This window comes from Scyliorhinus torazame, chromosome 3, assembly GCF_047496885.1.
Source record: "Scyliorhinus torazame isolate Kashiwa2021f chromosome 3, sScyTor2.1, whole genome shotgun sequence".
In the NCBI taxonomy this organism is placed as follows: Eukaryota; Metazoa; Chordata; class Chondrichthyes; order Carcharhiniformes; family Scyliorhinidae; genus Scyliorhinus; species Scyliorhinus torazame.
This window is the reverse complement of record NC_092709.1, coordinates 116035464-116179642: the sequence shown is the minus strand read 5'-3', so window position 1 is coordinate 116179642 and position 144179 is coordinate 116035464. Positions and strand designations below refer to the sequence as shown.

At 47.7% G+C, this 144179-nt stretch overlaps 1 protein-coding gene across 2 annotated transcripts; it reads left to right on the top strand.

Moving 5' to 3' along the window:
- The first annotated feature begins 81780 nt into the window (after positions 1-81780).
- Positions 81781-135783, top strand: tma16 (translation machinery associated 16 homolog). Of its 2 annotated transcripts, none has more exons than XM_072496146.1 (7): positions 81781-81951; positions 92435-92544; positions 95690-95727; positions 98545-98629; positions 113739-113887; positions 129796-129838; positions 134772-135783. In XM_072496146.1, the coding sequence occupies exons 1-7, from the start codon at positions 81949-81951 to the stop codon at positions 134917-134919; spliced, it is 576 nt and encodes a 191-aa protein (XP_072352247.1). In that variant the 5' UTR covers positions 81781-81948; the 3' UTR covers positions 134920-135783. The 2 variants fall into 2 exon arrangements, with proteins under 2 accessions (XP_072352247.1, XP_072352248.1); XM_072496147.1 differs by lacking the exon at positions 81781-81951 and adding an exon at positions 81972-82037.
- The last annotated feature ends 8396 nt before the right edge of the window (positions 135784-144179 follow it).

Genomic DNA, 144179 nt, shown 5'->3' with positions numbered 1-144179 from the left:
AAGTCTCTTTTCATATGCTCGACCGACCAGCCCAGATTTAACTCATGGAGCTGACCCCAGTCCCTAGCCACCTGAATCCTCAGGTTCCTAAAATTCCTACTAGCCACTTTGAATGGTAACTCCCTCAGTCTCCTCTCTTGTCCCTGTGCCTGGATCGCGAACACCTCGCTCTTACCCATATTTGACTTGTAGCCTGAGAACCAACCAAATTCTTCTAGTATCTCCATAATTACAGTCATTCCCCCAGCGGGTCTGTTATGCACAGGAGAAAATCGTCTGCGTAGAGCAAGACCCTATGATCCCCCCCCCCTCTCCTCCCCCCTCACTATCCCCCGCCAAACATTCGATGACCTAACGGCCATTGCCAAGGGCTCTATGGCCTGGGCAAACAGTAATGGGGAGAGCGGACACATCTGTCTTGTCATCCTGTATAAACTAAAGTATTCTGACCGGGCCTGGTTGGTCCTTACATACGCCATCGGTGCCTGGTATAGCAACCGGACCCAGTCCACAATTCCCTGCCCGAATCCATTTTCGGCAGTTTGTTGCAGATGTTCTGTTTCTCTGCCTCATCTAAATGCTTATGCTGCTCAGATACCTTCCTCTTCATCCTCCCCTTAGGATACAACAGCTCACTTTTCTTTTGATCTGAAGGCAGGTGATGTGGATGTATCATTCAGATAAACATAAGATGGAATCATCTTTGGTCACTTATGAATACAAAGATGACAACTTAAATTGACCACATTTTGAATTCATAGAATAATAGAATTTTACAGCAAAGAAAAAGCCATTTGGCCCATTGCATCCAGGGTGGGGGCATGCACCATTGAGCAGCATGAAAGTTTGGCGTTGTGGTGGGTAGGAGAAGCCTTGTGAAAATGCATTCTTGACAATCGATGTAATGTCTCCTGGCACCACTGCCAGGTCCTCACAGCCAAACTCATGAAGTTGATTCTCCTGGTCACCAGCCTCCCTTCTGGGGTCCCTTCCAACATGGACATATGGGGCGGGATTCCGCACCCATTTTCTGGTTCGACACGCCCCCGCCGGCAGCGGGATCCTCCGTACCACCAGCCGGCCAATGGGGTTTCCCATTGTGGGCACCCCCATGCCGTCGGGAAATCACTGGCGTGAGTGCGCTGCCGGCGAAACGGAAGATCCCGCCGGCGGACAATCCAGCCCATGATGTCTCTTCTCCTTTACACTTGCAGCATCATTTCACACAACCCTACCTCCATCACTATGTATTGCTGTCTGCTTTGCTGTTCACTTGGCGACAACTTATATTGCAGGAACATGTTAATAAAGTTTTCCTTTCCAAAATAAGCTGTCTTCAAGAGAAAGTGGTCTGTGAACAATGTGGCTGACCCTCCTACTGTGGTGCAAGGTACTCAGGATCAGACAGCAACATGCAAGCTACTTGGTTGAATACCATTAACTTTCAGGTGAGGTTTGTAAATGAGGTTTGCATGCTGCCCACCTTGATCTGAACGGGTGTAAGTAGCTGATGAACCCCTGCACCTAAAAAGAGAGGGCTAACCATTTTCTAGCCCAAGGACTCTGGAAACATATTAAACTTTCAAAATTTATTTAACCTATGCATGGTTACAAACAAGCAAATATGACTATTGTGCTTACCAGTACGATATCTATCAGGTAGCAAAAGCAATATCAGTCCAGGAAAATTATTATATATTTTTTAAATTTAGAGTACCCAATTATTTTTTCCAATTAAGGGGCAATTGAGCATGGCCAATCCACCTAACCTGCACATCTTTGGGTTGTGGGGGCAAAACCCACGTAGACACAGGGAGAATGTGCAAACTCCACCTGGACAGTGACCCAGGGCCGGGATTCGAACCCGGGTCCTCAGCACCGTAGGCAGCAATGCTAACCACTGTGCCACCGTGCTGCCCCAAGTCCAGGAAAATTCTTGATCAGAAATACCTTTAAAGATGTCAAAATCAAAATGCTGCAGATGCAGGAAATCTGAAATAAAACCAGAACATTTTGGAAATACTCACCAGGTTAGGCAGCAACTGTGAGAAAAACAGAGAGGGCAGGATTCTCCATCCTGCCGCACCAGTTCTCTAGTGGGTTACGCCCCCACCGGCAGCAGAATTCTCCGTCCCGCCAGCCGGTCAATGGGGTTTCCCATTGTGGGTAACCCTACACTGTCAGGAAATCCCTGGGCAATGGAGAATCCTGACAGCGGAGAATCCAGCCCTTAATATTTCAAGTTGATGATGACTGTTCATCAGAACTGAGGGACGATAAAAATGAAATGTATGTTAAACAAGTGAAAGCAGGCAGGGGACAGGAACAACTAAAAGGAACATCTGTGATGTGGTGCAAGGCAGGAGAGATTAAATGACAAAAGTTTAGACGTAATGGATAAAGTAAGAAACAGAAGATGTGAGCACTGAGGTGTGAATGGATGGGGGGCTGTTATCTGAATGCAAATTGAAGGAATAAAATAAATTAGAAAAATCAAGCCACAAGAAAATGAACCAAGATAGAGGCAGAAGTTATGAACTAATACTGTTGCTCTCAATGTTGTGTCCAGAAGGTTGTAGTGTGTCAAGATGAAAGAAGAGGTGCTGTTCCTTGAGCTTCATTGGAAGGCAGTAGAAAGCCAAGGCTGGAAAATGACAAGTGACTGGAAACTCGGGGTCATGCTTGCAGACTGAATGAAGGTGCTCCAGAAAGCAGCCACCCAGTCTGCACTTGATTCCGCAAATTAGAGGATATCGAATTGTGATAAGTGAATACAGTACACTAAATAGAAAGAAGTGCAAATAAATCAGTTTCATTTGGAAAGTGTATTTGGGGCCTTAGATGGTGAGAAGGGAGCAGGTATAGGACAGGTGTTGCATCGCCTGCACTTGTGTAGAAAGGTGCTAAAGGGTAGGGAGGGCTAAACTGTGAATTAGGGTCTGTAAGGGTTCTTCCTATTTATTCCCTTGTTTTCCCCCTTTTGTTTATTTTTGCAGTTACTTTATTGATCCATGGTTGTTAATGGACGTTAAGGCAAAGCAGCAGTCCGGACCTTGAATTCAAACAGGAAGATCCAGAGGACTGTGCTGCTTTAGACTGACATCAGTGATGACCCGGATTGATTGATGTGGCTGGTGGTCAATGAATTGGCTTAAAAGGTGGCGCTCTGCCTGATAACTGGTGGTGATTGGATCTGTTCCCACTGAAATGGTTCAGAGACCTAAAGAGCTCTCAGTTTCACTTTGGCAACTAAGGGAAAAGATTTCTCTTTTTCCCACTTTGTTTTCTCCAGAAATAACCAGCCAATTCTCACCAAAAGGTCATTGTGGGGACCAACTCTCTCTGCAGAAAAGGCTGATGCAATCAGAATCCAAAGAACAAAGAACAATACAGCACAGAAACAGGCCCTTCGACCCTCCAATCCAGAATCTGATAACTCTCCCTGCAGAACAGGCTGCTTTAAAGCCAGGGGCCAATCCTGGAAAAGCTGTGAGTAAGATATTGCTAATTGCAAGGAAGATCATTACGCGCTGTAAACCAGAGACTTTAAACCACACTCATACTGTGAAGAAAGTACAACAAAAAGCTCATCATCTGAAGCAGGATCTCTTACCTTTTGACCTTAATCCTTATTATTTTTATCCCTTTCCATCCCTCTGTGTTTGCCTGTCATGTGTGTGTGGGTAGAGGGTGGGGCGGTTAAAGGGGGAGCCAGGTATTAGCTTGCCGTTAAGCAGCTGTACTTACTGTGTATTTCATATTCGTTCTTGTTATAAATAAACAGTATATAATAATAATCTTTATTAGTATCACACGTAGGCTTACATTAACACTGCAATGAAGTTACTGTGAAAATCCCTTAGTCGCCACACTCCGGCGCCTGTTCAGGTAGACTGAAGGAGAATTCAGAATGTCCAATGCACCTAACAAGCATGTCTTTTGGGACTTGTGGGAGGAAACCGGAGCGCCTGGAAGAAACCCACTCAGGCATTGGGAGAACATGCAGACGCCGCACAGACAGTGACGAAAGATGGGAATCGAACCTGGGTCCCTGGTGCTGTGAAGCGACAGTGTGTTTAAACTTAGAAACCTGATGACTGTAATTATTGGACAGCCAAGGTCCAAACAATTTGTATATTTGTATAAGCATTTTGGTTAATTCACTTGTGTTGTGAGTCTGGGACGAGTGGGGCTGAAATTGACTGTGCAGATACCCAGGGTGATGTAACAAGAGTTCCTGTTGGAATTTTAAAAGGGGAGGGCAGGGAACGATGTGTTTAATAGGGGGGTTGTTGGGGGGGGGCGGTGTGCAGGAGTTGGGGGAAGTGTACTGTGGGGCTGCTTAGAAGAGAACATTAGTTTCTGGATGGAGTTCAGTTTCTGGTTTGGGTAACACACAAACATCATCTGCCGGTTGCAGCTCAAAGCCCCAAGGTTTCAGTGCAAGGATCATCCTAATGGTTCCACTCTGCAAGCATTACCAATTCCCATTCAAAAGAGAAATCACTCCCATCAAGTATTTCCTTCGCTATACCTTTGTTAGGGTTTTGCTGACGACACAAATGAGGAAAATCAATATAAGCAACAGGATTCCCTGCCCCAACAAACATGGCCTAATCGGGGTGAGTCTGATGTTGCAACCGACTGCACACTATTTGTGATTTTCTCACACTCCGTTCTGCCATTTTATTACTGTATGAGAACCAAGTCTTTGTAAAATGCACAGGGCCTGTGCAAAATAGGCCATAAAGTTAATAGGAGTGGATGTCTGAATCTCACCACTGATCAGGGCAGTGAAGGAAAATGTGAATTATACAAGAACTCAAGAGAGAGAAGAGGAAGTTTGGAAAACCACAGATATCTCTTGCTGTTCCATAAATGATTGAGCCGGGCTGTCCAGCTGTAAAATGTTGCAAAACGCATCAGAATATTCTTTTTTTTTTACATTCTTCCAATTAAGGGGCAATTTAGCGACGCCAATCCCCCTACTCAACACATCTTTGGGTTGTAGGGGCAAAACCCATGCAAACATGGGGAGAATGTGCAAACTCCACACGGACAGTGACCCAGAGCTGGGATCGAGCCTGGGACCTTGGCGTCGCGAGGCAACTGTGCTAACCACTTGCGCCACCATGCTGCCCAAGAGCACCCTACTTAAGCCCACGCCTCCACCACATCCCCATAACCCATCAACCCCAAATCACCTTTTTGGACACTAAGGGACAATTTAGCATGGCCAATCCACCTAACCTGCAGATCTTTGGACTGTGGAGGAAACTGGAGCACCCGGAGGAAACCCACGCAGACACGGGGAGAAGGTGCAAGCTCCACACAGACAGTCTCCTGAGGCTGGAATTGAACCCGGGTCCCTGGAGCTGTGAGGCAGCAGTGCTAACCACTGTGTCACCCACCATGCCACCCATTTCAGAGGACAGTCAAGTGTCAACTGTCATGATATTCAGATAAACATCATGGTACAAACACACATACACACTGATGGACAGATCAACGGACCAATCAATACACATGCAACATCACAGCCAATCACAAGCAAGAGCAGACACACTATAAAACGGGGAACACGACACTTCCGATTGATTCCAGCAGGAGACAGCTCAGGGCACAGAGCTCACAGCAAGCCACTCAGACATTCACCATGTGCTGAGTGCCTCGCCAAGATAGTGTTGGGGCTGGGTCCACAGGTTAGAGGGTAATGAACGAACCACAGTAACCAGTTTACAAATGTTAATATTGTTAGTAATAAAACTGAGTTGTACCTTCCGCAACCGTTTTGGTTCGTCTGTGTAGCAGAGCATCCAACACGACATAGTACCAGGAATGGAACCCAGTACCTGTGAGACCTACCTACGCATCCTCAGGAATCCGTCATCCTGCGCCATGGACACCATCAGCCCGCCGCAGCCGCTCCAAATCGCTGGAAACCTCGGCATTAACTGGAAGTTGTTCAACCAGTGCTTCCAGTTCTTCCTAGAAGCCACAGAAAGGGAGAATGCTTCGGACACCAGGAAAATTGCCCTCCTCCTCTCCACAACAGGGCAACACGCCATCCACATCTACAACTCCCTGGTGTTCGCGGAAGGTGAGGACAAGACGAAGTACAAGACGGCCCTTCTCAAACTCGAGCAACACTTCAGCATCGAGGTAAATGAGAGTTTCGAGAGGTACCTCTTCCAGAGCGCCTGCAAGGTAAGGATGAGCCTTTTCAATCTTTCCTTACACACCTCCCTATCCTTGCGCAGTCCTGCGGTTATGAGGCCACCTCCGATTCCATGATTCGGTACCAGATAGTTTTTGGGGTCACCTCGGGCACCCTACGCCAGCAGCTCCTCAAGATAAAATGTCTCACCCTAGCCACCGCCATCGAAGCCTGCGTCCTCCATGCAAACGCGACCAGCCGCTACTCCCAATTCCAAGCGGCCGAATCGGCATGGCAGGGGTCCTACGAGGCCGAGCGGGTCCAGACCATTGAGTTCCTCCCGGCCTGCGGCCCGGACGAGGGCGGCCATTTCGCGCGCTTTTCGCGGCCTCCCGCGCTTGTACGCGCCAAAAGAGATGTCGTCGCAGAGGGACGTGACGCACAGGCGCGCTCTACGCAGGACCGAACTGCGCATGCGCGATGGCGCAACGAACGCCATGACGTCACGACGTGCGGCAACTGTGGATCCGCACATTTAAAGCGGCAATGTCCAGCAAAGAACCGAGCAGCTCAACCTGCCAACGCTCCACAATTCCGACAGCCTCGCAGGGACGTGCGAACCATTCAGCCTCCATATTCCGAATCATACCCGGACGATATACAGACCAGCGATACAGACGGCCAGGAAGCCTTCCGCGTTGCGGTCATCGACAGGAACCGGATGTCTCCAAGCAGGACACACCAGCCGATGCCAGTGAACAGTGTCAATCCGGGTGATGAGTGGTGTGCCACCCTAACGGTCAACCGATCACCAATCACATTCCATTTGGACACTGGTGCCTCCGCCAACCTGATAGCATGGTCAGCCTTCTACGCCTTGAAGGTCAGACCACCAATTCGGCCATCCCGTTGTAAGATGGTCGACTATAATGGAAACGTTATCCTGGCCATGGGATCCTGCCAGCTCCAGGTGACGCACAATGCGTATAAGGCCACACTGTCCTTCAAGATAGTTGGTTCATCAAAGGACACCCTGCTAGGCGCACAGGCATGCAAGGTTCGCCACCTCGTTCAGCGGGTACACGCTCTGTCTCCAGAAGGCACGTCAGACTTCCCAGATGCTGAATTTAGGGCACAGCTCCACTCGCTCCTCACCCACAACCAGGTGGCATTCGAAGGCATGGGCACACTGCCCTATACCTACAGAATACGTCTCAAACCGGATGCCACCCCAGTCATTCACGCACCTCGTAGAGTCCCAGCACCACTCAAAGATCGCCTCAAGCAGCAGCTGCAGGATCTCCAGGACCAAGGAGTGCTTTCCCGGGTCACGGAGCCCACGCCATGGGTCAGCTCCATGGTGTGCGTAAGAAAGCCCTCTGGCGAACTCCGGATCTACATCGACCCGAAAGACCTGAACAACAACATCATGAGGGAACACTACCCCATACCCAAACGGGAGGAGATCAGGAGCGAAATGACCCGGGCTAAAATTTTCACAAAGCTTGATGCCTCAAAGGGTTTTTAGCAGATCCAACTGGATCAGTCCAGCCGAAAGCTGTGCACCTTCAACACTCCTTTCGGCAGGTTCTGCTATAACAGAATGCCGTTTGGCATCATCTCGGCATCCAAGGTTTTCCACAGAATCATGGAACAGATGATGGAGGACATCGAAGGGGTGCGCGTGTATGTTGACGACGTCATCATCTGGTCCACCACACCACAGGAGCACATCAGTCGTCTCCAGCGTGACATCGCGCGGAGGTGGGAACACGGCCTGCGCCTCAACCGAGCAAAGTGCTCCTTTGGCCAAACTGAGCTAAAGTTTCTGGGGGACCATATATCCCGGTCGGGAGTGCGTCCGGATGCAGACAAAGTGAGCGCCATTACAGCCATGCCGCAGCCGGCAGACAAGAAGGCAGTGCTACGCTTTCTAGGCATGGTCAACTTCCTGGGGAAGTTCATTCCCAACCTTGCCTCCCACACAACGGCTCTTCGCCACCTAGTTAAGGAGTCCATAGAGTTCCAGTGGGTGCCCGCACACCAGAAGGAATGGGAGGAGCTCAAAATTAAACTCACCACAGCCCCGGTATTGGCATTTTTCGACACCTCTCGGGATACGAAGATCTCGACTGATGCCAGCCAGTCCGGCATTGTGGCGGTACTCCTGCAACGGGACGACACTGCATCATGGGCCCCGGTCGCCTATGCCTCGCGGGCCATGACCCCCACAGAACAGCGCTATGCGCAGATCGAGAAGGAGTGCCTGGGTTTGTTGACCGGAATGGATAAGTTCCATGATTACGTGAATGGTCTCCCCCAGTTTACCGTGGAAACCGACCATCGTCCCCTGGTCAGCATCATACATAAAGACCTGAACGAGATGACCCCTCGCCTCCAGCGCATCCTGCTCAAGCTCCGGAGGTACGACTTCCAACTGGTCTACACCCCGGGAAAGGACCTCATCATCGCGGATGCCCTGTCCAGAGCAGTAAGCACACCGCCCGATTCGGAGGGGTTCGTCTGTCAAGTCTAAGCACATGTGGCCTTCACACCGGCCAATCTGCCAGCTGACGATTCAAGTCTGGCCCGTATTCGCCGGGAGAATGCGGCTGACCCCCTTCTACAACGTGTGATGCGCCACATGACGGTAGGGTGGCTCCAAGGACAGTGCCCACAATTCTACAATGTCTGGGACGACTTGGCCGTCATTGACGGTGTCCTCCTAAAGCTGGACCGGATTGTGATTCCACACAGCATGCACAAGCTGGTCCTCGACCAACTGCACGAAGGCCATCTCAGGGTTGAGAAGTGCAGACGGAGGGCCCGAGAAGTTGTATACTGGCCGGGCATCAGCGATGGCATTGCCAACATGGTGCTCAACTGCCCCACCTGCAAAAGGTTTCAGCCGGCGCAACCCTCCGAGACGCTTCGGTCCCATGAGTTGGTGACGTCCCCCTGGGCGAAGGTGAATGTGGACCTCTTTCATGCGCTTGGCAGGGACTACGTAATCATCATAGATTAATTTTCAAATTATCCAGAGGTCATACGACTGCACGATTTAACATCGTCTGCTGTCATAAGGGCCTGCAAAGACACCTTCGCTCGCCACGGCATTCCGATTACTGTCATGTCGGACAATGGGCCCTGCTTTGCAAGCCAAGAATGGTCTTCTTTTGCTGCTTCATATGGCTTCACACACGTGACATCCAGCCCTCTGCACCCCCGGTCAAACGGCAAGGCGGAAAAGGGCGTTCATATCGTCAAGCGGCTCCTCTGCAAGGCTGCTGATACCGGATCGGATTTCTGCTTAGCCCTGCTGGCCTATCGCTCGGACCCACTAGCCACTGGCCTCTCACCAGCCCAGCTGTTGATGGGTTGCGCACTCAGGACCACTGTGCCATTCATTCTTGTCCCTACACGCGACCACATTCCAGTACTGCAAAGGATGCGACAGCAGCGTGTTCAGCTGAAGGTGGCACACGACACTCGGGCAACTGATCTTCCTGCCTTGGCATCTGGAGACAACGTCCGCATCCACCTACCAGAGGGTGGCTGGTCGGCAACTGCCGAAGTTCTCCGATGCGTGGCTCCCCGCTCATTCCTGGTTCGCATGCCTGATGACTCCATTCGCCGGCGCAATCGCCGGGCTGTTCGCCTGCTTCCGTGCTCGCTACGTGATCATACACCGGTGCCACGCCCTCCTGTTGTTCCTGATGTCGAATTCGTGGAGCTTCCTGCGACCATGCCCATTCCTCTGCTGCCTGTGGCCAGGCCCATTCCTCAGCCGGTGGTTCCTGACCCACCCTTGAGGCGGTCAACCCGAATTCATCGCCCACCTACTAGGCTGGAATTATGAGCCTGTTTGAACATTGGACTCACTAAAAGTTTTATGACACAATGTTAATAAGTTTCTCTTTTGTCGTTACAGGAGTTTGTTTTGATGCTTGATATTTACACTTGTTTTGTTGATGGTACAACCTCCTTGCTATGTTGCACCTGACACCTTCCTATTTATATAGTTTAGCCTCATGTACATGTTGTAGATATTGCACACACACACGCTCAGCTGCACTCAGTACACATCTATATTTATTACCACATAGCCACATATTCTTGTAAAAAAAGGGGGATGTCATGACATTCAGATAAACATCATGGTGCAAACACACATACACACTGATGGACAGATCAACGGACCAATCAATACACATGCAACATCACAGCCAATCACAAGCAAGAGCAGACACACTATAAAACGGGGAACACGACACTTCCAATTGATTCCAGCAGGAGACAGCTCAGGGCACAGAGCTCACAGCAAGCCACTTAGACATTCACCATGTGCTGAGTGCCTCTCCAAGATAGTGTTAGGGCTGGGTCCACAGGTTAGAGGGTAATGAACGAACCCCAGTAACCAGTTTACAAATGTTAATATTGTTAGTAATAAAACTGAGTTGTACCTTTCGCAATCGTGTTGGTTCGTCTGTGTAGCAGAGCACCCAACACGACATCAACCACAGTGCTGTGGATCTGGAAACACACATAGGCCAGACCAGGTAAGGATGGCAGATTTCTCTCCCTGAAGGACATTAACGAGGTGAGCTTTTACAACAATTGATGGCAGCTTCATGATAATCATTACTGACATCTGTTTTTGTTTCCATATGTATATTTTATTTATTTGAATTTAAATTCCACCATCTGCTAGAATGGGATTTCGAACCCATTTCCCCAGGGAAATTTTCTAGGCCTTTGGATTATTAGTCCAATAGCATTACCACTACAGCACTCTCCACCTAATATAACTTGGACAAATATTGTGGTGAGGTGGTGTGCTTGTGCTGTGAGGAAGAGATTAATCTAGCTTGGTAGAGGGTTGGGAACCTGAATGTACATCCAAATGTAAGTGAATCAAAGCTGGAAATCAAAGGCAGAAAATTAGCAAGTGAGCATGGATATGAGAGGAAACGAAAACTAGAAATAAATTTTAAAAAATGAAAAAATGAAAATCGCTTATTGTCACAAGTAGGCTTCAAATGAAGTTACTGTGAAAAGCCCCTAGTCGCCACATTCTAGCGCCTGTTCGGGAGGCTGGTACGGGAATTGAACCATGCTGCTGGCCTGCCTTGGTCTGCTTTCAAAGCCAGCGATTTAGCCCTGTGCTAAACCAGCCCCTCATCAATTAGATAACAAAGGAGTTTGGCAGCGCTTAATGATATATTCTTCAATGCAAGGAGTTTAATGAATGAGGCTATTAAGCTGCCTTCCAAGGGTATCCAGTTGTAAGTATAGTTATTACTGAAACATGACTTAAAGAAGGGCAGGGATGGCATCTCAATAATCCTGAATACAGGGATTTTTAGATGAAATGAAGAGGGAGATAGTAATCACAATATTGATTAAATAAACAATTGCAGCTGTGAGGAGAGTGATATGCTAGAAGGATTATTATATAAACAAAGCCATATGGGTTGAAAGGAAGGGGGAAAATGAGGTTAAAGACCCTCTAACCGACAGAGGGAGATATAAGAACAAATTGTTGAAACATGTGAACATAATAGGACAGTAATAGTGATTTTGGCTACCCGAATATTAATGAGCTAAAATCAGTGTAAGATATACAGAGGTTGCAAAAATCTTAAGAAAGAAAAACATTTTGGAGAACAATCAAAAGGATAATTCTGGACTCTTCAGGAAACAATGCTGAGCTGCTGGAAGAGCTATCTGTGGGAGAGTATTTTGATGGTAGTGATCACATTTCAGTTAGATTAAACATTGCACTGAAAAAGGACACAGATAAAGATTTAAAAATTTATACTCGAGAAAGGTCAATTTAACGAAGTTGAAATGTGATTTAGCAATGTGTATTTAGGAAAAATACATTATCACAAACTGCAACTCACCTCCTGACTTGCCAAAGCTGGCCAAGGTACAAGTCAGGATGGAATACTTACTTACCCAGGTAAATGGAGAACTATGTTCTGTTATTTTATTACTGTATGAGAACCAAGTCTTTGTAAAATGCACAGGGTCTGTGCAAAAAAAGGCCCTAAATGTTAACAGAGGTGAGGTGAGCATTTGACTGAGTACGGCATTAAGGAGCCGTAGCTAAACTGGAGTCAATGGGAATGAGGGGGCAAACTCTCCGCTGGTTGGAGTCGTACCTGACACAAAGGAAGATGGTTGTGGTGGTTGGAGGTCAATAATTTCAGCTCCAAGACATCACTGCAGGTGTTCCTCAGATAGTGTCTGAGGTCCAACCCTCTTCAGCTGCTTCATCAATGACCTCACTTCCATCATAGGCAGCACGGTAACATAGTGGTTAGCGTCGTGATATGCATCACTGTATATACACAAGGGGTTAATGTAAATACACTACAACTAAGTAACCACTAGAGGGCGCACCAGAGATGTCATAACATGCAGACACGCAACCAATGGGTCATTAGAACAGGACACAACCAATGGGTAATCAGGACACCCAGAGGTGGCATTACCACAAGGGGGCACTACACGACCCATATAAAAAGGACAAGGCACACAGGCTCTGCCTCTTCCACCAGCAGAAACCTAGAGAGCCAGGCAGGGTTGATGAACAGCAACATCACATCCAAGCACGTGGTCAAGAGCAAGCATGTATAATCAGCGGAATAGACTGAGTTACTAGAGAGGCAGATTAGCAAAGTGTCGAACTCATTTAGGAGCATTGTTAATCGTCAATAAATACGTTAAACTTATCTCCGAGTCTCAAGCATCTTTCAGCAAAGCCTACATCAAGTGTCAGGTTATGTTACTCGCAATGACATTAACACAACATGGTACAGGAGTGACTGCTCAATCTCCCTAGTTCAACTCAGTAAGGTTAGAGACACCCAGCAACAGAATCAAGGCACGCTGAACAAGATTCAGGCTCCTCATCAACTCAGGACCATTGGCAATCTTAGTGCTAGCTGGCATTCGTTCAAACAAAAATTCCAACTATACATGGAAGCATCCAACCTAAATGGCACGACCGATGCTCGGAAGATAGCTCTTCTACTCACCATTGCGGGTGAACATGCGATCAAGATCTTCAACTCGTTTCAATACTCAGAAGGGCAGGACAAAATAAAATACCAGACCATCCTGGACAATTTTGACAGCCACTGCGAGGTGGACTCGAATGAAATCGGTAAAAATGGTGCAAATACTCACCACGAGGCAGAGGTAGGGTTGAAACAGAAGAAGACAGCAGTTTTGAATGGCAGCCATCTTGCACGTGTGCAATCTGACTAGTCCGCACATGCGCACTTCCCTAAAAGCCACAAACCGGCAAACCGGTGTTTTGCACATGCGCGAGAAGCCACGCATGCGCAGTTGCAAAAAGAGCGCACAGTAAAGGAACCTCGGCGTGCGCATGCGCAATTGAGTCCTACGCATGACATCATGAGCGTCATGACGTCAGAGGCCCCGGGCCAAGCCCACTTAAAGGGGAAATGTCCGAAAATTAAAAAGAAGAGTTTTAAAGCCACAAAACACAATTCTTTCACCTCGAAAGGCAGAACAATGCGTGAACTTCTACCAGACGTTGAAAATAACCTCCGCAGCACCCTGGAACAAGCAGTTTGCACCACCCGAAGTGAAGAGCACAATGACAAATCCAAAACCAAAGAAGATGATTTGTTCATTGAACAAGAAGAAAACGAAGCCACACAGCGAGTACTGAACGATTCCGTTGGCATCAGGAGTGTGCGACACCAAACGCATGACTCTGATCAAGGCAGTGCTACAGATCCAGACGATGACTACCTGGATAACGCATACCGAGTAGGCATCATCACGAAGTGCGAATACGCCACACCGGGCACATTGCAAGTCCTGTCAATCCTTGCCGTGGATTTCGAGGATGAAAGGAATGCAGTGATGGATGTTAACAAATGCCCCATCCAGTTCAATCTGCACACAGGTGCCTCCGCCAACCTGATCTCACTGTCGGACTTCACGAGAATCAAGAAGGCTCCCAAGCTCCTTCCAGCTGCCTGCGAACTCCAGGACTACACTGGCAACGCATATAAGGCACTGGGGTCCTGCCACCTGACAGTTTCCAACCGATACATACAGACAAGCCTACGCTTCGAGATTGTTCAGCCAAACAGTGGCAGTTTGTCGACTGTGTTGAAAAAGACCTTGGGGATGTAGATCAGGAGGAATCTGGACAAGAAGAGGAACCTGGGCTGTACGTTCATTTTCATTGTCTGTGTTCTCCCTGTGAGGGAGTGGGTGTGGGCTCCAACTCTGCAGGTCTTTTTTTACTTCTTCCACCAGACTCATCAGATTCCATTTGTGGATCCATGTTCATTTGTGGGCTATTTGGATCCCCAGTTAACGGAATCTGGTCTGGGCTTGCTTAAATGGCAGTCACCCCAGTTCTGTCCCTCCCCCCTGTGGGTTCACTGGGAAGATCTTGCTCTTGCTCAGGTTAAGCTTGTAACCCGAGAAGGTTCAAACTCCTTGAGAAATTCCATTATCCATTCTACGCTGGTCTAGGGATTCGAGATGTAGAGGAGCAGGTCATCTGCATAGAGTGAGACTCTAAGTATAGAGTGAGTGCCCTCTGTCCCCCCTTTGGATACCTCACCACCCTTCGCCATTCTGAGGGTGATCGCCAGTGGCTCAATTGCCATAGCAAACAACAGCAGTGATCGCGGGCATCCCTGCCTCATGCCTCTGTGCAGCTGGACTTATTTAGAGTTGATGGTGTTTGTCCGTAAGTTCGCCATGGGAGTGCTGTACAGTAGTTCGACCCAGGAGGTAAATCCCGGTCAGAACTCAACCATTCCAGTACCTCTGAGGTACTCCCACTCGACTCTGTCAAAGGCCTTTTCTGCATTCAGTCGGGTCGATGTCCTTTTTGGGTATCAGCGATATTGAGGCTTGTGTCGCTGTCGGTGGCAAGGTGCCCCTTACTAGCGAGTCTGTGAACATCTCCTGCAGGAATTGGATCAGTGCTGGCACAAAGTTTTTGGCGACGTCGGCGATAGTATAACTTTTTTCATAGTTTTATTCATATAGATGCTAGTTGGATGCGTACAGCGAAGAGGCTAAATATTAAAAGTGTCTTGACTGTGGGAACTCAGTCAGTGTCTGATATAATGAATTAACCATTGTATTCCAGTGTTGAGAATGTATTGTTCTCTGTCTAATCACCTAATCAGTTCTATCAAGGTCTTCACCAAGCTATGTAACATGGCAGGTGTGGGAAAACATAGCCAATGCTTTTCCGAAGACTGCGCATGCAGATGCCAAGCTAGTTTTGATAGGCAACAGTCAATCTAAAGTAATGTCCAAAGTTTGATTTACAAATAATCCTCTGAGTAACCAACATTCATTTGAACAAACCAGGTCTCATCTGAGAATCAGAAGCAAATTAAGTTAAATGAGGGGTTAAACCAGAGATAAGAAATCCGGCATGACGGTGCTTCCGCGATTCTCCGTTGGAACAGGCCCCCGCGGCGATTCTCCGCGGTCGACCAGCCGAACTCCCGCCGGCATGGTTTACATATGGTACCACCCAGTGGGAGATGGGACCTGCGGCCATGGTGGTGGTCCTGGTGGGGGGCGGGGGGGCGGGTTTATCTGACTCCGGGGGGGGGGGCTCAATGGTGGCCAGACCCGCGATCGGGGCCACCGATCGGTGGGCCATCGCGATTTAGGAGGGACCAACCTTCCTCCGCATGGGCCCGCTGTGTGGCTCCACCATGTCAGCGGTCCAGCTAGCAGGGCCCCGCCGGCAGCCAGAGCTGCAGGACAAACGCCGGGGCTCTGCTAGCCCCCTGGAAAATGAAGAATCACGTCGGACCTTCGAGGAAAAAGCCCGGAGTGCTTCTCGCCCATTTCCGGCGAGCGTGGAGACTTAGTCCCCAGAAGGGAGAATCCCACCCAAGAATTCCCTTAAAAGTAGGATCTCGTGGTCAAGGTCTTTGTTCCTGAATTCTTGAATCATCTATCTGAATGTTTGTGTTAAAGTGATTTCCTTTTGTGCTTTATGCTTTTTGCCATGTGCTTGACTTTTTAACAAATTGTTTGATATTTTGTTTGAGTTTTTATTCAGTTCTTATTCAAGTGTATTCATAAGACCATAAGACATAGGAGCAGAATTAGGCTAATTGGCCCATCGAGTCTGCTCCGCCATTCAATCATGGCTGATATTTTCTCATCCCCATTCTCCTGCCTGCTCCCCATAACCCCTGATCTCCTTAATAATCAAGAACCTATCTATCTCTTCAAGTGTGTAATTAACAATAATAAAGTCGTATTTTTGACACCTCCCACCAACCGAACTACTGATGATTATCAGAAAGTAAAATAAGAGTGTCACAATTTGACGAGCCAGCCAAGAGTCCTAAAAGGAAGAGACTGAACACCACACCGAGGCATTGGGCCTGGGTCCACTGTCCCCATCTGTTCCATCAAAACATTCAATTCCTTTGCTGTTTGATTTTTTTTCCTAGACTTGAGGTTTAATCTGTCTGTCCGTGGGTCCTGTATGTAGTTAAAGTCCCCCCCACTCCGGCAGCACAGTGGTTAGCACAGTTGCTCCACAGCCCCAGAGTCCCAGGTTCGATTTCTGGCTTGGGTCACTGTCCGTGCGGAGTCTACACGTTCTCTCCGTGTCTGCGCGGGTTTCCTCCGGGTGCTCCGGTTTCCTCCCACAGTCCAAAGATGTGCAGATTAGGTGGATTGGCCATGCTAAATTGCCCTTCGTGTCCAAAAAGATTATGTGGGGTTACTGGGTTATGAGGATGGGTTGGAATGTGGGCTTGGGTGGGGTGCTCTTTCAAGGGCCAGTGCAGACTTGTTGGGCCGAATTACCTCCTTCTGCACTGTACAGTCTATGATTCTATGAGTCGGTGTGTGTCTATGACGGGGATTTCCACCCCCATTACAGAACAGTCGGGCCCCACCAGCATCGCCAACCCTGCTGTGGCAGTTCCTGAGCAGAGGGAGCCGAGAACCCCTGAGTTTGCCTCACCAGCTGCATGAGCGGGAAGCTGATGAGGCCTGCGGCCCTACAGAAGAGATGGCGCCTCCTGAACTGTCATCTGCCACAGGTTGTGCTCGTTGGTGTACTGAGGAGGTCTGCAAGGACTCAAAGGTCCCCGGACAGACTGACTCTATGATGAACTCTTCCCTCTGATTTCTCTTGACCTTGTATATAGTTGATGTGTGACTTCAGGGGAGAGGGAATTGAGAGCGTAGCCCTTTTAAGGGTTTGGCAGCCCACATGACCGGCTCGGGGCCAATCGCTCAGCCCGTGCAAACACCGACCAATAGCGAATAAACCTGGCGCCCTGGAAGGAGGGGCCGGGGAAGAATCTCTGGCTTCCTGAGCCAGAGAGTCAAGACCTAGATTTTGTGTTCTGTGCCTGTACATACATGCCTTTGAGTAACATCCATAAAACCTGTTATGACCCTCTTGGGGGCCAAGAACTGTGCTCTATACGATTCCCCCTTGCACCTCAGAATATTAACTCCCCAGTAATTGGGGCGGGGTTTCCCCTTAACAAGGGGGATTCTCTCAATATCAAAACTCTGACCTCGGAGCAGGTCGAGGAGGGTGGATCTTCGAGGGGAGGAGTTGTAGTTTAGTGATTTTGTGTACACCATAATGAACATTTGTTGTTACTGGAAGTCTCCAATGCATTGTCACAAACCACCACAGAAGGCCAGCTTCAAAGGCTCGTGGCTCATCTGTCCATGGCTGTGCCATGTTCTGGGGCAGGTTGTTGTATCTCTGTCTGTGATCAGACTTAACAGCACACTATTGGAAGTAATGAGAACAATCTGCTGCTTTGGATCTCCAGTGACAGAATCCTATCTCTTGATGAAGGGTTCCATTCACACATTGGAAAGATAGCTACCAACGTTGGCCGACTAACATTTTGGGCATGAAAGAACAGCAGACTAATCCACAGCATCAATATGCTTTTATCTACAGACGTGTATTCTCTGTACATTGCTGTGTGACAGCACAGCCTGGACAATTTGAGCCACGAAGGAAAACAGCTCAATAGTTTCCATCGCCGGTGCCTATGACATATCCTCGGCATCACATGGAAAGACAAACGCACCAATGAAGCTGCCTTTTCTTGGCCAAATAATTCAAGCATGCGAGCACTAATCAAGCAAAGAAAGCTTTGTTGGATTAGGCATGTACTCATGATGGAACATGGCTACATCTACAATGATATGCTATACGAGGAGGTAGCCCATACCATGAGACCAGCAGAGTATTTAAAGTTTAAATTCAAGAATGCTGTCAAAAAAGACAAGAAAGCCCCTCAATGAAGGCTGTGATTAGGGAGAGATCATAGCCTACAAGGCAAGCAGTGATAGGGAAGAGAGGATGGCCAGGCAACAGCTAGTGGACTCCATTCTGGAAGTCGATAGATAGTACTCCGAGGCCCCGACCGTAGGGCTGCTGGCGGAGAGGAAAAAGCTGCAAATGGACTTTAACCTGCTATCCACTAGGAAAGCAGTGTACCAACTCCGCCAGACACGGGGGACCTTCTACGAACACGGAGACCAGGCTGGTCGCCTATTGGCTCACCAGCTGAGAAAGCAGGCAGCCACAAGGGAAATAGCTTAGGTAAAGGATAGCAGAGGCAGAGGAGGTCAATCGGGCATTCGAGACCTTCTACCGGAGACTGTACACCTCCGAGTCCCCCGACGGGGATACAGGAATGAAACAGGAACTGCCAGTTGTGGGAGAAGACAGACGGGGGGAGCTGGAAGCACCAATAGACGTGGGAGAAATCATGGAGAGCATCAGCTCCATACAGACGGAGAAGGCACCGGGACCCGACGGGTTCCCGGAGGACTTCTACAAAAAGTCCGCACCAGTTCTGGCCCCACGCCTAAGGGGCATGTTCGCGGACTCACTGGCAGGGGGCACCCTGCCCCCCACACTACCGCAGGCCACAATCTCACTAATACCCAAAAAAGATAAAGACCTGACAGAATGTGGATGATACAGACCCATTTCACGGCTGAACGTGGATGCGAAAATACTCGCAAAGGTCCTGGCCAAAAGGCTGCATACCAGAGGTGGTCGCAGAGGACCAAACCGGCTTTGTCAAGGGTAGGCAGCTCACAGCTCACATCAGCCGGCTGCTGAAAGTGATAATGACCCCCCCCCCCCACCCCACCCCCACCCCCCCCCCCCCCCCACCCCGCCACCCCCCGGGAGAGAACACCAAAGGTGATCGCCTCCCTGGATGCAGAAAAGGCCTTTGACAGAGTCGAATGGAGCTATTTCCTCGAGGTACTGGAGCGGTTTGGGCTAGGAGCGGGATTCACCGCCTGGGTGAGGCTCCTGTACAACGCTCCCAAAGCGAGTGTCCAAACTGACACCACTAGCTCTGAATACTTCCAGCTACAGAGAGGAACAAGACAGGGCTGCCCCCGTCCCCACTCTTGTTCGCGCGAGCGATCAAACCCCTGGCGATAGCCCTGCGGGATGCAAAAAGCTGGAAGGGAAACCGGAGAGGAGACAGAGAGCACAGAGTCTCACTCTATGCAGGTGACCTGCTCCTCTATGTCTCAAAGCCACAGGAGGGACTGAAGGCAATACTGCAAATACTGAAAGAGTTTGGAACCTTCTCGGGCTACAAACTTAACCTGGGCAAAAGCGAGACATTCCCAGTGAACCCAAAAGGGGGAGGGACAGAGCTGAAGGGGCTCCCGTTCAAAACGGCCCAGAACAGATTCTGTTACCTGGGGATCCAAATAGCCAGAGACTGGATACAGATCCACAAGTGGAACCTGACCAGCCTGGTGGAGGAAGTAAGAAAAGACCTTCCCTGGCGGGAAGAGTGCAGATGATCAAGATGAACGTACTGCCAAGGTTCCTCTTCCTGTTTAGATCCATCCTGATCTTCAGCCCCAAGGCCTTTTTCCAAAACATAGACAGGCTAATCATGGCATTTGTGGGTGGGTGTGGGGGGGGGGGGGGGGCAAGAACCCAAGAATTCCCAAACCGACACTGCAAAGAGGGAAAGTCAGAGGGGGCCTGGCTCTACTGAACCTACAATATTACCACTGGGCAGCAACGTCAGAAAAAGTGAGGGGATGGGTACAAGAACCCGACACAGATTGGGTACAAATGGAGGAGGCATCCTGTAAAGGAACAACCCTCCAGGCCCTGGCCGCAGCAGCACTCCCATCCTCCTCAACAAGATACACAACGAGCCCAGTGGTAGCAGCCACGCTGAGAACATGGACCCAGTTGAGACAGCACTTCGGGATAACCAAAATTTCCCTTATTGCCCCCATCAGCGGCAATCACAGATTCCCCCCCCAGCCATGCTGGATACCACCTTCAAAAGATGGAGGCGGGACGGAGGCACACTGACGGTCGGGGACTTCTACGTAGGGCGCAGACTGGCGACACTGGACGAACTGACGAGGAAGTGGAAACAAGCAAAAGGAGTGGAATTGAGACACCTCTAAATAAAGCACTTCCTCTGCAAAGAGACAGTAGGGTACCCCGGGGCCCCAGAAAGCACACTACTAGAGGACCTGATAGGCACAAGCAGCGAGAAGTGGGGGCTATGTGGGAAAATATACGGACAGCTACTGGACAGAGCCCGGACCCCACTGGGCGAGACCAGACAAAAATGGGAGGACGAACTGGGACAGAGGTAGAATGGGGACTCTGGAGCGAAGCACTGAGCAGGGTGAGCTCATAGTTTTCATAGAATTTACAATGCAGAAGGAGGCCATTCGGCCCATCAAGTCTGCGCCGGCTCCTGGAAAGAGCACCCTACCCAAGCCCACACCCCCAACCTATCCCCATAACCCAGTAACCCCACCCAACACTAAGGGCAATTTATCATGGCCAATCCACCTAACCTGCACATCTTTGGACTGTGGGAGGAAACCGGAGCACCCGGAGGAAACCCACGCACACACGGGGAGGATGTGCAGACTCCGCACAGACAGTGACCCAAGCCGGAATCGAAACTGGGACCCTGGAGCTGTGAAGCAATTGTGCTATCCACAATGCTACCGTGCTGCCCTGCTCCACCTCCTTCTGCGCAAGGCTAAGCCTAATGCAGCTCAAAGTGGTGCACAGAGCACACCTGACCAGAACCCGAATGAGCAGGTTCTTCCCGGAGGTGGAGGACAAATGTGAACGGTACCAGAGGGGCTCGGCCAACCACACCCACATGTTCTGGGCTTGTCCCAAGCTTGCTGGGTTCTGGACAGCCTTCTCCGAGGCAATGTCCAAAGTTGTGGGGGTGAGGGTGAAGCCATGCCCGATAGTGGCAATCTTCGGAGTATCGGTGCAGCCGGAGCTACACATGGGGAAGGGGGCTAACACCCTTGCTTTCGCTTCCCTAATCGCACGCTGGAGAATCCTGCTCCGCTGGCGATCAGCAGCATCACCCAAAGCTGCAGACTGGCTCGCTGACCTCTCGGAATTTCTCCACCTGGAGAAGATTAAGTACGCCATCCGAGGGTCAGAGGACGGCTTCCTGGATACTTGGGGGCAGTTCGTCGGCCTGGTCCAAAACCTGTTCAAGGCCAGCAGCGAGGAGTAAGCCAGGGGAAAATAAAAAAGATGAAATGGGGAAACTACAAGAGAAGGGGAAGGGGAGGAGGAAGGGGGGATATCATAGACCAATCCAGAGGGCAGCAAAATGTACATACAATTAGTCAAATGAAGGACAAAACAAACCTCTCTGTAAAATAAAGCAAATTAGCGCGGGCAAGAAAAATGTAATGTATAGAAGTAACAACTATTTATAAATATGGGAAAAGCCAATAAAAACATTTTCAAAAAAAAAAAATGAATTGCCCTCAACATCAATCACAACAAGTGGAAAATTCTAGCAGGAAATCAATGAAAAGGGTGTCAGCAGCTGTGAACAGGACTTCCCACCACCACGACATGTTGTTTCAGAAGCTCCAAAGCATATGCCAGCTCTGAAATCAAGGCATCAGCTGAGGTCATCTCATGCCACCTGTGGCGGACTTTGCCCTTCCAGAATCAGGCTGTCCAACCAGCAAAACAAGTGCAGCGGATGACCTAATTTAACCTCACCACAGTGGTAAGGCTGCATTCCCATCATCTCTCTTAGATTGATGGATGTTGCCTTTGAGGTCTTACTGTTTTTTACTTCTTAATCTCTCAGATCACTAAATTCTGCCCGCAGGACCACATCCCTCTTTCCACATATCATTGGTAACAATATGGACCAAACCTCCAGCTTTTCACCCTTGCCCTCCGAGTGCCCTGCAGCTTCTCAATGACATCCTTGACTGAGGCATCAGAAAGGCAATATGCCATCCCAGAATCTTTCAATATGCCATCCCAGTGAAAGATCTGTCTGTTCTCCTAACTATTGAATTTCCTGTTGCTTATCGGACCTTCATCTTTTCCCCTCTACACATTGGTGCCAAAGACTGGGTTCTGGCTGTACTCTTGACGGTAGCACTCCAATTGTCTGGAGAACACAATTACCAGAATGCATCAATGATGTTTGTTAGGAGATTGAACTGATAGATTTTAATCTATTAGCTGTGACTATGCCCGAGGCCCATGAACCCAGTATATGAACAGTGTTATTCTGTTATGATCCAGAAACCTGTGCATAATTTGATCAGAGAAATGCAGGTAGTAATTTAGCTGAATCACAACCTCCGATTCTAAATGCAAAACCAAATAATAAAGATTTGTGTACGTGGTGAGGTATGGAAGCTGTAGCAGGAACGGCAGCAAGAAACTGAGTAGAGATTGAATCATTGTGGGAACTTGATGAGGCAATGCATAATGTGTGGAAAGGGCTGCCCCAGGGACTGATCACTCAAAGTGACCTTACGTGAACGACTAAAAACAGTGTAATCAGTGAGGGAATTAATAGATGTTCTGGAGAAGCTAAAGGGTGAAATCTATAATATGTCAAACTGACTAATGTGGAATATTGGGACCAGAAGATGTTCACAGAATCACAGAATTGTTACAACGCATATGGAGGCCATTAGGCTCATTGTGTCTGCACTGGCCTCCAAAGGGAAATGGCACCTTCTATCTGTAACCCTGCACATTGGGCCTTAATATCCAAGATCAAAGGCAGATCAAAGGATACCCCAAAGAAACGCTGGGGAGTCTCATAAAGCCTGAAAGCTTTAACTACTTTCTCCACCGGTCCTGTCAACGTCAACGATCTATACCGTTAGACCATCTGACGATAAGACATAAGAGCAGAACTAGGATATTTGGTCCATCGGATTTGCTCCGCCATTCAGTGAGGTCATTTCTGATCTGATATGATAATCCTCAACTCCACTTTCCTTTTTTAAATTGGGAGTATCCAATTCATTTTTTCCAATTAAGGGGCAATTTAGCGTGGCCAATCCACCTACCCTGCACATCTTTGGGTTGTAGAGTGGGCAGCACAGTGGCGCAGTGGGTTAGCACTGCGGCCTCACGGCGCCGAGGTCCCAGGTTCGATCCCGGCTCTGGGTCACTGTCCGTGTGGAGTTTGCACATTCTCCCCATGTTTGCGTGCCACGACAGAGCATCCCCCATCTCTTGCAGATCTGCACCCTGCTGCTTTACCACAATGTCCACCTTAACCAGGGCCCCTCAAATTGAGGAGATCGCTGGCTCAATTGCCTTCTCATGGTCTCCCGAGACCTTTCGGTGCAGTTTGTGCAATTCCACAGTGAAGATTTCAATGGTGTTTTCCTGTCTCATGAGGCCTGAAGACCCTCACATAGGGGGGGGAGGGAGGAGGAGTGCAGTGTGAATGAACCATCACACTCAGGCAGTACTGTGAAGCCAGAGGACATGAGCTCTCTCCTCACAGGGCGTCAGACATCTCAGCTTGTGCATTTTGCTGGCAGGCTGTGCCCACTAATACCGGTTGTGTTCCAGTTTATCCTGCAATGAGGCAAATGGGGAGAGTGTAGGTGGGAGTTGTGGTAGTCACCACTGTTTGTATAATAGTTGTATTAGAAGTAATACAGTAAGGCTCCTGTACTACAGGTACGGGGGTAGATCCCTGCCTGCTGGCTCCGCCCAGTAGGCGGAGTATAAATGTGTATGCTCACCGAGCTGCAGCCATTTCTGGTAGCAGGAGGCCATACATCTCTGCTTAATAAAGCCTCGATTACTCTCTACTCTCGTCTCATCGTAATTGATAGTGCATCAATTTATATGGAACTACGCATCAAGCCTGATCGCCTACAGCTGCACCCGCAAGCAGCCAATGCCACGTCGGCCTTCAACCACTGGCTCGCTTGTTTCGAGAGCTACCTCCGATCCGTGACGGACCAACCCTCGGACGCACAGAAGCTCCAGGTCCTTTACTCACGGGTGAGTTCCGATATTTTTCCCCTTATCATGGATGCGCACTGTGGTAAACCACTGTTACACCTGTATTAGGTGATGTACGGTAGGACCTGTACTACCTGAAGATGAGGACAGCACGCTCCCGGAGTCACAGGACCTGCCTGCTGGCTCCGCCCAGGCGGGGTATAAATATGCGTGGCCTCCAGCCAGCAGCCATTTTGCCAGCTGCTGTGGGAGGCCACACATCTGATAGCAATAAAGTCTCAGTTGGATTCAACTATTGTCTTTGTCCAATTGATCATGCCTCACGCACTACTTACATGTAAGCAATGGAGTGCCTGAAAGGACATTATATTCGCCCGATCAACAAACTGTACATCAGACACCTCCTGTCCATGAGACAGCAATTCCCTGGTGAATCTTTAGACGGTTTCTGGCGTGCCCTGCACATCCTGGCGAGGAACTGTGATTACCTGGCAGTTTCGGCAGTCGAACATACTGAACTTTTAATCAGGGACGCTTTTGTTACGGGCATGGGGTCAGTGTACATCCGCCAGCGCCTATTAGAAGGGAGTATGCTCGACCTTGCGGCAACCAGGTAGCTTGCAAACTCACTGACTATTGCCACCCGTAACGTACAGTCCTACGCTCCCGACCGCACAGCACCCTCATGGACATCATGGGCCCCACCAGCTTCCGCCCCCAGCCCACCAAGCCTGCACCGCGCGGCAGCCAGCCTATCTCAGGGGAGCCCAAATGCTACTTCTGCAGGCAGACCAAACACCACCAGCAGCGCTGCCCAGCGCGGAGTGTAAACTGCAAGGCCTGCGGAAAGAAAGGACGTTTTGCTGCTGTGTGCCAGGCCCGGTTGATCGCTGCAGTTTCTAGGCCCAGCGTTCCTGTGTGCGCCACCATTTTCGTCCCCTCAGACCATGTGCGGCCCGCGGGCGCCGCCATCTTCCTCCCAGCAGACCACGTGCGGCCCGTGGGCACCGCCATTTTTAACACTGCCCGCCATGGGCGCCCCGTGGGCGCCGCCATTTACGGCGCCATTTTGGACGGCACCTCAGGACACCGGTTCATCGGGAACTTCGTCTGGCTGTTCATCGCCTGCCACCGCCGCCGACTAGCCCGGGGCCTACCAGCCGCAGTTCGCCTATATCACGCTCGACCAGTCCCGGCCTCACAACCGCAACAACGACAGTGAAAGTTGATGGACACAAGACTTCCTGCCTTCTTGACTCCGGGAGCACGGAAAGCTTCATCCACCACTCTACGGTAAGGCGCTGCTCCCTCGCGGTAAAGCCCGTTACCCAAAGAATCTCCCTGGCCTCCGGATTCCATTCCATGGAAAGCCGGGGGTACTGCATCGCCAGCCTCACCGTACAGGGCATAGAGTTCAGCAACTTCCGACTCTACGTTCTCCCCAACCTCCGCGCTGCCCTGTTACGCGGCCTGGACATCCAGTGCAACCTCCAAAGCCTAACTCTAAAATTTGGCGGACCCCTACCACCCCTCACCGTATGCGGCCTCACGACCCTTAAGGTCGTCCCACCTTCCCTGTTTGCAAACCTCACCTTGGATTGCAAACCCGTCGCCACCAGGAGCAGACGGTACAGTGCCCAGGACAAGACCTTCATCAGGTCGGAGGTCCAGCGGCTGCTGCGGGAAGGTATCATTGAGGCCAGCAACAGCCCCCGGAGAGCCCAAGTGGTGGTAGTAAAGACTGGGGAGAAACACAGGATGGTCATTGACTACAGTCAGACCATCAATCGGTACACGCAGCTCGACGCGTACCCCCTCCCACGCATTTCTGATATGGTCAATCAGATTGCACAGTACCGAGTCTTTTCTACAGTGGACCTGAAATCTGCCTACCACCAGCTCCCCATCCGCAAGGCGACTGCCAATACACTGCATTCGAAGCAGGCGGCCGCCTTTACCACTTCCTTAGGGCTCCCTTCGGCGTCACTAATGGGGTCTCGGTCTTCCAACGTGAGATGGACCGAATGGTTGACCGGTACGGGCTGCGAGCCACCTTCCCGTACCTAGATAACGTCACCATCTGCGGCCACGATCAGCAGGAACACGACGCTAACCTTTTCAAATTTCTCCACACCACCAAACTCCTGAACCTCACGTACAATAAGGGGAAGTGTGTTCCGCACCAACCGCTTAGCCATCCTTGGCTATGTTGTAGAAAATGAAGTTCTAGGGCCCGACCCCGACCGCATGCACTCCCTCATGGAACTCCCACTCCTCCACTGCCCCAAGGCCTTGAAACGATGCCTGGGGTTTTTCTCCTATTATACCCAGTGGGTCCCTAACTATGTGGACAAGGCCCGCCCACTCATCCACTCCACAGTTTTCCCCCTGACGGCTGAGGCCCGCCAGGCCTTCAACCGTATCAAGGCTGACATCGCCAAGGCCACGATGCACGCGGTCGACGAGACCCTCCCCTTTCAGGTCGAGAGCGATGCATCGGATGTCACTCTGGCCGCCACCCTCAACCAGGCAGGCAGACCCATGGCATTCTTTTCCCGCACCCTGCATGCCTCCGAAATTCGGCACTCCTCTGTCGAAAAGGAGGCCCAAGCCATTGTGGAAGCTGTGTGGCATTGGAGGCATTACCGGCCGGCAGGAGATTCACTCTCCTCACTGACCAACGGTCGGTTGCCTTCATGTTCAATAATACATAGCGGGGCAAGATCAAAAATGATAAAATCTTAAGGTGGAGGATCGAGCTCTCCACCTACAATTACGAGATTTTGTATCGCCCCGGGAAGCTCAACGAGTCCCTCGATGCCCTGTCCTGAGGTACATGTGCCAGCGCACAAGTGGACCGACTCCGGGCCCTATACGATGGTCTCTGTCACCCAGAGGTCACCCGGTTCTTTCACTTCATAAAGGCCCGCAACTCCATTGCGGAGGTCAGGGCTGTCACCAGAGACTGCCAGGTCTGCGCGGAGTGCAAACCGCACTTCTACCGGCCAGACCGAGCGCACCTGGTGAAGGCCTCCCGCCCCTTTGAACGCCTCAGCATGGACTTCAAAGGGCCCCTCCCCTCCACCGACCGAAACACGTACCTCCTGAACGTGGTCGATGAATACTCCAGATTCCCCTTCACCATCCCATGCCCCGATATGACGTCTGCCACGGTCATTAAAGCCCTCAACACCATCTTCGCCCTGTTCGGTTTCCCCGCTTACATCCACAGCGACCGGGGATCCTCTGTTATGAATGATGAGCTGCGTCAGTCCTGCTCAGCAAGGGCATTGCCTCGAGCAGAACAACCAGCTACAACCCCCGGGGAAACGAGCAGGTAGAGAGGGAGAATGGGACGGTCTGGAAGGCCGCCCTGCTGGCCCTGCGGTCTAAAAATCTCCCGGTCTCCCGTTGGCAGGAGGTCCTCCCCGACGCGCTCCACTCTATCCGATCGCGACTCTGCACTGCGACTAATGAAACTCCCCATGAACGTCTCCTTGCCTTCCCTAGGAAGCCCATCTCCGGGGTTTCGCTCCCAACGTGGCTGGCAGCCCCAGGACCCGTCCTCCTCTGCAAACACGTGCGGCTCCACAAGGCAGACCCATTGGTCGAAAGGGTACAACTGCTGCATGCAAACCCGCAGTACGGGTGTACCCTGACGGCTGCCAGGAGACAGTCTCCCTCAGGGAACTGGCACCAGCCGGATCCCCACCCATGGCCCAACACCACCCGACACCCCCCCCTCCAATTGCCCCGGCGCCACCCACCCTCCCCCCAGCGCATCTCACTACAGCCCCCGCCCCAGGACGATCCGTCCTCCCACTGGTTCCACCCGGGGATGAAGATGAGGACAACATGCTCCCGGAGTCACAGGCGACCAATCCGGCGCCTGCATCACCACCGGGACCGAGGCGCTCACAGCGGAGGATGAAGCCACCCGACCGGCTAAATTTGTAAATTTTCACCAGACTGTAACCTTTAAATCCTCACAAACCTGTAAATAGTTTTCCACCACCCCAGCTGGACTCTTTTTTAACAGGGGGTGAATGTGGAAGTCACCACTGTTTGTATAATAGTTGTATTAGAGGTAATACGGTAAGGCTCCTGTACTACAGGTAGGGGGTAGATCACTGTCTGCTGGCTCCGCCCAGTAGGCGGAGTATAAATGTGTGTGCACACCGAGCTGCTCCCATTTCTGGTAGCAGCTGCAGGAGGCCACACATCTCTGCTTAATAAAGCCTTGATTACTCTCTACTCTCGTCGGGTCGTAATTGATAGTGCATCAGGAGTCCTGCCAGGTCAGATGATGATGAAGTCTGGCCTGTTGGGACATGATTGGGAGCTGGACGTGAGAAGCAGATTATTTAATGGGAGAATATGGGGATTGGGGGATGCAGGGTGGGGTGGAGGATGTCATGGGAATTGGTGAGGTGGCTGGGTGAGAGATGACCGTGGAGGTGTGGACAGTGTGTGAAGGGGGTGTAGCGGTGTACTTCAGAAAGCAGACTTACCGTGGTGATTAAAGAAGGTGGTTCAGCATCTTTTGGCACTGTTGCCCCTTCCTCTTATGCAGTGAGCTGGCACTCACTATCACGTCTATTGCCTCCTACACAGGGGTGGTGATCTTGGCTGATGCACGTGTGTGGGATTGCGGGTAGTGGGTGCATGCCTCTGCTCCACACCTTCCAGGAGTTTTGGAACTCTTCCTCTGAAAATCCTGATGTTGCCTTCCTGGAAGTCGACCCCCCACTAGGCTTGGGACAAGTACTGGGGAGGTGTTTAAAAGGAGCGCCCCACTGATTGCAGAGATTACGTTTTCCAGGGGCGGGCAAATCAGAGGCAAGTCACCACGAGCATGGTGTGAATCACGTGGGGGAAAACAATGATTAATGGGACTCAAATCCGATGAGTTCTCAGAACCGGCAATTTTAAAAAAACATGGTAGTATTTCACCCATTTTCCCCATGACAGATGTTAAGCTAACAGGCCTGTTGTTTCCTGTTTTCTGTCGCACTCCCTTTTTGAATAATTTGCTATCTTTGAATCTAAGGAGCAGCACGGTAGCCTTGTGGATAGCATAATTGCTTCACAGCTCCAGGGTCCCAGGTTCAATTCCAGCTTGGGTCACTGTCTGTGCGGAGTCTGCACATCCTCCCCGTGTGTGCGTGGGTTTCCTCCGGGTGCTCCGGTTTCCTCCCACAGTCCAAAGATGTGCAGGTTAGGTGGATTGGCCATGATAAATTGCCCTTAAGTGTCCAAAATTGCCCTTAGTGTTGGGTGGGGTTACTGGGTTATGGGGATAGGGTGCCGGTGTTGACCTTGGGTAGGGTGCTCTATCCAAGAGCCGGTGCAGACTCGATGGGCCGAATGGCCTCCTTCTGCACTGTAAATTCTATGATAATCTATGATAATGGGAATTTCCCCGAATATGGAGAGATTTGGAAAATTAAAACCACTGCATTGACTATCTCACCAGATATTTCTTATAAGACCGGAGGATGAAATCCATCAGGACCTGAGCTCTTGTCAGCCAGCAGCTCCAACAATTTACTCAGTACTGCTTTTGTATGAATTGTAATTTTCCTGAGTTCCTCCCTTCCATCCATTTCCTGATTTGTAGCTGCTTCTGGGATGTTACTTGTATCCTCTGTTGAGAAACTGATGCAAAATACCTGTTTAATTTATCTGCCATATCTTTGTTTTTCATTATCAAATCTCCAGACTCACTTCCTAGAGGAACATTGCTCACTTTGTTTACTTGCACCTTTTTAAAATGCTTGTACAAACTCTTACTCTCTGTTTTAATATTTCTGGCTAGCTTTCTCTCGTACTCTAATTTTTCCCTCCTTGTTAATCTTTTAGTCATCCTTTACTGTTCCTTATATTCTGTCTAATGTCCTGACCTTCCACTTATTTTTGCATAATTAACATTTTTTCTTTAAATTTGATTTGATACAATCTTTAACCTTTCTAGTCAACACAGATGATATGTCCATCTCTTGGACTTTACCTTACTTGTTGGAATGCATCTCTTCGGTGTATTCCAAAGTATTACAGGGGCTGGTTTAGCACAGTGGGTTAAACAGCTGGCTTGTAATGCAGAACAAGACCAGCAGCCGGGTTCAATTCCCGTACCAGCCTCCCCAAACAGGTGCCGGAATGTGGCGACTAGGGGCTTTTCACAGTAACTTCATTGAAGCCTACTTGTGATTATTATTATTATTATATATTAAATGTTTACCACTGCATCCTAATTGACCTGACCCTAAACCTAACTTGCCAATTCACTTTAGACAGCTCTCTGTTTTCATGCCCTCATAATTGTCCTTAATGAAGCTTAAAACCATAGATTTGGACCCATTCCTCTCTCCATCAAACTGAATGTAAAATTCAATTTTTCACTATGAGATTATTAATTACTCCCATCTCATTGCACAATACCAGGTCTAGTATAGCCTGCTCTCTGGATGGCTCTAGAGCATGTGTTCTAAGAAACTATCCCAGAAACATTCTCGGCCAGCTTCACCATTTGACTTTTTCCAGTTTATATGGAGATGAAAATCCCCCATGATTATTGCCGTGCTTTTCTGACAAACTCTCACTATTTTTCAGGCTGTTGCTTGACTAGTCTGTGAGACAGCTCTCCCAATTTTAGCACAAGTTTCCCGATGTTAGCAAAAAGGACTTTGCAGGGTCAACAGGGTTGAGTTTACCATTGTCATTTCTGGTACATTGGTACGAGGTGGTCCATTTGGTTTCATTGCTTTGGAGACTTGTTTAACTGTTTGATATATTTAAATGTCAACCACATTGCCATGTGCAGCAGTCACAGAGTAAGGACGGCCAGTTTCCTTCCCTAAAGGACATCAGTGAACCAGATGACTTTGTATGACACTCATTAGACTTTTAATAGCAGATTTTTAACATTTAATTTGGGTTCCTAGGGCATTACTTTATGTCCCCGGATTACTTGTCCAGTGACAATACCACCAACCCCTACCTCCCCAATTGGTAACCGGACTCAATCACTTCCAAAGCTCAACATTGAAAACTTCCATAGATCTATGTTCCCCTAATCATAGTCAAGTCATCGCAAACTCTTCATCCCACATGCAGTCCAGAATTGGTTTCATGGTTTACCGGAGCTTATTTTACACCAATCCTGAATATGACTGTCCTGATTCCAGCTGATTAAATGGCTTTTCTTTCACAAAACTGCACAACTTTGTGATTTCTGAATCATTTAACTCTTTTTGGATTTGATTCAATGACATTCTCCACTGATGCGCATGTAAATGCCTTCAACATCTTCTGGTCCAAATACTGTACATTAGGTAAATTGATAATATCATTGATTTTATCCTTTAGCTTCCCCAGAACATCTATTAATTCCCTCACTGATGACACTGCTTATAGTCCTTCACGCAAGGTCACTTAAAGTGATCAGTCCCTGGGGCAGCCCTTTCCACACATTACGCATTGCCTCATCAAGTTCCCATAATGATTCAATCTCTACTCAGTTTCTTGCTGCCGTTCCTGCTACAGCTTCCATACCTCACCACGTACCCAAATCTTTATTATTTGGTTTTGCATTTAGAATCAGAGGTTGTGATTCAGCTAAATAACTACCTGCATTTCTCTGATCAAATTATGCACAGGTTTCTGGATCATAACAGAATAACACGTATCGTATAGGGATTCTATAGGCTTCGGGCATGATCACAACTGATCGATTAAAATCTACCAGGTGTAATTTCCCAATAAATGTCACATACAAAGCTTGATGGTTTCCGATAACTGTGTTCTGCAGACAACTGGAGTGCTGGCATGGAAAGTACAGCCAGAGACAGGTCCATGGCATCATGGCCATCTCCATTGTACAGAGGGGGAGAGGAGAATGGTCAGATAAGAAACAGTGATGGGTGATTCAAGTTAGGTGAACGGTTAGGCATTTCTGAGGCTTCAGTCTGATTCCAGGATGATATACTGCCTCCCTGGTGCCACGATAAAGGAGGTCATTAAAAGGCTGTAGAATATCCTCAGGGAGTAGTGCAAACAGCCAGAGGTTGTGATTGGTATCAATGCCAATAATAGAGACAGTAAAAGAGATGCAATCCTGCAGGTGGATTTTATGGAGCTCGAAAATAATTTAAAAAGCAGATCCTCACAGGTTAGTGTAATTTCCAGATTACACTCAGTGCCACACAGGAGTGCAAGGACAGAAACAGGAGATAGCGCAACTGAAACGGTGGTACTGGAGTTAGCACTGCTGCCTCACAGTGCCAGGGACCCGGGTTCAATTCCGGCCTTGGGTCTCTCTCTGTGTGGAGTTGGCATGTACTCCCCGTGTCTACCTAGGTTTCCTCTGGGTGCTCTGGTTTCCTCCCACAGTCCAAAGATTTACACGTTTGGTGGATTGGCCATGATAAATTGCCCCTTTGGGCACGATCTACATGATCTGGGAACAAACTCCCGTAACGTGCGCGATTAGCCGGGTGTTTCCCGGCGCTCGGAGCGCCAAGAAACACTGGTGAATGTATTACGGCAACCATTCACCACTGTATTGCATTGTACTATGTTGTTGCCCTTATGGGCTCCACCTATGGACCATTGTATCACATTACACCGCACTGTATCATGTTGGTGCCCTTGTGGGCTCCGCCCCTGGCTCCACCCCACTTGGGGGGGGTATATAGATCTGCTGTATAAAGATCTGCTGCCCTGCAGGCGGCTCTCAGTGCAGGCACAGTTCTAGCTGATTAAAACCACTGTTCACTTCAACTCTCCATCTCGTGTGTATTGATGGTCACATTAAACACCAAGCTATCGAACAGCCATTCGGGTAGATTGGGGGCCCGGCAGGGAATGTGCAGCTGAGGCACTACTTCGTCCCATTTTCTGCACTGATAAGCTCTGCCTTGGGTAGTTGGTGGGAGTGCATATTAGAGTGAGGCTAGCTGTCTCACTTTAATATGCAGATTTGAAGTTGTGAGGCGTGGCGAGCCTGGTAGATACGCACTGCCTTTAGGGTGCTACTCGGCCATTAGATCTCGCCCTTCGTGTCCAAAGTTGTGCAGGTTAGGTGGACATACAGGGATAGGATGGGAGAGTGGGGTGCTCTATCAGAGGGTGGGTGCAGACCCAATGGGCCAAATGGCCTTTTAAGGACTGCAGGAATTCTATAAATGCATGACCGAGAGCTTGTTCACGAGAAAGGACTCCAGATTCCTGGTGCATTTTACGAGCTCTGGGGGAGCTGGGGAAATCAAGCTTTTCCTTCAATGAGCCTGAGACCAATGTTGTGATTGTGCCATTGTGGAAGGTTTTTGCTGAATTGACAGGGGGATGGTAACCAGAATATAGATTGGAAGGGGAGGAAGCAGAACTAGAAACAGAAGGCAGAACATTAGTCGGTGAAATTTGAAGGTAAAAGAAACAAAGACTTAGAAGTCTTTCAAATAGGGGCTGGTTTACCACAGTGGGCTAAACAGCTGGCTTGTAATGCAGAACAAGGCCAGCAGCGCGGATTCAATTCCCGTACCAGCCTCCCCGAACAGGCGCCGGAATGTAGCGACTAGGGGCTTTTCACAGTAACTTAATTGAAGCCTACTTGTGACAATAAGCGATTATTATATTATTATTAAGTGAAAACATTGATGGTTGACAGTTCTTCATCATAAATTCTTCAATTAAAAGAGAATAAGGCAGATGTGTTGACTTCCATGGCTAGCCACTTAAGCGTATGATGTTGTAATTGCTGAAACATTGCTGAAAAGGGGTTCAATGGCAGTTCAATGTTCCTGGGCAGAGGATTTCAACTACTCTAGCTTGGATGTGTTGTAGTGCAATGGGCAGCATCCCTCCCTCTGAGCCAGAGCTCTAGGCTCAAGTCCCACCTCAGGATTGGGTGACCACGGAAGTTTGATTGTCAACCTGTAAATCCCCCCAATTAACTTATGGCAGGCAGTAATGTCGGGACAGTTTCCTGATAAAAATGCTTGATATGGAGTGGTGACCCTCCACCTATATCCTCTGGTGATAGTTTTCTACAGAAACAGTATGTGGTATTATAGGTATTACGGTACCTGATAGGCTAAAGCACCATTGGTGGAAACTGTATGCTTTCTATTGGTTAGAATGTATGATAGCTCCGCCCTGCTAGGCGAGGTATAAGAACCAGTGCCGCCCCAGCAGCCTTCATTCTGTACCTGAGCTGCTGGGGGAAACATCTAGCTTATTAAAGCCTTCAGTTGGACTATAACCTCGCTTTAGTGGTCATTGATCGTGCATCACAGTACAGATGGTTTAGAGGACTTACCATTCTTAGGAAGCATTCAGGAGGACATTTTTGTGCCAGTACTTAGCAAGTCCAACAAGTCAAGGAACAATTCTGGAGTCAGTTTTAGGAATTTCTGGCAAGCAGGTGAAAGGGATATAGAACAAAGAACAAACAAAGAACAAAGAAAAGTACAGCACAGGAACAGGCTCTTTGGCTCTCCAAGCCCGTGCCGACCATGCTGCCCGACTAAACTACAATCTTCTACACTTCCTGGGTCCATATTCCTCTATTCCCATCCTATTTATGTATTTGTCAAGATACCCCCTAAATGTCACTATCGTCCCTGCTTCCACCACCTCCTCTGGCAGCGAGTTCCAGGCACCCACTACCCTCTGTGTAAAAAACTTGCCTCGTACATCTCCTCTAAACCTTGCCACTCGCACCTCAAACCTATGCCCCCTAGTAATTGACCCCTCTACCCTGGGGAAAAGCCTCTGACTATCCACTCTGTCTATGCCCCTCATAATCTTGTAGACCTCTATCAGGTCGCCCCTCAACCTCCGTCATTCCAGTGAGAACACACCGAGTTTATTCAACCTCTCCTCATAGGTAATGCCCTCCATACCATGCAACATTCTGGTAAATCTCTTCTGCACCCTCTCTAAAGCCTCCACATTCTTCTGGTAGTGTGGCGATTAGAATTGAACACTATACTCCAAGTGTGGCCTAACTAAGGTTCTATACAGCTGCAACATGACTTGCCAATTCTTATACTCAATGCCCCGGCCAATGAAGACTAGCATTCCTTATGCCTTCTTGACTACCTTCTCCACCTGTGTTGCCCCTTTCAGTTACCTGTGAGGGAGCATACAATGCTGATCACAATTCAGCTCGGCTTAACATAGTCATGGGAAAGGACAATAGATTCAGAGTAAAAGTTTTAAATCGGATAGAGTTAAATTTTACGAAGCTGAGATGCAATTTTGCAAGATAAAAGCAAATTACTGCAGATGCTGGAATCTGAAAGAAAAACAAAGTGCTGGACAACCTCAGCAGTCTGACAGATTCTGTGGAGAGAGAACGGAGCTAATGTTTCGAGTCAGGATGACACTTTGTCAAAGAGTGATGAAGAGTCATCCAGACTCGAAAACGTTAGCTCTGATCTCCCTCCACAGATGTTGTCAGACCTGCTGATATTTTCCAGCATTTTCTGTTTTGTTTGGAATTTAGCAAGTGTGGACTGCAGAAAAGGTACTTGAAGGTCAATCGGTGTCAGCGGTGGGGGTGTGTGAAACATTTGCATTGTGCAAAATGGCAGCGCAAGACCAATGCAGTGTCAGAGCAGTGCGAGGAAATCAAGGAGGAAGATAGTGAGAGCTTAGAACAAATATGTTCCCACAAAGAAAAAGGGTGGGACTTCCAAATTGCTTGCCCCTTGGACATCACTGAACATTCGGGGTAGTGCAAATCAAAAAAAGGAAAGTTTATGTTAGATATCTAAGACATCAATATTGCAGAGAGCCTCGAGGAGTATAAAAAGTGCAGGGGTAAAACTTTAAAAGGAAATGAGATAAACAAAGAGCAAACATTTTAAAAATTGGCAAGGAATACCGAAAGATGTGTTGTAAATATATGAAGGGCAAGAGGCTAACTAAGCAAAGGGTAAGATCTATTAACGACCACCTTAGTGGAGGTAAGACATATATTTCTTAATGAACACTTGGTGCCTGGCTTCACAAAAGATGCAGACCTTGTTTAACTCACTGGGCTAAATCGCTGGTTTTTAAAGCAGACCAAGGCAGGCCAGCAGCACGGTTCAATTCCTGTACCAGCCTCCCCGGAATGTGGCGACTAGGGGCTTTTCACAGTAACTTCATTGACGTCTACTCGTGACAATAAGCGATTTTCATTTCATTTTCAATTAAGCAGGAGGAGTGTGAAATACTGGATGAGATAAACAAATTGAGAGAGGAAATATGAAGGGATGTATTATCTTTCAAAGTCGATAAATTGCCAGGCCCAGAGAAGATGTAGAGGAGAGCAGAGGCTCATTTCCCAATCCACTCTGGCCACAGCAGGGCCACAGAGAGATATTTTGATCCCTGGTGCCTCTCCCATTTCTGGGCTCCTTATTCCACTCTGCACCCCACCTCCCTCTGCCCAATCTAACCCTCCTGCTCATTCACGCATATTTTTTTTGCCCCTTTCAGGATTTACCAATCATTTCACAAAACAATCACAGAAATGTCCCAGTAACATGATAGCGCCTATTGTTGGAATCTGGTTACAAATATTGTCCAGTATATATGTGACATGGGTCATTAATGTTAAGAGCAGCAACAATATAATGTGGTGTTAGTTTGTCTGCCCAGTGTGACAAACCAAAGAGTACAAATTTTTCTTTTAACAGAATCATGCAATATTGGTAACTTGATTGGAAAATATCCCATTACTTATTTATATCACTCTGCAGATGATAACACAGGTTTGGGCCTTCATTAACATGTTCTGCCCATTGCACCATATGAACATGGTGACAGTAAATTCAGATTTGGGGAAATATTCAATACTTACAATTTAGATAAACTGCACAAGACCTTTCCCATTCTGTGCAAGAATTAGATTACATTTTCCTTCCTGGGTACATAATATTATTCAATATAATTATTTCATACAAGGATTCTATTTTATCAGTAATCTCACAGGGTAGAAAGATTAAATGTTTCTTGTTGAACCAAAGTGGACTGATTGAGGAACATAGGTCTTCACTGTCAGGAAGAAGTGTTGGAGTCCTTGGGTGTCTCTGTCTGACACAATCTCTAAGAGGCCAAAGGACAAAGACTGAATGCTCACAATTGTATCTCTCTTTTCTTGATCAGCAAGCTGAAGATTCCATTGATTGCTACTTTTCACTACAATATTGTTTTCAATATCTATTATGCAACACAATTTCATCACAATATTTCATCCGTCGAAAAACTTACAAAAGCACAAGGATAGAGTGGGTTAATAAGCAAGCAGACAAAAGGACAAGATTGAAGTCAATGGAAAAGACTGTTAATGTTGTGCAGTGTTTTACCGATTCACTATCAGCCTATGACACATTCCTTTCCTATTTCATCCCACAAAGTCTGCTCACAGTAAACCTCTATGAGCAACAAAATAAACAGAACTCTAGCTATGATTCCACCCTCTGTTCATAAGATAATTATGGATGACAAAGGCTGTCTTGCTCAGATCATCTCTACACTCAGAATGACATACAAGAGTAAACCAGGCCCCTTGGGCCTGCTCCGTCATCTGATAACGTTACGTACTTTATGCCAGTTGTCATGAATGTTTTAATCACGGAAAATGATTCATCTTCAAGAGCGAAGAACATTCTGGAAGAATCTGTTTTTTAAAAGAAGACACTGGGGTAAATTTTCCGGTCTCGCCTGCTACGAGAATGGTAGCAGGTGGGACTGAAAAGTTGACGGACCATTTAAAGGTTAAACTCCAGCAGGAATTTCCAGTCTCGGTGTGGGTGTGACCGGAAAACGCCTCCCACTGTCTCCTAAAGGGTTAATGCAAGGACTCTGCTTGTGTTCCTGGAAAAGGTAGCGTTTTATCAGAAAAGGTGATTAAGCAGTTTTAAAGAATCTGGAATCCTCCTGCACTGGTGGACTGTTTACAAAAGAGTCACATGATGGTTTATAGCTTTGAAAAAATAAATACCTGGAAAATTGCATTTTAAAAGCTGGCAGACTGGTTTTGCTTTGGGGGTAAAACAAGAATGATCCATTGTTTGGGTAAAGAAGATAAGAGCTCCTGAAACTCTTGACCCAGTCCAAAGAAATACGTGAATGGAAGTTGCTCAACTCACTGAAATTGAGTGTCTGCAAACTTTCCTCAAAGTCTGCCTGAAAGATAGTGCAAAATTGATCCATCGTTTTGTTGACAAAGGCTGAGAAACCCACTGTGTTGCCCTGATGCCATTTTAGGGACACCACCATTTATCCATTCCCTTTTGAGCCACTACCATATTTTGGTAGAATTCCTCTTTTTTATTCATTTAGTTTTGGTGTGTGCGAGAGAGAGGGAAAGAGAGAGAGAGAAAAAGAGAGAGAGAGGGAGAAAGAGAGAAAAAAAAATGGATGGGATTTTCTGTTTCAAAAACTGAGTGCTCCCGCCAGCGGAGAATCAGGACTGTGTCGCGCTCGAACTAGGAGCATAGCCGAGTATGTTTTTCGTACCCTGACTATGCAAAATGCATGGTGGCGAACACACGGGTTTCCCTGCATTGGTCTTGTGCTGCCATTTTGCACAATGCAAATGTTTCACCCCCGCCCCCCCCCCCGCTGACAAGGGGAGCCCCCCCCAACCTCTCATCAAGGAGAGGCATCCATCCCCCACCACAGAAATAATGTGTCACACCTCCATACCAATCACACATGAAAGGTACCGGACCCCTCCACCGGCCCCCCATCTTCCCAGCCCCACAATGACCACCTCAGCCATCCCCCTTCAGGTAACCCTTCAGGCTCCCTGGCGTTGCCAACAGTGCACTGCCCCCTGGCACCATGGCAGTGACACCCTGGCAGTAACACCCCAGGCTGGTGCACTGGATCCTGAGGGGGCCAAGGAGATTGGCCCATCACTCATGTGCCCCTCTGCCGCTGCCAGGTTGCAGAGGGAGGGTCCCCCAAGAGTCCTGGGTGCCGAGTGGCCTCGGGTTGTGGGTAAGGGAGTGACCTCAGGACTTCCTTGGGGGGGGGGGGGGGGGGGGGGAATCCTACCTTTTTTGTTTTTCTCATTACACCTACATGCACAGACAGAGCGACTGTAGCAATGATGAATTTGGACGCCAAATGTTAATTCTGTAAGAATTATTAATCGCAGAGCAACCAACTGATGTTAAGAAAATGGCTACAAATAAATGACTATATTTACAAAACAACACAACCTTACCATTCTGACTTCTCTGTCGCCAACCCACAATATAACATAAATGTCATCTGTCCCTTTGATGCCAATGACATTATTCCCAAGACTTATTCATCAGACATTTACCAGCAGCTCAAGAAAAATGTAGATTGAATTGGTGATCTCAATTTTTCAGAAAAGAATGATACACGGTCAAACAATTAAGAAATGGCCTTATCTCAAGTACTGTTTGTTCCCCTTCCCGAAAGCTGTCATACAGATTGTGTTATCTACTGTGAATTTAAAACCCATTTCCAGGTTCCATATGATGTTGCATTGCATTTCTAGTAAATAACTGTTAAAATGTTATCTTGATAAAATTGTCATTGTTGCTTTTGGTGTGAGAGTAACATACAAATAATGTGGAAAAATCTCATTACTAAATCCAACAGCAAAAAAGTATGACAGCAAAATCCCCAAAGAAACCATTTCTAGAAGTGCTTAACTCATAGGATTGGGTTTCTATAAAGACCCTTTCTGGGGAAAACCCATGATGCAGTTTCTCTGGGATTTCAATGGATGTTTTTGGCCAAAGTTACAATCGATGATCAGGAATCCTACCCCAAGAGAAATTATTATTTATATGCTGGTTTAAATGTTTAATTTTGTGGTATTAACCCTTAAAAGATGTCACCCCATCCCCCAACCTTTCCCCACCCATGCCACAACCTCCCCCCACACCACCCAACACCACAACCCTCTTACCTCCCACTCACCCCACTGCCAAGATCCTCAACCTCTCACCAAACCCACCCTTAACCCCACCCCTCCAATAGTGAGGAAGAAAGCTGGATACTGCAAGAAGATATCAAAGGTCCAGTGAAGTGAGGTAGCCATAAAAATATAAATGTACTCCAATCTGGAGAATACTGAGGTACTACATTTGGGAAGGGCAAAAAAGGCAAGGGCATACACAATAAATGGTTGGATGCAGAGAAATGTAGAAGAGCAGAGCGAACTAGAGGTTCATGTCTACGGACCTTTGACTGTAGGGGGACAGATGTTTAAAAAAGGATAAGGAATAGCTTTTTTAAAAAAAAATCAGCTGAGGCATAGAATATAAGAGCAGGAACGTTATACTAGAACCCCTTCTAAAACCATGGGCGGGATTCTGTGATCCTGAGACTAACTGTTGACGCGTCGGAAACGCTGTCGCGTTTCTTGACGGCGTCAACACGGCCTCAGGATCAGCAATTCTGGCCCCCTGTGCACTGGAGCGGTTCACGCCGCTCCAGCTGCTGATCTTGTCATGAACGAGTGCCGCAGGATCCACGCATGCGCAGTGGCACCGGCGCCAACGCGCGCATGCGCAGTGGCTCCTTTCAACGCGCCGGCCCCGACACAACAGGGCGCAGGGCTACAGGGGCCTGCGCTGAAGAAAGGAGGCCCCCAGCCAGAGAGGCCGGCCCACCGATTGGTGGGCCCGGATCGCGGGCCAGGCTACATTGGAGGACCCCCCCCCCCCCGGGGTCAGACCCCCCTCCCCCCCCCCAAAGGCCGCCCCCATGACCCTTCCACGCCGAGTTCCCGCTGGCTGAGAGCAGTTGTGGAAGGTGCCGGCGGGACTCGGGTTTTCTACGACGGCCGCTCGGCCCATCCTGGGCTGAGAATCGGCGGGAGGGCAGCATAGAGCGCCCACCGACCGACGCCGCGCCAACCACGCCATCGCCAATGGCCGCCATCGGGGCGGCGTGGCACGATTCGCGTCGATCGCGGGGATTCTCCGGCCCAACCCCGGGATGAAAGAATCGCACCCAGTATTTGGGTCAGTGCATACAGTCCTGGTTACCATGTTATAGCCAGGATGTAGTCCTAAAAAGAGAGATTTAGGAGGATGTTGTCAGAAGTGGGGAGATTTAGGCTGAGTAAAGATTGGATAGGTTGGGTTGTTTTCTTTTGAACAGAGGAGGATGAGGCTGTGTTAATTGAAGTGTCTAAAATTGTGTGGATGGGATGCTTAACCAGAGTGGACAGGAAGGACTTTTCTCTCCACTTAGAATAGAAATGGATAGAAGGGAAGAGTTCAGGAAAGTTCAGTGAGAGGCGATAGATTTAAAGAAACTGCTAGAAGTGTCAGACAGGGGTTGAAGAGGAACCTTTTCACCCTGAGGGTGGTGGGGGTCTGGATCTCACTGCCTCAAGGGAGGCAACACAGTGGATGAACTTAGTGACACGATGGCACAGTGGACCCAGTAGATTCCAACCTTGGGTGACTGCGTGGAGTTTGCACATTCTCCCCATGTCTGCGTGGGTTTCCTCCGGGTGCTCTGGTTTCCTCTCACAGTCTAATGATGTGTATGTTAGGTGGGTTGGCCATGCTAATTTGCCCTTTAGGGTCCATAAATTAGCTGGGGTTACAGCGATAGGGTGGAGGAGTGAGCCTAGATAGGGTGCTCTTTCAGGGGGCCGATGCAGACTTGATTGGCCGAATGGCGTCTGTCTGTGCTGTAGGGGTTCTATGAAAAGCTTTCATTGTGTTTAAAAAGTATATGGATATGCCCCTTGAAGAGCTGCATCTGACAAGGCTATGACCAAAGAGCTAGAAAGTGGCATTAGGCTGGAAAGTGTCATGTGAGAGTGCCTTTAAGAAATGGGTGTTTTTTCAGAAAGCTGTAGTGGGTGTACCTTTAAGAAATGGGTGTATATCGGATGGCTGCAGTGATGTCAGAGAGTGGGTGGAGCTGGGCTCTCTGTCTGCTTTTACTTTCGCTTTGGGCTATCTGATACAGGGTCTGTTTAGTTTCATTTTAGACTTGGAGCTGCCTCCAGCAAGACAAGGTGTGATTCTGATTTATTTCTGCATGAAAGAAATGTCTTCAAATCACTTGTGAGTTTAAAAGCGATAACTGCTCTCAGTAGTGAATTTAAACCTGATCTCTGTGTTAAAAAGGGTCTTTTGTCTTATGGATGTTAATAAGAAAAGATTAAGGTTTACTTATAGAATATGTTATCCGTGGGGATGATTGGTGTTGATAGTTGTTAAGATGTTTACTGTGGGTTTATAAAGTGTGAACTGGTTTCTAAATAAACATTGTTTTAATTTAAAAGTACTGTAGATTCCTGTTAAGTAGGCCCGTGTGCTCCCCATAACCACAATCTATTAAAAGGTGTGGGTCAGGTGAACTCCATGATACACTTTGGAGTTCTCTAAACCCTGGCCCATAACAACAGTTCTTTTTTGACCAGCGCAGACGACAATGGACCAAATGGCTTCCTTCTGTACTGTAAATTTCTATCACTCTTTGGAATGAGATCATTAGCAAAAAAAAAGCACTGGATTGAGATAGCCCAATGACATACTTCTATAATTGTTTGGGAGATCTAGTAGTATAGGAATAAGGAGGATGTGACAAATGATGTTTTCTAGGGCTCTATACCAGCCCTCAGCTTTTCACCACAATAATAATAATCATCTTTATTGTCACAAGTAGGCTTACATTAACACTGCAATTAAGTTACTGTGAATAGAAAGTTATCAAGGTTGGCAGCAACAGGCTGGGTGTTTCAAACTCAGAGAACCATGGATGACCAGAGACATTCAGGATATGAGAGAAGGGAAGGCTTTTAGCCAGTACAAGGAGAGTAAATCAATGGAGTCATTAGTGGGGTGCAGAGGGGATATGAGAAAGCTCTGGCTGGTAAACGTAGGGTAAATCCCAAGATATTCTATAAGTATATCAATGGGAAGAGGAGAACCAGGGAAAGAGTGGGGCCCATTAGGGAACAAGGGGGAAATCTGTGGATGGAGCCAAGGGATATTGGTTGGGTGTCAAATGACTACTTCACATTTGTCTTTACTATAGAGAATGAGGAGATAGATAAGTGACTCAGGGAGAGAGATTGTGAGGTTCTTCAGCAAATTGTCATAGGGAGTGACAAGGTATTGGAGGTATTGGCAGGCTTAAAAGTTGACAAATCTTCCGGTCCGGATGAATCGTGTCCCAGGATACCTTGAGAGGCGAGGGAGGAAATTGCAGGGGCTCTGACCCAAATTTTAATTCATTTCTGGCCACAGGGGAGGTGCCAGAGGACAGCAGAACAGCTAGTGTGGTCCCACTATTTAAGAAAGGTTGTAGACATAGCCAGGGAACTACAGACCAGTGAGTCTCATGTCAGTGATAGGGAAACTGTTGGAGAACATTCTGAAGCACAGAATCTATCTCCACTTGGAGAAGCAAGGTTTGATCAGGGATAGTCAGCATGGCTTTGTCAGAGGGAGGTCATGCCTAACAAATTTGAGCATGTGACCAGGTGTGTTGATGTAGTTCACATGGATTTCAGCAAAGCCATTGACAAGGTCCCACAAGGAAGAATTATAAAGAAGGCAAATGTACATGGGATACAGGGTAACTTGATGAAGTTGATTCAAAATTGGCTTAGTTGTAGGAGACAGAGGGGGATGACAGCAGCTGCTTTAGTGACTGGAAGTCAGTGTCCAGTGACGTACCACAGGGATCTGTGCTGGCTCCCCTATGTTTGTCATTTATATAAACAACATAGGGACCCGCAGGAAACCCACGGGGAGAACGTGCAGACTCCGCACAGACAGTGACCCAGCGAGGAAACGAACCTGGGACCCTGGCGCTGTGAAGCCACAGTGCTATCCACTTGTGCTACCGTGCTGCCCAGAGCATACCATGCACGTTGGGTCTGGTGCACATGTTGTGCGGCCTCCCATGCCTGCCCAGGCCCCATGTCCTGTCCATCTCAGCCCTCCACACATCCTCCTCCAGCACGTTGCCCCTCTCCTGCGCGATGTTGTGGAGGACGCAGCAGACCACCACAATGTGGGCAGCCCACCCAGCGCTTACTGGAGGGCCCTTCCAGAGGTCCAGGTACCTGAACCACATCTTCAGGATGCCGAAGCATCGCTCTATCAAGCCTCTGGTTGCTGCATGGGCGTCTTCGTAACAGGCCTCTATGCTAGTCTCTGGCCACTGATAGAGTCATCAGGCACGGCCGCAGTGGATAATCCCTGTCGCCCAGGTGCCATCTGCTCAGATTGGGAGGGCACGCCTCAAAGAGGTCAGGAACCATCAAGTGTGCCTGGATGAAGATATTGTGCACACTCCGTAGGTATCGGGCGCAGATGTGCATGATGCGCATCTCATGGTCACAAACCAGCTGCACGTTCATCGAGTGGAATCGCTTTTGGTTTGTGAAGATCGACCTGTCATCTACAGATGCTCATACTGGGGAATGCATACCGTTGATCACCCCTTGGACTCGGGGTGTCTCGGCGATGGCAGTGAACCTCACTGCCCAGGGATCCTGGTGGGCTCGGTCCACATTGAAATGGATGTATTGATCCGCCTGGGCATATCAGGCCTCCATGATGGCACGGATGCACCCGTACATCGAGCTCTGTGAGGTCCCCGACAGGTCCCCACTTGGCGCCTGGAAGGAGCCCGTGGCATAAAATTTCAGGGTGACTGTTACCTTGACGGCTAGCAGGAGCAGGTGTCCTCCCCCATGGTGTCAGGTGTGCCATAATCCAACAGATGTCGCACTGTCTCCTTCTGCACTGTAAATTCTATGATTCTATGTTCAGCCGGAGTTTTTGACGGCATGCTCTGTCCAACAGGTACTCAAGTGACAAGCATTGCCGGTACACACGAGGCTTCATGCTGCGCCTCCGTTGCACCTCCTCCTTAGCCTGTTGGGTGGTTGGTTCTCCATCCTCAGCAGCTGCTTCCTGTTCCTCTGGGGCAGGCTCCGCTGTTGCAGCCTCCACCTTCTCCTCAAACTATTCCAGTTCGTACAGCCACAGTGCATCCCGCAGGGCTGCGTCAACGAGCAGGAAGGCCACCATTGCTGGCGTCGGCTGGCTCTCCCCTTGCCAGTGTTTGGACCGGCAACCCATGGTCGTGCCTCTCCATGTCCTACCTCCTCTGATAGTGCATCAATTTATTGAGTAAAGATTTTTTTTAAATGATGGATCTCCGCATCAAGCCTGATTGCCTGCAGCTGAGCCCTCAAGCAGCCAACGCTACGTCTGCCTTTGACCACTGGCTAGCCTGCTTTGAAAGCTAACTTTCACTCAGATGCTTGTGAATATTTGGAATTCTCGGTCAGGTCTGTGGATGTTGAGTTGTTAAGTATCTCCAGCTCAAAGGGAATCCATGGAGTTAGGGACAGAGCAGGACAGTGGATTTGACATGGACGATCAGCCATAGTTTTACTGAATGGCACAGCAGGCTTTAGCAGCCAAATGGTCCACTTGTGTTGCTATCAATTAAGTTCTTATATTATTAAACTGGTATGGGGCAGATTGATAACCGGGGACACAGATTTAAAATCATTGGTGAAAAAGTTGAGTTGGGGGATTGGGAGGTTAAATGGGGAGATGTTTTATTACCCAAAGGTGATTATGATCTGGAATGCATTGCCTTCAAGGGTGGCAGATGTAGTTACAATGGAAGCATTTGAAAGGAATTGGATACTTAAAAATGATAAATTAGAAATTTGGGAAATAGCAGCTTTTCTTCCTTCATTCTTTCATGTGGACATCTTGGCAAGACCTGCATTTGTTGCCCATCCTTAATTACCCCCAATTTGAGTAACTTGGTGGATCATTTCAGAGGGCAGTAAAGAGCCAACCACATTGCTGTGGGTCTGGAGTCACATGTAGGCCAGACCGGGTAAGGACGACAGATTTCCTTCCCTAAAGGAAATTAGTGAAGCAGATGAGTTTTTAAACGACAAATCAACGATAGGTTCATGGTAACCATCATTGAGACTAGCTTTCAACAAATTTTATTAATTGAATTTAAATTCCACCAGCTGCCATGGTGGGATTCAAATGCATGTCTCCAGATAGTCCGGCCCTCTGGGTGACTAGTTCAGTGGCATTACCACCACCCCACCACTGTCTCCCCATTGTCCCAGTGTGGGACTAATTGGACAATTCAAAAGAGTTGGCACAGTTTATAGTGGACCGAATGTACACCTTCTGTGTTGTATGATTGTTGAAAATATCAATTGTTGCAGCATCCACAAGTTTTAAAGGAAACATATTTCAGTTTTCTACTGCCCTTGTGTGAAAAAGGCTTCCTGATTTCATTCTGGAAAGTTTATTTCCTGCATTCTAACTGAATGTACGTCCTTCGCACCCATTATTATTCTGGTGCTCGCTGACTTACATTGTTTCCTAGTCCAACATGTTTCCTGGTCCAACATGTATTGATTGAACAAATCTCATCTTTCTTTTCAAATCCCTGCATAGTCTCACCTCGCCAAATCTCTGTAACATCTTTTAGTTCAACTAGTCCCACCACAGCAGTTCAAAGGCTGGGAATTCAGTGGTGATAATCCACAAGACACGAGTCACGAGCGTGATGGAATACTCTCCACTTCCCTGGATGAATTCAGCTCGAACACCACTCAAGAAGCTTGACACCATCCAGGACAAAGCAACTCACTTGATCACAACAGTTCATCCACCATCTTAAATATTCACTCCCTCCCCATCAATGCTCAGTGGCAGCAATGTATACAATCTACAGGGTGCATTGCAGAAACTCACCAAGGTTCCTTTAAGGAATTACCTCCTTATTTCTTTCCAATCTTTCTCTACTTCCTCTCCTGCTTGAAGATGCACCTCAAAACATATAGCTCTCTGACCAAGCTATTGAACACATGCCTTAACATCTCGAGTGGTTCAATGTCAATTTTGTTTTGATAATGAATTAACATGGGATGTTTCGGTGCTACATCAATGCCAGTTGCTTTTGTTAGTTGTGCTGACCCTACTTGTGAGGCAAAAGAAGGACATGCCAGGCATGTAAAATGGCTTACTTTTGATTCTTAAAAACATTTTATGTTTAATAACTTTGGACAGTAAACCAAACAAAAAGGATTAAGTCTGGTTAGAGTAGATGATAATAAGATGGATGGTGTTAGCATTAGATTGGATAGTGATTGATGGACATGCAGCTGGAGGAATGACTGCGATCAATATAAACGTCCATGAGGAGCTAGAAAGCTTTAATCTATTCTATCAATCATTCTTTCTCAGGAGAACTGTGTTTAGTGGAATAATATCTTGCTCTGTGCATTGTTAAATAATGTAGTGTCTCTCTCGGTACACAAATGTAGTTTGGCAACTCACTTGTCAGTGCCTTACTTAAACAGGACAGTTGATTTTCGATAATAAATCATTAATTACTTCAACTAAATTCAAGCAATTAAAATAGAAGGAAGTACAAGTTGATTAACATCAAAATTAGTTATACAAATCAGACCTATCACAGCTAATCTGGAAAGTATAATTGGCAAAGCATTTCCTCACTCTTCATGTAATCTGCTTGCATGTTACATTCACAATTCAATACTTGATTTTAGAATGCCCTTACAGTGATGCAGCTCAAAGTGCTAAGAAGTTTGAAGAGAGTGGTGATAAGTCTAAAGTGAGAATTCGTATCTCACTACAATATGGCACAATATGCTGATGTTATGGAAAATTGTTTCTCTTTTATTTACTTACTCAACAAATATCTTTTCGGGCCACATGGAGTGTTCTGTTAATATTCATAAAACAAGAATGTTTTCTATTTATTCTTGGAATGTGCATGTCACTGCGCGGCCAGCATTTGTTGCCTGTCCCCAATTGCCCTGGAGTGCTGATGAGCTGCCATCTTGAAACACTTCAGTCTTTGAGGTATAGGTACACCTAGTGCTGTTATGAAATGAAAAAATGAAAATCGCTTATTGTCACAAGTAGGCTTCAAATGAAGTTACTGTGAAAAGCCCCTAGTCGCCACATTCTGGTGCCTGTTCGGGGAGGCTGGTACGGGAATTGAACATGCGCTACTGGCCTTGGTCTGCTTTACAAGCCAGCTATTTAGCCCACTGTGCTAAACCAGCCCGAGGGAAGTTCAAGATTTTGACCCAGCGACAGTGAAGGAATGGCGATATAGTTCTATGTCAGGATGGTGAGGGACTTTGGTAGGAAATTGCAGGTGATGGTGTTCCCTTTGCAGCTACTGCCCTGATCCTGCTAGGGGGTGCAGGTCACTGAGCTGGAAAGTCTGGCAAAGGAAACTTGACAAGTTGCTGCAGTGAATCTTGTAGATTGTACGCATTGCTCCCACTGCGCACCATTGGCGGAGGGAGTGAATGTGTAAGATGGAGTACTGATCAAGCGGGCTGCTTTTTCCTGGATGCTGTTGAGTTTCTTGAGCACTGTTGGTGCTGCGCTCATTGAGGCAGGTGGAGAGTATTCCATCACACTCCTCACTTATGCTTGGTAGATGATGGACAGTCCTCAGTGAGTGAAGAGGTGGGTTACGTTTAGGAAGTATGCGTTGCGGTCGGTGGAGGGGATGGGTCCTTTGAAATCCAAACTGAGGCGTTCAAAGGGAAGGGAAGCCTTTATCAGGTGCACTCTATCTGGCCTGAAAAAGTGCGGTTTGCACTCTGCGCAGATTTGGCAGTTCCTGGTGGCTGTACGGACCTCCTCAACAGAGTAGGGGAGGTTGCAGGACTTCACAAAATGGTAGAATCGAGTGACCCCCGGGTGGCAGAGGTCCTCATGGAGGGCTTGGAGGCGGTCTACTTGTGCATTGACACATGTGCCGCGGGATAGGGCATCGGACGGCTCGTTCAGCTTTCTGGGACGATACAAGATCTCATAGTTATAGGTGGAGAGCTCGATCCGCCACCTCAAGATCTTGTCATTCTTGATTTTGCCCCGCTGTGCATTTTCGAACATAAAGGCTACCGACCGTTGGTCAGTGAGGAGAGTAAATCTCCTGCCGGCCAGGTAATGCCCCCAATGTCGCACAGCTTCCACTATGGCTTGGGCTTCCTTTTCAATTGAGGAGTGGCGGATTTCTGAGGCATGGAGGGTCTGGGAGAAAAAGGCCACGGGTCTGCCCGCTTGGTTGAGAGTGGCCGCCAGAGCTACATCGGATGCGTCACTCTAGACTTGGAAGGGGAGGGACTCGTTGATTACGTGCATCGTGGCCTTTGCGATATCCGCTTTGATGCGGCTGAAGGCCTGGCGGGCCTCTGTCGACAGGGGGAAGGTAGTGGACTGGATTAACGGGCGGGCCTTGTCTGCGTACTGGGGAACCCACTGGGTGTAATACGAAAAGAAGCCCAGGCAACGTTTCAGGGCTTTGGAGCAGTGGGGAAGGGGAAATTCCATAAGGGGCCGCATGCGTTCGGGGTCGGGGCCTATCACTCCATTGCGCACTACGCATCCCAGGATGGCCAGACGGTTGGTGCTAAAAACGCATTTTTCCTCATTATAGGTGAGGTTCAGGGCGTTAGCGGTCTGGAGGAATTTGCGGAGGTTGGCGTCGTGGTCCTGCTGGTCATGGCCTCAGATGGTTACATTGTCGAGGTATGGGAACGTGGCCCGCAAACCGTGCTGGTCAACCATTCGGTCCATCTCCCGTTGGAAGACCGAGACTCCGTTCGTGACGCCAAATGGGACCCTTAATAAATGATAGAGCTGCCCGTCTGCCTCGAAGGCCGTGTACTTGCGGTCACTCGGGCGGATGGGGAGCTGGTGGTATGCGGACTTGAGGTCCACGGTGGAAAAGACCTTGTACTGTGCAATCCGATTGACCATGTCGGATATGCGGGGGAGAGGGTACGCATCGAGCTGCGTGTACCTGTTGATGGTCTGACTATAGTCTACGACCATCCTCTGCTTCTCCCCGGTCTTCACAACTACCACCTGGGCTCTCCAGGGACTATTGCTGGCCTGGATTATGCCTTCCTTCAGAAGCCGCTGGACTTCAGACCGGATAAACGTCCGATCCTGGGCGCTGTATCGTCTGCTCCTCGTGGCGATGGGTTTGCAATCCGGGGTGAGGTTCGTAAACAAGGAAGGCGGTTCAACCTTGAGGGTCCCGAGGCTGCAGATAGTGAGTGGGGGTATTGGGCCACCGAATTGGAACGTTAGGCTCTGGACGTTACACTGGAAATCTAACCCTAAGAGAGTGGGAGCGCAGAGTTGGGGAAGGACATAAAGCCTATAATTTTTAAACTCCCTCCCTTGCACTGTTAGGTTTGCGATGTAGAACCCTTTGATCTCTACAGAATGGGATCCTGCTGCCAGGAAAATCTTCTGGGTGCTCGGACGAATGGAAAGAAAACAGCGTCTTACCGTATCCGGGTGGATAAAACTTTCCGTGCTCCCATAGTCGATCAGGCATGGCGTCTCATACCCGTTGACCAGCATCGTTGTTGTTGCCGTTTGGAGCGTCCGGGGCCGCGATTGGTTCAGGGTCACCGAAGCCAGTCGTGGTTGTTGCATCGCGGCTGGGTTCTCTGTTGGGGTCCTTGGCTATCAGCCAAGATGGCGGCGTCCATGGCTCGCACGTGGTCGGGGGCGGACAAAATGGCCACCCCATGGATCGCACGTGGCCGGGGGGGGGTCACAAGATGGCGGCGCCCATCCTCCCCGTGTGGTGTCCGGGACCCAAAATGGCGCCCATGGCACATGGATCGTTGGGGGGTTGAGTCTGCTGTCCCTGTTCTCCACCGGAGATTGCGGCGACCCCCCGGGACTGGCACGCCGCTGAGTAATGCCCCTTTTTGCCGCAGCTCTTACAAATAGCTGAGCGGGCAGGGCAGCGCTGCCGGGGGTGTTTCGCCTGCCCGCAAAAATAGCAGCGGGGCCCACCGGGATGGTCTGGTGCTATAGCCGCACAGGCTTGCGGGGGGGTGGGGGGTGCCGGGGAGTCGGTCGCAACGGGGGTCAACGGAGTCCAAGGGGCTGCCGCCCATTCGGGGCCATAGGCGCGGGCATTTTGTGAGGCCACGTCGAGGGAGGCCGCAAGGGCCCGTGCCTCTGTGAGTCCTAACAAGTCTCTCTCTAACAGTCTTTGGCGAATTTGAGAAGAAGTCATACCTGCCACAAAAGCATCCCTGATTAGTAGCTCCGTGCGCTCACCAACGGGCAGTTGCAGTTCCTTCCCAATATCAACAGCGCGCTGTAGAACTCGTCTAGCGATTCTCCGGGGATTTGCTGTCTCGTCGCGAGTTGGTGGCGTGCGTAGACCTGGTTTATGGGCCGAATGTAGACTCCTTTCAGCATGGTGAACGCCGTCGGGAAATCCTCCGCGTCTTCGATGAGCGTGTAGATCTCCGGGCTCACCCTGGAATGCAGGACCTGCATTTTCTGATCTTCCGGGGGCCGTTCGAAGGTAACCTTCGAAGCATGCTAGCCAGTGTTTAAACATGGCCGCCGAGTTTGCTGCATGGGGCTGATTCGCAGACACTCCGGGGCGATCCGGAGCTCCATAGTCGTTTTAAGTCTGCTTAATAAATTGTAGCGCAACAATTACGCACTCAAATCGAAAAGTGATGAAGTCAATCGAGGCTTTATTAAGCAAGACTTGTTCCCCAACAGCTCAGTTACAGAATGCGGCTGCTGGGAGAACTCGGGCTCTTATACTCCGCCCTTCTGGGTGGAGCCAGCAGGCGGCAGATCCAACCAGGACCCGGGACCTGTCAGCCAATAGCCTCTCGGTTTCACAGGTACCATACTACCCCGAATACATACCACCACATGCAATACCAGCTTTTACTGTTGACCCTGGCCTAGTCCTAACCAGGTGATGCACTCAGCACATGGTGAATGTCTGTGTTGCAGGCTGAGAGCTCTGTGCTCCGAGCTGGCTGCTACTAGAATGAGCGGGAACTCTCCTGTCCCCTGTCTTGATAGTGCGTGTGCTCTCACTGGTGATTGGCTGCGGTGTTGTGTATGCTGATTGGTCCCACTGCATGTCCATCAGTGTGTGTGTGTGTGTGTGTCTGCACCATAATATACTGGTGTATATTATGACAATGGCCTCATCAGTAGAAACCACAGGTTTGCGCCAGCCATGATGGACACCCCCTTTAAGAGGTTGAGACAGATCAGGGGTGGAGGGGAACGCTGACAGTTAGGGTCTTCTACCCAGACGACAGACCAGCAACATTAGAGGAACTGATGGAAAGGCTGCAACTGCCCAATGGGAACGAACTGTCACACCTACAAGTCAAAAACGTCCTCCGAAAGGAGACAACATCATACCCACGGAAACTGAGACACTCAATGACAGAGGAACTGTTCGACATGGGCGACTTAGGTGGGGGAACTGCAGGGACCTGTATGGCCGACTGTTAAAGGAGACATGGGCGAGATATGGGAAAAATGGGAATAAGAACGAGGGCTAGATATTGGATGGGTGAAGCACTGAACAGGGCCAACTCCACCTCCACCTCCACATGCGCAAGACTAAGTCTAATGCAACTGGAATTGGTGCACAGAGCACACCTAACCAGAACCCGAATGAGCAGGTTCTTCTTGGAGGTGGAGGACACATGTGAGCGGTGCCAGGAAGGCCCGGCAAACCACACCTACATGTTCTGGTCATGCTGCAGACTTGTCGGGTTCTGGATAGCCTTCTTTGTAGCAATGTCCAAGGTTGTGTTGGTGAGGGTGAAGTCAAGCCCGAAAGTGGCAAGCTTCAGGGTATCAGACCAGCCAGAACTATTCATGGGGAAGAGGGGCGTCGCCCTTGCCTTTGACCCCCTAATCACCTGCTGAAGAATCCTGCTCGGCTGGCGATCAGCAGCACCACCCAAAGCTGCAGGCCAGCTGTCCGACCTATTGGAATTTCTCCACCTGGAAAAAAATCAAATTCGCTATCCGGGCGTCGAAGGCCGCGAGATGTGGAAGTCATTCACCAACTTGTCCCTGGACCTGGTTGAAGCGAACAGCCAATAGAGCCGGTGGAGAGGGGAGGGGGGGGATGCTCTCCACAGAGGGGTCACAAAAGCGTCAAAGAATAAAGGGTAGAGAAGAAAGAAGAAGAAGGGGGGGGAGGGAGTGCCGAGGCAAACAACGTGTGGCCGAAAACAAGGCCACAAAGAGAGGAACCGACATCTCAGAGTAGGGGAACTACAGGTCGAACTGACCCTGAACAGGGAGACGCAGCACCCACATCCCTCCCAGATGGAAACATGTCAATAAAACTGGTGGATGAGCTGATCCAATGCACATCCAAAAGGGGGACAGGGATAGAGACGAGGTTGTCTGGGTACCCTGCATGTAACACCTCCCTCTTCAATTTTCAGAGGGTGCAGACACATGCAAATAACTAAAACACTCAAAAACATTTAATATAAAATGAGAAAACAATAAAATAGTTCAACAGTTGGGGGGCTGGTGGTAAGCTGATATTGGTGTGGGGGGGGGGGGAGGGGGTTATTCCTGTTATTATATGTGATTATATGGCTTTTGTTTTCTCTTCTTTTAAAATTTCAATAAAATATATATTTTTTAAAAGTACGTTTGCTGGGATGTTGCCAGGGCCCATACCTTTGCAGTATCCAGTGTCTTAACCATTTCTTGATATCCATAGAATCCCGAAAGTGCAAAAGGAGGACATTCGGCCCATTGAGTCTGCACTGACCCTCCAAAAGAACACTCTACCTAGGTCCACTCTCTGACCTTATCCCCATAACTCCGTGCATTGATCATGGCCAATTCACCTAACCTGCACATTATTGGACTGTGCACCAGAGCACCCAGAGGAACCAGAAGAATGTGCAAACTCCACACAGACAGTCACCCGAGTCTAGAACCGAACCCGGTCCCTGGTGCTATGAGGAAGCAGTGCTAACCACTGTGACACCATACAGTGAATCATATTGCCTGAAGATCAGCGTAGATAGATTGTCCACCTGACACTTCGGACTAAAGATGGTTACAAATGCTTCAATCGTGTCTTTTGTACTGCCTTTCTGGATTCCCCCATCATTGAGGATGGGAACATTTTTGGATTTTCCTCCTTTGGTTTGTTGTTTAATTGTCCACCACCATTTACGATTGGATGTGGCAAGACTGCAGAATTTTGATCTGATCCATCAATTGGGAGATTGTTCAGGTGTTTATGAATTTTCAATTATCAATTTCCTGGCTCTAATTTTTGGATTTCAAGGGTCCCCAACCAGTGGAAAAAGTGGGTGGAAATTTCCCAAACTTTTTCCAGTGTCAGGCTCTGACTGAAAACCGGCAGGTAACTCTCCAGCTGCACAGCCAAGTTTTTAGACCAGATTTTATGGCACTCTTAAAAAAAAAAGAGTGCCGTCAGTCTGGCGAGTTGGAGCTTGATAGAAGCAGCAAGGCCGGCTCCATAGACATCTGGGTGCTGATGTGTTATGTACTCTGGGATAACACAGGCTGCAACTGGATGCAGCTTTAACCAAAAGACACTCCAGACCTTGAAGTTAGTTCAATCTTATTTATTGAATCAGTAGCACAGTTCTCTAAGAGTTCGACTCTCTGCTAACCTAAGTGTGGTTACTCTGTCTGACTGAACCAGACTAGCTCTTAGCCACGTGCTGGAGGTGTGATACTGTACATACACCCTGACTCACTCTGTAGATGTTCATCAGTGGAAAGAGGCGGAGTGTGAGTGCCTCGTACCTTTTATAGTGAGATACCACCCCTGAGTGTCCTGCCTGCTCATTGGTCATGTCCTGTTCTCTGTGTTCATTAGTTGCCTGCCTGTATATCATTATCTGCATGTCTGCATATCATGACATCTCCCCTTTTTTTTTGTTGGCACATGGGAACGTACTTACATGTGGTGGTATATATTAACATATTTACAAGCGGTGGCATATGTGAACGTATTTACATGTGAAGACAGCTGTCTAATGTGAGAAAACAGAACATAGCCAACAAAACAAATGTTCATAAGTCCAGTCTCTGGGCCTGGCATCTGATCCTTGTTGACCGCCAGAGAGGTGGTGGTGGGGGCGACGGCACCTTGACAGTCGGGATGGAAGCCTGACTGGTGGCCTCGTAGTTCGAGGTATCAGGAGGTGGCAAAACAATGGACGGAAATGGAGAAGAAAGTGGTTGCGGGCAGGCAACTTTGTGCAGTGCCCGTCTGTTTCGTCGCACAACAGAACCATCATCCATACGTACAAAATACGAGCGGGGGGCAGCCTGTCGAACAACGACAGCTGGAGCTGACCAGCCACCATCCGGTATCTTGATCCTGACAGTGTCTGCCGGGGATAACACGGGCAAATCGGTGGTATGAGCATCATAGCCCTGTTTTTGCTGGTTTCGGAGTTGCTGCACCTTCTGCAGCACCGGGAGGTGATCCAGGTGGGCAAGTGTATGGCTGGAAGTGTCGTCCGCAGGTCCCTGTTCATCAGGAGTTGAGCCGGCGACATGCCAGTGGACAGTGGGGTCACCCTGTACGCAAGCAGCGCGAGGTGTATGTCAGAAGCAGAATCCGCGGCCTTGCAGATGAGCTGTTTCACAATGTGCACCCCTTTTTCAACCTTCCCATTGGACTGCGGATAGTGTGGGCTGGAAGTGACATGTTTGAAATGGTATGACTTGGCAAACATAGACCACTCGTGGCTGCTGACGTATGGGCCATTGTCACTCATGACAGTGAGTGGGATACCATGCCTGGAGAACATCTCCTTACAGGCCTTGATGACAGTCCGAGATGTGAGGTCTGAGAGCTTCACGGCTTCAGGGTAATTGGAAAAATAGTCAATAATCAACACGTAGTCATGACCATTCGCACGAAAGAGGTCGATGCCAACCTTGGACCACGGGGAAGTCTCGATTTCATGCTGCTAGAGCGTCTCCTTGCTCTGTGCTGGCTGGAAGCGTTGACAGGTCGCACAGTTGAGGACCATGTCCGAGATTTCCTGGCTAATACCGGGTCAGTAGACAGCCTGCCTGGCTCTGCGTCTGCACTTCCTGACGCCCAGGTGTCCCTCGTGGATTTGGCTGAGCACCAAGCTCTGGAGTCTGAGTGGAATGACAATCCGGTCCAGCTTGAGGAGGATACCATCAATCACCGTCAGGTCGTCCTTTACATTATAAAATTGGGGGCACTGCCCTTTCTGCCAGCCATTGGCGAGGTGGTTCATGACACGCTGCAAGAAGGGTTCTTTGGCTGTCTCCTCGCGGATACGAACCACCTTCTCATCAGACGCCGGGAGGGTGCTAGCACACAGCTGCACCTGTGATCCAATCTGCCGGATGATTTCTAGCAGTTCACGAGGCAATGTGAAGGAGCGGGACAATGCATCAGCAATGATGATCTCCTTGCCAGGCGTGTACACTAAGTCAAAGTCGTACCTTCTGAGTTTGAGGAGGATGCGCTGCAACCGAGGCGTCATGTCGTTCAGGTCCTTGTGGATAATGTGGACCAGAGGCCGATGATCCATCTCGACAGTGAATGTCGGCAGGCCGTAGACGTAGTCGTGAAACTTGAGAATTCCAGTGAGAAGACCCAGGCATTCCTTCTCTACTTGCGCATACCTTGTTTTGGTGGACGTCATGGCCCTCGATGCGTAGGCTACCGGTGCCCAGGATGAAGTGTCATCGCGTTGGAGCAGCACCGCACCGATGCCATCCTGGCTCGCATCTGTTGAGATCTTTGTCTCCCTGTCGGGGTCGAAAAATGCCAAGACAGGTGCCGTGGTGAGCTTGGCTTTCAGCTCCAACCACTCTGCCTGATGTGCTGCCTTCCACTCAAAGGCAGTGGACTTTTTCACCAGGTGTCGTAGGGCCGTGGTGTGTGAGGCCATGTTTGGGATGAACTTGCCCAGAAAATTGACCATGCCCAGGAAGCGCAACACCGCCTCCTTGTCTTCAGGGACCTTCGTGGCTTCGATGGCCTTAACCCTGTCTGTGTCCGGGCGCACGCTCTGCTGAGAGATCTGGTCACCTAGGAACTCGAGTGCCGACATGCCAAAGTAACATTTGAACCTGTTCAGCTTCAGGCCATTGGCATGGATACGGCGGAATACCTGCTTGAGACGGGAATGTTGCTCTTCAGGGGTCGTGGACCATATGATGATGTCATCCACGTACATATGAACCCCTTCAATGCCCTCCATCATCTGCTCCATGATGCGATGAAAGATCTCTGATGCCGAGACAATGCCAAACGGCATACGATTATAGCAGTATCTGCCAAGTGGTGTGTTGAAGGTGCAGGGCCTTCTGCTGGACTCATCCAGCTGGATTTGCCAAAATCCATGCGATGCATCTAACTTGGTGAAAAAACGTACGTGTGCCAGCTCACTGGTGAGTTCCTCCCGCTTCGGGATGGGGTAGTGTTCACGCATTATATTCTTATTGAGATCCTTGGGATGAATGCAGATGCGCAGGTCTCCCGAAGGCTTTCTAACACATACCATCGAGCTGACCCAGTCAGTCGGTTCGGTTACCTTGGAGATGATGCCCTGTTGCTGAAGATCCTTGAGCTGTGCCTTCAGGCGCTCCTTCAGCGGCGCCGGGACCCGGCGTGGTGCGTGGACCACTGGCTTGGCCTCAGGTTGTAGCAGAATCTTGTATCGATATGACAGCGTGCCCATCCCATCGAACACATCCGGATACTGAGCGAGGATGTCGTCAATGCCGGCCTGAAGATCCACATTGGAGGATGTTGTTGTGTAAAAACGCTGCACGAGGTTCAGCTGCTTGCAGGCCTGCGCGCCAAGTAGGGATGCCCTGACTGGCTTGACAATTTCTAAACGTAGCCGTGCATGGGTGCTCCGGTTGGTGACGAGTAGATGGCAGGATCCCAGCGCCGTGATGGCATTTTCGTTGTAGTCCAGGAGCCTGCAGGCTGCTGGCAGGACCTTGGGGGGCTTCTTGATGCGTTTGAAATCTGCCTATGAGAGGAGGTTGGCAGAAGCACCTGTGTCCAGCTTAAATTGGATGGAGCAGTGGTTGACCTGCATCACCGCACGCCATTCGTCCTCCGAATCCACAGCGAGGATGGATTGAAGTTGTGATGAGTTGGATGTGGCATATTCACATTTGGTAATGATGCCCACACAATAGGGGGAGTCCAGGCATTCTTCCTCTGGATCCGTTGTGCTGCCAGGATCAGAATCCTGTAATCGTTGTTGCACACTCTGAACGCGCCGTCGTTGGAATTGGGAGCGCTGGCCCCTGACTGGTGGTGCAGACCTGCACAAGGCTGCATAGTGTCCAGGCTTCCCACAGTTTAAACATCGCCTGCCTCTTGCAGGGCAGTGTTTCTTTAAGTGGGCGTTGCCGCAATTCGAGCACGTCATGACGTCGGCGTACTGACGCTCCGCACGTCGGTGCACATGCGCAGTGCGGGTGTCGGCCGCTTCGTTATCCCGTTCGCATCGCGCATGCGTGGGGCCCCGGGAAAAGCGAGCGAAATGGCCGCTTTCATCAATGCTGAGGCGCTGCATCCGAGAGATGGCCTGCACACACTCTGCTCATGGGAGACAAGTTTCTCATTTTCAGCCGATTTGTACTGGGCATAGCGATTTTTGGCGTGCTCATGCACTGTGCATGTTTCAATCGCGACTGGCAGGGTCATATGCTTGATTTTCAGTAGCTGCTCTCTGAGAGGATCAGAGTGAACTCCAAAAACGATTTGGTCTCTGATCATGGAGTCAGCAATATCACCAAAGTTGCAGGACAGCGCTAGCAGGCAGAGGTTAGTTAAGAAGGAGTTGAAAGATTCATCTTTACCTTGTAGACGCTGTTGGAACATGAAGCGCTCGAAGATTTCATTTGTGTCCACTTCACAGTGACTGTCAAACTTGTCCAGGATGGTCTGAAACTTTGCCTTGTCCTGGCCTTCGGTGAAGTGAAAAGAATTGAAGAGTTTGATGGCTTGATCACCCGCTGTTGAGAGGAGAAGCGCGATCTTCTTTGCATCAGATGCACCCTCAAGGTCTGAAGCTTCGATGTACAGCAGAAACTTTTGCTTGAATGTCCGCCAGTTGGCACTGAGATTGCTGGAGGTCCTGAGCTGGTGAGGAGCCTGAATCTTCGTCATGGTGCCGGGATACATTCGCTGGTCGTCTCGGAATGGACTGAGGTAAACCACCTAGATTAAGCAGTCTTCAGGTATCATGAAGTATTATGTACTGGATGCAGGTTTAACCAAAAGATACTCCAGACCTTGAAGTTAGTTCAATCTGATTTATTGAACCAGTCGCACAGTTAGCACAGTTCTCTAAGAATTCGACTCTCTGCTAACCTAAGTGTGGTTACTCTGTCTGACTGAACCAGACTAGCTCTTAGCCACGTGCTGGAGGTGTGATACTGTAAATACACCCAGACTCACTCTGTAGATGTTCATCAGTGGAAAGAGACGGAGTGTGAGTGCCTCGTGCCTTTTATAGTGCGATACCACCCCTAAGTGTCCTGCCTGCTCATTGGTCATGTCCTGTTCTCTGTGTTCATCAGCTGCCTGTCTGTATGTCATTAGCTGCATGTCTGCATATTATGACAGGTGCCATCTTTAAAGGGCACCCAATCGACACAGAAAGTAGGCATACCCCGCCGCCCCAAACGGATGCAGAGGACACCCCTCAAAAGCACTGAGATGCCCCCCTACCACCACTGCACAAGCAATGAGATTCTTGCCCACAAACACAATGCCAATATCGCCCAACCCCGCCCCCTGTGTATCGGGGTTCTCCTCTCTCTCTCCAACTCACAGGCATCAGGGTTCTCCCCTCTCCATGCCCCCTTCCCCCCCGTCAAGCATTGACCCCCACCTCACCACTGTAGTCTCAGAGTACTTTCCCCCCTCACAGGCATCACTCCTCCCCAACAAACATAAGGGGAATCCCTCCCATGGGGCAGCCTAGCAGGCCAACCCCTGGCACTGCGGCACAGGTTGGCACTGCCAGATTGGCAATGCCAACCTGTGCCAGGGCAGTGTCCAGGCATGCCCCTCTCCTACAGAGGATTTACTTACCTTGGTGCCCCGGCAGGGTCCCCTTGACTATTTCCCATCTTCACAAACCTGTTGTGAACCTTGATGTCACGTCGGGGAAGTATCAATATTCTGTGAGGGGAAAATAGGGAAATTAGGGAATGAGATCACACCGACCAGAATCACGTTTCCCGACTCTCACGGGATTTTGCGTCTGTGTCATCATTGTCGCTGACAGAGAGCGTGGGCGTGAAATCGCCCCAGGTATCTTTCTTCCTACCCTATCTATTTCCCTTAGCATCTTGACAGCTTTGATCTACTACCTCTTACTCTTATAAATTCCGAAGAATAAACTAGTTTGTTTAATTTCTCTTTGCAATTTAACACTTGAGTCAAGCTATCATTCTGTTAAATCTACAGTGCACTCCCTCCAAGTCCGATATATCTTTCTTAATGTGTGGTGCCCAGAACTGTTCACAGTACTCCACTTGTGGACCAATCATTACTTGGTATAGCTGAATAGGGAATCGAACCTGGGATCCTGGCACTGTAAAGCCACAGTGCTAACTACTGTGCTATTGTGCTGCCCTTAATCCAGCACGGTCTATTTCTTTGTGATTATACACTGTTGGCAATGCCACCATTCTTTGTGACAGTGACAAATTTGGATATACAACTTTCTCGCCCATTATCTAAGTCACGAACAAAGGCAGTGAATGTTTGAGGCCCATCATAGATCTTCCTAGGACAGCATTAATCAGATCCTGGAAATTAAAGGACCCACCCATCACAAATTTCTCTCTCCAATTGTTCAGCCAATTTCTTGGTGAGGTCAATAATTTGTCTTCAATTCCATGGGACTCGACTAAAGTTACTCATTCTTATCAAGTGCTCTCTGAAAGTCCATATAAACAACATCCATAGACATTCACTTGTTCACTACTTTTAACCCCTCTGTAAAAAAATGTGATCAGGTTTTCAGGCATTATCTATATTTTCACAGAATCATGGAACCGCTACAGTGCAGAAGGAGGCCATTCGTCCCATTGAGTCAACACCGATCCTCTGAAAGAACACCCTACCTAGGCCCACTCCCCTGCAATCCCACCTAACCTTTGGACACAAAGGGGCATTTTTATCATGTCCAATCCACCTAACCTGCACATCTTTGGACTGTGGGAGGAAACTAGAGCACCCAGAGAAAACCCACACAGACATGGAGAGAAAGTGCAAACTTCACACAGACAGTCACCCAATGCTGGAATCGAACCCGGGTACCTGGCGCTGTGAGGCAGCTGTGCTCACCACTTTGGCAGCGTGAAGCCCAAAGTCCATGCGGTCAGATGGAATTTATGAGGTGATATATCTTGGAAGGAGTAATTTGACAAGGCAGAATTCAATGGATGGCATAACACTGGGAAGTTCCAAGGAAAAAAGGGACCTTGGCGTATTTGTCCATAGATCTCTGAAGGCGGGGAGGGCAGGTTAATAGAGCCCTGCCCTCCTTCATCTATTCATTTGCCTTGTTTATCCTGCCCAAGTGCTTCGCCACACATTTATCTGGATTGTATTCCATTCGCCACTGATCAGCCCATCTGACCAACCCGTCTATAACCCTCTGTAATCCAAGACTGTCCTCCTCACTATTTACCACCCCACCAATTTTTATATCTTCTGCGAACTTACTGATCAACACTCCTACATTCATGTCTAAATCATTTATATGAACTAAAATAGCAAGGGCCCCAAGACTGATCCCTGTGGGACTACACTGGACACAGGCTTCCAGTCAGAAAAACACCATCCTCCACCAACCCATAGTGTTGGGTGGGGTTGCTGGGTTATGGGGATAGGGTGGAGGTGTGGACCTTGGGTAGGTTGCTCTTTCCAAGAGCCGGTGCAGACTCGATGGGCCGAATAGCCTCCTTCTGCACTGTAAATTCTATGAAATCTTCCTCTGTATCCTGCCACTCAGCTAATTCTGGATCCAATTTGCCAAATTCCTTTGGATCCCATGTGTTCTTACCTTCGCTAGCAGTCTCCCATGTGGGATCTTATCAAAAGCCTTCCTGAAGTCCAAGTAGACGACGTCAAATGCATTTCCCTCATCTACACACCAGTTCACCTCTTCGAAAAATTGTTGGTCAGACATGACCTCCCCTTAACAAAACCATTGTGGTACTGAAAACAGGTTGACAAGACACACAGGCCAGGAACATAAATTGCCAGCGGCCCTGGCTTAATTGATACTGGCTGTCTGCAAGAGCACTCAAGTCAACACTTGTGTATTAGGGATAGGATTTCAGTCCAAGATTCTGATACTTGCCCGTCCAGTGACTAGATTGGGTTGTGTGATCCGGTCCGCTTGATCGCTGGATCAAGAGACGGGACTGTGGTAACCTGGTAAGGCCTGGATTTTAGGCCCGATAAAATCGGACACTTTAAATTAAAATATTGGACATTTTAAATCAAGCCACAGTCAGCGCCAGCAAACAGCCTGATGGGAATTCGAACTTGGCCAAGTTCGAATATACAAACTCAGACAAGCTGCCAGAACATGTCTGGACGTGCCGTATCAATCACCCATCAAGAGACAATCGCTCCATTCATATGGTTGAGTAAATCAATCACACATCAAGAGATTCTCAGCTCTATTCATGGATTGATTGTTTGGAGTAAACAAGGTTACATACAGACAATGCATCAGGAAATGGACCCCCAATGTCCTGCTGGGTTATCATTAGTAACTCCATTGGATGGTGCCACTCCCACCCTGTGACCTCATCGGCTGGGGGACCAGAGAACATTCTGGAAAGGCACGGGGAGGAGTATAAGAATCAAACTCCCGGACCTCCAGTCAGCGAAGACTCCATGCAACAGAGACAGAAGGAGGAAGCGTGCGAGACCCACCTTCACAGCGAAGAAAGACCCTGAGGAAATCAAGACTCAAGAGAATCAGACGCCTAGTGCATCGAGTTCATTAGCACAGCAGTGTCATGAATCTTGGGACCTTTTGTAATATTTTGGGATCATTCAAGAGTAACTAATTTTTTACTGTTTGTTGAATAAAGTTATTTGATTTATGCACTTGCATTGTCCTTTGTTTGCCACATCAATAAAGACATCTGGGTAAAACTTCTGATTAATACTCTGTCGAAAGTGTCTGAGATTTTCCAGATACAACACCATGCTGACTGTTCTTGATTAATCCACGTCTTTCCAAATGCAGGTTAATTCTGTCTCTTAGAATTGCTTCCAATAGTTTCGCCACCACTGATTGGCCTGTAGTTTCCTGGTTTATCCCTTCTTCCCTTCCTGAATAATGGTACCACATTGGCTATCCTCCAGTCCTTCGGCACCTCTCCTGTGGCCAGAGAGGAATTGAAAATTATTGCCAGCACCCCTGCTATTTCCTCCCTTGCCTCACTCAACAGCCTGGTATACATTTCTTCTGACCCTGGATATTTGTCTACTTTTAAGCCTGCCACACTACTCAGAACCTCCTCTCTATATGTTAATTTCTTTAATCTTATCACACTCCTTCTCCCTGATTTCTACATTCACATTGTTCCTCTCACTGGTGAACACTAACACAAAGTATTCATTTAGAACCCTATCTATGTCCTCTGGCTCCACACATATGACCATTGTGGTCCTTAATGGGTCCTTACTGTGAAAACTCTTTCCCTAGTTTTTAGCTTTTACCCTTAATGTACTTGTACTGGGTAGCACGGAGTACAGGGTCCTTGGTTCACAGCGCCAGGGTCCTTGGTTCGATTCCCGGCTTGGGTCACTGTCTGTGTGGAGTCTACACGTTCTCCCTGTGTCTGTGTGGGTTTCCTCCAGTGTTCCGGTTTCCTCTCACAAGTCCAGTAAGACATGTTAGGTGAATTGAGCATTCTGAATTCTCCCTCTGTGTACCCGAACAGGCGCTGGAATGTGGCGACTAGGGGCTTTTGATAGTAACTTCCTTGCGGTGTTAATGCAAGCCTACTTAATAATAATAATAATAGCTTATTGTCACAAGTAGGCTTCAATTAAGTTACTGTGAAAAGCCCCTAGTCGCCACATTCTGGCGCCTGTTTGGAGAGGCCGGCCCGGGAATTGAACCCGCGCTGCGGGCCTTGTTCTGCATTACAAGCCAGCTGATTAGCCCACTGTGCTAAACCAGCCCCTATTGCTTGTGACAATAAAGATTGTTATTATTATAAATAAATTAGAATTTTCCTTTATTTTATCTGGGGATTTTGCTGTTTTGGGCCCTCAATATCTACCATAAGCTTCTCTTTTCTTTTTATACAATGCTGTATATCCCTCAATATTCAGGGTTCACTGGATTCATTGGTCCCACACTTTTTCTTTACTGAAACATGTTGACCCAGTGCTCCTTTTACGATCCCAGACCAGATCTCAACAGTGTTGAGGATATTGGAAAGAAACCCCAATATTTTATTTTAACTTTGTAAGGCTGTGAGGAAAGTGTGTCTCTCTCCAGGAATGATTACACAAATAAATAGAGATATGGTATTTAAAAACAAACTTTATTACTAACACAGAATTAAAAGCTTTAACATCACACCGGAAAATAGCTCACAATTACCTCTTATACAATACTACTCAATACAGTGATTACAACTCCCTTAACTGCTATCTTTATTCCTGTTTAAACAAGAAAACAACTGATGCACGATCAATTGAACAAAGACTAGAGTTGGATACAACTGAGGCTTTATTGCTCTAAGATGTGTGGCCTCCCACAGCAGCTGGCAAAATGGCTACTGAATGGAGGACACGCATATTTATACTCCGCCTACTGGGCGAAGCCAGCAGGCAGGGACTACCGGTGCACCTATAGTACAGGTCCTACCTTACATCACCTAATAAAGATGTAACAGTAGTTCACCACATTCACCCCCTGTTAAAATTGAGTCCGGCGGGGGTGGTGGAGAACGCGATACAGTGTAGCCACCTAAAATGGCTGATTCCCGAGTAAAATGGTCAAACCCCGATCTAAAATGGCGAACAAAAGAGGCTGATGGGAAAATCAGCCAACAGGACTCAAACGGACAGCTGCAGGCAAAACAGTGTATTCGGCTCTGGGGAAGTCGGCCCAGACCGATACCTGCAGCCATTAACAGCACAACAACCCAGCCATCTGCATACTAAGCAGCTATCCCCGGGAACAATTGCTACACATTAGCAACATAAAGCCGATCCAGACTTTTCGGCGCCAGCAGTGGCTGAGACAAAGAAAGGTGGACGACCACCCCCCAATCAAGGAATCGCCCCATTATTAGAGCATATCGAACCAAGTGATTGGGACCAAGTCCAATCACTTGGAACCAGGGTCAAGGTCCGCCCCGAGAGGCGGGAAGCCCCTGGGAACTATAAAAATAGGGGCCAAGTTCAGATCGACCCTTCGTCTCCTGCTCGCAACCTTCGAGACCCTCCAGCGATCGCTACCAGATAGGTGCTCCAGACTATCTACTCGTACCAGCCTTTTTGAATCCAGCAGGCCAGACCCAATTCGATAGACCATTCGTTTCCCTGACCTGGTGGACCATCACCAAAGTTAAGTATTGGCCTTTAGTGGTAGGTAATAGTCTAGAAGTAGGATTATTGTATAAGTATTTATTGCTGTATATAATAAATGATCGTTGATTTAACTTTTACTCAGCGTGTGCTGCATTATTAATCATTACTTGAGCTTGAACCACGTGGCGATATCAGAAAGATACCTGGCGACTCGTGAGCAAAGGTGACAGAATTAGAGCTAATAAAACTAAGGCTAATAAGAGCAACATTTTGGCGACATCCTGACGGGACACGATCTAGAAGTGGAAAACCACTCCGGGAGAACCCAAGAAATTTTGAATTAGAACCCAATTAGAAACAAAAAACCACAAGTGTTCAAGCAGTTCTGATTAATAATTCATAATTCGGAAGTGTGTGTATGCATGCGTAACTAACAGGGCTATAAGGTAAAACTGATAGATTTTTGTTGCGTCAAAACTGTCGGAAGTCTGTATTTTCGGAAATTAGCGCAAGCCGTACCCGCATCTACGACTCCACCTTAGCCCCCGTTCCAAATTTAACCGAAGCAAGCGGATAGGAGAGATGGCCATGCAGGCAATGCAACGCCTCATGAACCCCGAGGAATTTGCGGTCGCTGCGACCAGCAGCAGTAGAGTGGGACAGTGCCCCACTTGGGAAGAGGAAATTCGGAAATACCTCAAGGGCAAAGGATGGCCCATGTGGAATGATTTCTGTAATAATGACGACTCAGGTCCCGGAAGTATAGGGCATACTTGGTGGGAGAACAGAAGTGAGATCCATGAAAAGAACTTAGCAAAAGCTCGCAAGCCGATGGCAATTGTGTCCTGTCTGGCACAATTGCGAGGCACAGAGGAGGTCGTCAGGACGCTCCGCAAAGAAGTAGAGGGCATACATCGTATGAGTAAAGTCGATGTATGCGAGGTGGAGAAAGAGAATCTGGAATTAAGGCGGAAATTAGCAGCAAAGGACGAAGATGTGGCTGACGCCAAACGGGGTCACCAGTCTTGTCTGGCGCATTTGAGTAGTTTCCAGTCCCAGTATGAAAAGGCTTATCAGGACACGCAGCGTGCAGTCCTGGTAAAGAAAGAAACAGAGAAGCAGGTGGAGACGCTACAGAAGCAATGTAGTGATCTCAAGGCAGCCTTGAGAGCACTCCACGCTGCAACCACAGAACAAAGACAGAGCACCATAGACCATGCAAAGTGCCGGAAGCAAATTGCAGACCTGCAGTCACTGCTTTCAGTCCAGAAGGGATTTCAAGAAACCTTTGGGGAAAAATTCGACCAGGAAGACGGCCCTGATTGGGAAGAATTACAGGAAACAGCGCAGAGATATGTTCAGGGAACATGTGCGCAGGGAAAGCCCCAAAGGAGAAAAGCACCCCCACCCCCCCCATACAGCAGGTAATTCAGGCTCCCATGAACCCTGTAACAACCCACTGCACAGCCACATCGGACGTGGCGGAATTCCTATATTCCACCCCCCTCACAGTGACCCAATTATGGGACGCGTGTGCAAAAATCACACCGTTCCTCCCCGCTTCAGACCCACACCATTTCTTTGCCACCGTCAAACATCAGGCGACCATGTACGGCCTGGATGAGAGCGAGCAGGTAAAGCTCATGGTTCTAAGTTTGGATCCATCGGTAGCAGCAGCCCTTCCCGACCCACAGAACGTAGGAGGAAGCACCCTTGCAGAAATGCATACCGCGATCCTGGATGCGATCGGGTAAAACCGGGGTGACCCCGTAGATGGCCTAAATAAGTGTAGGCAGAAGAAGTTTGAGCACCCCACAGCGTTTGCAGGACGCCTGTGGATTCACTTCGAAGCCGTTTTTGGAGACGTAGACCATGCCCATTTGTCCCCTGACAATATGGCCAAATGAACTCGCACCCTTATCTCCCATGCCAGAGGCAGGACTGAATGCCTGCAGTAGTTATGATCCCTCGGAGGAGGCTCATAACGAGAAGTGGGTGGTTAAAAGATTGTCCCGCGTTTGGGAGCAGTCTGTTCACAATAGACCCGCCGCTAAAACCACCGAGGAAAAGCGAGCCGCTGCAGACATGCAGGCAGTAAAAGCCACACCTCACAACCCCGCCTGGGTAAATGAGGGAAAGAACAGCCCCCAGCCCAAGTCACAAGAATGCTACAATTGCGGACAGTTGGGACATTTTGCCAAAGAATGCAATGGCCCCAAAAAGCCACAGAGAGCCCAACAGACAGGCACTCTGATTAAGAAAAAGGCAGAGCCCATCCATAGCGTTAGCGCCCGTTCGGATCAGACGGACTTGACCGAAACGGACTGACGGTGTACAGGCTCCCCCAGTTGGGTCTGCAATACCCTGTGGGATAGGTCAGGACGACCCGTAGTCGCAGCAAAAATTAGGGGACAGCCTATCAAGTTTCTTTGGGACACAGGAGGGTCCCGCACCACCATAAATTCCTCCACCCTTTTTCAGGACACGTGGCCCACTACAGCCACTATCACCCTCAGCGGCTTTACAGGCCACTCACAGCAGGGACACATCACGGCCCCTGTACCCATTCAAATAGGAAACATAACCACAAAACACCCCGTAGTTTTAATAGACCTGCCCCACACAGCAGAACACATTCTGGGAATCGACTTTATGAATTCCCACCACCTATCTTTCGATCCAGTCAACCAGTGTGTCTGGAAGATGGCGAAATCCGCTAGAGCCCCCGCAACGCTCAATATAGGGGATTATATGAACAAAATTAGCGCAGTAGGCGAATTTTGGTTCAACCCCACCACACTCAGCACGGACCGGCAGGTTAGGGCAGTCCTGCAAAAGAACAGGGCAGTATTCGCAACCCACAAGCACAACTGTGGACGGATGACTGGCTCCGTACAAATAACAGGACCAGACCCTAGACCCCAAAAACAGTACGGATTCCCCCTAGAAGCAGAGGGAGAAATCCTAAAAGTTATAGAGAACTTATTAAAGCAGGGCGTACTAAAATCGGTAGCCTTACTAATAATGCCCCGATTTGGCCAGTAAGAAAGCCCGACGGATCATGGCGCTTGACCATTGATTATCGGGAACTCAATAAAGTCACCCCCGCAGCAGGCCCCACCGTAGCAACAAGTCCCGAGACCATGCTCAAACAGGGACTCAATTCTCCCGATGTTTCACGGTTTTGGACGCCAGTAATGGATTCTGGTCCATTCCATTGGCAAAGGCGTGCCAGTATAAATTTGCCTTCACTTTTAGAGCACAGCAGTACACGTGGACTTGCCTGCCACAAGGCTTCCACAACTCCCCCTCCATTTTCCACCGACAGCTGGCAAATGGACTAGCAAAATATTCTCGCCCCGAATGTCTGGTACAGTATGTAGATGATCTACTACTGCAGACGGACACAAAGGAAGAGCACATTGAGCTTCTGTCTGAACTCCTGGAATTATTACATTCCATTGGTTGTAAAGTTAACCCCAAAAAGGCCCAGATTTTGGAAGAAAAAGTGGTAAATTTGGGAACAATTATCACACACGGCAAACGCGAGATCGAGCATAAAAGAATTGACTCGATCGCTAAATTGCCCCTTCCCCAGAACGTTTTAGCCCTCCGGACGAAGAGAGAAGGCGGATCGACCTTTAGGGTCGCAAGGCCGCACACAGTGAGGGGTGGTAGGGGCCTGCCGAATTTGAAGGTTAGGCTCTGGAGATTGCACTGGAAGTCCAAGCCTAGTAGTAGAGCAGCGCAGAGGTTAGGGAGGACTTAGAGGCAGAAGCCGCTGAATTCTACGCCCTGGACCGTGAGTGTGACTGTACAGTACCCCCCGATCGCGACGGAATGGGATCCGGAGGCCAGGTAGATTCTTTGGTTGACGGGGTGTACCGCGAGGGAGCAGCGCCTTACCGTATCCGGGTGTATGAAGCTTTTTAGTGCTCCCGGAGTCCAGCAAGCAAGAGGTCACGTGGCCGTTGATTTTCACGCTGGTCGATGCGGTGGCCAGGCTGTGCGGACGAGACTGGTTGATCGTCACTGAGGCGAGTCGTGGTCGGTCGTCGCTGGCGTCGGATGATGGGGTGCCCGGGGGACCCAGGTCCTGGAATACTGTCGGTGTCCATGCCCCGTGGGGGAGAGATGGCGGTGCCGAAGATCCTGCGGGGGACAAAATGGCAGCTCCCATGGGCTGCACGTTGCGGGGGTTGGACAAGATGGCAGCGCCCATGGTCCGCACGTGGACTGAGGGGGAGAAGATGGCGGCGCCCACTGGCCGCGTGTGGCCCCGGGAGGTGAAGATGGCGGCGCCCATTGAGTGGAGACTAGGGGGATGTGGGCGATAGCGGCGACTGCGTGGGCCTGGCACACCGCGGTGAAGTGCCCCTTTTAGCCACAAGCCTTGCAAAAGGCCGCGCGGGCCGGGAAGCGTTGGCAAGGGTGTTTCTGCTGGCCGCAGAAGTAACATCGGGGACTCCCAGGCTGCGCGGGCTGTCGTGTGGCGCAGGCGTACTGGCTGGGTAAGGCTCCCGCTGAGGCGGCCATCTGTGGGGTCCACGATGTGTAGGAGTGGTGGGCCGAGTGGCTGGGGGGGGGGTAGGCCTGAATGTTGCGCGAGGCGACCGTCATAGACAGCGCTAGCTTCTTTGTCTCAGCTAGATCAAGCATGGCCCCTTCTAACAGTCTTTGGCGTATGAGGTCCGACCCAATCCCCGTAACGAACGCGTCCCGCGTAAGGAGGTTCGAATGTTCAGTGGCCGTAACGGCCTGGCAGTCACAGTCCTGGACGAGTGGGATTAGGGCCCGCCAGAAGTCTTCTATGGACTCACCAGGGAGTTGAGAGCAAGTGGCGAGTACGTGCCTGGCGAAGAGCATGTTCGTCGTCTATGCGTAGTTTTCGTTGAGAAGCGCCATGGCGTCGGCGTAGTTCGGGGCGTCCTGGATCAGTGGAAACACGTTGGAGCTCAACCTTGAGTACAGGATCTGTATCTTCTGAGCCTCCGGAACAGGGGTGGTCGCTGAGCTGATATATGCCTCGAAGCGAGCTAGCCAGTGATTAAAGTCCTTTTAGGCATCGCTTGATTGCGGATCCAGCTGCAGGCGATCTGGTTTGATTCGGACGTCCATCTTTTAGAAAATCTTAGAGCAATAAATTGATGCACGATCAATTGAACAAAGACTAGAGTTAGATACAACTGAGGCTTTATTGATCTAAGATGTGTGGCCTCCCACAGCAGCTGGTGAAATGGCTGCTGAATGGAGGACACGCATATTTATACTCCGCCTACTGGGCGGAGCCAGCAGGCAGGGATACCGGTGAACCTGTAGTACAGGTCCTACCTTACATCACCTAATAAAGGTGTAACAGTGGTTTACCACAACAACTACCTCAGCTCTCAATTCACCTTTAATATGGCACAAAGGAATACTTGCTTAACAGAGTTCTTCTTTGAGGAAGAGATCTCTTGATACTGCTTTACAGAAAATATCTAACTCCGGTAAGACCCATGCAGAAACTCTGGCTGTATGTCTTCAAATGCTGTTTCTGGCTTGTTTCAGCTTCCTCTTGTCCTCAGACAAGTCTGCACTGTTTTAAAGACTGTTCATCGCTTTTTAACTAAACTGCAGAGTGCAAAATCTGACTTGTGGTTCCAACTCCTTCCAGAACAGAATTGAACTGAACTGAAAATGCTTTCTCAATAAGCCTGATGCCTTAGCTCCATCCAGCGATGACATCATCCCACCAAGTTGAAAACTTATTAACTCTCTTTGCAGAATCATAGAATCCTCACAGTGCAGGAGGCCATTCGGCCCATCAAGACTGCGTCGGCCCTTTGAATGAGTACACTGCCCATGTCCACTCCCCTGTCCACACCACGCAATCCACGTAACCCCATAATCTAACCTGCACATCCTTAGACACTAAGGGGTAATTTATCGTGGTCAATCCACCTATCCTGCACATCTTTCACTGTGGGAGGTAACTGGAGCACCCGGAGGAAACCCACGCAGACATGGAGAAAAAGTGCAAACTCCACACAGTCACCCAATGTCGGAAATCCACGCAGACATGGGAAGAATGTACAAACTCGACACAGACAGTGACCCAAGGCCTGAATCGAACCCGGGTCCCTCGTGCTGTGAGGCAGCAGTGCTAACCACTGTGCCTCCCAGGAAACTCGCCATGGAATCCCCTTAATCAAAACAAAACTGCATTAACCCAAGCTTTTTATGATGGTTATTTGCACCTCTGGCTGCCATAAGTTTTGTCTTTCAACCTCAGAATCTGTAAAACATGACTGCAGCAATCAAACATATTCTAACCCAGGCGTTTAACCCTTACTATAACAAATACCTATAATACAATACATCCAAAATTCCTACGTTCATCACACTCCCCTACTTCCTTCTTGAATGCATCCCAATGTTGATCACAGAACAACTCGTTATTAAAAATAAATCATCCCCACATGCTTTCTTTTGACAATTAGTTAAATCTATTTTTTCTCAATGATTTTTTTTTGCAATTCTTCATGAATTTGAACCCTCTATTATATCTCCTTTTAACTTTCTCTGCTTTAAGGAGAACAACTGGAGTTTCTCTCGTCTCTCCTCATATCTGAAATATCTTGATTATTCCTGGTATCAATCCAGTAAATCACCTTTACACTCTTTCCAATGGCCTGACATCCCCCCCCCGAGTAGTTTATTATTGACACAGTCTTTGGCGTATGGGGTCCGACCCAATCCCCGTAACGAACGCGTCCTGCATAAGGAGGTTCAAATGTTCAGTGGCCGTAACGGCCTGACAGTCACAGTCCCGGACGAGTGGGATTAGGGCCCGCCAGAAGTCTTCTATGGACTCACCAGGGAGTTGAGAGCGAGTGGCGAGTACGTGCCTGGCGAAGAGCGTGTTCGTCTTCTGTGCGTAGTTTTCTTTGAGAAGCGCCATGGCGTCGGCGTAGTTCGGGGCGTCCTGGATCAGCGGGAACACGTTGGAGCTCAACCTTCAGTACAGGATCTGTATCTTCTGAGCCTCTGGAACAGGGGTGGTCGCTGAGTATTACTGATAGTACATGATTTAGAGATTAGGGTTAGAGTCTAGAGATTAGGATTAGAGTCAGGGAATTTATTTGGGTATTAGCATGTGAAGGTAAAAACAGTTATCAACAAAGGTGGAGTAATCAAAATCATCCTTAATTTTCCAATGTGATGTTAAAATTGAGTTATTAGTTATTATACTATTGTAAAAGAGCTTCAAGAGCTTCAAGAGGTTGGGCATGAGACACATCAACTCCATAGTTCCAGAATGCCTTGATCCAGTTCAATTTGCATACCGCCACAACCAGTCCACAGCAGACGCCATCTCCCTGGCCTTACACTCATCCTTAGAGCATCTCGACAACAAGGACTCCTAGTCAGACTCCGATTCATTGACTACAACCCCTCCTTCAACACCATTATCCTAACCAAGCTCATATCAAAACTCCAAAACCTAGGACTTGGCTCCTCCCTCTGACTGGATCCTCGACTTTCTGAAGCATAGACCACAATCAGGATATATAACATCTACTCCACCCGAGTCCTTAATACCGGGGCCCCGCCAAGCTGCGTAATTACTACTATATTCCCGATGCACACACGACTGTGGTAAAATGTGGCTACAACTCCATCATACGTTTGCTGGTCACATGGCCGTAGTGGGTCGAATCTCGAACAATGGTGAGTCAGAGGATAGGAGGGAGATAGAGAACCGAGTGGCATGGTGTAATGCCAACAATCTCTCCCTCAATGTCAGCAAAACTAAGGAGCTGGTCATTGGCTTCAGGAAGAGAAGTATCGTACTCAATGGTGCCAAGGTGGAAATGGTTGACAGCTTCAAATTCCTAGGTGTGCACATCACCAACAATCTGCCCTGGTCTACCCACGTCGATGCCAAGACCAAGAAAGCACAACAGCGCTTATAGTTCCTTAGGAAACTCATCATGTCCACATTGACTCTTTCAAATGCACCATAGAAAGCATCCTATCTGGCTGCATTACAGCCTGGTATGGCAACTGCCCGGCCCAAGACTGTAAAAGAGTCGTTAACTCAGCCAAGTCCATCATGAGAACCTGCCCCCCATCCATTGACTCTGTCTACACCTCCCGTTGCCTTGGGAAAGCGGGCAGCATAATCAAAGACCCCTCTCAGCTGGATTATTCTCCTTCCAACCTCTTCCATCGGGCAGCAGACACAAAAATATGAAAACACGCATGAACAAGTTCAAATACAGCTTCTTCCCCACCGTTACCAAACTCCAAAATGACCCTCTTATGGACTGAACTGATCTCTTTCCACATCTTCTCTACTGAGTAGAACTACACTCTGTATGCTCACCCGATGCCTGTCTCTATGTATTTACATTGTGTATTTATGTATGTCCGTATGTCCTATGTTTTTTCATGTGTTGAACGATTTGTACGCAGAACAATACTTTTCGCTGTACCTCGGTAAATCAAATCAAATGAGTTATGAACTGTGAAGCCAATGAGTGACATGCAGCAGAGAGCAGCTCCTCCAAGTTACTGGGTTACGGGAATAGGGTGTGTCATAATATACATCTATGTATACAATGGAGTGCAGACAGGCAGTGATTGACACACAGGATGACCAGTAAGCACACAGAACAGAGCAGCCAATCACCAGACAGGACACGACCATTATAAAGCCAGAGGGCACCAGTTTTCCCGCTCTCTCGGGACCCGGCCTCTGAGACAGTCAGAGTTAGTGAGCTGGCCAGTGCAAGCACCATGTGGTAGCTAGTAAGTCTGGTTGGGCTCGTATCAGGTCTCCAGTCAAGTCAGCATAGTGTCAACCCACAGTTGAACATGTTTAATAGTTTAGATGTTAAATAAAATAGTGTTGCATCTTATCAACTGTTGGAGGTCTCTCGCTACACTGCATCAAGTGCAGTCCACATCGACGCAGCTTACCCAACACATCATGGTACCAGTGAGTGATGCTGAAACTTGACGGACCTACCTTGAGTGAATTAGCGTTGACCAGCAAACAGACGGACCTACCTTGAGTGAATCAGCGTTGACCAGCAAACAGCCATCCGGTGACATGGAAAACGTTCGCCCTCCTCCGCAGCTCCGCATCGCCGGCAACCTCGGTGCAAATTGGAAGATCTTCAAACAAAAGTTCCAATTCTATCTAGAAGCCACCGACCTTGAGGCCGCATCAGACGCCAGGAAGATCGCACTATTCCTCTCCACAGCCGGGGACCACGCCATCCACATCTACAACTCCCTTACATTCGCTGAAGGCGAAGACAAGACGAAATTTAAAACAGTCCTACTGGTGTTCGACAGCCACTGCGACATTGAGGTACATGAGAGCTTTGAACGGTAAGTTTTCCAGCAGAGGCTTCAGGATAAGGATGAACCTTTTCAATCCTTTCTGACCCATCTCCGCATCCTCGCGCAGTCATGTAACTATGACTCGACCACTGATTCCATGATCCGGAATCAGATCGTTTTCGGGGTCCACTCCGATTCCCTTCGCCAGCAGCTCCTGAAAGTCAAGCAGCTCACCCTCACCATCGCCATCGAAACGTGCGTTCTCCACGAACATGCTAACAATCGGTACTCCCACATCAGGGCGGCAGAAATGGCAAAGTTAACTTCCCTCGAGGCGGAATGGGTGCAGGCCATCACACAAATGCAGGGACTAAGTATCGCCAAGAGTGGCCATTCCGCGCGCTTTTCCTGGGCCCCTGCGCATGCGCGCCACGACCGAGGGGACGGCGAGACCGGCAACCAGACTGCGCAGCTGCGTATGTCATTTGACCGCACTGCGCATGCGCGATGGCGCATGGAACGCGCTGCGTTGGCGTCATGACGTGTCCGAATTGTGGCTCCGCCCATTTAAAGCGGCAATGTCCGGCAAAATCACGACGGTGTCTACAGCGTGGCAAGCTTGGCAACTACACAGCCCTTTGCAGATCTGCTCCACTGCCCAGCATCCAGCGATCCCAGCCACGGCGCAGAAGCATCCGTTCAATACAGCAGGCCATGCCAGACTCCGACCTCGACAGCCCAACAGATCCTGATGCTGCGTGCCTCAAATCTCCATACCGGGTGGGCATCATTACGAAGCATGCACTGCCTTTCTCCAAGACAGCGAAGCACCTCCCGATCCTCAGCTTGGATCCCGACGACGAGTGGTGTGCTGTCCTCACAGTCAACAAGGCTCGCATCCGGTTCAAACTGGACACCGGCGCATCGGCGAACCTTATCTCCAAATCCGATCTCGACACCATCCGCGTCAGACCAATCATTCTTCCACCGGCCTGCCAGCTCCTTGACTACAATGGCAATGCCATAGCTGCCAGTGGCTCATGCCACCTCGGAGTTTCCAATAAGTCATTTAAAGTGACACTGCGATTTGAGATCGTGGGACCTGACAGAGCATCGCTGCTCGGTGCTCGGGCCTGCAAACTCCTGAACTTGGTTCAGCGAGTCCACACCATGGCATCCTCACAGGCGATGGCCTCACCTGATGAGAACTTCCAGGCTGAAATTGATGACATCATCACGCAGTACCACAGCGTGTTCGACGGATGGGCACACTCCCATACCGTCACAAAATCCTGCTCAAACCAAACGCCACCCGTGATCCACGCACCACGTCGGGTGCCGGCACCCCTCAAGGACCGCCTCAAGCAGCAGTTACAGGACCTCCAGGACCAGGGCATCATATCAAAGGTCACAGAATCCACGGACTGGGTCAGCTCCATGAAGTCAAGAAGCTGTCAGGGGAGCTTCGAATCTGCATAGACCCAAGGATTTAAACTGCAACATCATGAGGGAACATTACCCGATACCAAAACGAGAAGAGTTGACCAGCGAGATGGCTCATGCCAAACTCTTTACGAAGCTGGCGCCTCCAAGAAGTTCTGGCAAATACAGCTGGATGCATCCAGTCGCAAGCTGTGCACATTCAATACCCCGTTCGGTCGCTACTGCTACAACTGGATGCCTTTTGGCATCATCTCTGCCTCAGAGGTATTTCACCACATCATGGAACAGATGATGGAGGGTATCGAGGGGGTGCATGTGTATGTTGACGATGTCATAATCTGGTACACAACCCCACAAGAACACATCGATCACCTCAAGCAGGTATTCCACAGAATCCATGGGCATGGCCTCCGACTCAACAGAGCCAAGTGCTCGTTCGGTCAATCAGAAATCAAATTCTTTGGTGACCACATCTCGCAGCAAGGCATGCGGCCAGATGCTGACAAGATCTCGGTGATCAACGTCATGAAGACCCCAGAGGACAAGAAGGCGGTCCTCCGCTTTCTAGTGATGGTCAACTTCCTCGGGAAGTTCATTCCCAACATGGCGGCACACACCACTGCCCTCCGCCATCTCATCAAAATGTCGACGGAATTCCAGTGGCTGTCCGCTCATGAGAACGAATGGCGTGAGCTGAGGGCAAAACTCACCACAGCCCCGGTTCTGGCGTTCTTCGACCCTACCAAAGAGACCAAAATATCCACTGACGCGAGCCAGGACGGTATTGGGGCGGTGCTCCTCCAAAGGGATGACTCCTCTTCATGGGCCCCAGTTGCGTATGCCTCCAGAGCCATGACGCCCACTGAGCAACGGTACGCTCAGATCGAGAAGGAATGCCTGGGCCTCCTAACGGGAATCGACAAATTTCACGACTATGTGTATGGCCTCCCATAATTCACTGTTGAGACGGACCACAGGCCACTAGTCCACATAATCCAGAAGGATTTGGATGACATGACGCCTCGGTTACAACTTCTCAAGCTACGCCGCTATGATTTTGAACTTGTCTACAAGCCAGGCAAAGAACTCATCGTTGCAGATGCCCTTTCCATGTCTAACTCCACACCGTGTGAACAAACTGACTTTGTCTGCCAAATCGATGCGCAGGTGCAATTGTGTGCCTCCAACCTTCCGGCCACTGATGAGCGGGTCATCCAAACTCGTGAGGAAATGGCCAAGGATCCACTGCTACAGCATGTGATGCAGCACCTCACAAATGACTGGCAGAAGGGACAGTGTCCCCAGTTTTACAACTTCAAGGACGACCTGACGGTGGTGGACGGCATCCTCATGAAGCTCGATAAGATTGTGATTCCGCAGAGCATGCGAGCTATGGTGCTCAGCCAACTCCATGAGGGTCACCTGCGGGTCGAGAAATGTCGACGCAGAGCTCGAGAGGCAGTCTATTGGCCGGGCATCAGCCAGGACGTTGCCAACATGGTCCTTAACTGCCCTACATGTCAGAAATTTCAGCCAGTTCAACCCAAAGAAACTCTGCAGCAACATGAGATAATGACCTCCCCATGGTCCAAAGTTGGTGTCGACCTTTTCCATGCCAAGGGGCGTGACTATGTCCTCCTGGCCGACTACTTCTCCAATTATCCTGAAGTGGTGAAACTGTCCGACCTCACGTCGAAGGCGGTGATTAAAGCATGCAAAGAAACGTTTCCCAGACATGGGATACCACTCACGGTGATGAGTGACAACAGTCCCTGTTTTTACAGCCAGAAATGGTCTGATTTTGCCCGCCTATACAACTTTCGTCACGTAATCTCCAGCCCCCACAACCCGCAGTCAAACGGGAAGGCCGAAAAAGGGGTCCATATCGTCAAGAAATTACAATGCAAGGCTGCAGATTCAGGCTCCGACTTCAACTGGCGCTGCTGGCATACAGAGCATCCCCTCTGTCCATTGGGTTGTATCCCGCGCAGATGCTCATGAATCGCACTCTGCGAACCACGGTTCCAGCCATCCATGTTCCAGACCTTGACCACCTCACGGTCATACAAAAGATGCAGCAGTTCGGGCCCAACAGAAATCAGCATACGACGTTCATGCCATGGATCTCCCCGAGCTGGTCCCAACTGATCGTGTTCATATGCAGTTGCCTGACAGCGGCTGGTCCGCCACAGCTGTGGTGGTCAAGCAAGTGGCCCCGAGATCGTTCCTCGTCTGCATGGCTGATGGCTCCTTCCTACGATGCAACAGACGGGCGCTGCGCCGAGCTCCACGCCCGCCACCTAACCATGATGTCCCGCCTCACACAATACTTCCTCCAGACGTGCCCTACCACGAGGCCACCGATCTACCAGCAATCCTGCCGACCTCTGCGACCACCGCATTGGCGGCAATCCCGCCTATCCAAGTGCAGGCGGCCCCCGATCCACCCTTGAGGCGGTCAACCAGAATTCGGCACCCGCCGCAGGGACTAAACGTATAGATTGAACTTTTGCACAACTGTGTTACCTTATCGTTTTGACCTCTGTAAATATCGTTGTTACCATTTCAACTGCCCTATATCTGCACTAGCGACACCTTCCTGTGTACATAAGGTCATTTTAGCACATTCTGCATATAGTCACGCACATATACAAATCCACACGCACACGCACATGCACCTTAATATTTATTATCTCAACACACACAATACAGAACAAAAAAAAGGGGGGAGATGTCATATACATCTATGTATACAATGGAGTGCAGACAGGCAGTGATTGACACACAGGATGACCAGTAAAGACACAGAACAGAGCAGCCAATCACCAGTCAGGACACAACCATTATCAAGCCAGAAGGCACCAGTTTTTCCGCTCTCTCGGGACCCAGCCTCTGAGACAGTCAGAGTTAGTGAGCTGGCCAGTGCAAACACCATGTGGTAGCTAGTAAGTCTGGTTGGGCTAGTATCAGGTCTCCAGTCAAGTCAGCATAGTGTCAACCCACAGTTGAACATGTATAATAGTTTAGATGTTAAATAAAATCGTGTTGCATCTTATCAAGTGTTGGAGGTCTGTCTCTCGCTACACTGCATCAAGTGCAGTCCACATCGACCCAGCCAACCCAACACATCAGGGTGGAGACTTGGGTTTAAGTGGGCGCTCTTTCCAAGGGGCAGTGCAGACTCGTAGGGCCAAATGGTCTCTTTCTGCACTGCAAATTCTATAATTCTAAGTGCAGAGAAGATACAGTGCAGGAATAGTGGTCCCTCCCCAGGTGGCGAGCAGGGTCCGGCCCTCCCCACAAGTTCAAAATGGCTCACCCTCCCTCGGGCAATTTTACCCCCTCCCTGAGAGCATCCACTGGGTCCCACAGCACAGAGAAGGGTCCCTTACCCCGGGGCAGAGTGAACACTTGTCCCGGGGCAGAGTGAACACCTGACCCCGAGGCAGAGTGAACACCTGACCCCGAGGCAGAGTGAACCCTGACCCCGAGGTAGAGTGAACCCCTGTCCCCGGGGCAGAGTGAACCCCTGTCCCCGGGGCAGAGTGAACCCCTGTCCCCGGGGCAGAGTGAACCCCTGTCCCCGGGGCAGAGTGAACCCCTGTCCCCGGGGCAGAGTGAACCCCTGTCCCCGGGGCAGAGTGAACCCCTGTCCCCGGAGCAGAGTGAACCCCTGTCCCCGGGGCAGAGTGAACACCTGTCCCGGGACAGAGTGAACCCTGACCCCGGGACAGAGTGAACCCTGACCCCGGGGCAGAGTGAACCCCTCTCCCCGGGGCAGAGTGAACCCCTGTCCCGGGTCAGAGTGAACCCCTGACCCCGGGGGCAGAATGAACCCCTGACCCCGGGGGCAGAGTGAACCCCTGACCCCGGGGGCAGAGTGAACCCCTGACCCCGGGGGCAGAGTGAACCCCTGTCCCGGGGGCAGAGTGAACCCTGAACCCGGGGGCAGAGTGAACCCCTACCCCTGTCCCCGGGGGCAGAGTGAACCCTGACCCCGGGGCCGAGTGAACCCTGACCCCGAGGCAGAGTGAACCCCTGTCCCGGGACAGAGTGAACCCCTGTCCCGGGACAGAGTGAACCCCTGTCCCGGGACAGAGTGAACCCTGACCACGGGGCAGAGTGAACCCCTGTCCCGGGACGGAGTGAACCCTGACCCCGGGGCAGAGTGAACTCCTGTCCCGGGACAGAGTGAACCCCTGACCCCGGGGGCAGAGTGAACCCCTGACCCCGGGGGCAGAGTGAACCCCTGTCCCGGGGGCAGAGTGAACCCCTGTCCCCGGGGCAGAGTGAACCCCTGTCCCGGGACAGAGTGAACCCTGACCCCGGGGAAGAGTGATCCACTGTCCCGGGGGCAGAGTGAACCCTGACCCCGTGGTAGAGTGAACCCCTGTCCCGGGACAGAGCGAACCCTGACCCCGGGGCAGAGTGAACCACTGTCCCCGGGGCAGAGTGAACCCTGTCCCCGGGGCAGAGTGAACCCCTGTCCCGGGTCAGAGTGAACCCTGACCCCGGGGCAGAGTGAACCACTGTCCCCGGGGCAGAGTGAACCCTGACCGCGTGGTAGAGTGAACCCCTGTCCGGGACAGAGTGAACCCCTGTACCGGGACAGAGTGAACCCTGACCCCGGGGCAGAGTGAACCCCTGTCCTGGGACAGAGTGAACCCTAACCCCGGGGCAGAGTGAACCCCTGTCCTGGGACAGAGTGAACCCTAACCCCGGGGCAGAGTGAACCCCTGTCCCCGGGGGCAGAGTGAACCCCTGTCCCCGGGGGCAGAGTGAACCCCTGTCCCCGGGGGCAGAGTGAACCCCTGTCCCCGGGGGCAGAGTGAACCCCTGTCCCCGGGGGCAGAGTGAACCCCTGTCCCCGGGGGGCAGAGTGAACCCTGACCCCGGGGTAGAGTGAACCCCTGTCCCGGGGCAGTGTGAACCCTGACCCCGGGGCAGAGTGAACCCCTGTCCCTGGGGGGCAGAGTGAACCCTGACCCCGGGGTAGAGTGAACCCCTGACCCCGGGGTAGAGTGAACCCCTGTCCCGGGCCGCGGTCCCGCCTCCTTTCTCTTCCTCTCCTCCCGGAAACTCTGACCGAAAGGGGCGTCGCGTTCGGAAACTCTCTCCCCGTCGCTGTTGTCGGGGGACCGAAAGGGGAAGGGAGCTGCGTCGCGTTCCTTCCGGCGGATGTAAGACGGGAGGCTCCACGATGGTGAGTAAGGGCCTGAGCGGCACGGAGTCCCCGGGACGAGCTTTCTGAACCGGGCCGGACAAGGCGGTAGTCAGACGGCGCAATGAGTGAGGCTTTGACAGATGTGAACCTTCCCCTGCCTGGGGGCTGACGCTCGCAGTGGTGTTGAGGTTATCCAAACCCAGAGTCAGTATTCTCAAACTGGACTGCGGCTCTAGGTTTATAACGTGCTGCATGGACCGGGCGAAGCTGTTGGTGCAACAGAAAGAAACAAACTTTGTTGCAGAAAGCTTTAGCTCCGATGCTAAAAGCGAATAGTTACATTGTGGAATGCTCATGTCTTTAGGCTGGGTGTGGTTTCAGCGCACAAGGAGGCCATTCAGTTCCCTGCCGTCCCTTTGAAAGAGCAATTTAAACTTGTGCCACGACCCCACCTTCTCTCAGCTTTTCCACATTTTTCCTTTTCCGACTGATGCACAATCAATTGCACAAAGACTAAAGTTGGGTACAACTGTGGGGTTTTTTTAATTCAAAAAAATATACTTTATTCATAAAATTTATCATAAGCATTACAGAACATTTCGAGTTGTCTTGACTACATTTCGTCAGAGCTACACATTGCCTTGACTTTCTTCCATTCAATTTTGATATTATGCACATATCACTCTTTACATTACAATTCCTTCTTAAATATTTACAGTGTCATGTTTGTTTTATACATTGGAGTGTTGGTGGCCCAGACCGAGGGGGGTTTACACTGTTACCCGCCCCTTTGGTGTACATTTGCTGGAAAGACCATACACAGTGGTCTTTCCCCATTGCGCCTTGGCGGCAACTGCCCCAAGCTTGAGTGCGTCCCTCAGCACGTAGTCCTGGACCTTGGAATGTGCCAGTCTGCAACACTCGGTCGAGGACAATTCTTTGCACTGGAAGATCAGCAAGTTTCGGGCAGACCAAAGAGCGTCTTTCACCGAGTTGATGACCTTCCAGCAGCAGTTGATATTTGTCTCGGTGTGTGTCCCTGGAAACAGTCCGGAGAGCACAGACCCGTGTCACAGATCTGTTTGGGATAAACCTTGACAAATACCACTGCATCTCTCTCCAGACCTTCTTTGCAAAGGCACATTCCACAAGGAGGTGTGTGACCATCTCATTTCCCCCACAGCCACTCCGAGGGCAGCATGTATTGGTGCAGAGCCTTCGGGTGTGCATGAAGAATCTGACAGGGAGGGCCCTTCTCACCACCAGCCAAGCTAGGTCTTGGTGCTTGTTTGAAAGTTCTGGTGATGAGGCGTTCTGCCAGATGACTGGCAGTCTGCTCCGGGAACCATTCAATGTCCTCCACGGTCTCCTTTTCCCTGAGGGCCTCAAGGACATTACGTGCTGACCACTGCTTCATTGCCTTGTGGTCAAAGGTGGGTACAACTGTGGGTGTATTACAGTCAGATGCATGACCTCCTGCTGCAGCTGGCGAAATGGCAGGGCACTGGAGGTCATACATATTTATACAGTTCTCCGTGGGCGGAGCCAGCCGGCAGGAGCTACCGGCGAACCTGTAGTGCAGGTCCTACCTTACATCCCCTAATACAGTGGTTCACCACATTTACCCCCTGTTAAAAATGAGTCCGGCGGGGGTGACGTGAAACTATATACAATTAGTGCAATTATGTACAGTGGCAGGAAAAAGAAAAGTCCATGTTGACGGTCCGGAATCTGTCAAAGGTTCAGCTGGTTTGGTGCTTTGGTGCTTCGTTGGGAGCGGCGTAACAGTGGCAGCGGTGGTGGAGGTGGCACCGATGGCGGTGGTGGCCGTGCTGATGCTGGCCAGTCATCGGGGAACTCTGGGAGCGTGCCAAAGTCCTCCACCCTCTTGTGTGGAAAAGGGGAGGGAGGGTGGTCTGGTGGGGTCAATATTGGCGGCGCAGTGGGGGGGGGGGGGGGGGCGGGGTGGAACCTGACGGTGCCAGGTCCCTGAGTGAAACAGTATCTTGGCGGCCGTCGGGGAACTCAAAGTAGGCATATTGAAGGTTGGCGTGGAGCAGGTGAACCCTGTCCACCAAGGGGTCCGCCTTGTGGAGTCGGACGTGCCTACGGAGAAGGACCGGTCCTGGAGCAGCGAGCCAAGTCGGGAGCGACACCCCAGATGTGGACTTCCTGGGGAAGGTAAAACACGTTCATGGGGTGTATTATTAGTGGCGGTGCACAGTAGTGACTGGATGGAGTGTAGAGCGTCAGGGAGGATCTCCTGCCAGCAAGAGGCAGGGAGGTTCCTGGACCGTAGGGCCAGCTGGACGGCCCTCCAAACCGTACCATTCTCCCATTCTACTTGCCCGTTTCCCCGGGGGTTGTAGTTGGTAGTCCTGCTGGAGACTATACCCCTGCTGAGCAGGAACTGACGCAGCTCATCGCTCATGAATGAGGATCCCCTGTCTTGTGGATGTAGGTGGGGAAACCGAACAGAATGGTGCTGAGGGCCTTGATGACGGTGGCAGACGGTATATCGGGGCATGGGATGGTGAAGGGGAATCTGGAGTACTCGTCGACCATACTGAGAATGTACGTGTTACGGTCGGTGGAGGGGAGGGGCCCTTTGAAATCCACTCTGAGGCGTTCAAAGGGGCGGGAAGTCTGCACCAGGTGCTGCAGCTGGCGAAATGGTAGGGCACTGGAGGTCATGCATATTTATACAGTTCTCTGTGGGCGGTGCCAGCCGGCAGAAGCTACCGGCGAACCTGTAGTGCAGGTCCTACCTTACATCCCCTAATACAGTGGTTCACCACACAGACAATCCAAATCTCTTTCGAATGTCTTGATTGAACCCACTTCCACCACACTCCAGATGGTGTATTCCAGATTCCAACCACCTGCTGCGTAAAAGGTTTTCCTCATTTCCCCATTTCCAATTTTCTTAAATCTCTGCCCCCATCTTTGCAGTCCTTTAGGGAACAGTTTCTCTTTGTCTATTCTGCCCAGATCCCTCATGATTTTCAAAACCTCTAACAAATCTTTCATCCTTCACCCAGGCAAACTTCTCCAATTCAGGTACATAAGTGAAGTTTGTTTATCTCTGGGACGATTCTATGAATCTTTTCTTGCATTCTTTAATGCCTTCACCTCCTTTGGAGTGTAGTGGCCAAAGCTGAACTTAATACCTCTATTGAACCTGTTCTTTACACACAACATACCCCATTTGTACCCTTTTGAAGTTCTACACTATCCTCCAAGTTTCCACAGTACTTCCAAGTTTCATATCAAATCTGCAAATTTTGAAATTGGGCCTTGTCCATCAAGGACTAGGTGATTAATATGTATCAGGAATAGCAAGGGTCCCAAGGCTGACCACTGGGATACTCCACTATAAATCTTCCTCCAGTCAGTTTGAAAAATAACCATTCAACACTGTTTACTGTCACTCAACAAGTTTTGTACAGAGCTGGTTTGGACTTGATGGGCTGAATGACTGCCACCTGTGCTGTAATGACTTTGACTCTGACATAAATAATAGATTGACTGGTTTATTTAATCGCTACACAATCTATCTGCATCTGAAAATACATCACAGAAAACCTTTAAAGATATTACCTGTTATTAGAGCATGACCATGGCCCACCAGAGGTCAAGGAGGTCCTGTGATACGCTCCCTTCCCAGAGGCCAGTAAACTTTCTGCAAAAGTCACAAGTTGAAGAACTCTGGTTGGCCTTGGAGCTATTGGGACACCAGGTAGCTTTGGAGCTGTTGGGATACCAGGCAGGGAGAGGAGAGGGCCAGTGATCGTTTGGGTGACATACTGAGGTAATACCCAGAATCACAGGAACTAAAGAGTGCTTGAGATGGTGCAGCTGGAGATGCAAGCTTTACTCTTAACAATTGAAGTTCTAGATGTTTCAGTGTGACACGGTGCTGTTTATAAAGACAAGGACACTACAAATATATTCTTGTTAGATTCAATCACAGGTTCTGAGCCCTGCCAACAGTAATCAGAGCTTCAGGGTACAGAAATGTAACTTCCTCTTCCATGCTAGGACTAAAGTATGCTACATTTACCCGATTCCCTCAGCCACACACAAGGCCCCCACACCAATCCTCTCCTCTATATGTTTCCACGGGGCCACCGGCCATTCATTTGCTCCTGGTGCTGCAAACAGTTCTGCTTGTGCTGGTAAAGGGTGATTTGTGATTACCTCATCAAACACAATTAAATCACCATCCCTAGCCCACACTGACTGACATGACAACGCTCCACTCTTATTGGTCAGTGCTTGGATCATCCACACTTTTTAATTTCTTCATGGGATGCGAGCGTCAATAGCAGGGCTATCATTTTATTGCTCATTTCTAAGTGCTCTTGAACTGAGTGGCATGCTAGGCCCTTTCAGAAGGCAAGACTCAACGTCATTGCTGGGGGCCTGGAGTAGGCTAAATCAGAACACGAGTGAACCAGATGGGTTCTCATGACAATTGATAGTTTCATGGTTATCAATACTGAGACTAGCTTTCAATTGCATATTTAAAAAAATGAATTTAATCTAAATACTACCAGATGCCATGGTAGGATTTGAATTCATGTCGCCAGAGCATTCGACTGGGTCTCTGGATTACTAGCCCAGTGACATTATGACTACACTCCCCCTATTAGAGCTATCTGCAGCTTCCTCTTTTTCCTTTCATCATTTTGACTGCCTGTGGGAAAACACCTGATTTTAAACACAAAAGCAGAAAATTCTGGACAATCACAGGCCTGACAGTATCTGGGGAGAGAGAAGGGAGCTAACATTGAGTATTGATGACTGTCAAACCTGCTGTGATTGTCCAGTATTTTCTGGTTTTATTTCAGATTTATTCAGATTTTAGATATCTATCATGAACTGATGAGAGAGACTTAATTTTACTTAGAAATCAAATCGATAAATTTGTCAACAGCCCCATAATACTTCACAAGGGAAGAAAAAAACAACCCGGTGATTTAAAGTGAGATATTTAAACCGTGAATGATAGTATCATGGCATCATTACTGAAACTAGTTTTCAATTTCAGATTTTTAAATTAATATTAATAGAATTTATTATTTGAATTGAACTTTTGCCAGCTGTTGTGGGGGATTTGAAATTCAGTTCCTAGTGCACTAGCCTGGTCACCACCGTCTCCCATAAAATCATGGAAAATTTAAATAGCGATCATTCAGATTTGATCAAAACAACCCCTGGGGTGCACCACCTCTCAAATTTTAGTGGTGTCCTTGTGCTGCAGCCAGTGGCTATTGTCCCTCTTTCAGGCACAATGTTTGGCCATGTTGAAAGATACCTCATTAACTAGCCCTCAACCCACAATTCACCTCGCAGGCTGAGTACTTCACACAAACCTGAAATTTTCATAATTGAAAGCAGGCAGGACATTCCCATGTGGTTGATCAATTGCTGATGGAAAAGGGCTGCATCTACTTTGTGGTCAAATATTGCATTATTTGAAATTGAAAGGTCAATTGATTGGAATTTCATTAGTGCTTTGTGAAACTATTTAGTGACAGGACCAATAACCTGTTTGTATTTGATCCTTGGCTAATCTTGGCATTTTGTTGCCTCCGACTAAACAATGAGAAAGACATTTGTTTTAGGTAGAATGAATCTTTTGCAGCCAATTGATTGTGTCTTGGTGTTAACTCAGTGGGCTAGACAGCTGGTTTGTGACGCAGATAGGCCAGCAGCTCAGGTTCGATTCCTGAACCGGCTGACATTCATAAAGGCCCTGCCCAGCCTTGCCCCTCGCCTGAGGTGTGGTGATCCTCAGGTTAAATCACCACCAGTCAGCTCTCCCCATGGTCATCTGGGATTATGGCGACATTACCTTTTAGTTCTTACATTGTTCATCATGGTGAATGGCGCTAGCCAGCATGCACAGTATTATTAATACATTGTCTTGTAAGTTCTAGGTAATAGATGAACTTAAATTCCAATAGTGCTCATTTGAGAAATAACCATTTAGGCAACAGGAACAGTTTGGTTAAGTAACTTAGGAAATCTTTAAGTTGTACCTACTGAAGACAAGAGAGGGACTTGACTAGTGTACCACAGCTCTTGCTCTCCATTTGGCCTTGGATGTAGGTTGACACTTGATCTCTGTTTTCTCTGCATGACCTCTGCTGCCTTCTGGACAGCAGTCATTTGCTGTGTAACTTTCTTAGTGAAAGTTTCTGCTTATTAACTCATTCCAAGCCACAACCCACAGCATGACCACTGATGTTATTCCATTCTAATTGGCCTAAATGAAGTGAGACTAATTCTTATCTTAGAATTTACAGTGCAGAAGTAGACCATTGAGTCTGCACCGGCCCTTGGAAAGAGCACCCTACTTAAGACCCTTACCTCCACCCTATCCCCTTTATCCCTGTAACTCAATCCGACCTTTTTGGACACCAAGGGCAATTTAGAATGGCCAATCCACCTAACCTACACATCTTTGGACTGTAGGAGGAAACCGGAGCACCCGGAGGAAATCCACGCAGACACTGGGAGAATTTGCAGACTCCACGCAGACAGTGACTTATGGGCTTATGATCAATCCATGATTGGTCTAGGTGGACATGATCAGTTTCTAATTGGTTTTTCGAGAGTAATGGGTCATCAATTGATGCCATTACCCATTGTCCCCTGACTGGCTCTCGAAAGCGTTGTTTGTTTGTGTTACTTCTTGCAAGGATAAAATAATGTTTTGATATCTTGTCAATTTGTTCAGGATAGGGGAAAATATGTTGTCATGTCCCGTGATTGATATCTTGAGCTCAGCATCTCAAACCCTTGTTTAATTGATAATAAATCAGACCCCTATCAGTGAATCTATGTTTTGGACAGCTTATTTCAGGCTTGCTGTTACTTCTCCCTGTTCTTACTTGGAATGAGCTACTTTACCTTTAAAACAAAAAATAGAATAGTAAAGTTGCTCTTAACCTTAAAATTAATAAAGAATTTTACAAAGTACTGATATAATGTATGCAATCAGATGTATAGAATACAAGTGAGAATAGTTTTCATGTCTGCTTTTACTTGAGATAAAACAGTATGCGGTGTCCAAGAACGTGAATTCATTGGATGTCTAATTGATCTATAGGACTTCATTAAAACTGGAGTTATGAATGTGTTTCTGATGAGAGAATTGCTTTGCTACAGTATGTTTTTGTTGTATCTGTCAGTGCTTGGTGTAAGTCACTTAAACTTGCAGAATAATTTTGTAAACCTACAAAGTTACAGAAGTTAGACAAAGTCTATATAAAATACATAACAATGCTTAAAAGTGATTGGTCTGCTAAATATTAAATAGTACATTCAACTAACAGATATTAAAATTTAAAATAACTGCAGTGTTACAAAAGTTAATTACAAACTTGCAAAATCAAAGATGGTGACATGGTGTGAAATGAAGTAACTTTCCCTTAAGTATCATAAGTTGAACTGTACTAATGCACAAGGGTGGCATGGTGGCACAGTGGTTAGCACCCCTGCTTTACAGCGCCAGGGACCCAGGTTCGATTCCAACCTTCGATAATTGTGTGGAGTTTGCGATTTCTCCCTGTGTCTGCGTGGGTTTCCTCCCATAGTCCAAGCATGTGCAGGTTGGGCTGTGTCCAAAAGGTTAGTTGGGGTTGTGGGGAAGGGTAGCGGTGTGGGCCTAGTCAGGGTGCTCTTTCGGAGGGTCGGTACAGACTCGATGGGCCAAATGGCCTCCTTCTGTACTGCAATGATTCTATGATTCTAAGGCTGAACAGAACTGATAATTTTAATTGTGAGGGAGGTAGATAGTTCTGTGCCAGTAATTGGTCAGCCTTGATATTTTGCATCACCGCCTTTAGGTGGAATTTAAAATACAGATGGAGGGTGAGAAGGTAAAATCAAACACTCGTGTTTTGTGCTTAAACAAAGGAGATTACAATGGGATGAGAGAAGAGCTAGCTAAGGTAGACTGGGAGCAAAGACTTTATGGTGAAACAGTTGAGGAACAGTGGAAAACCTTCCAAGCGATTTTTCACAGTTCTCAGCAAAGGTTTATACCAACAAAAAGGAAGGACGGTAGAAAGAGGGAAAATCGACCGTGGATATCTAAGGAAATAAGGGAGAGTATCAAATTGAAGGAAAAAGCATACAAAGTGGCAAAAATTAGTGGGAGACTAGAGGACTGGGAAATCTTTAGGGGGCAACAGAAAGCTACTAAAAAAGCTATAAAGAAGAGTAAGATAGATTATGAGAGTAAACTTGCTCAGAATATAAAAACAGATAGTAAAAGTTTCTACAAATGTATGAAACAAAAAAGAGTGGCTGAGGTAAATATCGGTCCTTTAGAGGATGAGAAGGGAGATTTAATAATGGGAGATGAGGAAATGGCTGAGGAATTGAACAGGTTTTTGGGGTTGGTCTTCACAGTGGAAAACACAAATAACATGCCAGTGACTGATAGAAATGAGGCTTTGACAGGTGAGGACCTTGAGATGATTGTTATCACGAAGTAAGTAGTGATGGGCAAGCTAATGGGGATAAAGGTAGACAAGTCTCCTGGCCCTGATGGAATGCATCCCAGAGTGCTAAAAGAGATGGCTAGGGAAATTGCAAATGCACTAGTGATAATTTACCAAAATTCACTAGACTCTGGGGTGGTCCCGGCGGATTGGAAATTAGCAAACATGACATCACTGTTTAAAAAAGGAGGTAGGCAGAAAGCGGGTAATTATAGGCCAGTGAGCTTAACTTAGGTAGTAGGGAAGATGCTGGAATCTATCATTAAGGAGGAAATAGCGAGGCATCTGGATGGAAATTGTCCCATTGGGCAGACGCAGCATGGGTTCATAAAGGGCAGGTTGTGCCTAACTAATTTAGTGGAATTTTTTGAGGACATTACCAGTGCGGTAGATAACGGGGAGCCAGTGGATGTGGTATATCTGGATTTCTAGAAAGCCTTTGACAAGGTGCCACACAAAAGGTTGCTGCATAAGATAAAGATGCATGGCATTAAGTGGAAAGGAGTAGCATGGTTAGAGGATTGGTTAATTAATAGAAAGCAAAGAGTGAGGATTAATGGGTGTTTCTCTGGTTGGCAATCAGCAGCTAGTGATGTCCCTCAGGGATCAGTGTTGGGCCCACAACTTCACAATTTACATAGATGATTTGGAGTTGGGGACCAAGTGCAATGTGCCAAGTTTGCAGACGACACTAAGATGAGTGGTCAAGCAAAAAGTGCAGAGAATACCGGAAATCTGCAGAGGGATTTGGATAGGTTAAGTGAATGGGCTAGGGTCTGCAAGATGGACTACAATGTTGACAAATGTGAGGTTATCCATTTTGGTAGGAATAACAGCAAAAAGGATTAGTATTTAAATGATAAAATATTAAAACATGCTGCTGTGCAGAGAGACCTGGGTGTGCCAGTGCATGAGTCGCAAAAAGTTGGTTTACAGGTGCAACAGGTGATTAAGAATGCAATTGGAATTTTGTCCTTCATTGCTAGAGAGATGGAGTTTAAGACTAGGGAGGTTATGCTGCAATTGTATAAGGTGTTAATGAGGCCACACCTGGAGTATTGTGTTCAGTTTTGGTCTCCTTACCTGAGAAAGGACGTACTGGCGCTGGAGGGTGTGCAGAGGAGCTTCACTAGGTTAATCCCAGAGCTGAAGGGGTTGGATAATGAGGAGAGGTTGAGTAGACTGGGACTGTACTCGTTGGAATTTAGAAGGATGAGGGGGGATCTTATAGAAACATATCAAATTATGAAGGGAAAAGATAGGATAGATGCGGGGAGGTTGTTTCCACTTGCGGGTGAAAGCAGAACTAGGGAGCATAGCCTCAAAATAAGGGGAAGTAGATTTAGGACTGAGTTTAGGAGGAACTTCTTCACCCAAAGGGTTGTGAATCTATGGAATTCCTTGCCCAGTGAAGCAGTTGAGGCTTCTTCATTAAATGTTTTTAAGATAAAGATAGTTTTTTGAAGAATAAAGCGATTAAGGGTTATGGTGTTCGGGCCGGAAAGTGGAGCCGGAAAGTGGAGCTATTCCACAAAAGATCAGCCATGATCTCATTGAATGGCGGAGCAGGCTCGAGGGGCCAGATGGCCTACTCCTGCTCCTGGTTCTTATGTTCTTAGGCCGTATGTTGTTTGTCTCTTGCCAAGTTTGAGTGTGATGCTATAACCAAGTCATCTGCACAGTCCCAGAATTTAACATTAAGCTATATTGGGTTGACTTGCCTTGATTGTGTGTAAGCTACACAAAAACTGATCATTAAGCATCAATTTCCTTGCAGTCCATACTGCTTTAACAATAAGAGCTTAATTTTGACGAATGTACGGAAAATAAATAGTACAAAACCAACAATTGTCTCGTTCTTTCAGTCCAGAAGACCTAATCTGGATATAAGCTGCTTAGCAGGCTCTTCATCTCGTAAATTGAGGACTCAAAACTAAACACTTGTTCCTGAGCAAGATGAGATATCAGTACCTCTTTTGAAATTTCTTTTTTGTTTTTAATAGCCAAAAGCACCAAAGACTAAGAAAGGTCCGGAGCACAAGGTTATCCACCCATATAGCAGGAAGGCTGCTCAAATGGTGCGTGAGACACACAAGCAAGAAAAGAAAGATAAGTATGTGATTGTGTGCTGTTGCAGTTACCTAAGGCATTGCTATGTGAAACACCAGTGAGCATTCTTTCAATCAAAAACTTTTTTTTCTTGACTTTTTTCCCCATTGTGTGGGACTGTTCAGTCAGCATTGTTTTCCTGTTGGGAATTGGGTGTATTGTCTTAATAGACTTACCAAAGCTGTTGTAGACACTGGGAATGTTCGATTTTTTTCGTATGAAATATTAAACCATTTACTGATGGAAAGTATCTTGTGTTTGGTTACATCAGATGAATATTGTACCAGTTAAAAGATCAAATCTTTGCACTTTCATTCATTTTTTTTGAAAAGCTCAGTAACAGGACTCTCAATGTCTGGGAAATTGTACCTTTGTTGTTCTTTGATTATGCCTTGTGTGTTTGGCTGACTGCCCCTTCAATTTCCTTGACAGTACATTAACCTATGTAAATCTCTGGTACCTTCCCAATCGTCTATCATTTATTTCTCCTCCATAAGCTGCTCACACTTGATTATTTTCCTAAACTGCCATTCCAAACTCATTACCGAGAGAGACCCATACAAGTCGAGGTTATTTGAATACTGTCTACTGCTGTCTCCAAGCAGATTCATGACAATTAGCATATATAGGTGATTGGGTAATTAATAGAAGACAGAGTTGGAATAAGAGGGGCATTTTCAGGATGGTAACCTGTAACTAATGGGGTGCCACAACAGTGCTGGGGCCATGATTATTTATGACGTATATTAATTATTTGGACGAGGGAAGTGAATGCATTCTTGCCAGATTTGAGGGTGACACGTGGCGAGGATGACACAGAGTCTACAAAGTTTAGACCGGTTAAGTGAATGCGCAAAAACTTGACAGATGAAATATCACGGCCGGGATGCTCCAAAACACCGGAGTGTTTCATGCCGGCGTCAACGCCCAGCGATTCAGTGGCCCACAGGGGGCCAGCATGGCGCCAGAGTGCTCCACACTGCTCCGGTGCCGATACACGGCTCTGCACTGCCGGTGCGGGTCCGCGAATGCGCGCGGCGGCCGTTTCCCCGCTGGTGCATGTGCGTGGTAGCTGTTTCCACGCCGGGGCATGCGTGTGGTGGCCGCCTCTGCGCCAGCACCGCGCAACATGGCGTAGCGCCACAGCGCGGAAGAAGGTAGGCCCCTCACGGATCGCGTGCGCCCGCCGATCGGTAGCCCCCAATTGCGGGCCTGGCCGTCATGCAGCCCCCCCCCCAGTAGGATGGCCACCGCGGGTCCGAGCTCCCGCTGGGTGGTACCACATGTGAACCACGATTGCGGAACTCGACTGCGGACAATCGCCGCGGGGGCCCCTTTCAATGGCTCCCAACCGGCGCCGCGTCGACCGCTGCGCACGACTGCCGCTGAGTCTCCGGTCGTCGGAGAATCGCGTCGCGGCATGGCGGGAATTTCCACCGTCACCGGCGATTCTCCGACCCAGCGCGGGCTCGAAGAATCCTGGTCCTGGTATTAGAATGTAAAGTTATGCACTTTGGTAGGATAAAGGAGCTGAATATTATTTAATTGGAGAAAGACTGCAGAAAGCTGCAGCACAGAAGGATTTGGGGGTCCTCGTGCATAAATCAAGAAGCAAGCATGCAAGTTCAGCAGATAATAGGGAAGACAACTGGAATGTTAGCCTTTATTTCACAGAATAGGGAAGTCTTGCTGAAACTATACAAGACGCTAGTTAGACCACACCTGCAATACTGTGAACAGTTTTGGTCCCCATATTTAAGGGAAGATATAATGGCATTGGAGGCAATCCAGAGAAGATTGACCAGGTGGATCCTGGGTACGGAGGAATTTTATTATGAGGAGAGGTTGGGTAGGTTGTGCCTGTACTCATTGGAGTTTAGAAGAATGAGAGACAACCTTATTGAGACGGAGGAGGGGGCTTTTTAGGGTAGATACTGACAGGTTGTTTCCCCTTGTGGGAGAGTCTAGAACCTGAGGGCATAATCTCAGGGTAAGGAGTCACCCATTTAAGACAGAGATAAGGAGGAATGTCTTCTCTCGAAAGGTGGAATCTGTGGAATTTTTTACCACAGAGGGCTGTGGAGGCTGGATAGGTAAGTATGTTCAAGGTTGAGGTAGAAGATTTTTAATCAGGAAGGGAATCATGAGTTATGGGGGTAAGGCAGGATAGTGGAGTTGGGGATTATCATATCTGATCAGCCATGATCTCATTGAATGGCGAATGGCCTACTTCTCTCCTACGGATTATGGTGCTGTTCAAGCGAGTTGTTTTGTCATGGATGGTGTTGAGTTTCTTATCTGATTTTGGAGCCACACTCATCCTGACGGTTGTATTCCATCACACTCCTGTCTTGTACCATCTGCAAGGTAGCACTCTTACTGTGACACAGCCTGTGAGGACCAGCTAATCTCTGACACCTCGCCAATCTGCTTATTCTTCAAGGCTCGTTCTGGACATCCAGCTTTACCAGATTATGGACCACTTATCTTACAGTCACTGTTCACACCTGTAGTTGTTCAATATCAATATGGGTTGAGTAGGAACTCTGGATGATCTTTTGTTCCCTCCAGTCCCACGTGCTGTGTTGAAAACTTACTATAATCTACTGAAATTAGACAAATTAACATAAAATGGGATGTAACCTAGGACCATTCTGATCATTTTGTCTCAATTCCACAGTAGACAGTGTGCCTACCAATCAGGAGAACTGTAATTATTTCTTGATAACCAAGAATCAAGTAATGTTAGGAAATTTTTCTTTGCATAATTGACGTGTTTTAGTTATACACTTAAATGGCAGAACCTTGGATTATTAACAGTATGACATGCTTAACTAATTGTAAATGTTGCTGGGTGTAACTGGTAGTTATGGTTTTTCATTATGTTTGACAAAATTCACAAGTTTGATCTATTTGACCGTAGCACTGTGCTCCAATGACCACCTCCAAACTTTTTTGGCATCATACATTTGAAATTGGAGATAGTGCAGATGCAACATTAGCATTTTTACCCTGCCAATGCTCACAGGTTAACTTGGCCCCAGGGGATTTTGCAAAAGACTTGTAATGCTTCAATTATGTTGTTACAAAATGTTTTTGGAAATAACTAATTTTTCAATATAATATCTTGTTTTTGTTCATCTAACCAGGATAAGGAGTGAAAAGGCTATCCGTCTAAACACATTTGGTGAGTTATAAAATTGTCGGGTCTACTTGGAATTGAAAGTGGGAGATTATTGTAGTATCTGAAGTTGAGGACTTCATCTTTATTGTTCCAGTAAATGTTTTGGTTAAGTCTAGAGAGATCTGTGTTATGTAATGGAAAGTATTCTCGTGTTGGCAGAAACCAGATTTTTGCAGCACAGTACTTGGATCTGCACATTTTTATTTGCTGCGTGAATCTTTAGATACTCCACATTTAGTGCACACATTTTCAAATTCTGAAGCATGAGTTTTGCTCTTGCACCCTGCAGGGCTGTATGTGTGTTCCAATAGCTGATTCTTCTCAAAATGAGCACGTTAGCTTAACTTACACAGTTGCCCACGTGTTTTTCATAACTGATTTACCCATTTTTCCAAGGTACAGTGCTAAATTAAATTTTTCAGAAAGAGGTTGGGTAATTACAAAGTTAGGAATATGAGTGTGGTAATAAGGCTATATTTATGCAGACAGCTAATTAAACAGCTTATGAAGAATTGAGATGCACATTAGATGCATATTATTCAGGTCATAGAGTTATTATCCACAGGAAGTTCACATCTTCTGGCAAGGTTCCTCAGAATTATTTCAGAACAGCACTTGTATCTGTGTATTTTGTGGGTGAGTAAAAAATGTTGACGCTGCCGAGACATGCTCCTCTTTTCCCCAACTCCCTCCCTTGTAAACATTTTAATATGTTGAGAAAAGAGCCATCATGATGATACAAATTATTCATTGTCCAATGGCATGAATGTTTTTTCACAAGCCACACAGCCATTTCCCTTTTCAATTCTTTGACTTCTCAATCGGTACACTGGAATTATCATAGATGTTTCCTTTATTTTTCTTTATTCATTCATTGGATGTGGGCGTCGCTGGCTAGGCCAGCATTTATTGATGAGGATATTACAATCCTGGACTAGACCCCAACGGTGGCTAGGATATTGGACAGAAACCCCAATATTTTATTTTAATTTTGTGAGACTGAGAGGGAAGGATACCTCACTCCAGGAGTAATTTCACACAAACTAGGGATATGGTATATTAAAACAAACTTTACTACTAACACAGTATTAAAATACCTTTAAAATTGTTGCTCTTTCTAGCCTTAGTTTATTAGCTCTGATTATGTTACCTTTGCTCACGAGTCGCCAGGTATCTGATACCGCCACGTGGTTCATGCTCAAGTTATGATTAATAAGCCAGCACACCGCTTAGTAAGATTGAAATCAACGGTCATTTATTATATACAACAATTAATGCTTACACAATAATCCTATCTATATCGAAACCTACCACTACTGGCTAATACTTAACTTTAGGAAGGGCCCACCAGGTTAGGGAAACGAATGGCTTATTAAATTGGATCTGGCCTGCGGGATTCAAAAAGGCTGATACGGTTCGATGGTTAGGAATCTCTATCGGGTAGCGATCGCTGGAGTCAAACTTACGGTTCTTTGCTGAAGGTTCTTGCGAAGGCTGCGAGCAGGTGAAGAAGGGAGAGAGAGAGCGGTCTGAACTTGGCCCCTCACTTTATAGGGCCCAGGGGCTTCCCGCCTCTCGGGGCAGCCCTTGACCCTGAGTCCCAAACGATTGGACTTGTTCCCAATCACTGGGTTCGATATGTCCAATAACGGGGCGATTCCTCGATCGGGGGGTGGTCGTTCACCTGTCTTTGTTTCGGCCACTGCAGGCGCCGACAGGTCTGGCCCGGCATTCAATTGCTAATATGTTGCAATTGTTCCCGGGGATAGCCGATTAAACTGCAGATGTCTGGGTTGATGTGCTGCTAATAGTCTTGAGTAGCGATCTGGGCCGACGTCCCCAGAGCCGAATACGCTATTCTGTCTGCAGCTGTCCGTTTGTGTCCTGTTGGCTGCTTTTCCCATCAGCCTTTTCGGTTAGCCATTTTAAATCGGGTTTTTGCCAAATTAATAGTGAATCAGCCATTTTAGGTGGCTACAACATCACACAAGAAATTAGATTACAATTATCCCTTAAACCATGCTAATCAGTACAATAACACAATAATCCTTAACTGCTATCTTTATTTCCAAGAAACTTCAGAGAGTCGTGAACACAGCCCAGTCCATCACACAAACCTGCCTCCCATCCATTGACTACACCTCCTCCTGCCTTGGGAAAGCGGGCAGCATTAGAAAGACGGAGGTTGAGGGGTGATGGAGGTCTACAAGATTGTGAGGGCATGGATAGAGTGGATGGGCAGGCACTCTTTCCCAGGGTGGAGGGGTCAGTCACCAGGGGGCATAGGTTTAAGGTCCGTGGGGCAAAGTTTAGAGGAAAAGTGCGAGGCAGAGGGTGGTGAGTGCCTGGAACGTGTTGCCAGGGGAGGTTTTGTGGTCATCGTTCGACTTTTAATTCCAGATTTTTATTGAATTCAATTTCATCATCTGCCATGGTGGGATTTGAATCTGGGTCCTCAGAGCATTACCCTGGGTCTTCGGGATTATTTGCCCAGTGATAAAACCACCATGTCACTACCTCCCCTGTGAATAGGTTCTTGCACAGTTCAAGAGCAGCCCATACTGCCTCACTTTCAAAACGCATAACATTTAATTTTTTACCACTGTTAACTATTAGTACTTGTTCCTGCTAAAACATTCCTGGGTGATGGGGTGGGTTGGGGGGTGGAGGGGTGAAATGTGAGCACATTCTTCAATACGCATTGCCATTTTTAAAGAAAGCTGATGGAGATGGGGAACTACGTCAAATTAGTGGACAAAAGTTTTGAAATTATTTTGAAAGTTGACCTTTCATAACAGAAAAAAATGTTTTTTGGTACAGGTGAAAAACTGCTATGGTTTCAAAGCCATCTCGAGCCCAACAAGACTGAATACAGTAAACAGGAAGCCTGTGAGTTAATAGAAAGGTAAGAGGGAATTTTGGGGAAGTTTCATAATGTTATTTCCTCTGCTGGAAAAATAGATGGAACTGGATGCTGCAGGGCATTAGCACACTGTTCCAGGAGTTTTAATTTGCCAAAGCAAAGCCACAAAGGAAAACCAGTAGGGCAATGATTGACAAAGCTTACTCCAGTCCATTCGTCTTTCATGAAGACTTGCATTTTAAATTTGCACATTAAATTAATGGATTGCTTACATGAAGCAGTAAGGGAAAATACTCAGTGCCAAAAGACATAAGCCCAGAACTTCCATTGATCAGCAATCACTGTTGGAATACCATTTTGATTCTTTTTTTACTTACTGAGGTTGGGAGCTGCACATTTGTTGCCCGATCGTCCAGCACAAGCCTGGCGAGAAATGCGGAGAAAAGCAGTTAGAGGCTTTCCAGTGCAGGGGAGCAGCATCGGAAGACGTGAAGCTACACCCTCGTTTTACAGCATTAGCTGGGGGTGGGGACGTGGTGGTGATGGTGGTTGGGGGGGCGGGGGTAATTGGGTGATAATGCAATGGTCAGAGGATGGACGTTCGGTGGGTGGGGGTTCCGGAGAGTTGTTGGTGTGTTGGGGGTTTGTCTTGGTGGGGGGAGTGGATTTGGGGAAGGCTCGTGAGGGGCTAGGGGACAATAGCTGGGAATGGGGACGGGGTTGGGAGGATGGACGAGGTGGGTAGTCATGGGTGGGGGGAAGTAGTTGAAGAGATGAAATGTGGTCAATGTGTCCAGTGGGGGGGATGGGTGGTGGTTTGGCACCATAGTTGTTGAGGAGTTGGAATTGGTTTTAATCATTCTCACTTTTCCAAGATAACTATTCTGCTACAGAGTCGGAACCATAAGAGAGTCAGAACCATCAGAACTCTCAAATTTAAATTGGAGCTTTGGATGATTCCCAGTGTTGTGTAATTGCCGATGGGAAGTTTAGACTTTCTGGCCAATTCTTGTGCCGTTCTTGCCTGGGGACCTCCGAGATATCCATAGAATCCCTATAGTGCAGAAGGAGGCCATTGGATCTATCAAGTCTGCACCATCCCTCCGAAAGAGGACCCCACAACCCGCCCTATCCCCATAACCCCACTTAATTTTTTGGGCACGAAAGGGCACTTTAGTATGGCCAAACCACCTAAATTGCACATCTTTAGACTGCTGGAGAAAACTAGAGCACCCAGGCCTGGTTCGTTGCCGAGGACCAAGTCCAATATGGCCTCCCCCCTAATCGGCCTATCTACATATTGAGTCAGGAATCCTTCCTGTACACACCTGACAATATCTGCTCCATCCAAACCATTTGCACTAAGGAGGTTCCAGTCAATATTAGGGAAGTTGAAGTCACCCATGACAACAACTCTGTTACTTCTGCACTTTTCCAAGATCTGCCACCCAATCTGTTCCTCTATCTCTCTGCTGCTATTGTCTATAGAAAACTCCCAATAAAGTGACTGCTCCTTTCTTGTTTCTGACTTCCACCCATACTGACTCAGTAGACAAACCCTCCTCAACTACCTCCTTTTCTGCAGCTGTGGTGCACTCCCTAATTAACAGTGCCACTCCCCCTCCTCTTTTACCTCCCTACCTATTCTCCTGAAATATCTAAACCCCGGAACATCTAACAACCATTCCTGCCCCTGTGAAATCCAAGTCTCCGTAATGGCCACAACATCGTAGTTCCAAGTATTGATCCATGCTCTACGTTCATCCTCCTTATTCCTGACACTCCTTGCATTGAAACAGACACACTTTAACCCATTCCACTGAGTGCAACTTTGTTCTATCAACTGTCTATCCTTCCTCACAGACTTGCTGTATACTATTTTGCCTGTTCAACAGCTACCCTATTCTCTGATCCATAGCTCTGGTTCCCATCCCCCTGCTAAGCTAGTTTAAACCCTCCCGAAGAGCTCTAGCAAACCTCCCACCCAGGATATTGGTGCCCCTCCAGTTTAGGTGCAATCCGTCCTTCATGTACAGGTCCGACCTTCCCCAGAAGATATTCCAATGATCCACATATGTGAAGCCATCCCTCCTGCACCAGCCCTGTGGCCACGTGTTCAGCTGCACTCGCTCTCTGTTCCTTGCCTCACTTGCACGTGGCACTGGTAGCAATCCCGAGATCATTACTCTGCTTGTCCTGCTCTTTAGCTTCCAACCTAACTCCCTAAAATTACTTTTTAGATCCTCATCCTTTTTCTTAGCTGTGTCGTTGGTGCCTATGTGCACCACGACTTTTGGTTGCTCCCCCTCCCCCTTAAGAATCCTGTAGACTCAATCCGAGACATCCCTGGCTCTGGCACCCGGCAGGCAACATACCTTACGGGAGTCTCGTTCTCGACCACAGAATCTCCTATCCATTCCCCTAACCATTGAGTTTCCTATCACTGTTGCTTTTCTATTCTCCCCCCACCTTCCCTTCTGATCCACAGAGCCAGGCTCCGTTCCAGAGACCTGGCCGCTAGGGTCTTCTCCCGGTACATCATCCCCCCAACAGCATCAAAACGGTATACTTGTTTTGAAGGGGAATGGCCACGAGGGATCCCTGCACTGTCTGCCTAGTTGTTTTTCTTCCCCTGACTGTAACCCAGCTACTCTTGTCCTATACCTTGGGTGTGGCTACCTCCCTGTAACTCTTCTCTATCACCCCCTCTGCCTCCCGGATGATCTGAAGTTCATCCAGCTCCAGTTCCCTAACCCGGTCTCTGAGGAGCTGGAGTTGGGTGCACTTCCCACACGTGTAGTCAGCGGGGACACCGGTGGTATCCCTCACCAACCACATCCTACAGGAGGAGCATGCAACTGCCCTAGCCTCCATCCCCTCTGATCTGAATTCACAAAGAGATTTAAGGGGGGGGGGAAAAAGAAAAGATTAAACACCCGTTAGGCCCTTTAAAAAAAAATATATATATATATACTGTTGCTACTCTCCCAAGTGAACCCTCTAAAATTGGTGATACTGCGAAATGATACAATGATAGCTTGCTGCCCCCAAAAAACAAAAGAAACACAAAAAATTAAATTTTAAAAATTAAAACCCCCCAAAACAAACAACTCTTACCTGACAGAATGTAGCTGCCCTGTGAACCAGCTGGAACTCCGCCCTCCAACTCTGTTCCCAGTCAGCTGCACTCTCTGTAAACCCCCGGCTCCCTTCACACTCTTTGAGGAAGTGTAGGAAATTAAATGAAAGGAGCACCTTGCTCCCTCTTCACCTAACACCCTCAGTCACCAAACTCTCACTATAGCACTCAAATGCACCCAAATTCAGCACTCCTTGCAAACAAAGTCAAAGTCAGCACTGTAAGATGGCTCACCTTTATACTGTCTGACTCTGGCCTCGGAAAACTGGCCTAATTCAATTAACTAATTAACAAGCTCCAGCTGCATTTAGAACCTCTGTTTAAAGCTGATTGAAAACTCACCTCCTTGAACTTTAAGTTAATTAACTAACTCAAGGAAAGACTAGACTTTAGCTAAAAAATGAACCCTTAATATCCCTCAGTCACCAAACCCTCACTATAGCACTCAAATGCACCCAAATTCAGCACTCAGTGCAAACAACATCAGCACTGTATGCCGGCTCACCTATATACTGTCTGACTCCAGCCTCTGAATATAAGGAATATTTTATTATTGCAAAGTATATATAAGTTCAAACGGTATTACCCATGCTCCCCCAAACTAACTGATGCCTCTGCTCCCACCCCCATGTCCCGTCAAAGTATTGCTCTCACCAGGGAATGTCGGGAATGCCTTTGAGGCTGTTAAAAGTGAAACTGCACAGGTAAAACCAGGTGACTTAATACTATCCATCACTTTCTGTAAATGTTTTTTTTTTAATAAATATTTTTATTCTCCATTTTCACATTTTCTTCAGAATTTACACCCCACCAACAAACAGTAAACGGTAACGAATACAATGTCAATCCCCTTATCAATAACGATCCCATCCTCCCACCACCCCCCAAACAACGACCTGCATGACAATATGAGCATCAAATAAAACAAACCCTCCCCCTCCCAAGAAAAAAGAAAAAGGAATCAGGAATCGCCTATGGTCACCATTTAAAAAATATATATATATTTTATTCACAATTTTGTGGCCAAACATAACAGTACATAGTTTTTCTTTTGAACAACAACAAAGCAATATAAATAACCGTGGCCAATTTTAAACAAATAAATAAATAATATATAAACAAAAACAAAACTGAGTGGCACCTGCCTTGTCAAAAATAGTTACTCTACAAAGATACAATCCAATATACATTACCTATAACAAGTGTCTATACATATACAATGACATCCCCGAGAGTCCGTCCGGTTCCTCTCCCCCCCCCCCCCCCCCTCTCCCCCCTCCCCCCTGGGTTGCTGCTGTTGTCTTCTTCTTTTCCATTCCCTCTATCTTTCTGTGAGGTAGTCGACAGACGGTTGCCACCGCCTGGTGAACCCTTGAGCCGAACCCCTTAATACGAACTTGATCCGTTCTAACTTTATAAACCCTGCCATGTCGTTTATCCAGGTCTCCACACCCGGGGGTTTGGCTTCCTTCCACATTAACAATATCCTGCGCCGGGCTACTAGGGACGCAAAGGCCAAAACATCAGCCTCTCTCGCCTCCTGCACTCCCGGCTCTTCTGCAACCCTGAATATAGCCAACCCCCAGCTTGGTTCGACTCGGACCCCCACCACCTTCGAAAGCACCTTTGCCACCCCCACCCAGAACCCCTGTAGTGCCGGGCATGACCAGAACATGTGGGTGTGATTCGCTGGGCTTCTTGAGCATCTCCCACACCTATCCTCTACCCCCAAAATTTACTGAGCCGTGCTCCAGTCATATGCACCCTGTGTAGAACCTTGAATTATATCAGGCTTAGCCTGGCACACGAGGACGATGAGTTTACCCTACGTAGGGCGTCAGCCCACAGCCCCTCCTCAATCTCCTCCCCCAGCTCCTCTTCCCATTTCGCTTACAGCTCATCTACCATGATCTCCCCATCGTCCCTCATTTCCCTATATATATATCCGACACCTTACCACCCCCCACCCATGTCTCTGAGATCACTCTATCCTGCACCTCCTGCGTCGGGAGCTGCGGGAATTCCCTCACATGTTGCCTCGCGAAAGCCCTCAGTTGCATATACCGAAATGCATTCCCTTGGAGCAACCCATATTTTTCCGTCAGCGCACCCAGACTCGCAAACGTCCCATCTACAAATAGATCTCTCAGTTGTACTACCCCAGCTCTTTGCCATACTCCAAATCCCCCATCCATTCTCCCCGGAACAAACCTATGGTTATTTCTTATCGGGGACCGCACCGAGGCTCCCGTCTTTCCCCTATGCCGTCTCCACTGCCCCCAAATTTTCAATGTAGCCACCGCCACCGGGCTTGTGGTGTATTTCTTCGGTGAGAACGGCAACGGTGCCGTCACCATTGCTTGTAGGCTAGTCCCCCTGCAGGACGCCCTCTCCAATCTCTTCCACGCCGCTCCCTCCCCTTCTCCCATCTACTTAAACACCATTGAAACATTGGCGGCCCAGTAATAGTCGTTTAGGCTCGGTAGTGCCAACTGCAAAAATCCCCTTCTCACTCTCGGGGTCTTCCCGGCCCACACGAAACTCATAATACTCTTCTCGATTCTCTTGAAAAAAGCCTTCGTGACCACCACCGGGAGGCACTGAAACACAAAAAGGAATCTCGGGAGGACCACCATTTTAACCGCCTGCACCGTACCTGCCAGTGACAGGGACACCATGTCCCATCTCTTAAAGTCCTCCTCCATCTGTTCCACCAACCGCGTCAAATTAAGCCTGTGTAATGTACCCCAATTCTTGGCTATCTGGATCCCCAAGTACCGGAAGTCCCTTATTACCTTCCTCAGCGGTAAATCCTCTATTTCCCTGCTCTGCTCCCCTGGATGCACCACGAACAACTCACTTTTCCCCATGTTCAATTTATACCCTGAAAAATCCCCAAACTCCCCAAGTATCCGCATTATCCCTGGCATCCCCTCCGCCGGGTCCGCCACTTACAACAACAAATCATCCGCATACAGAGATACCCGGTGTTCTTATCCTCCCCTGAGTACTCCCCTCCACTTCCTGGAACCCCTCTATGCTATGGCCAGGGGTTAAATCGCCAATGCAAACAATAACGGGGACAGAGGACATCCCTGCCTCGTCCCTCTATGGAGCCGAAAATAATCAGACCCCCGTCCATTCGTGACCACGCTCGCCATCGGGGCCCTATACAGCAACTGTACCCATCTGATATACCCACCTCCAAAGCCAAATCTCCTCAGCACCTCCCACAAATAATCCCACTCCACTCTATCAAATGCTTTCTCGGCATCCATCGCCACCACTATCTCCGCTTCCCCCTCTGGTGGGGGCATCATCATTACCCCTAGCAGCCTCCGTATATTTGTGTTCAGCTGTCTCCCCTTCACAAACCCAGTTTGGTCCTCATGAACCACCCCCGGGACACAATCCTCTATCCTCGTTGCCATTACCTTGGCCAGAATCTTAGCATCCACATTCAGGAGGGAAATGGGCCTATAGGACCCGCATTGCAGCGGGTCTTTTTCCTTCTTTAGGAGGAGCGATATCGTTGCCTCTGACATAGTCGGGGGCAGCTGCCCCCTTTCCCTAGCCTCATTAAAGGTTCTCATCAGTAGCAGGGCCAGCAAGTCCATATATTTCCTATAGAATTCCACTGGGAATTCGTCTGGTCCCGGGGCCTTCCCCGCCTGCATGCTTCCAATCCCTTTCACTACTTCCTCCGTCTCAATCTGTGCTCCCAGTCCCGCCCTCTCCTGCTCCTCCACCTTAGGAAATTCCAGCTGACCCAGAAAGCACATCATTCTCTCCTTCCCTTCCGGGGGCTGAGCTTCATATAATCTTTCATAAAATGCCTTGAACACTCCATTCACTCTCTCCGCTCCCCGCTCCATCTCTCCCTCCTCATCTCTCACCCCCCCTATCTCCCTCGCTGCTCCCCTTTTCCTCAGTTGGTGGGCCAGCAACCTGCTCGCCTTCTCCCCATATTCGTACTGTACACCCTGTGCCTTCCTCCATTGTGCCTCTGCATTACCCGTAGTCAACAAGTCAAATTCTACATGTAGTCTTTGCCTTTCCCTGTACAGTCCCTCCTCCGGTGCCTCCGCATATTGTCTGTCCACCCTCAAAAGTTCTTTCAACAACCGCTCCCTTTCCCTACCCTCCCGCTTTCCTTTATGTGCCCTGATAGATATCAGCTCCCCTCTAACCACAGCCTTCAACGCCTCCCAGACCACTCCCACCTGAACCTCCCCATTGTCATTGAGTTCCACCTTTCAATACACCCCCTCACCCTTAAACACACCCCCTCATCTGCGAATAATCCCATGTCCATTCTCCAGGGTGTGTGCTGTTCTTTTTCCTCCCCTATCTCCAGGTCCACCCAATGTGGAGCGTGGTCCGAGATAGCTATAGCTGTGTACTCCGTCCCCGTCACCTTCGGGATCAGTGCCCTTCCCAAAACAAAAAAATCTATCCGTGAATAGACTTTGTGGACATAGGAGAAAAACGAAAACTCCTTACTCCCAGGTCTACTAAATCTCCAGGGGTCTACTCCTCCCATCTGCTCCATAAAGTCCTTGAGCACCCTAGCTGCAGCCGGCCTCCTTCCGGTCCTGGACCTCGATCTGTCCAGCCCTGGGTCCAGCACCGTATTAAAATCTCCACCCATTACCAACTTTCCCGCCTCTAGGTCCGGGATGCGTCCCAACATACGCCTCATAAAATTGGCATCAACCCAGTTCGGGGCATATACGTTCACTAAAACCACCGCCTCCCCTTGCAATCTGCCACTCACCATCACGTATCTGCCCCCACTATCTGCCACTATGGTCTTTGCCTCAAACATTACCCGCTTCCCCACTAATAAAGCCACCCCCTTGTTTTTTGCGTCTAGCCCCGAATGAAACACCTGCCCCACCCATCCTTTGCGAAGTCTGACCTGTGAGTACCCGTGCCCTCTTAATCGGCCCGTTCAGCCCTCTCACATTCCACGTGATCAGCCGGGTTGGGGGGCTCTTTCTCCCCCCCCCCCCCTTGTCGACTAGCCATCTCTTTTTTCAATCCAGCTCCTCTCCCGGTTCCCACGTAGCCGTATCTCCATCCCAACGGCGCCCTCCCGCCCCAACCACCCCACCCCATACCAGCTCCCCCTTCTCCCCAGCAGCAACCCATTTAACCCCCCCCCCCCCACCCCCACTAGATCCCTTCCTAGCGTATTTGCACCCCCCATGTTGCTCCCAGAAGTCAGCAAACTCTGGCCGACCTCCGCTCCCCCCCGTGACCTCGGCCCCCACTGTGCGAGACCCCCTCCTTCCTGCTTCCCTGTTTCCGCCATGATTACCATAGCGCGGGAACAAAGCCCGCGCTTCCCATTTGGCCCCGCCCCCAATGGCCGGCGCACCCAGCTCCCCATCCTCCCTCCCCTCCTCCCCCACGACATGGGAAAGAGAGAAAAGTTACAGGGTCGCAGGATTAACAACTTGGGAAATCATCTCTTCCCCCATTTCACCCCACGTAATCACCCCACCACTTTGTCCCAAACGTTCTTTTTCTCGCCCGCTTATTCCAATTTCTCCTCGACAATAAATGTCCACGCCTCTTCTGCCGTTTCAAAGTAGTGGTGTTTCCCTTGATGTGTGATCCACAGTCTTGCCGGCTGCAGCATTCCAAATTTAACCTTCCTTTTGTGCAGCACCGCCTTGGCCCGATTAAAGCTTGCCCTCCTTCTCGCCACCTCCGCACTCCAATCTTGATATACGCGGATCACCGCGTTCTCCCACCTACTGCTCCGGGTTTTCTTTGCCCATCTGAGGACCATCTCTCTGTCCTTATATCGGAGAAATCTCACCACTATGGCTTGAGGAATTTCTCCAGCCCTCGGTCTTCGCGCCATAACTCGATAAGCTCCCTCCACCTCCAACGGGCCCGTCGGGGCCTCCGATCCCATTAACGAGTGAAGCATCGTGCTCACATATGCCCTGACGTCCGCCCCTTCTGCACCTTCGGGAAGACCAAGAATCCTTAAATTCTTCCTCCTCGCATTATTCTCCAGCATCTCCAGCCTTTCCACACACCTTTTGTGTTGTGCCTCGTGCATCTCTGTCTTCACCACCAGGCCCTGTATTTCGTCCTCATTCTCAGCAGCCTTTGCCTTCACGACCCGAAGCTCCTGCTCCTGGGTCTTTTGCTCCTCCTTTAGCCCTTCAATCGCCTGTAATATCGGGGCCAACAGCTCCTTCTTCTCCTTTTTAAGTTCTTCCACGCAGCGCCGCAGGAACTCTTGTTGGTCAGGGCCCCATATTAAACTGCCACCTTCCGACGCCATCTTGCTTTGTGCTTGCCTTCCTGGCCGCTGCTCTAGAGGATCCACCGCAATCCGGCCACTTTCCTCTCCTTTTTCCATCCGTGTCCAGGGGGAATTCCCTTCTGGTTTACCGCACAGTGTTTTTAGCCGTTAAAATTGCCGTTGGGGCTCCTATAAAGAGCCCAAAAGTCCGTTCCACCGGGAGCTGCCGAAACGTGCGACTTAGCTGGTCATCGCCGCACCCGGAAGTCCCTATGGTCACCATTGACATATACAGCCCACCCCCCCAACCTCTCTTTTCCCCCCCCCTTAATATTCAATGCCATCCAATGCTTGAAAGAGTACCGTGAATGACACCCATGAATTGTAGACCCCGCACCCCACCCCCCTCCCAGACTCCTCCCCTCCACTTCCTCTTGTAAACTCCCCCCAACCTCGGTTCCTTCCCCCAACTTTTCACCCCAGCTAGACTCACCGAAACCTGTTCTACCAGCTCCAATCGCCGCAGCCCTCCCTCACCTCACTCCCGTTCACTGGCCAGCTTAAACCGTCCAGCGTGGAGGCCCCCGCCCGGGTCTCCTTCCCTCTTGCCCAGTCCCAGGAAAACCAAGAAATCCCCTTTAGCACACAACCCCAACATACACACCCAAGCCCCAAAGAACCATCATTGCAAATGAAAGTCCCATTTCTTCCCTTCTCCAAATATATACAACGTTGACTCATTTAGTACAGACACCAACACGCAGTGAAAAACTAAAGTTACATGAGGCTACATCGGTCCACGAACATTTCTCAATTCTGCCACAGTCCTTCTGCCTTCGCAGACTCCTCCGCTGCTTCCGCCGTCCCAAAATAAAAGTCCTTGGATTTGTAGGTCACCCTCAATTTAGCTGGATATACTATGCTGCACTGCACCTTGCTGATGTACAGTGCCTTCTTCACCCGGCTGAAGGCAGCCCGCCTCCTTGCCAGCTCCACCGTAAAGTTCTGGTATATGTGTATACCAGCTCCAGCCCACTGCACCACCCGCTTCTGCCTTGCCCAGCACAGGACTTTCTCCTTCACGTTATACCTACGGAAACACAGTTACTACTCTTGGCGGCTCACTCACCTTTGGTATAGGCCTCCACGACCGATGAGCCCAATCCAGTTCATATCGGGAGGGATCGTCCCCTCCCCAATAGCTTCGCCAACATCATGGCAAAATACTCTGCCGGCTTGTGCCTTCCACTCCTTCGGGCAGACCCACAATCCTCAGATTCTGTCACCTGGATCTGTTTTCCAGGTCTTCCATTTTGGCTCGTAGACCCTTGTTGGTCTCTATCACCCTCTGCAACTGCTTTCCCATCGAGGTGAGTTGATCACTGTGCTGCGATAATGCCTCTTCCACTTCCTTCAGTGTCTCACCTTGCTCCTGCACCTCCGCCGCTGCGCTTGATACCGCCACCCTCACCGGAGCAATCGCCTCCTCCACCAGCACTTTCAATACCGCCCCTATCTCCTTCTTCATCGCTTCCATGTGCTTTGTGAACTGTTTTTCAAGTTCCACAGCCATCACCTTGGTCATTTTTTCAGCTGTGAGCGATGCGGCCTCCCCTGGTGCTCCAGCCTCCGCTTTACTTACAGTTCCTGCGCTGACTTTTTCACTCCCCAGGCGGACTTCCGTTAACCCCCTTTTTCACAGCCGTTTTTCTCCCAAACTTGGACATTTCTCCTCCCTGTGCCTTCTTACAGCCTTTTCAGCCTCTGTTGCCCCTGGGACCGGGGTGTTAAAACTCCAAAATTCTTATTCCCGAGCGGGAGCCCTCCAGTGTGCCTCCCGCCCACCGTCACCGGCAGTCACTTTCTGTAAATTTGTTGCGTGAGTTAATATTTCAACTGAAGATGTGTCCAAAGTCTGACATTTGTCCTATGGATTTTAAAAGGACATTGGAGTATCCAGCTAAAAAGGAAAAGTTAATGGCAGTTGGAGACGAGTTGAAGTTATGTGAATTTAAAATGCAGAAAAAGTATGAGCTTCAAGAGACACAGAAGATGACAGCAGATGACACGCTTTGAAGGAGAGTGGAAGAGTTTAGTCTGATGCTGATATGATAGCGCTGTGAGGAAGGATGTTTGTCCTTGAAAGTAAATTAAAATGAAGAAGCGATCGTGCTTGCTCTAAAGGAATTAGAACAAAGCTCTAACTTAGTGGCAGGATGAGACGGAAAAATAAATGAAGAAAATTCATGCAAATGCTATTGGCCCTGACAATATTCTGGCAATAGTACTGTAGACTTCCCTGGCCAAGCTGTACCAGTACAAATACAACACTGGCATCTAGCTGGCAATGTGGAAAATTGCCCAAGTGTAGTCTGTACACAAAGAACAGGACAAATCCAACCCGGTCAATTACCTCCCTAGAAGTCCACACTTGAGCATTAGTAAAGTGATGGGAGGGCCATCAACAGTGCTATCAAGCAGCACTTGCTAAGCAATAACCTGCTTATTTATGCTCAGTTTGGGTTCCGCCAGGGTCATTCTGCTCCTGACCTCCTTACAGCCTTGGATCAAACATGGAAACAAGCTGAACTCCAGAGGTGAGGTGAGAGTGACAGCCTTTGACATCAAGGCAGCATTTGACTGCCCTGGCAAGATTGGAGTCAATGGGAATCAGTGCACAAGGAAGATGGTTGTGGTAGTTGGAGATCAATTAGCCCAGTTCCAGGCCCTAGGCCCAGCCTCCTTCAGCTGCTTTATCAATGACCTTCCTTCCATCATAAGGTCAGAAATGGGGATGTTTGCTAGATACTAAATCAGTCCATGTCCAAATGGAGCAAGACCTGAATGATATCCAGGCTTAGGGTGGCAAGTAACAGTCATGTCACACAGGTGCCAGGCAATGACCATCTCCAACAAGAGAGAATCGATCCATTTCCCCATGACTTTCACTCGCAATACCATCACTGAATCCCACACTATCAACATCCTGACAAAACTGAACTGGACTAGTTATATAAATATACTGCCTGCAAGAGCAGGTTAGAGGCAAGAAATCCTGTGGTGAGTAACTCACCTCCTGACTCCCCAAAACCTGTCCACCATTGACGAGGCGCAAGTCAGGAATGTGATGGAATACTCTCCACTTGCCTGGATGAGTGCAGCTCCAAAAACACTCAAGGAGCTCGACACCATCCAGGCCAAAGCAGCCTGTTTTATTGGCACCCCTTCCACAAACATTCATTCACTGCACCGCCACTGCACAGTATCAGCAATGTGTGCCATCTACAAGATGCACCTCCGGAATTCACCAATCCTCCTTAGACAGCACCTTCCAAACCCACAATCATCTGGAAAGATGAGGGCAGTAGACACATGGGACCAGAATCACCTGGCTGTTCCTCGCCAAGCAACTCACCATCCTGAAATATATTGCCGTTTCTTCACTGGAGCCCCTTCCCTAATAGAACCTCAGGTGTACTTGCACCACGTGAACTGCAACGGTTCAAGAAAGCACCCAGCTCACCACTGGGGATTGACAATAAATGTTAGCTTAGCCTGCACCACACACATCCCATAATAAAATAACTTGGACCATCAAGCTTTCTTAGCTAAACAACAACATAACGTAAACAAAGTTCACATAGCAACTAGAGAATTTTACGCAACAGATAAATTAACTGCCTGCACAAAAGGAGGAATTGTTAAATCCATATCTCCTGGAAAAGAAAACCGAAGGGTTAGACCATGGAGAATAACTGGAAATTAAAAGTAATTCTGAATTGAAACAGGATGAGGTGAATTCCATTGTTATGAACGACACTTAAGATGTTTGTCAGCACGCTCATGGGATCTGTTGAAAATAAGAGAGGAACTTCTGGATCCGGATCCCACCCGCTATTTTTAAAGATAACAGTGCCTCAATGACTGAAAATCCAGTCCCAAGTCTTAACTATATTGTTAAGTTAATAGTGTTTGCTTTTTTAATGTAAAGTTTTTTTTATATTAGAAACATGAAATCCTGTGACATTTATTTCAGTTACTCACTGGGTGTTCAAATGTTTGTTTAAACATTAACAACCTCCACGGAGATTGTAACAGTATTTAGGGTAACTTTGGGAAATGTGCGCTTATTTTTTCATCTTAAAGTGCAGACCACTGTGCATGATATGAGAGTATTGGCCCAGATTATGTAGTCAGAAGTAAAGGAATGGTGTTGCTGTTCATTACAGTAATAGAGGCCCATAGTATTTTAGTAGGCTTTTGAGCGGCAGCTTGCAGTTACTTGAGGTACTAAAGAAAAATACTGCAGACACTGCACATATCAAGTAACAACAGGAAATGCTGGAAATCTCAGCAGGTCTAACAATGTTGTGGAGAGAGAAACACTTATCAATCCAGTTCTGCTGCAAGTAGGGAGATGCTGTTGTCCATTGACTATTTTCTTTATCATTCACAAACATGTCCCTCGGAGTCACTACAGAAGTTTGTATAAGTTGAAATATTGGCATGAATTTTGTGTTAATTGTAATATTGAGGCCAACGATGTGGAGTAAATCAGACAGCCACTTTTAGCATCCAAACATGCAAAGTCCAGAAGTTGCGGCTCGAGATAACCACTCCTCCACAGACTGCGATAGCAATCCTTGTCCACAGGCTCGCTGCTTAAAGAACAAAGAAATGTACAGCACAGGAACAGGCCCTTCGGCCCTCCAAGCCCGTGCCGACCATGCTGCCCGACTAAACTACAATCTTCTACACTTCCTGGGTCCGTATCCCTCTATTCCCATCCTATTCATGTATTTGTCAAGATGCCCCTTAAAGGCATGCAATGGTGTGAATTTGGGGTACTTGTTCACTAATTCCCCACTAAAGATGCTGTAAAAATTAGGGGTGATGCATTCAGGAATAAATTAATTTTTAATGCTATGGTAACTTATAATTATTGAAAACCACCTCTGTTGCCCTGAAAATATAATTTTAAACGTGTGCTGCGGCACTCCTGCAGATGTTATTTGCCGTTGGAGATGTAAATAAACATTTGTTTTTACTTTGTTTCTTATAATCCTTCCCTTTTATTTCCTCCTTTTCCAATCTTTCTAAACATGTTTTAAATCTAATTTATAAATCATGCTTTATACTTTCCTGGTTCAAACGCATCAGAGTCGGTATTGGCTCAAAAATATTGCTGTAAAGGTACTTATAGCTGTTCTCACCTGCCATGATTCCCAAGGCCATGGAAACAAGGTACCTGTATTTTAAACATCGCATCCTTATGAATAAACTCAGTCTCATTAAAATATTTAAATTGCTAACCAACCTCCTGCGAGTGGATTAGTTGCCTGCTCCACATCCACTTCCATTAAAATTGTAAGTGGGCTGGCTCGCGGAGGCTTAGGTTCCTGTTTCAGATTTCTGGCTTTGTAACTTCCCAGCTGAACGTAGCCCATTCACCTTTGAGGGTTAAAATTTCTCTCTGTACGTTTCAGTGGGGATTCTTCCAGCTAATTGAAGTGCCTCGGTGCTGCTTTACCTGCTTTCAGATTCCCTGTAGAGGGTGCCACACTGGATGAGGCAACGGATTACAACAAGCCTCTGTTCACAAAAACTGCTAAGACCTTCTGGGTAACTGTCCAAGTAGTGAATGGTGAACACTGTTCCTTTATCGCTGACCCAAAATCCAGACCACTGACTTGCAACTTCTATTGTGGTATATGCGTGAAAATCTGATTTCTGCCACACTCTAGGTATTTGCACAGGTTTGATACTGAGTTGGAGCAAATTGAATTGACGAACAGCATCAAAAGCAGGCAGGGAAGACAGCATGAAGCTCGGGAAGCCATTCTCAAACACAGCATTGAACGTGAGAGGATGCTGTATGAAGAAAATGGCATAGGTATGAATCCTTAATTTGTTATCAGTCAGTCCCTTCCTACAAATATTCTTAAAGTATTGATATTTCATAAGTGTATAGTTAAAAATGGATAGAGCTCTGAAGTTATTCTTCTAATATGGACTCGCCTATTCAAATGTGTTCTTTCAAATTCTTAATCAGTTTGTTGGAGTGTGGGATTCTAATGGTGCTTTTAATGGCAAGGGTAATTTTCATTTTTGTTTATTTCTAATTAAAATACAACATAAGGACCTGTAGTTTCACAATCAATGGAACAAGGGAGGCCATTCAACTCCTCCCAACATTTTGTTCAATCATGTCTGATCTGTACCTCAACTTCATTTAATTTTCTCCGTATTTCTTGATCCCAATAACGAGCAAAAAACACCAACTAATTTCAATCTTGCAAAAGCCACGGGGCTGGTATAGTCTTCACCACGTAGGTCAATATTTTATCATGATGTGGAGATGCCGGCGTTGGACTGGGGTGAGCACAGTACGAAGTCTTACAACACCAGGTTAAAGTCCAACAGGTTTGTTTCGATGTCACTAGCTTTCGGAGCGCTGCTCCTTCCTCGGATGAATGAAGAGGTATGTTCCAGAAACATATATATAGACAAATTCAAAGATACCAAACAATGCTTGGAATGCGACCATTATCAGGTGATTAAATCTTTACAGATCCAGAGATGGGGTAACCCCAGGTTAAGGAGGTGTGAATTGTATCAAGCCAGGACTGTTGGGAGGATTTCGCAGGCCAGCTGGTGGGGATGAATGTAATGCGACATGAATCCCAGGTCCCGGTTGAGGCCGCATTCATGTGTGCGGAACTTGGCTATAAGTTTCTGCTCGGCGATTCTGCGTTGTCGCGCGTCCTGAAGGCCGCCTTGTAGAACACTTACCCGGAGATCAGAGGCTGAATGCCCTTGACTGCTGAAGTGTTCCCGACTGGAAGGGAACATTCCTGCCTGGTGATTGTTGCGCGATGTCCGTTCATTTGTTGTCGCAGCGTCTGCATGGTCTCGCCAATGCTGCGACAACAAATGAACGGTCATCGTGCATTTTCCCAATATCCATTCCGTATTTCAATAAGATCGCCTCCATTTTTCTAAACTCCAATCGGTAAAGGCCTAAGGTTTTCAACCTTTCTTCATGAGATAGGCCCTCCAGCTCAGGAAGAGCTGAGTGAAGCTTCTCTGAACTGTTTCTAATGCTGTTATACTTTTTCAAACAAGGGGACCAAACCCTGCACAATACTCCAGATGGGGTCTCACCAAGATCCCATGCAGCTGCTATAAAACTTTTATATTCTATTTCCCCTGCAATAAAGCTAATATTCAATTTGCCTTCCTGTAACTTGCCATACACTTGCTGTCCCTGCTTACCTCTTGCCTCTGTGTTATGCAATCTCTTGCCATTCAAATAGTATACTACTTTCCTGTCGGATTGGACAAGCTCACGCTTTCCCACATTATATTCCCATCTGCCAAATTTTGCCCACTCACTTAATCTATCTGTAGTCCTTTGTAGGTTCTCCAAGTCATCTTGGCTTTCGTACTATCTTGGTGTTATAATTTGGTCCATTCATCCAAGTCATTGACATAGATTGTAAATAGTTGAGGCCCCAGAACTGTGATCCCTGTGATAATTAACATCGAAACATAGAAAATAGGAGCAGGAGTAAGCCATTTGGCCCTTCGGGCGTTCTCCGCCACTTATTATGATCATGGCTGATCATTCAACTCTCGCCTTTTCCCACATTCGCCCCCCCCCCCCCCCCCCCCATATCCTTTGATCCCTTTCGCCCCCGGTGATATATATATAACTCCTTGAAAACATACAATGTTTTGGTTTCAACTACTTTCTGTGATAGCGAATTCCACAGGCTCACCACTCTCTTGGTAAAGACATTTCTGCTCATCTCAGTCCTAAATGGTCTACCCTGTATCCATAAAGTGACCCCTGGTTCTGGACTTCTCCACCATTGGGAACAGTCTGGTAAGTCTTCGCTGCATTACCTCTATAGCAAGAACATCGTACTTCAGATAAGGACCCCAAACCTGCACACACAAATATTCCAGGTGTAGTCTCAGCAGGGCCCTGTATAATTACAGCAAGACATCCCTGCTCCTGTACTCAAATCCTCTCGCTAGGATGACCAGTATGCTATTTGCCTTCTTCACAGCCTGCCGCACCTGCATGCTTAGCTTTAGTGACTGGTATATGAGGACACCCAAGTCTCGTTGCATGTTCCCTCTCAAATTATAGCCGTTCAGGTAATAATCTGCATCCCTGATTTGCTGCCAAAGTGGATAACATCACTTTGATCCACATTATGCTGCGTTTGCCCACTCACCTAGCTTGTTCAAATCACACTGAAGCATCTCTGCATCCTCCTCACAGCTCACCCTCCGACCCAGGTTTGTGTCAACTGCAAATTTGGAGACCTTACAATTTGTTCCCTCATGTAAATAATTAATATATACCGTGCACTCCTGCCATTTGGAAAAAGACCCATTTATTTCTACTCTTTGTTCCTGTCTGCCAACCAATTTTCCATTCATCTCCATACACTACCCCCAATCCCATACGCTTTAATTTTACATGTTAACCTCTTATGTGGGACTTTGTCAAAAGTCTTCTGATTGAATGTCCAAATACACCTCCCATCCTTGAAGAATTCAATCAATTGATCGCCCTTTCTTAAATCTGTGCTGACTTTGTCTGATCCTGCTACCCATTTTGAAGTGCTTTGCTATTAAATCTTAATAGTGGACTCTGGAATTTTCCCCACTGCCTACGTCCGGCTTACTGGTCTATAATTCCGTTTTCCCGCTATCTCCCTTTTTAAATGGTGGGGTTACATTAGCTACCCTCTAATCTGTAGGAACTGTTCCAGAGTCTAGAGAGTCTTGGAGGATGATCACCAATGCAGCCACTATTTCTCGGGCCACTTCCTTAAGTTCTCAGCCTTCAGTCCCATCAATTTCCCCAACACCATTTCCCTACTAAGACAGACTTCCTTCAGTTCCTCCCTTTCACTAAACCCTGCGTTCCCAATATTTCTAGGGCATTATTTGTGTCCTCCTTTGTGAAGACAGAACCAAAGTATGGATTTAGTTGGTCAACAATTTCTTAGTTCTTCATTATAAATTCCCCTGTTTCTGATTGTAAGGGACCTACATCTGTCTTCAATCATTTCGTCTTCACATACTTAGTTACTTCACTAGTTATAATCCCCAAAAACGTGCCTTCATCCCTACATTCCTTCCTGTTAGCTAACCAATCCTTTATGCTTATCTGTTGCCCCCGACACCATGTGCTCTTATTTTGTGTAGTAATCTTTGATATGACCTCTTATCAAATGCATTTTGGAATTCCAAGTGCACGACATCAACAGGTTTCCCTTTATCCACCTTCCTTGTTGCTACTTCAAAAAAATTCAATAAGACCACAAGACATAAGAGCAGAATTTGGCAATTCGGCCCATTGAGTCTGCTCCACAATTCAATCATGGCTGATATGTTTCTCATCCCTATTCTCCTGCCTTCTCCCCATAACCTCTGATCCCCTTATTAATCAAGAACCTATCTATCTCTGTCTTAAAGACCCTCAGTCATTTAGCCTCCACAGCCTTCTGCGGTAAAGAGTTCCATAGATTCACCATTCTATGGCTGAAGAAATTTCTCCTCATCTCAGTTTTAAAAGATCGTTCCTTCATTCTGAGGCTGTTGCCTAGGGTTCTAGTATTTGTGGGAAATAGCCTCTCAGAATCATGTAAGTTTCAATAAGATCTATCATCATTCTAAACTCCAATGAGTACAGACCCAGAGTCCTCAACCGCTCCTCGTATGATAAGCTTTTCATTCCAGGGATTATTCTTGTGAACCTCCTCGGGCCCCTTTCCAAGGCCAGCACATCCTTCCTTAGATACAGGGCCCAAAACTGCTCCCAATAATAACTTAATTAAACATAATTACCCTTTCACAAAACCACCTGATTTTCTAAATATCCTGTTATGACCTACTAATAACTTATTCTAGCATTTTCCCTGCTGCAGATGTTAGGCTAGCTGGCTTGTAATTTAGTTTATGTCTCCCTCCTGTCTTGAATAAATGTGTTACATTTGTTGTCTTCCAATCTGCTGGAGCCCTTTCAGAATTGAAGGAATTGTGGAATATTTTAACCAATACCTCCTCTGATGCAGCCACTTCTTTTAAGACCCGAACATGCAGAGCCATCAGGTCCTGGGGCTTGACTGTCTTTTTCCCAGTACTGTTTCCCCGATCGTAAGACTTTTTAAGTTCCTCTTTCCTTTCTATTCTTGATTTTTAAGTGTGTTATGTGTGTTTTTCTCAGTCTTCCACAATGAAGACAGACACAAAAAACTTATTCAATGCTTCTGCCATTTCCTTATTTACATTATTAATCCCCCAGTTCTTACTCTGGAAGACCAACACGTTTGTTTTTCTAAATTTAGAGTACTCAATTCATTTATTTTCCAATTAAGTGCAATTTAGTTTTGTCAATCTACCTACGCTCCACATCTTTGGGTTGTGGGGGTGAGACCTATGCAGACACTGGGAGAATGTGCAAACTCCACACGACAGTGACCCGGGGCCGGGATCGAACCCGGGTCCTCGGCGTCGTGATGCAGCAGTGCTAACCACTGTGCCGCCCCTTAGAGGACCAACATTTGCTTTAGTTACTCTTTTCCTTTTTCAATACATATTTTCTGTTTTATATTTATAGCTAGCTTTCTCTCGTACTCTAAATTCTCACTCTATTATTGTTTTTGTATCGTTTTAGTTATCCTTTACTGGTTCATAAGTCTTTCCATTCTTCCGACTCGCCACTAATCTCTGCAGATTTTTACAGTGTTTCTTTCAATTTGATACTGTCCGTAACTTCCTTATTTAGTCACGGATGATGCATCCTTCTTCTGCAGTCTTTCTTTCTCACTGGTATAAATCTTTGCAGAGAGTTATTAAATAGCCCCTTAAAAGTCTGCCACTGCACCTCTACTGTCTGACCATTTAACTTAGTTTCCCAGTTCAGTTTAGTTAACACTGCAGTCCTACACTTATAATTACCATTATTCAACTTTAAAACATTAGTCTTAGACCCAGACCTTCAAATTGAATGTGAAATTCCTATCTTGTTATCATCGCTGTCAATGAGGTTATTGATTAATCCTGTCTCATTGCACGTTACTAGGTCGAGAATAACTTGTTCCCTGGTTGACACCAGAACATACTGCGCAAAGAAATTATTCCGAATGCATCTCTGAACTCATTTCCAGGGTATATTTCCAATCTGATTCACTAAATCTACATGTAAGTTGAATTCCCCTGTGACTTTTGCAGTACCGTTTTTACACCCCTTTTTATTTCTTCCTGCATACTCTGTCCCACAATGTAAGTACTGTTAGGGGGCCTAGAGATTATACCTGCAACTGACTTCTTGGATTTCCTATTTCTTATCTCTACCCAAGCTGATTCTGCATCCTGTTCTTTCGAGCTAAGGTCACCACTCCACTACTGTTCAAATGTCATTCTTAATTAACAGAGCTACCTCATCACCTTTTCCTAGCTTTCCCGTCTTTCCAACATGTCAAATACTCATCCATAGACCTGGTCACCTTGCTCTGACTGGCTAGAACATCATATATACTTAGTTCTATCTGCTAACAATTTATCCATTTTATTATGAATACTGTGTGTATAAGGATACAAAGTCTTTAATTCTGCCTTAACTATTTTTGAAATGGTATGAAAGGCATACGGCATGTTTGCCTTGCCTTTATCCGCTGGGGCATTGAGTATAAAAATTGGCAAGTCATGCTGCAGTTGTATAGAACCTTAGTTAGGCCACACTTGAAGTATAGTGTTCGATTCTGGTTGCCACACTACCAGAAGGATGTGGAGGCTTTGGAGAGGGTACAGAAGAGGTTTACCAGGATGTTGCCTGGTATGGAGAGCATTAGCTATGAGGAGAGGTTGGATAAACTTTTTTTTCACTGGAACGACGGAGGTTGAGGGGTGACCGGATAGAAGTCTGAAAATTATGAGGGGCATGGACAGAATGGGTAGTCAGCAACTTTTTCCGAGGGTGGAAGAGTCAATTACTAAGGGGTATAGGTTTAAGGTGCGAGGGGCAAAGTTTAAAGATGCGTGAGGGAAGTTTTTTTACACAGAGGGTAGTGGGTGCCTGAACCCGCTGCTGGAGAAGGTGGTGAAAGTAGGTACGACAGTGACGTTTGACAAATACATGAATAGGATGGGAATAGAAGGACATGGACCCCGGAAGTGTAGAAGGTTTTAGGTTGGACAGGCAGCATGGTCGGCACAGGTGTGCAGGGCCGAAGGGCCTCTTCCTGTGCTGTACTTTTCTTTGTTTTTTGAAATCTCTGGTCCTCTGTCGGTGCATGCTTATGTTTGTACTTTCTGGTTATCATCACACAAATCGCTATCCTGCTCTTATTACCTTGTCATTTCCCTTTACTTTGCCATGTCTTCCCTCGCGTGACTCCTGCATCCCATTATTCAGTTTAAAGTTCTCGCTACCATCCTAGTTATAGGGCTTGACAGAATACTGGTCTCAGCATGGTTCAGGTGAAGAGCGTCCTAATCCTGCAGCCCCCACTTTCCCCAGTACTGGTGCCAGTGCCCCATGAACATAGAACATACAGTGCAGAAGGAGGCCATTCGGCCCATCGAGTCTGCACCGACCCACTTAAGCCCTCACTTCCACCCTATCCCCGTAACCCAATAATCCCTCCTAACCTTTTTGTTCACTAAGGGAAATTTATTATCCCTGGTGTTCGCCAGAAAATTCAGCAAATTTGAAAGTTGAGAGGCCCCAATCTCTGGAAAAATTAATCTCACCTGGAGAAATATGGGTTAAATAAAGACATCCAGCACGACTCTGTAAAGGCAACTTGTCTCTGACAAATTTATCATATTTCTTGAGTTAATGGAGTTTATTGATTATATTGCAATCTGTACATGTGAAGTTTTGAAAGATATTTGAAAGATCCCCAAAGGAGACTTATTGATAAAATTAAGACGCATGATGTCTCCGACTTGAGTTTGATTGAAGGACATTTAAAAAAAAAACTTATAGAGTACCCAATTATAATTTTTTTTCCAATTAAGGGGCAATTTAGCATGGCCAATCCACCTAACCTGCACATCTTTGGGTTGTGGGGGTGAAACCCACGCAGACACGGGGAGAATGTGCAAACTCCACACGGACAGTGACCCAGGGCCGGGATTCGAACCCAGGTCCTCAGAGCAGTAGTCCCAGTGCTATCCACTGTGCCACCGTGCTGCCCTTAAAGGACATTTATTGAACTGGTGGGAAGAGGAGGCTGGTTTAGCTCAGTGGGCTAGGCAGCTGGCTTGAACAAGGCCAGCAGCGTGGGTTCAATTCCCGTACCGGCTGAGAGAATTCTGAATTCTCCCTCTGTACCCGAACAGGTGCCGGAGTGTGGCGACTAGGGGCTTTTCACAGTAACTTCATTGCAGTGTTAAGCCTACTTGTGACAATAAAAGATTATTATTATATCATGGAGATGATCCAAACTGACGCTCAGCTTATGGTAGAGTTGCTGAATGGTAATTTCATTTCTGTCTATACTCCTGTAGATGCTTGTGTCCCAGATTGGGGTGTGGTTCTATGTTCTGTGTTGAATGGCATTATTACAATATTAAAGTGGCAATGTCATATTGGACAGATAAGGAATGCTCAAAACTGATGGGGTGCCATATCTGGATAATATCCAACCATCAAATGTGAAAAGATGTAGTGCTGGTGCTCTGTGACTGCCCCCCTCCTCCCTCTATCTTCAATAGTTCAGTTGAGTCAGTGAGGGTTCGCTTACACTGGAAGCTGTTCTCATGCAATTTCTGTTTCAGAAAAAGGACAAGTCAGAGCTGACAAATTTTCTCGCATCTTTCTAATAATGAAGTTGATTATTAATGAAAGAAAGGGGCACCTCATGCCTTTTGAAATAACAATCCGCAAGAACAAATTAGTTTTGTGAGGAAGTCTGGGTTGTGGATGAAGGAAATCAAGGAGACGCCTGCCTGGACCTTCAAAAGGTCTACAACAAGGCAACTCATTCTAGGTTACTTCACATGATATGTGCTTGTGCCATCAGTAAGAACGTGACGAGCTGGATCCAATTCCACAGAAAAAAGTTTAATGGTGTAGAGAAGAGCTACAGGAATGATTCCTATCTTAAAGAACCCCAGCTACTTGGATAACTCAAGTACTTTAGTTTATTTACATTACAGCAATATAGACTTAGAGGTGACTTGATAGATGCCTATAAGATAACTTAAAGGGATGGACAGTACCCCCTTTTTAAAATAAATTTGGAGTACCCAATTTATTTTTTACAATTAAGGGGCAATTTAGTGACCCTTCTGATAGGTTATCACAGTTTAACTGACTGGAGAGGACCACAAGGCTCAAGTTTGCATTTTGTAAGAGTAGAAATCGACCGGATGTTAGTTGGCCCTTCTTTTCCCAAAGAGCAATGAATCTCTAGATTCCCTGCTGATGTGGTCGATCATGCCTTGAAGAGGGAGTTGAACAAATTTTTGGTTGGGACCAAGATGATCCCAAATAGACGATTACTGTCTTCCTTGACAGCACTTGGTCGATAAGATCTCCTGGACTGGCTTTGCTTGAGTAATTTTTTTTTCTCTATTGGCCCTTGGTCTTTTTGCCCTGTATTTCAGGAGGTTACATGGCTGCAGATTGGGGAAGATGGAAGAATTATTTAGTCATTTATAAATGACTTGGAGGAGGGGGCTGAAGGGTGGTCGGTAAATTTGCTGATGACACCAAGATTGGTGGAGTAGTGGATGAGGTGGAGGGCTGTTGTAGGCTGCATAGAGACATTGATAGGATGCAGAGCTGGGACGATAAATGGCGGATGGAGTTTAACCCTGATAAGTGCGAGGTGATTTATTTTAGTAGGACAAATTTGAATGCAGATTACAGGGTCAATGGCAGGGTTCTGAGGAATGTGGAGGAACAGAGAGATCTTGGGGTTCATGTCCACAGATCTCTGAAGGTTGCCACTCAGTGGATAGAGCCGTTAAGGCCTATAGTGTGTTAATGTTTATTAACAGGGGGCTTGAGTTTAAGAGCCATGGGGTTATGCTGCAACTGTACAGGACCCTGGTGAGACCACATTTGGAGTATTGTGTGCAGTTCTGGTCACCTTATAGGAAGGATGTGGAAGCATTGGAAAGGAGATTTACCAGGATGCTGCCTGGATTGGAGGGTAGGTCTTATGAGGAAAGGTTGAGGGAGCTAGGGCTTTTCTCTTTGGAGCGAAGGAGGATGAGAGGTGGCTGAATGGAGGTTTATAAGATGATGAGGGGGATAGATAGAGTGGACGTTCAGCGACTATTTCCTCGGGTGGATGTAGCTGTTACAAGGGGGCATAACTATAAGGTTCGGGGTGGGAGATATAGGAGGGATGTCCGAGGTAGGTTTTCTTTACTCAGAGAGTGGTTAGAGTGTGGAATGGACTGCCTGCTGTGATAGTGGAGTCGGACACTTTAGGAACTTTCAAGCTGTTATTGGATTGTTACATGGAGCACACCAGTATGACAGGGAGTGGGATAGCTTGATCTTGGTTTCGGACAAAGCTCGGCACAACATCGAGGGCCGAAAGGCCAGTTCTGTGCTGTACTGTTCTATGTTCTATACCTGTCCGAACATTGTGGTGTGGGGCAGGATTGATAGACCAGCTGGTCTTTTCCTGCCTATTAGTTTTGGTGATTCATATACAGTAGCATTCCGTCGGGATCAGTGATATGGCCTTTGTGCTTTTCAATCTATTTAAATAGACTAAACGTGGTTATAAAGGGCTCACTTTCTAGGGCTTGGAGCCAGATTTGGTTGGATTAAGCCTTCATGTTGTTCTTGTCTCCCATTCCAATGTTCAACTCTTCTGTACATGCCAATGGAGTCTGTGAAGAGGTCTGAAGCTGAACTATTCTGATGGAACCCAAACTAAATATAACTGAGCAGGTTATTGATGAGCAATATTGGTCATTTGTCACCATTATTGACAACTCCATCCGTGTGCGATGATTGGAAGGAGGCTGACTTTAGATGTATTTTATTTTTTGTGAATCAGATACCAATTTTCCACATTGTAAGTAGACCCTCAAGGTCATAGCAGCACTGGAACAGCCTGACCCCTGGAGTGGCTAGTTCTGGTGTGCAGGCATTCATCTGGTATGTTGTCTGCGATTAAAATTTTCACTGCATCCAATGAGAACTTCCAACTATTTACGACCTGTATTAATGACATGGTTGAAGGGCCATGTCCTGAATGTATTGTAGCCACGCTTTCTGACCACACTGAGATAGGTAGGGCAGCAATTTGTGAGGAAGATACAAATAGTCTGTAACTGATGGATAGATTTAGTGAATGGGCAAACATTTGGCATGTTGGAGTATAACGTGGGAAAATGTGAAGTTGTCTACTTTGGTAAGAATAGAAAAGTAGAATATTTAAATGGTGAGAAAATGTAAAAAGCTAAAGCATAGAGGGATATAGGTGCCCTTGTACATGAATAACAAAGCATTAGTATGCCAGTATAGCACATAATTAGGAAGGCAAATGAAATGTTGACCTTTATTGCAAGGGTGATGGAGTATAGAAGTCTCACTTCAAGTGTACAGGGCATTGGGAGACCAGAGCGGAGGGGGTGGAATAGTGGTATTGTCATTAGACTAGTAATCCAGAGACCCCGAGTAATGCTCTTGGGTCCCGGGTTCAAATCCCAACATGGCAGATGGTGAAATTTGAATTCAGTAAAAATCTGGAATTAAAAGTATAATGATGACCATGAAACCATTGCTGACTGTCATAAAAATCTATCTAGTTTTCACCAATGTCCTTCAGGGAAGCAAATCTGCTGTCCTTATTGGGTCTGGCCCACATGTGACTCCAGACACACACAGTGATGTGGTTGACTCTTAACTGTCCCACTCTGAAATGGCCCAGCAAGCCACTCAGTTCAAGGGCAATTAGGGATGGGCAACAAATGCTGGTCCAGCCAGCGACGCCCACATCCCAAGAACAATTTTTTAAAAACACCCTGGATTACTGTGTACAGTTTTCATCTGCTTATTAAGGAGGGATAAATGCATATTGGAAGCAATCCAGAGAAGGTTATCTTATTTGGAAATGTTGAGCAGTTTAGACCTGTAATTATTGGCATTTAGAAGAATGAGAGATGATATTGAAACATAGAATCTGAGTAGTTAGGGCTGAGAGAATTCCTTACTGCGGGGGGGGAAGAGTCTAAAACCGGGGCACAGCTTAAAAATACGATTGGGGGAGGGATTCTTGTTGAAGCTGGAGCTGAGGATTTTTTTTTTCTCAGCGGGTCATTCGGCTTTGAAATTCTCTTACACAGTGAGGGGTGGAGGCTAGGTTATTGGTGTATTCAAGGCTGAGTTAGGCACATTTTTGATCAACAAGAGAGTCTAGGATTATGGCGGCTGGCAGGAAAGTGGAGATAAGGCCAGAATCCGATCAGCCATGGCGGAGCAGGCTTGAGAGGCAGAAAGGCCTCTTCCTGCTCTTGTGATCTTACGTTCTTAGAAAGGTTGACCAGGGTGCTCCACATTTGGCTGAAAATACTCTCAAATCCATCAGCTTTACCTGTTGCACCCAGTTATTGAGCTCCACGGTGGTTAATGCTGGGGATGTTCCTGAAGCTACCTCTTGTTAGATATCTGATTGTCTACCACCACTTGATGTGGTAATGGCATGTGGCTGAGGCCAGCATTTGAATTTTGTGATTAGTTTTGAAAATCTTATAAAGGATATAAAAGCATCTGAAAAAGTGCAGCATTGATTCAAAAGTTGCATGTTATGTGGGATAATGGATTACAGTTATGAAAATGTTTAAAGACTTGTGTAGGTCAAGTTGTTGAGACCTTCATGGCTGTAAAGACAAATAGCGATGAGCTTCTTTCATTGGTCAGCAAAATTGTAAGGAAAACACGCAAATTCAAGATAAAAGGTAAATGCGTTTTAAAAGATTATTTAACAGGATGTGGCTGAAGCCAGCATTTTGTTGCCCATCTCTAATTGCCCTTGGAGCTTGCAAGGCCATTTCAGAAAGTTGTTGAGAGCCAACCACATTGTACTGATTCCGGATCCACATAGGACAGACTGAGTGAGGACAGCAGATTTCCTCCTCTAGAGGACATCAGTGAACCAGATGGATTTTTACAATTGATATTTCATGGTAAAAAGTCTTACAACACCAGGTTAAAGTCCAACAGGTTTATTTGGAATCTCTAGCTTTCGAAGCGCAGCTCCTTCATTAGGTGAGTGAAGAGGTGGAAGAGCAAATGCTGGAAAATCTCAGCAGGTCTGGCAGCATCTGTAGGGAGAGAAAAGATCTAAAGTTTCGAGTCCAATGACACTTTGTCAAGGCTAACAGACAGAGAAAGTGGGAAATATTTATATTGTGGAGTGAGAATGAAAGATGAGTCATAGCCACAGAAACCCTGGAAAAACGGGGTGCTAATAGCCACAGAAACCCAGGGAAAGAGTGCTAATGGCAGACCCAGAGAGAACAAAAAAGTGTGAGAGGCCAAACAGCAGAAAAACTATCAGTGGGTAAACTGAGAGATGGAAATGTAGGGGAAGGGGGTAGCAAAGGGGGGAAGGGGTGAGGAAAGGTGGATAAGATGGGTGGGGGGGGGTAAATATATATTAAGAAAGACAAGAAAGAAAGAAATAGTAAAAGACCGTTGAAATGAAATGAGATGAAAACAAATGGGTCGAGGTGGGGTAGAGCTAATCATCTGAAGTTGTTGAATTCGATGTTGAGAGCGGAAGACTGTAGCGTGTCTAACCGGAAGCTGAGATGTTGTTCCTCCAGTTTGCGTTGAGCTTCACTGGAACATTGCAGCAGGCCAAGAACAGACATGTGGACATGGGAGCAGGATCTTTTGTTAAAATGGCAAGCAACGGGAAGGTCAGGGTCCTGAATGCGCACAGACCGAAGGTGCTCAGCAAAGCAATCACCCAGTCTGCGTTTGGTCTCTCCGATATAGAGGAGACCACATTGGAAGCAGCGAATGCAATAGACCAGATTGAAAGAGGTGCAAGTGAAACGCTGCTTAATCTGGAATGAGTGTTTTGGGCCTGGGATGTTAAGCATGGAAGAGGTAAAGGGGGAGGTGTTACACCTTCTGCGATTGCATGGGAAGGTGCCATGTGTGATGGGAGAGGTACTAGGTATATGGAGGAGTGGACTAGATTGTCTCGGAGGGAACGGTCTCTGTGGAATGCTGACAGAGGCAGTGAAGGGAAGATGTGTTTGGTGGCATCGCGCTGGAGTTTGCGAAAATGGCGGAGGATTATGCTTTGCATATGGAGGCTGGTGGTAGGTGAAGAGGTGGGTTCCACAAACACATATATCGACAAGTCAATGATGCAAGATGATACTTTGATGATACTTTGCAGGTAATTAAATCTTTACAGGTCTAGTTGGTGTGACTGGAGAGAGGGATAATCACAGTTTAAAATCCTCCTCTTCATTCACCTGATGAAGGAGCTGCACTCTGAAAGCTAGTGATACCAAATAAACCTGTTGGATTGTCACCTGGTGCTGTAAGACTTCTTACTGTGCCCACCTCAGTCCAATGCCACCATCTCCACATCATGATATTTCAGTCACCGTTACTGAGACAAACTTTTAGTTTCCGAATGTATTCTTCCATGGTTGGATTTGAACTCATATCCCCAGCGTATTAGCCTGGGCCTCTGGATTACTGGTTCCACTGACATAACCACTTAGTCAAAATTGGCAGTTAGCAAATAATAGGGAATTAGAAAATTTCTTCAGGAAAAATATTATTAAACGGTTTGGGTAATGAAGTTTAGAGTCAGATTAAACTGGATGGTTCATGTAGAAAAAGTCACCAGCATAGAATCGATGGATCAAATGCTTGTTTTCGTTTACACAAAGGTGATTATAGCTTTCCTTTTTGTAGTAGGTGTACTATTTTCGTACATTGCTTGTTGTTTGAAATATATTTGGGTTCTATCTGAAAGCTTTGCTTCAGTTTCTACCAATCTACATTTGTCCCCAAAAATTATGATGCCAAAGTTCTACCTGCTGCCACATCGCAGAATTTTCATGAAAGCAGCAAAATGGAAACATTTTCATGCTATATATATATTATATTTATGGAAGTGCAGATCTAGTTGAAAGTTTTATTCGAGTAAATTTTGTAGCTAATACAATATGCTGTATTGCTAAATAATTTTTCAGAATGTACTTATCGGCCGATTTTATAAAAAAAAAAAAACAGCATGAAGTCCATTGCATCACAGTTCTGAGGTTCATAGCCTAATGTCTCTCAAAATCAATCTAGAAGGCTGGCCCTTAAACTGTAATGTTAAATAATTGATCTCCATGCTCTTGATACATCTCTGATACCTTATGTAATGAATGTCAGCACAATTCTTCTGTTTTCTTTCACTCCATGTCTCTTACAATAAATCTGACACCCACAAGAACAAATGCTAGCCAAGAGCAAGAGGTTTTGCTTTCTGTTAAATTAACTATGCTTTATTTTGCACTATTAGTCTTTTTTTCGTACTATTTGTCCTCCGAAGTGACAAGTATAAACCTCTAACTTGAAGGGTTTGGAGAAGGAGTGAAAAATGGCAGGGGAGAACGACTAATCTCTTGGCAGTGCTCTAAGCCTATACTATGTTATTCCTCGTTAATAAGATCGCAAGTTAGCGTTCTAGTTTTTTTATACTATCTTTTATACGGAATTTAATACATTTTTGTAATATAAATGATTTAGGCTTTGAAAACCACTAATCAATGATTAAGTGTATTTTGTTCTGAAAAAGAATGCAGCGGCAATATTCTTCACTAAAAGCTGCATGCAATTTTACCCATCAAATATTAATGGAAAATCTCTATTCCCGAGATACTCTCATTTATTTAAATTACTGGAAAGTGGAGACCATGAGCAATCATCCCTTGAAGTCTTGGCTGATTAATGCACTTATGTTTTCATTTGGTAGCATAAAGAATTTATAGTTCCCTTGTCTTTTTATTCAGGCAGAATGTTTGAGTTAACTCTAATGCTCTTTTTAAGTATGCAACTGTTAAGTCAGGAGTCAGAAGGCTTTCCAGAATTAGACTTCTGCCTTAACTGGCAAAAGTAGCAGCAAAACAGTTGGATATTTATCTTTATATTTGTAGTCTTTCTGTGCCAAAAGAGTGGGAGGTTGAATTAATTCTGAACTTCTGTAAATGTTGCGCTCTAGTTGCAGTTGTGGTTGGCTTCTATGAAGTTTTTTTTTCCAAGTGCCTCCTTCCTTGGAGAAGCAGTTCACCATTTAGTGGGGAGAACTTAATTTCCAACACTGTCTCCTTTGGTAGTTCAGTCCACCTATTCACAACCCTGTACTTAAGGTGATTAAATCTAAACTATCTGTGTGCTTCTTTCCTGTAAGCTTGATTTGGTGTTCCCTGGTTCTAGCATTTGTTGTGGTCTTGAAAACCTTAGTGTTCAATGTATTTGTTTCTTAAGGATCTTAAATACTTGAATATCTCTCCCCAAATGTTCTATTTTTCAAAGTAAACAATCCCAGCTCTTTATTCTTTCCTCGTAGTTCAGATGCCTTAAAGGTATCAGTTTAGTCTCCATTTTGTGTCCTACCTGAAACGCCTGACTGCAGATTGATGACCATTTTGTCCAAGTGTAGGGTTCAGAGAGGCAAATTTAAGATTCAGTTATAATTGGGTACATTTATTTACAACTTTGATTATTAAAAAAAAAAAAATTATTTTATATGTTCACAATTCATTACTTTCTTTCTGCAGAGATACCAGATATTGTAAATACAAAGCATCTGAAAGTATTCAAGTAAGTTTCTACTGTAGTTGGTTTTGTTTCTTCAATTTCCATCCAACAAATTTAGAAGTAGCATACAACAGGGCAATAAGCATGTGTGTGGCTTCTCTTAAGTAGCTTGAAACATTTAGCTATGGGTTAAAATGTACTGAGCTAATATTTGTTTTTTGTATTTGATGTATTTTTTTCAAATGTCAGTAGGTCAAAGCGATGACATGAATTTGATTCTCTGAATTTTCTAATTAGGTTAAATGTTTGGTCTTTGTAATGACAGCAGATACGAAAGGAGTGAGGAGTAAAATGGTTTATTGGGTATCTAATTGGATCCACCTAATGGAAAATTCAGTCACATGCTTTTTACCCACTCTTCTAGCTTTAACTTTGAGAATACACACTGCCTGTCTACCAACATAATTAAATGACAATCATTTTCTTTTTTTAAAAAGTATTTTTATTCGCCTCCTTTTTCACATTTTCTCCCAAATTTACACCCACCAACAATGAACAATAATCAGTAACAAATATGTTAATCCCCATATCAATAACAACGATCCCATCCTCCCACCAAACCCCAAACATTAGCCCGCATGTTCACACAAACAAACGACAAAAAGGAATTAGTGATCACCCATAGTCGCCATTAACACACACAGCCCCCCTCCCCCAACCCTTTCACCCACCCCCCCAACTAATGTTCGATGTTGTCCAGTTCTTGAAAGTGCATAATGAATAATGCCCATGAATTGTAGAACCCCTCCATCCTTCCCCTCAGTTCAAACTTGACCTTCTCAAGAGTCAAGAATTACACCAGGTCCCCCCGCCACGCCAGGACACAGGGTGGAGAGGCTGCTCTCCAACCCATCAGAATCCGCCTTCAGGCGATCAACGAGGTGAAGGCTACAACATCTGCCTCCGCACCCTTTTCCAACCCTGGCTGGCCCGACACCCCGAATATGGCCTGGGGGGCCGGGTCCAGTTTCACATGCACCACTTTCAAAATTACCCGAAAAACCTCCTTCCAGTAATCCTCTAGCTTTGGACAGCACCAAAACATATGAACGTGATTAGCGCCCCCCACTCCCCGCAACGTTCACAGACATCTTCTACTCCTTCAAAGAATCGGCTCACCCTCGTGAGGTGTGCTCTGTATACCACCTTCAGCTGTATCAGCCCCAACCTCGCGCACGAGGTGGAGGCATTCACTCTCCGGAGCACCTAACACCAGAACCCCTCCATATCCTCTCCCAACTCTTCCTCCCACTTTGCTTTGATCCCTTCCAGTGGTGCCTTCTCCTCTTCCAAAATAGCTCCGTAAACCGCCGCTACTACCCCCTTCTCCAGTCCCCTTGTCGTCAGAACCTCCTCCAACAATGTGGAAGCTGGCTCTACCGGGAAGCTCTGTATCTCCTTCCTGGCAAAATCTCGAACCTGCATGTATCTAAACATTTCCCCCTGCTCCAGCCCATACTTCGCTCCCAGCTCCTTCAATCCTGCAAACCGACCCCTAACAAACAAACCTTTTAGTGTCTTAATCCCCTTCTCCACCCATTTCCGAAAACTTCCATCCCACCTCCCTGGCTCAAATCTGTGGTTCCCCCGAATCGGCATTTCCCTTGACCCTGCCCCGAACCCGAAGTGTTGGTGAAACTGCCTCCAAATTCTCAATGAAGCTATTATTACCGGACACCCTGAGTATTTCCCCGGGGCTATTGGGAGCGGCGCTGTTGCTAATGCTTTCAATCCCGACCCCCTGCACAAACTCTCCTCCATTCTGACCCGCTGGGAATCAACCCCTCTGACCCAGCTCCGCACCTTCTCCACCTGGGCCAGATGGGATATATCCAAGGATTATTTGGGAGGTAAGGGATGAGATCGCAGAGCATTTGGCTTTGATCTTTGGGTCCTCACTGTCCACGGGGATAGTGCCAGAGGACTGGAGAGTGGCGAATGTTGTTCCTCTGTTCAAGAAAGGGAATAGGAATGATCCTGGTAATTATAGGCCGGGTAGTCTTACTTCTGTGGTCGGTAAGTTCATGGAAAAGGTCCTGAAGGATAGGATTTATGACCATTTGGAAAGATGCAGCTTAATCCAGGATAGTCAACACGGATTCGTGAAGGGTAAGTCTTGCCTTACAAATTTGATTGAATTCTTTGAGGAGGTAACTAAGTGTGTAGATGAAGGTAGAGGAGTTGATGTCGTATACATGGATTTTAGTAAGGCGTTTGATAAGGTTCCCCATGGTCGGCTTATGAAGAAAGTAGGGAGGTGTGGGATAGAGGGAAATTTGGCCAATTTGATAAGTAACTGGCTATCACATAGAAGACAGAGGGTGGCGGTGGATGGAAAATTTTCAGACTGGAGACCAGATACCAGCGGTATACCACAGGGATCAGTGCTGGGTCCTCTGCTATTTGTGATTTTTATCAATGACTTCGAGGAGGGGGCTGAAGGGTGGGTCAGTAAATTTGCTGATGACACCAAGATTGGTGGAGTAGTGGATGAGGTGGAGGCTGTTATAGGCTGCAAAGAGTCATTGATAGGATGCAGAGCTGGGCCGAAAAATGGCAGATGGTGTTTAACACTGCTAAGTGCGAGGTGATTCATTTTGGTCGAAAAAATTTGAATGCAGACTACAGGGTCAACGGCAGGTTCTGAGGAATGTGGAGGAACAGAGAGATCTTGGGGTTCATGTCCACAGATCTCTGAAGGTTGCCACTCAGTGGATAGAGCCGTTAAGAAGGCCTATAGTGTGTTAGCGTTTATTAACAGGGGGCTTGAGTTTAAGAGCTGCGGGGTTATGCTGCAACTGTACATGACCCTGGTGAGACCACATTTGGAGTATTGTGTGCAGTTCTGGTCACCTCACTATAGGAAGGATGTGCAAGCATTGGAAAGGGTGCAAAGGAGATTTACCAGGATGCTGCCTGGTTTGCAGGATAGGTCTTATGAGGAAAGGTTGAGGGAGCTAGGGCTTTTCTCTTTGGAGCAGAGGAGGATGAGAGGCGACTTAATAGAGGTTTATAAGATGATGAGGGGGATAGATAGAGTGGACGTTCAGAGACTATTTCCTCGGGTGGATGTAGCTGATACATGGGGGCATAACTCTAAGGTTCAGGGTGGGAGATCTAGGAGGGATGTCCGAGGTACGTTCTTTACTCAGAGAGTGGTTAGGGTGTGGAATGGACTGACTGCTGTGATAGTGGAGTCGGACACTTTAGGAACTTTCAAGCGGTTATTGGATAGGCACATGGAGCACGCCAGAATGACAGGGGGTGGGATAGCTTGATCTTGGTTTCGGACAATGCTCGGCACAACATCGAGGGCCGAAGGGCCTGTTCTGTGCTGTACCGTTCTACGTTCTACATTCGCCGCCCAGTAGTAATACATCAGGTTCAGAAGACCCAACTCCCTGCCTGCCTTCCCCTCTGTAGCAGCACCTTTCTAACTCTGGCCACCTTCCCTCCCCATATGAACGAAGTAATCCTTCCCTCAATCTCTCTGAAGAAAGCCTTTGGCAGGAAAATCGGTAGGCATTGAAAAATAAACAGGAGTCGCGGCAACACGTTCATTTTAACCACCTGTACCCGACCCGCCAGTGACAGAGGGAGACCATCCCACCTTGCCAGATCAGCTTTCACTCTCCCCACCAAACTAGAAATGTTGTACCTGCGGAGCCTCCCCCCCCACACTCCCGGGCAACCTGCACCCCCAGGTACCTAAAGTGAGTCCCTGCCCTACGGAATGGCAGCCCCCCCCCCCTACCTCCACCCCTGGCCGAGCCATCACAAAATACTCACTCTTGTCTAGATTTAGTTTGTACCCCGAGAAAGACTCAAAACACTCAAAGCAGCTCCAATATTCCTCCTATCGGCACACTCGGTTCCGACACGTATAACAGCAGGTCATTGGCATACAAGGACACCCTAAGCTCTATCCCCCCCCCCGCACTATTTCTTTCCATACCCCCGAACTTCTTAATGCGATGGCCAACGACTCAATCGCGAGTGCAAACAGGAGGGGTGACATAGGACATCCCTGCCTAGTCCCACGGTGGAGAGAAAAGTATCTCGATCTGATAAATTGTTTGTGCGGACACGCGCCCTCGGCTCCTTATATAGTAGCTTTACCCAGTTTACAAATCTTGGTCAAATCCCAAACCGCTCCAGAACTGTCGTCAAGTACCCCCATTCTATCCGGTCAAACGCCTTCTCAGCGTCCAATGCCACAACCACCTCTGTTTCCTTCCCCTCTGCCGGTGCCATAACAACGTTGAATACCCTTCCAATGTTTGACGAGCTGTCTCCCTCTCACGAACCCCGTCTTTATCACCTTCAGGAGGCACTCCTACCGCCTACCCGCCAGTAAATGACAATCATTTTCTTAAGTGAATAATTGGGCAAATGGCTGAATTAATTATTGGACTGACATTGTATGGTAATAGTGAAAAGGAAATCAAATGTCAATACAGAGCCTTATCATGCTTCTTGGAAACTACCCAAAGCACTACACATGCAATTAACTACTTTGATGTGTAGTCTGTAGACAAAGATTGCAGTCATTTGCAGCACAAAATCCCCAAACAGCAATGTGATGAATGTTAAATCATTATATTTGAAGGAGCAATGTTAGCTGAGACACCAGGGGAAGTCACTGCTGTTTGAAATACTGCTGTTGCATATTTAATATTCACCTGTACAGATTTACAGGTACCTTAACAATTTAATGTTTCATTTAAAGAACCAATTTTCTAATATTGAACATTCCCACCATTCTGGAGTATCAAACCAGATTACACTTGAGTCCTACAGTGTAACTTGAGCATGCAACTTTGATTTTCTGACAAGCCTGTCAACTGAGCCAAATTGGAAAGCGTGTACTGTAAAAAGCTACTGTATTTTTATTGCCTTTTGACTTTCCTGATCCATTTTTTTTCTTAATCTTCAGAGAATGGGAGGGCGATCTAAAAAAGCTTCCAAATCTGAAAATGAAAAAACTATCAGTAAAAGATTCCATTTCTAACCAAAAAAAATGTGAAGGTGAAAATGGTGTAGACGTGCAGAACAAGGTGGACCAAGAATCCATTTTGAATTAGCAATTGTCGAAAATATTTTATATATTTAAAATAGAAAGCTGGTCTAGAAATTAATATTTAATAAACATGGAAGTGTTAACAAAACAAATGTTTAAAATGACCCTCTATCCTCATTCTATTGTTGAGAATTATTTTATAGTTTTTCAATGTGTGTTATGAAGAAATTTACTTTGCTGAGTTACAATTATTAAACTTAAAAGGTGAAGCTGTTTCTTATATCTGCCACAATCAAGTAAATGCTGGTATTTTCTTTTGATTTTATACATGGCTTATTGTTAATTTGAAAAAGCACGGTTGAGATTCTTAGTTTGCTCAACAGGAAGTAGAGAAAACCAGAGAAAATTTGTGAATCTACCCAATAGCCTGGATTTTCTGATTGCCATTATTGTGACAATGGAAGCTCATTTATTGATACCAGCATTCCAATATTATTGATAGATCGGGTGGCAGGGGAGAGAGAGAAAGATCTAATCCAAGAATCTTAGCACCATTTTGCCAGCCAGGATTTTCGGGTGAATACGAAATACTTACAGATTTTCCGGAAACATCATTTTTGAGCTACCTGAACAGTTCTATTTCCTGTATTCGAATTGTTGGCTTGGTTTTGGCAGAAATATTTCAGCTGATTTTGGATCATGCACATCTGCTGGAGAAAGTTGAGAAAAATAACTTGCGCTGTTTCCGTTTGTGGTTTTGTTTGATAACACTCCTGTGAAGTGCCTTGAGGCATTTACTTTTTTAAAGCATTAGATAAACGCAAGTTCTTAATGGAAAAGAAGCCTTAAATGGATTGTTTGGAAGGAAGTTGGACTGATGAAATTCATGTGAAATGGATGTATTAAAAACGATTGTACAATTTCTTCAGACCTTAGTTTGCTTACAGTTTTATTTTAAAGTTGTGACCAGTTAGCTTATGATTGGAAACAGCTGGACCTTGACTGCAGTAGGAGGATGTGGGGAGGGGACATGTATACAAAAGGTAAAAACTAAGCGCAAGGCTGATGTCAGGAATCCCTTATTCATGTGAAGAGTGATTAAAATGTTAACAGGTTAAAAAGTTGTGACCAGAGCCTTTACTATTGCCTCCAAATTGTTTCATCAACCAAGGATGCATGCCATCAGGACCCAGTATGTTGTCCACTTTCGACACCAGAATGCATTCCTTTTCCATAGATAGTATACTCAAATACTCCATATCCTCCTGTAGTGCATCTGTGCTCTCATTCCTTTTCACATTTGTAAGCAAAAGTGCGACAGTAATGCAATATTTGCCATTCCTTGATTAACCTCCTCACCCCCGCCCACCAGTTAGACTCCCTCCTTTACCTTTGAATGTGCCGTTTTTAAATACTTCACTTTTTATACTAATTTCCTTTTACATTATTGACTGACCTTTTATCTCATCACATGATAGCTATCTTATTACCTGATAGTCTCAACTCCACATTTGGCATGTTGGTCCTAATCATCACAGGCAGTCCTTTTAAATGTAATCTTAATCTCTATGGTGACACAGTGGTTAGCACTGTTGCTTCACAGCGCCAGGGACCTTGGTTCGATTCTTGGCTTGGGTCACTGTCTGCGAAGTCTGCACGTTCTCCTCATGTCTGCATGGGTTTCCTCCGGGTGCTCCGGTTTCCTCCCACAAGTCCCGAAAGACGTGCTCGTTGGGTGAATTGGACATTCTGAATTCTCTCTCAGTGTACCCGAATAGGTGCCGGAGTGTGGCGATTAGGGGATTTACACAGTAACTTCATTGCAATATTAATGTAAGCCTACTTGTGACACTAATACAGATTGTTGTTATATATTCTCCTCCAGCCCCATAGTCCTCTGAGATACCTGCACTTCTCTAATTCTGTAATCCTGGATTTTAATTGCTCCGCTCTTGGCCAATTCTTAAATTGCCAGGTCGCTAAGCTCTGGAATTTTCACTAAACCTCGCCACCTCTCTTTCATCCTTTAAGTTGCTTAAAAGCTCTCTTTGATTGAACATTTAATCATCTAACCAAATACAGACTAGTGCTACTTGTGACAATAAAGATTATTATTGTTACTCATTTTGCAGTTTGATGTCAAATTTTGCATTATAATGCCCCTGTGAAGCATCTTGGTATGTTTAATTACATTGCAGGTGCTATTTAAATAGTGTTTATCGAAGGCACCCTATTCAATAAAGCTTCTCCATTTTGTAGAAATTTGCTTTTGTATTTTCCTGCTCCCACTGCTGAGCTGTTAATTTTTCTGCCCAATTGATTTGGGCCTCATCTTGGTGAACTTGCCCTTTAATTTTTCATTATCCTTCTATGCTCTAGTATTGAAACATGGGGCAAAATTCTCCCGAAACGGCGCGATGTCCGCCGACTGGCGCCCAAAACGGCGCCAATCAGACGGGCATCGCGCCGCCCCAAAGGTGCGGAATGCTCCGCATCTTTGGGGGCCGAGCCCCAACATGGAGGAATTTCCGCCCCGCCAGCTGGCGGAAACGGCCTTTGTTGCCCCGCCAGCTGGCGCGGAAATGACATCTCGGGGCGGCGCATGCGCGGGAGCGTCAGCGGCCGCTGACAGTTTCCCACGCATGCGCAGTGGAGGGAGTCTCTTCCGCCTCCGCCATGGTGGAGACCGTGGCGGAGGCAGAAGGGAAAGAGTGCCCCCACGACACAGGCCCGCCCGCGGATCGGTGGGCCCCGATCGCGGGCCAGGCCACCGTGGGGGCACCCCCCCGGGGCCAGATCGCCCCGCGCCCCCCCCCCCAGGACCCCGGAGCCCTCCCACGCCGCCTCGTCCCGCCGTTCAAAAGGTGGTTTAATCCACGTAGGCGGGACAGGCAGTTTACCGGCGGGACTTTGGCCCATCTGGGCCGGAGAATCGAGCGGGGGGGGGGCCCGCCAACCGGCGCGGCCCGATTCCCGCCCCCGCCGAATATCCGGTGCCGGAGACTTAGGCAACCGGCGGGGGCGGGATTCACGGCAGCCCCCGGCGATTCTCCAACCCGGCGGGGGGTCGGAGAATGACGCCCATGATCTACTTAACCCTTTAGTTCTGAAAACTAGAACAAGAAATGGTTTTCTCATTGGAAAAGAAGAATCCTGATCGAAGAAGCAGTTCTGGATGGATTTTTGAAAACATCTCCACTGTGAACATCCCGGGCGGGATTCTGTGATCCTGAGGCTTAAGCGTTGACGCCGTCGGAAATGCCGTCGCGTTTCTCAACGGCGTCAAGGCGACCCCTCAGGATCAGCAATTCTGGTCCTCCACAGCACTGGAGCGGTTGACGCCACTCCAGCTGCTGATCCTGGCGTGAACTGGGTGCCGCGGGATCTGCGCATGCACAGTGGCACCGGCGCCAACGCGCGCATGCGCAGTGGCGTCCTTCAACGCACTGGCCCCGACACAACATGGCGCAGGACTACAGGGGCTGGCGCGGAAGAAAGGAGGCCCCCAGCCAGAGAGGCCGGCCCGCCGTTTGGTGGGCCCCGATCGCAGGCCAGATCGGAGGCCACCTCTCCACCCCCACAGGCCGCCCTCCCCGACTCTTCCATGCCGAGTTCCCACTGGCTGAGAGCAGGTGTGGACGGCACCGGCGGGACTCGGCTTTTTTCCAACGGCTGCTCAGCCCATCACGGGCCGAGAATCGGCGGGCCGACCACGTAGAGCGGTCCCCGACCGACGCCGCGCCAACCACTCTGGCGCCAATGGCGCCGATTATCCGCAGCCGGTGTCGGGGCAGCATGGTGCGATTCGCACCGGTCGCAGGGATTCTCCAGCCTGGCCCCGGGCTGAGAGAATCCCACCCCCCCCCCCTCTTTTTTCCAGTTATTTAGGATTGCCCAATATTCTTTTATATCACTGAACTATAAATCTCCACTTCTGTTGGGTGTGGTATGGCGCAGTGTTCAGTCAATTCTCGCCCACTTGACATGGAGTCACAACATGGTAGAAATTAACTCTTAGTTTAAAATACCCGAGGTCTTCAGCTACCCAATAACTAGTCACCAGGTTTGTAAATTTAAACACATTAACTTTATTATTAACAGTAACTATAATTAAATAGGCAACAAATACAGCCGGTTAACTACTATCTCATCTCTAACCCCCCCCCCCCACCCCTTAACTCACCCCACCCTCCACACGCAGACAAACAGAGGGGAAAGAGGGGTGTAAAATAATGATGAAAGTAAAAGGATACAAATCTTTGTTTCGGATGGACATCCTCCAGTTAGTTTCATCTTTGGTCTCGGCTTTCGGATGGATGTTATCTTTTCTTTCAGCATATAATGGTTTTCAGTGCAGACTCACACAAATGGTCGGCAGCCAAAATTCATGAGAAAGCGAGACAACTTCTTTCAGGGTTTAGAAGCTTCAGCCTTCAGACACTAGGCAGCAGAGAGAGAGCAGCTTCCACCCTTGATTGTGCAGTGGCTTTTCCTGGGTTCTCTCTGAAAAGCCCCACCTGACAGGAACCAATTGCTGCCATTTGCCAGGCAGAATATCTTCCCTGGCCAATCCATTGGCCACCAGCCAACCATCCAAACAAACCCCTCCAATCTCTTGGGTGCCATAAAGTCTGGGTTAATCTGCCAAAAATACAGAAGTTTATAACGGTGTACTAGTTGAAACTTGAGTTCCTGATTTCCTGACTTAAAAGGAATATCTCCATTAACAATCCATGGACCAAAAATGATTAAAGACAAAATATGAGAAATAGGAACAAAGGGAATTAATTGGAAGGGCCCTTACACGTGGGCTGTAATGCACCCACTAGATTAAATAGTTACATTGTGTTTCAAACACCTCAGTCGAACCTCGAAGGAATACAAGCCAAGTTATTTTTAAAATTAATTCATAGAATGGGGTTGTAGCTGGCTAGGCCACCATTTATTGGCCATCTCTAATTGCCCTTGAGACAGTTGTGAGCTGCCTTCTTCAATTGCTGCAGTCCATGTGGTGTAGGTATATCCACAGTGCTGTTAGGCAAGGATTCCAGGGTTTTGACTCAGCGACAATGAAAGAACAGCGATATATTTCCAAGTCAGGATGATGAGTGGCGTGGAGGAGAACTTCCAGGTGGTGCTGTTCTCATGTTTTTGCTTCCCTTGCCCTTCTAGATAGTAGTGGTCATGTGTTTGGAAGTTGCTGTCCATGGAGCCTTGGTGAGTTTCTGCAGTGCATCTTGTGGCTTGTACACTGTAATCAGTGGTGGAGAGAATGTCAAGGGGAAATGATTAGATTCTCTCTTGTTGGCAATGATGTGGAGATGCCGGCGTTAGACTGGGGTGAGCACAGTAAGAAGTCTTAAAACACCAGGTTAAAGTCCAACAGGTTTGTTTCGAATCACTAGCTTTCGGAGCACTGCTCCTTCCTCAGGTGAATGAAGAGGTAGGTTCCAGAAACATATATATATGTGCTCTGAAAGCTAGTGATTCGAAACAAACCTGTTGCACTTGGTGTTGTAAGACCTCTTATTGTTGGCAATGGTCATTGTCTGGTACTTAATGTGTCATAAGTTTTAATCAGCCCAAGCCTGAATGATCTTAGGGTCTTGCTACAGACTGCTTCAATCCCTATTGATCATTCATTGACTATGCCATTTAGTAATACTTCATATATGCTAGAAAAAGATTCTCCCTCCCCCCTCTCCCTGAACCAAATACAAATAGTTCAAGTGACTTCTTCCTCTTAATTTACCTCCTTTACACTTGATGTCAGTCCTTTTCCTTTTCTGTTATTTTGGTGATTAAAGGGGCAGCACGGTGGCAGAGTAGTTAGCACTGCTGCCTACGGCGTTGAGGACCCAGGTTCGATCCCGGCTCCGGGTCACTGTCCGTGTGGAGTTTGCACATTCTCCCCGTGTCTGTGGGTTTCACTCCCACAACCCAAAGATGTGCAGGGTAGGTGAATTGGCCACACTAAGTTACCCATTAATTGGAAAAGAAAATTGGGTACTCTTTTTTTTTTTTTAAATGTTCTTATAAATACAAATGCTCCGATCCACATTGGGTTAATCAGAAATTTAAAATGAAGATAGGTTAATGTTCAAGGTGTAGGTCTTCCACAAATGGTTAACCTTACAGATGCTGATTGACCCACTGTGCATACACTGAAAATAATTGAATGGTTGTGATCAAGTCTCGTATTTTGTTCCCTCCTGTGCAGAAGATAGTAACAGGTTAAGAATGATCCCCACATCCCCTGCCCCATACTTCTGGGAATCTGAGGTAAAAACAGGAAATGTTGGAAATACTCAACAGGTCTTGTAGCATCTGTGGAGAACCAATGTTAACTGTTCAAGTTGATGATCTCTTACCCGAACTGTCTAAATAATGGCCATCAATCTGAAATATTAACTCTGTTCTCTCTCCACAGATGTTCTCAGACCTGCTGAGTATTTTCATCATTTTTTGTTTTTGTAGAAACTCATTTCTCCTGTTCTAATTCTGATTCCTGAGAACCTGTCACGGCCTTATTATCCTGTGTTCCTGAAGCGGTTTCATCCCTACTGAGTAACTCTCCGGATACTTATGGAAGTGAAAAAGCCAGTATAAGTGTTGACAGGATTTATAATTACACTGATCGTTTTGGTCTCATTATCTACCTTGAAAAAAATATTCATACCTACATTGTAAGCAAATCTCATCAAGCCTGAGGTTTGAAATGCTACCTGCAGCAGTGTGGCTGAGATGGAAGCCAATTTGGAAGAGTAGTTGCTGAATTGATAACTGACAAGTGCAAAAATCTAGCATTATTCACAAGTGGCACAGCTCACCACATTAAACTTAAAATATTCTACCTCATCAGCAAATAGCAGTCAAATGATGTATATGAGCAAATGTATATGGGGGTCAGTTTAACTCACTTGACTGGGCAGTTGGCTGGTGATTCATAGCAAAGCCAGCAGTGTGAGTGGAATCCCTGTATTGACTGAGGTTATTCATGAAGACCCCGCCTTCTGAACCTCACCCCTCCCCACCAGTCAGTTCTTCCCCCTCAAAGGGGAAAGCAGCCTATGATCATCAGGGACTATGGCAACTTTACTTACTATGTACAAGTGCCTATGGGCCTGTAGTTTCCAAAGCTCTCTGAGTTCTTACACCATGTCTGGATCAGTTGTATCGGGAATTCCATCATTGTTGTACCAATGGAACTACCACTATGGTTGGCCATGAGGCAGACAAAGCACATGCTTAGGTTTGTTGCTAACCTGTCACCAGAGGCTATCTAGCTTGAGAGGCACCACTCTGCATCAAGCCTGGCTGACCAAGAGATTCTTCTCCCTCTTGCGGCCTACCAATGTATATTGGAAGGATTTACAGATTGATGATCAACATGTTTGGCTGCGTTATGAAGGAACCTTTCCTTACTATTGTGTCCTGGAGTGTGACTCGATCCCAGAAAATTCCAGCCCAAAGGCAGGGATGTTTCTGCAACACAAGGTGCAACATACTCATTATGGTAGAAGCTAAATTTAATGGACCTTTGTTTTCTTAATGTCGGGACTCCTGCGTTTATATCATGGGCGGGATTCTCCGATCACGTGCCGGGTCGGAGAATCACCGGGGAGGGGGCGCGAATCACGCGACGCCATCCGACGCCGGTCCGTCGATTCTCCGGCAACTGGAGACACGGCTGCAATGGCGTTGGCGCGGCGCCGGTAGGGGGCCGCTCAAGCAGCCCCCCCCAGCGGCGATTCTCTGCACTCGACAGGCCGAATGCCCGCCGAGTTCGGCTGAGTCCCGCTGGCGCCGTTCGCGTGTGGTCCTACCCGGCGGGACCTCGCCGTTCATATTGCGGGGGCCGTCCTGGTGTGGGGGAGGGGGAATCCGACTCTTGGGGGGGGGGGGGGGGGGGGGGGCCCCGGTGGCCAGGCCCGTGATCGGGGCCTACCGATCGGCGGGCGGGCTTATCCTGGGGGGAGGGGGGGGTGCTGTGTTCCTCTGCGCTGGGCCTCTGTCGGGCTCCGCCATGTTGCCCGGGGGCAGGCGCTGAGAAGGCAACCCACATTTGTGTGCAAACTCACGCCGGCCGTGGGCCGCATGCGCGAACTCGCATCAGCTGTGGACTGCATGCGCGAACTCGCGTCGGCTGTGGTGCACGTGCGTGAACTTGCTCCGGCCGTGGCACGCATGCGCGGACCTACGCCGGCTGTGCTGGCCCCTGTGCGGCGCAGGTTTGCTGCTCCAAGGGGCCAGATGACTCTTGTAAAACGCTCCGGCGTTTACGATGGTGTCAACAATCAGCCCCAGGGTCGGAGAATCCCGCCCCATGTTCTTCACCCCTCCCAGAGGAAAGAGTCTATTGTGCACAATTGTATACTTACACTATGTCACATAGAAGCTGTAACTTGCTTGATAGCAAAGCTTTCATTGAAGCCCATTAGCTATGTTTGATTTGCTACATACATCCCGATCTTTCTCTTGTGGGGTAAAGCATTTTGGTAGGTCTCACAGAAGGGAAATACACCATAAATGGCAAAACACTTAGGAATATAGAAAGTCAGAGAGATCTAGGCGTGCATGTCCACAGATCTTTGAAGGTGGCAACACAAGTGGACAAAGTAGTCAAGAAAGCATACAGGATGCTTGCCTTCATTGGACGGGGCATCGATTATAAAAACTGGCAAATCATGCTACAGTTGTATAGAACCTGGTTACGGCCGTACTTGGAATATTGCGCACAATTCTGGTCACCACACTACCAGAAGGATGTGGAGGCTTTCGAGAGGGTGCAGAGGAGGTTTACCACGATGTTGCCTGGTATGGAAGGTAATAATAATAATCGCTTATAGGCTTCAATGAAGTTACTTTGAAAAGCCCCTAGTTGCCACATTCAGGCGCCTGTTTGGGGAGGCCAGTACGGGAATTGAACCCGCGCTGCTGGCATTGTCCTGCATTACAAGCCAGCTATTTAGCCCGCTGTGCTAAACCAGCCCCTAGTTGGTGTTAGCTATGTCGAGAGGCTGAATAGACTCGACTCGGACTGTTGCCATTAGAAAGATTGAGCTCCAGGGGTGACCTGATAGAGGTCTATAATTATATGGGGCATGGATAGAATGGATGGGCAGGTACTCTTTCCCAGGGTTGGAGGGGTCAGTCACCAGGGGGCACAGGTTTAAGGCCTGGGGCAAAGTTTAGAGGAGATGTGTGAGGCAGGTTTTTTGTGCAGAGGGTGGTGAGAACCTGGAACGCATTGCCAGGGGAGGTTGTGGAAGCAGATACATTAACGGCGTTCAAAGGCATCTTGACAAACGCATGGATAGGATG

Coding starts and splice junctions, on each gene's coding strand:
- tma16 (XM_072496146.1), top strand. Junction 92,545..95,689: donor AAGCAAGAAAAGAAAGATAA/GTATGTGATTGT, acceptor TCATCTAACCAG/GATAAGGAGTGAAAAGGCTA. Junction 98,630..113,738: donor GCCTGTGAGTTAATAGAAAG/GTAAGAGGGAAT, acceptor GCCACACTCTAG/GTATTTGCACAGGTTTGATA.